The 125,843-nt window shown below is 43.6% G+C and overlaps 3 protein-coding genes across 4 annotated transcripts; 1 reads left to right on the forward strand and 2 right to left on the reverse strand.

The window, feature by feature from the left end:
• The first annotated feature begins 2,069 nt into the window (after window positions 1–2,069).
• Window positions 2,070–22,737, forward strand: ppp2r1bb (protein phosphatase 2, regulatory subunit A, beta b). Its single transcript, XM_055879420.1, has 15 exons — window positions 2,070–2,193; window positions 3,152–3,242; window positions 3,503–3,603; window positions 3,796–4,028; window positions 4,308–4,455; window positions 4,746–4,901; window positions 6,364–6,478; window positions 6,606–6,676; window positions 8,936–9,070; window positions 11,616–11,789; window positions 12,150–12,210; window positions 19,220–19,374; window positions 20,429–20,571; window positions 20,903–20,994; window positions 21,263–22,737. Exons 1-15 carry the CDS (start codon window positions 2,098–2,100, stop codon window positions 21,277–21,279), a joined length of 1,788 nt encoding a protein of 595 aa, XP_055735395.1. The 5' UTR covers window positions 2,070–2,097; the 3' UTR covers window positions 21,280–22,737.
• Window positions 22,738–44,811: 22,074 nt separating this feature from the next.
• sik2b (salt-inducible kinase 2b) lies at window positions 44,812–103,731 on the reverse strand. Of its 2 annotated transcripts, XM_055879421.1 has the most exons (15): window positions 103,284–103,731; window positions 93,748–93,864; window positions 91,969–92,032; window positions 72,787–72,948; window positions 64,982–65,106; window positions 64,020–64,143; window positions 58,450–58,664; window positions 56,904–57,056; window positions 56,332–56,502; window positions 52,763–52,994; window positions 51,430–51,729; window positions 50,233–50,399; window positions 48,141–48,251; window positions 47,816–47,910; window positions 44,812–47,723 (listed from the first exon to the last, which is right to left on the reverse strand). In XM_055879421.1, the coding sequence occupies exons 1-15, from the start codon at window positions 103,419–103,421 to the stop codon at window positions 47,159–47,161; spliced, it is 2,739 nt and encodes a 912-aa protein (XP_055735396.1). In that variant the 5' UTR covers window positions 103,422–103,731; the 3' UTR covers window positions 44,812–47,158. The 2 variants fall into 2 exon arrangements, with proteins under 2 accessions (XP_055735396.1, XP_055735397.1); XM_055879422.1 differs by lacking the exons at window positions 93,748–93,864; window positions 103,284–103,731 and adding an exon at window positions 92,258–93,720.
• Window positions 103,732–104,904: 1,173 nt separating this feature from the next.
• Window positions 104,905–111,316, reverse strand: laynb (layilin b). Its single transcript, XM_055879424.1, has 7 exons — window positions 110,907–111,316; window positions 109,763–110,060; window positions 108,769–108,926; window positions 108,169–108,213; window positions 107,528–107,614; window positions 106,826–106,940; window positions 104,905–106,498 (listed from the first exon to the last, which is right to left on the reverse strand). Exons 1-7 carry the CDS (start codon window positions 110,980–110,982, stop codon window positions 106,168–106,170), a joined length of 1,110 nt encoding a protein of 369 aa, XP_055735399.1. The 5' UTR covers window positions 110,983–111,316; the 3' UTR covers window positions 104,905–106,167.
• Between the last annotated feature and the right edge of the window lie 14,527 nt (window positions 111,317–125,843).

Genomic DNA, 125,843 nt, shown 5'->3' on the forward strand with positions numbered 1-125,843 from the left:
CACCGAGTCAGCCTATAGGTCGATGTTGTTCTCTGAGGCTGCCCGGAACATATTCCAGTCCGCATGATCAAAACAATCTTGAAGCATGGTCAGTGTTGAATGGTTCTTGTCACTGGTACATCCTGTTTGAGTTTCTGCCTATAAGACGGAAGGAGCAAGATGGTGTCGTGGTCGGATTTGTCAAAGAGAGGGCTTTGTATGCATTGCGGAAGTTCGAGTAGCAGTAGTTGAGGGTTTTGAGCATGGGCGTAGCGCAATCAATATGCTGGAAGAATTTAGGTAGACTTGTTCTCAAATTTGCTTTGTTACTCCCCAGCTACAATAAATGCAACCGCAGGATGTATGGTTTCCAGTTTGCATATAGTCCAGTGAGGTTCCTTGATGGCGGTCTTGGTGTCTGCTTGAGGGGGAATGTACACAGCTATGACTATAACTGATGCCAATTCTCTTGGTAGGTAAAATGGCTGGCACTTGATTGTAAGGAATTCTAGATCGGGTGGGGACTTGAGTTCCTGTATGTTGTTATGATTACACCATGAGTTGTTAATCATAAAGCATACACCTTTTCCCAGAAAGGTGTTTATCTCTGTCGGCGCGATGCATGGAGAAGCCCGTTTGCTGAACCGATTCCGACAATATATCCAGAGAGAGTCATATTCCATAAAGAAATCAGCTGTTTCCAGCTACAATATTAATTTACAACATTAACAATGCCTACACTGTATTTCTGATCAATTTGATGTTATTTTAATGGACAAAAAAAAAGCTTTTCTTTCAAAAGACAAGGACATTTCTAAGTGACCCCAAACTTTTTGAACGGTAGTGTATTTAAATGGACAATTCTGTGAACTGTTTTGGGCAAGTTTTAAATTGACACAATACCTGTTAGTAAAGGTGTCAGCTAGAGATGACGTGCAGGAGCTTGCAGGGATTTGCAGTCTTGCATGGTCTACTTTGATGCTAATTAGCCTTTTCAAATCTGAGTAAATAGAGCTGAATATATTGATAAGTCACCGTGTCTGAAAGAGATTTAAATGGTTATCAAAACATCATGCCATGGTTAAATCAAATCAAATCTTATTTGTCACATACACATGGTTAGCAGATGTTAATACGAGTGTATTGAAATGCTTGTGCATCTAGTTCCGACCATGCAGTAATATCTAACAAGTATGTAACCTAACAATTTCACAACAATGAATAAGAATATGTACATAAAAATATATGAATGAGTGATGGCCGAACGGCATAGGCAAGATATCCAATAGTTCCTCCTGACTGTATGTAATAAAACCTAAGATTTCCTGGGGTAACAATGTAAAAAATAACACATAAAAAAACAAAATACTGCAGTTTCCTAGGAACGCGAAGCGAGGCAGCCATCTCTGTCGGCGCCGGAAGTAGCCTATATGAAACACAGTTCTTATTTTAATTGTTTCTAAAATCCTCTATAGGAAAAATGAATGGTGGAAAAAAGATTGGAACCGTTTTCCTGTTTGACCGCTAGGTGTTGTGGGTATTATGACACTCCCACCGTAGGGATCTATTAAACGCTCTCTCATTGACCTACAAACAAAAACTCCTGGCTAGGTATGCGGAAAACACGCCACCTGCTGGAGAATATAGATTTCGGGCACAATCATCCCCATTGCCTCGCCTCTTGCTATCTGAATATGCTCATAATACGTAAACTAAGAAACTCAACAAAATGCCCAGTCTTATTCAAATTACTTCTCAGATCCATACACAGGTTCTGGGGCCTTTGTGGTGAACTTGCAAATCCAGCGAGAATATCAACTATCGATATACTCTCGCGCATTCCAAGCCACAGTCAAAATTGTCTATATCATAAAAATAAAGTGTTTTTTTGTGCTTAATTTAAGTTTAGGGTCAGCCATAAGGTTAACAGTGTGGTTAGGTTTAACATTTTAAGAAGAGGAATGGTAGAAACTTGCCTAGTAAAATAAAAAAGAAATAGGCGGGGTTTATGAATTTGTAACTGTGGTAACTTGTGACGACGATACAAGTCCGTGGAGAAAGGAGGCCCCTGGTGGTGGTTGTTTATAAGAAACCCCGTAGTGAATCGCTTTTCGCTTAATGCAACATAAATCCAAAATGGCAGGAGCTGATGGAGACGATTCTCTCTACCCTATCGCGGTGCTCATTGACGAGCTTCGTAATGAGGATGTGCAGGTAATCACCGATGCTCTGATCACAAGACGTTTGTTTGGGATATTATATTGGTGGTATTTATTTTATTTAAACATGTCTGATTTCAAAAAGGATCGTTAGCTAACGTTAGGCCTCTTGGCCTGTTCATGAAATCTCAGCCCGGCGCACCCAGTCTGGCTAACGTTAGCTGGCTATAAGCGTGTTACATGGTGTGATAAATATCAAACGGAATAACTGCATGTCGTATTTAGTTACTGTCAAAAATGTATAGCTAGCTAACTAACTAGTTATTTGCGGTGTGTGTAAAAGTAACTGGTGCTAGCTAACGTTAGCTAGTTACTACTGGGTCACTTGTTTAGCTAGCTAGTGTGCCGGGCTATCTATGCTACAGTCAGTAAGTTGACGTTAGTTAACAGCGAACGAACTAATTAACGTTAACTATCTAGCTCCAATTCGCATGTTAACTTGTAAATTAACCTAGCTACTTGTTTGTTATTGAAGTATTAAAATGCACACAACGTTACTGTATGTCGATTAGCAAGTTCATATATGTATATAGCTGCTAACTACATAGCTTCCTTCCTTCATGTACCCAACAGTCATCCAGCTCCACCCTGGTAATGGTAGTGAGATGATCATTATTTTCATGTTGTAACTAACTAGTTAACGTTAGTTAGGTAACTACTGACATGTTTGGTTATGTAATACATCTGCATCTTACTTTGGTGTCTGAAAGCATTACATTACTTTGGTGTCTGAAAGCATTACAAAACACACACATTATCTATACTCTAGAAAAAAGTTATGTTTGTAGGAAGGCACCTAAAAGGGAAAACATTTCTCTTCTCTGAAATGCTCATATCTGAAATAGTCTTCATAGTTGGCCTCACTGAAATGCGAATAATCTTTTTATGGCTAATGGTGGCATCTCTTGTAAGTTTCATGTAATAACATCATCTGGCATTGTTTACTTTCCAAGCTGCGACTGAACAGTATCAAAAAGCTGTCTACCATCGCATTGGCCCTTGGAGTGGAGAGGACCCGCACTGAACTCCTCCCCTTCCTCACAGGTATGTCCTCACCTTAAGTCCCCAGTTACAGCCATCATCATGAGTCAAGATGTGTGAAAGGCCAACAATTCTGAGTCAACACTCTTTAAAGAGATTCACAGGGACATTGCACAACCAGCATTAACATTGGCACTTTGCTGGAAATTGTTCTGAGATAGGATGCGTTGAAGCCAGTAGAAGTCATCTATCTAATTGTGTTGTCATGCCAATCCCCCGTGCCCCCACTCTTTCAATTATGTTTAACACCTGACCTCTTGTAGACACCATCTATGATGAGGATGAGGTGCTTCTTGCCTTGGCTGAGCAGTTGGGCAACTTCACCATGCTGGTGGGAGGCCCTGAATATGTTCACTGTCTGCTGGTACGTATCTGTTAATAACAACATTTGTCATTGAGCATATAAGATGCATACAGATATTCAAAATATAGACCTTACAACACAATTTTACAGAGTTAACCCATGCATATACACCTATGCATATACACCTATCTCAACATATCCAGTCAGCTACGCTACATACACATTCTTATGTCCCTGTGTCTTTCTCCGCAGCCGCCGCTGGAGAGCCTGGCTACCGTGGAGGAAACGGTGGTGCGAGACAAGGCGGTGGAGTCTCTGCGTAAGATCTCCCAGGAGCACTCTCCTGTGGACCTGGAGGTGCACTTTGAGCCCCTGGTGAAGAGGCTGGCCAGTGGTGACTGGTTCACCTCCCGCACCTCTGCCTGTGGCCTGTTCAGCGTCTGCTACCCCCGTGTGTCCAGCACCGTCAAGGCTGAAATTCGCCAGTGAGTAGCTATATCAGGAGAGCTATAGCTTAGACCTGATTAGCGATTGAAATATGGTCTGTTATGTGTGTCCCTCAATAATCACTAGGAGCATAATATTAGAATTGCGGACATTACTTTGTCTCATATCAGGAGTCCCCATGCCCCCATCTCCTGTATTCACACATACTAGCCTTCCAGTCCCAAGTCAATCAGATCGGGATGTTCAGCTACTCTTTTTCTGTAGAGGTGATACAATGGAGTTATGGTCTGATGGTGGGTGGCATGTTCTCTCCACAGGCATTTCCGCACTCTGTGCTCAGATGACACTCCCATGGTGCGCCGTGCCGCAGCCTCCAAACTTGGGGAATTTGCCAAGGTTCTGGAGCTGGACTATGTCAAGAGTGACATCATCTCCCTCTTCACCGCACTGGCCTCTGATGAGCAGGTAGATACATGTGCTCTACAAGCGCACGGGACATTCTGTGTCATTGCGGTGGGAAGTGCCCGGAGTTCTACCACACAATTCCTAAATCGACTGGCCAGTAGAAATAACATGGCCATACACATTAGCTGTTTTTGAATGGGGATGGATGAATTTTTCAGAGAATTCAGTAGGTAGCCCCACCTGGGACTCAACTGAGTCTAGCTATTGTTAACCCCAACGCCTCGGCAGTTACACCATTTTATTAAATTGGCACAGAATGAGAAATAATCCCATTGTCCCCCTGCCTGTAGGACTCAGTGCGCCTGCTGGCTGTGGAAGCCTGTGTGAGCATCGCCACGCTGCTGCCCCAGGAGGACCTGGAGACGCTGGTGATGCCCACCCTGCGCCAGGCCGCTGAGGACAAGTCCTGGAGGGTCCGCTACATGGTGGCTGACAAGTTTTCTGAGGTGAGCATGTGGAAACATTGATATGCTGCATGTAGCTATAATGCCTCGAAAATATTTGCTGCTTTACCCAACCTGGAACGGAAGCAATGGGGGACGACATTCAATGCTTCACAAGTGGTCACTTTGAAATTGTTATTTTAGTAGTTTTTAGTATGCCCATTTGTAGAAAGAAAAGGTGCATTTTGAGAGAATTTTCTAATTTGTCAGAGGTATTTGCATTATTTTTGTGGTCATTTTAGTCTAGGCGTTTATATTTTCCGTTGCTTTACTGTATTGAACTTAAGTAATACAATGCTGCAAGTTGAAAGTAGAGTGGACATGGATAGCAGGACAGTTATGGGGGCCTGTAATGTTCTTAGTCCCCCCCCAGTGTAGAACATTCTTAATGTCCTCATTGTCGCTTAACTTCATTACACTAACACATTGCCAGCAGCATACCACCCTGCATACCACTGCTGGCTTGCTTCTGAAGCTAAGCAGGGTTGGTCCTGGTCAGTCCCTGGATGGGAGACCAGATGCTGCTGGAAGTGGTGTTGGAGGGCCAGTAGGAGGCACTCTTTCCTCTGGTCTAAAAAATATCCCAATGCCCCAGGGCAGTGATTGGGGACACTGCCCTGTGTAGGGTGCCGTCTTTCGGATGGGACGTTAAACGGGTGTCCTGACTCTCTGAGGTCATTAAAGATCCCATGGCACTTATCGTAAGAGTAGGGGTGTTAACCCCGGTGTCCTGGCTAAATTCCCAATCTGGCCCTCAAACCATCGTGGTCACCTAATAATCCCCAGTTTACAATTGGCTCATTCATCCCCCTCCTCTCCCCTGTAACTATTCCCCAGGTCGTTGCTGCAAATGAGAACGTGTTCTCAGTCAACTTACCTGGTAAAATAATGGTAAAATAAAATAAAAAATAAAAAAAATTGATTGCTAACCCATATGACCTTCTGTTGTCATTTAGTATAAAATGGGACATATTGCCACTGTTCAATAATATGTTGTAGAAGTTCAGTCAATGTAAAAGCTTTCAGGATACCTCACACATTTTTTTGTGCACCACACTTACTGAAAGGTTTTCTACCACTTTCCCCCTCACCACCATGGTCTTTGGTAGCCTGTGTTCCCGACCTGAAATCCCATTAGTTTAGTGTGTTGATCAGCAAATCTCAGAGCAAGGTTTGAAGGTGGGATCATGTCAGAGCTGTAGATGGAGATGTCTGCTGGATGTTAATAGCTATGTCTGTGGTAGGATTAGAAGTTCCCTCATCCAATTTAACAGTTCGCAGGATACTTCCACACAGATTTAGGGCTGGCAATGGCAAATAGTTTTGTGCACTTTCCCCCTTGCCACCATGGACTTTGTAGCCTAAGTGTTCCCAACCCGAATCCCATCAGTTGAGTGTGTTGGTCATGGAGTCTCACACAAAGGTTTAGTGGTGGATGTTAATTGCCATGTCACTGATTCCACAGCTCCAGAAAGCGGTGGGCCCAGAGATCACCAAGAACGACCTGGTCCCAGCCTTCCAGAATCTGCTGAAGGACTGCGAGGCTGAGGTCCGAGCCGCCGCTGCCAACAAGGTCAAGGGTGAGTGTATGGACTATATCCGCCAGTCAAAGAAAGCCTCTGTTCGAAATTAGAAATAACTGTTTGAATGAGAAGCTTTTAACGTCTAATAGACCACAGTATTTATAAACCCCATTTCTTTCCTCAGAGTTCTGCGAGAACCTTCCAGAAGACAGCAGAGAGACCATTATCATGACTCACATTCTGCCCTGTGTCAAGGTATATAAAAAAAAAACAGCCACGGTTCACTTTTTATCCCTCTTTTATTCTGCTAGCTTGTCCTGGTTTCTTTGAACTGTCAATTTCTCACTTGATGGAAGTAACTCCTAGCACCCATGACTTACGAAGGGGCAATTAAAAAAGCATTTATCTAAAAAAAAAAATAGGCGAACATGTCTTCTGAAGTCTCGACAATAACACGGAGTTAAGCAAATTATCTTGTTCAGATGTGCAAATGCGCAGGCAGTGGATATTTTTAGGCACCCACGAATCAATTTCTGTGTTAAACTGATTAACCTGTTTTTGACCGTACTTTCTATATGTGAACTGGGAGGATATTATGCGCTTTATGTTGAGGGATTGTGAAGAGATGAGGACTTGAGCTCAGTATAGCCTTTGGACAGCAGGGGGCAATGTTGTATTTCAAATGTCTCCCAAATCACCACAAAATTCCTATTCACTGTCTGTGTTGGAACGCACTGGTTGGTTCCTGAGTTTAAATGACATCCCTTTTGTTTAGGAAATATCTATTTTTGGGAAATAACAGCTCTTCTAGGAACAACTCCAGCATAAAATACAAAAGTACAATTTTAAGCCTATACCATCTTTAGTCAAATCCCAAGTCCTTATTATCTATGTTAATTAAAGCTGGTCCAAATATGACTGAAATACAGTGTATGAACTAGGTGCAGCTATTAACCCATGTCTGATAAATGACAAACTGTTTTCATTAATGCAATTGAGAAAATAAGAACCTGCGGAAAAACACTAAATGACCAAAAGTATATGGACACTGCTCGTCAAAGATCTCATTCTAAAATCATGGGCATTAATATGAAGTAGCCCTCTCCCCTTTGCTGCTATAACCGCCTCCACTCTTCTGGGAAGGATTTCCACTAGGTGTTGGAACACCTGCTGCGGGGACTTGCTTTTATTCAGCCACACGCGCATTAGTGAGGTTGTGCACTGATATTGTGCGATTATGCCTGGCTCGCGGTCGGTGTTACAATTAATCCCAAAGGTGTTTGATGGGGTTGAGGTCAGGGCTCTGTGCAGGCTAGTCAAGTTCTTCCACACTGATCTAGACAAACCATTTCTGTATGGGCCTCGCCTTGTACACAGGGGCATTGTCATGCTGAAACAGGCAAGGGCCTTCCCCAAACTGTTGCCACAAAGTTGGAGGCACAGAATGCTGTAGCGTTAAGCTTTCCCTTCACTAGAACTAATGTGCCTAGCCCAAACCATGAAACAGCCCTAAACCATTGTTCCTCCTCCACCAAACTTTACAGTTGGCACTGTGCATATGGGCAGGTAGCGTTCTCGTGGCATCCTCCAAAACCAGATATCGGACTGCCAGATGGTGAAGCTTAATTCATCACTCCAGAGAACGAGTTTCCACTGCTCCAGAGTCCAATAGCGGTGAGCTTTACACCACTTCACGCCGATGCTTGGCATTGCGTATGGTGGGCTTAGGCTTGTGTGTGGCTGCTCGGCCATGGAAACCCATTTCATGAAGCTCCCGACGAACAGAGGCAGTTTGTAACTCTGTAGTGAGTGTTGCAACCGAGGACAGACCATTTGTATGAGCTTCAGCACTCTGCAGTCCCATTCTGTGAGCTTGTGTGGCCTACCACTTTGGCTGAGCTGTTGTTCCTAGACATTTCCACTTCACAATAACAGCACTTACGGTTGACCGGGCAGCTCAAGTAGGGCAGACATTTGACGAATAGACTGTCTGGAAAGGTGGAATCCTGTGACGGTGCCACGTTGAAAGTCACTGAGCTCTTCAGTCGGGCCATTCTACTGTCAGTGTTTGTCTATGGAGATTGCATGGCTGTGTGGTTGATTTTATACACCTGTCAGCAACGGGTGTGGCTGAAATGGCCAAATCCACTAATTTTGAAGGGTTTCCACACACAGCAGTTTTGTGTGTGTATATAGTGTAAATGCCTGGTCTGTAGAGCACAGTACGCTTCACAGCGCTGGGTCATCTTGCGTAAACAGATGATTCATTTCAACACAGAGGCTAGTTTGCACTTACCTTGTCCACAACGGCACCGTATTCTATGGGCAGGATGTTGACTTTATACGCCTCTTGAGGAACATTGTCATAGTGCTTTTCTAACTTTTTTTCCCGATGCCACTTCTCCTGAGAGAAATATCAAGGTAGCCGTAATATTGTCACATATTGCCCTATTTGAAAATACTTGATTTGCTGTCCCTGTCCACTGAAATGTCTGACTCTTTCTCTCCTGACAGGAACTGGTGTCTGACACCAACCAGCATGTGAAGTCTGCCCTGGCCTCTGTCATCATGGGCCTGTCCACCATCCTGGGCAAAGACAACACCGTGGAGCACCTGCTGCCTCTGTTCCTGGCCCAGCTCAAGGACGAGGTAAACACCAGTCACTACTTCTCCTATTCGTTCTATTCATTAGGCACCAAATGGCAGAAAATAGTCTGGGACTGGTTGGACTTGGAGTCTGATCTGATCACCCCCTTAATATCCTCTAATGCTATTGGCCTTGTTCAGGATCAGATGTACCTGGCTGGCTCCATACCGGACTATAAACCAAGGGATGTCCCTGATAGGGTTTGAATCTTTTTCCTGGTGACAGTTGTTGTAGTGGTGGTAGGCTGTTTGAGGTTTTCATTCTGTGTGGTTTCATTCTGACATATCCTTCCTAACTGTGGCCTGTATCGCAGCCAAAATCCAGATGACGTAAGACTAGGGCGCTAGCCGACTACATTTACATACAGTTCCTTTGGAAAGTATTCAGACCCCTTGGCCTTTTCCGCAGCTTGTTACGTTGCAGCCTTATTCTAAAATTGATTAAGTTGTTTGTTTTTCTCATCAATCTACAGTATTCAGACCCTTTATTCACTAGTTTGAAGCACCCTTGGCAGCGATTACAGCCTCAAGTCTTCTTGGGTATGATGCTACTAGCTTGACACACCTGTATTTATGGAGTTTCTCCCATTCTTCTCTGCAGATCCCCTTAAGCTCTGTCAGGTTGGATCGGGAGCGTCGCTGCACAGCTATTTTCAGGTCTCTTCAGAGATGTTAGATCGGGTTCAAGTCTGGGCTCTGGCTGGTCCATTCAAGGACAATCAGAGACTTGTCCCAAAGTCACTCCTGCTTTGTCTTGGCTGTGTGCTTAGGGTCATTGTCCTCTTGGAAGGTGAACCTTCACCCTGTTTGGAGGTCTTGAGTGCTCTGGTGCAGGTTTTCGTCAAGGATCTCTGTACTTTGCTCTGTTCATCTTTGCCTCGATCCTGACTATTCTCCCAGTCCCTGCTGCTGAAAAACATCCCCACAGCATGATGCTGCCACCACCATGCTTCACCGTAGAGATGGTGCCAGGTTTCTTCCAGGCGTGAAGCTTGGCATTCAAGCCAAAGAGTTTATTCTTGGTTTCATCAAACCATAGAATCTTGTTTCTCATGGTCTGAGTCTTTAGGTGCCTTTTGGCAAACTCCAAGTGGGCTGTCACGAGCCTTTTACTGAAGAGTGGCTTTCGTCTGGCCACTACCATCAAGGTCTGATTTGGTGGAGTGTTGCAGAGATGGTTGTCCCATCTCCACAGAGTAACGCTAAAGCTCTGTCAGTGACAATCGGGTTCTTGGTCACCTGCCTGACCAAGAACCTTCTCCCCCGATTGCTCAATTTGCCCAGGTGGCCAGCTCTAGGAAGAGTCTTGGTGGTTCCAAACTTCCGTTTAAGAATGGTGGAGGCCACTGTGTTCTTTGGGACCTTCAATGCTGCAGATATTTTTTTCAAAATGTATTGGAGCTCTATGGGGGGGAGGCAGTTTCAACCTCATGGCTTGGTTTTTGCTCTGACATGCACTGTCAACTCTGGAACCTTTTATATAGACACCTGTGTGCCTTTCCAAATCTTGTTCAATTAATTGAATTTGGCACAGGTGGACTCCAATCAAGGATGATCAATGGAAACTGGATGCATCTGAGCACAATTTCAAGTCTCATAGCAAAGGGTCTGAATGCTTATGTAAATAAGGTATTTCTTTTTTTTCTTTTTACATTATTAAAGATTTCTAGCCTGTTTTTGCTTTGTCATTATGGGGTATTGTGTGTAGATTGAGGATTTTTATTAATTTTATTAATTTAATCCATTTTAGAATACGGCTGTAATGTAACTGTGGAAAAAGTCAAGGGGTATATATATATATATAAGGCACTGTATTTCTGGTGGCTTATTGATACTGGAGTGGAAAGGTTTGGGCAGATGACGTAAACTGCCCTGCAAAAAAAATAAAGGTGCACAAATACACAGACACGATTGGCTGTCATCTATGGCAGCCTTACTATTAAAAGATGTTCTAGTTTGCCTTGCAGCCAACGCTGAGTTGACAGGGTTTGTGTCATAAAGGATTACAGTCAAAACGGACAACTGAGGTGCAAAACAGCCCGAATGACTCACGGATATAAAAATAATCTGTTTTCTTCAATATTTCTACTCCAAATATTTAGTTATTGGATTTTGTACTGTCCCTCAGCTGGCTGCCAACTCTGTCGTATCCTATTTGGTTCACAAAAAGCTCGATGTGAAATTTGTCTGCACATTCGGAGGCTAAGAATCAAGGGTCTGGGACTGGTAGCATGAGTTGGGAACGAGCGGAATGTCTTTGGCAGTTCTTTTAGCTGTTGTTGCTAATGTCATGTTGCGATTGGAGCCAAGAAAGGCGTCATTACAAGCAGACGGGGAAGCATAAGCAATAGCTCAGATTTTCTGTCGCAAAGATTTTTGCCACTTAAGAACACTTGAAATAAAATGGCTTTCATTCTTGAAGGACATATGTCATGTTCCCTAATGTAATTATCCCCAGCGACTTATACAAGAGATCCCTCTCACTGCTCTTCTCTCTCTCCCTCTCTTTCTTGCTCTTTTTCCTCCATCCCCCTCTTTCTCCCTGCAGTGCCCTGAGGTGCGCCTCAACATCATCTCCAACCTGGACTGTGTCAACGAGGTGATCGGCATCCGCCAGCTCTCCCAGTCGCTGCTGCCTGCTATCGTGGAGCTGGCCGAGGACGCCAAGTGGAGGGTCCGCCTGGCCATCATCGAGTACATGCCCCTGTTGGCCGGACAGCTGGTGAGTCCTCGCCTGCGTCCCCAAACGGCACCCTATTCCCTACATAGTGCTCTGCTTGTGACCAGAGCCCTTGCACCCTACTCCCTACATAGTGCACTACTTTTGATCAAATTTGCCATGAGTGTGTTCCGTAGTTCATGGTGGGCAAGTGCTGGTCACCAATATCGTTTGTAAAAAATGGCTATGCAATGTGTAAGTCATTCAGCAAGCTTTATTAGTGATTTCTATGTAGAAAGTGGCATACCCTCAATTACTATTCAGTAATAGTGTGGCTTCCACTGTAATGTTTGGATGTTATTTGTTTGGATTTTATTTGAAAATTGTTTAGAAATATATTCTCTTCTAATCTCTCTACCCCAGGGAGTGGAGTTCTTCGACGAGAAGCTGAACACCCTCTGCATGGCATGGCTCATTGACCACGGTGAGAACCCCCCCCTAATACACACCACTCCCTGTTCAATGCATTTGACTTCGGTGTCCACACCGTGAGATAAGTCAGTGGGAGTAGAAGGACACCAACATTGGACAGAGGTGGATCAGGTCCTATGCTGCTGTCTAAGCTAGCAGTTCTTCTCCAGCTTCCCTCCTCCCCCGCATCCTCTGTGGTTTGGGGGGGGGGGGAAGAGACGTGTCAGGCTGCAGCTCTCAGCCTCATGGCTGTGCCAATGACAAAGGTCTGATAAGAACCCAGTGACTTGGACTGGGAGAGGCCAGGAAATGCGCTCTCCTTCATTTCTCTCTAGCTGAGCAAGTTCAATTCAACCTTGTGCTACCGCACGGCAAGCTGTACCGGGGCACCAAGTCTAGGTCCAAGAGGATTCTAAACAGCTTCTACCCCCAAGCCATTAGACTCCTGAACATCTAATCAAATGGCTACCCAGACTATTTGCAGTGCCCCCCCCCCCCCCCTTCTACGCTGATGCTACTCTGTTATTATCTATGCATATTCACTTTAATAACTCTACCTACATGTACATATTACCCCAATTACCTCGACTAACCGGTGCCCCCTCACATTGACTCTGTACCGGTACCTCCTGTATATAGCCTCGCTATTGTTATTTTACTGCTGCCCTTTAATTATTTGGTGGGTCTGAATACTTTCCCGAATGCACTTTATCTGTGAGTAACTGGCAAATATGGAGGGGGCGGGGGGGTGTTAAACCATGGGGGCTGCTTGAAATGAGTGCCAATTTGATTATAGGGGATGAACTGAAAAACATCAGTCAAAACAACACACGCTATCAACGAGCCACCTGTGATTCTCCACTTGGCAGCTTCTTGTTATTGTTACAAACTATCTGACCATTCAATCATAACTCACACCTTCCGGCCAAATCGATGCGCTCATCACTTTCGTGACATTGTCTGCCAACCAGTCTATAAAGCCTTGAACAGCAAGATTGAATCTGTTATTGGCCTATCGCTCGAGTGCATCTTTAGTAATCCTGTTTAGAAATAAATGTCTTCAGAGAGCTGTCCTCAGTGTTTAGACTAGGTTCTGTTTGTCCTCAGAAAACCTGCTTTATTTTTCTCGCATGGAAGACTTTAGCTCTGGTCAACAGTTTTCCCAAGCTACAGATCTAGGATCAGGATTCCCTTCCCCAATCCTAACTTCATAAATGCAAAACTGACCCATGGTCAGTGTCGAGAGGCATTTTCTCCGCTATGCATAACGCAATCTACCTTACATCACCACATCCCCCATTTCCCTTCTGGCTTTATGGACAACCATCATGGCTGTAGAATAGACGAAACAGGATGCAGACGGGTCAATAGTTGAACATTCCCTATGCATTTTTGTCAGACACAGTCCAAATACCTGTACTTGCATTTTAAATAGTAGGCTAAATATACTGAACAAAAATATAAGTGCACCAATTTCAGCACCTTTGGGAGTTACAGTTCATATAAGGAAATCAGTCAATTGAAAAATTCATCAGGCCCCAATCTATGCTTTTCACATGACTGGGCAGGGATGCAGCCATGTGGTCCTGGGAGAGCATAGGCCAACTCACTTGGGAGCCAGGCCCAGCCAATCAGAATAAGGTTTTTCCCCTCAGAAGGGCCTTATTGGGTGGAGGTCCTGTGCTTGCGTGGTCAGCGTTTGTGAGGCCAGGTGGACGTACTGCCAAAATCTCTAAAATGACGCTGGAGGCGGCTTATGGTAGAGAAATGAATTATCTGGCAACAGCTCTGGTGGACATCCCTGCAGTTAGCATGCCAATCGCACAACTTCCCTCAACTTGAGACATCTGTGGCATTGTGAGACAACTGCATGTTTTAGTGGCCTTTTATTGTCCCCAGCACAAGCTGCACCTGTGTAATGATCATGCTATTTAATCAAATTGTATTAGTCACATGTGCTGAATACAACAGGTGTAGCTACACCTTAGTGAAATGCTTACTTACAAGCCCCTAACCAACAATGCAGTTTAAAACATAAGAATAAGAAATAAAAGTGACAAGTAGTTAAAGAGCAGCAGTAAAATAACAATAGCGAGACTATATACAGGGGGGTACCGGACAGAGTCAATTTAGGTAGAGTTTTTAAACTGACTATGCATAGATAAGAGAGTAGCAGCAGTGTTCTGGGGGGGGATGCAAATCAAATAGACCGTGTAGCTATTTTATTAGATGTTCAGGAGTCTTATGGCTTGGAGGTAGAAGCTGTTTTGAATCCTCTTGGACCTAGACTTGGGGCTCCGGTACCGCTTTCCGTGCAGTAGCAGAGAGAACATTCTATGACTAGGGTGGCTGGAATCTTTGATAGTTTTTAGGGCCTTCCTCTGACACCGCCTGGTATGGAGGTCCTGGATGGCAGGAAGCTTTGCCTCAGTGACGTACTGGGATGTACGCACTGCCCTCTGTAGTGCCTTGCAGTCAGAGGCCGAGCAGTTGCCATACCAGGCGGTGATGCAACCGGTCAGGATGCTCTCGATGGTGCAGTTGTAGAACCCTTTGAGGATCTGAGGACCCATGACAAATCTTTTCAGTCTCCTGAGGGGGAATAGGTTTTGTCTTGTCTTCACAAATGTTTTTATGTGTTTGGACCAATCTAGTTTGTTGGTGATGTGGATGCCAAGGAACTTGACACTCTCAATCTGCTCCACTACAGCCCCGTCAGTGAGAATGGGGCGTACTCTGTCCTCCTTTTCATGTAGTCCACAATCATCTCCTTCGTCTTGATCACGTTGAGGGAGAGGTTGTTGTCCTGGAACCACACGGCCAGGTCTCTGACCCCCTCCCTATAGGCTGTCTTTTTGTTGTCGGTGATCAGGCCTACCACTGTTGTCATTGGTGAACTTAATGATGGCGTTGGAGTCGTGCCAGGCCAGGCAGTCATGAGTGAAAAGGGAGTCCAGGAGGGGACTGAGCACGTACCCCTGAGGGGCCTCCGTGTTGAAGATCAGCGTGGCAGATGTGTTGTCACCTACCTTTACCACCTGGGGCGGCCTGTCAGGAAGTGCAGGATCCAGTTGCAGAGGGAGGTGTTTAGTCCCGGTGTCCTTAGCTTATTGATGAGCTTTGAGGGCACTATGGTGTGGAATGCTGAGCTGTTGTCAATGAATAGCATTCTCACGTAGGTGTTCCTTTTTGTCCAGGTGAGAGAAGGCAGTGTGGAGTGCAATAGAGATTGCATCGTCTGTGGATCGGTTAGGGTGGTATGCAAATTGCAGTGGGTCTAGGGGTTCTGGGATAATGGTGTTGATGTGAGCCATGACCAGCCTTTTAAGCACTTCATGGTTACAGGTGTGAGTGCTATGGGTTGGTAGTCATTTAAGCAGGTTGCCTTTGTGTTCTCGGGCACACGGAATATGGTGGTCTGCTTTAAACATGTTGGTATTAGACTCAGACAGCGAGAGGTTGAAAATGTCAGTGAAGACAGTTGCCAGTTGGTCAGCACATGCTCGCAGTACACGTCCTGGTAATCCGTCTGGCCCTGCGACCTTGTAAATGTTGAATTGTATAAAGGTCTTACTCACATCGGCTGCGCAGAGCGTGATCAATCATCCTGAACAGTTGGTGCTCTCATGCATGTTTCAGTGTTATTTGCCTCAAAGCGAGCATAGAAGTAGTTTAGCTCGTCTGGTAGGCTCGCGACACTGGGCAGCTCTCTGCTGTGCTTCCCTTTGTAGTCTGTAATGGCTTGCAAGCCCTGCCACACCCGACGAGTGTCGGAGCCGGGGTAGTACGATTCGGTCTTAGTTTTGTATTGACGCTTTGCCTGGTTGATGGTTCGTCGGAGGGCATAGTGGGATTTCTTATAAGCTTCCGGGTTAGAGTCCCGCTCCTTGAAAGCGGCAGCTCTGGCCTTTAGTTCAGTGCGGATGTTGCCTGTAATCCATCCCTTCTGGTTGGGGTATGTACGTACAGTCCCTGTGCGGACGACATCATCGACGCACTTATTGATGTGGCGTACTCCTCATTGCCATCGGAAGAATCCCGGAACATATTCAAGTCTGTGCTAGCAAAGCAGTCCTGTAGTTTAGCATCTGCTTCATCTGACCCATTTTTTATTGACTGAGTCACTGGTGCTTCCTGCTTTCATTTTTGCTTGTAAGCAGGAATCAGGAGGGTAGAATTGTCACATTTGCCAAATGGAGGGCGAGGGATCGCTTTGCATGCGTCTGTAAAGGTGGTCTAGAGTTTTTTTTAAATTAAATAATAAATAAATCCCCCCCTCTGGTTGCACATTTAACATGCTGTTAGAATTTTGGGTTAAACGCCTTTAAGTTTCCCTGCATTAAAGTCCCCAGCCACTGGGAGCGCCGCCTCTGGATGAGTATTTCCTGTTTGCTTATGGCGGAATAAAGCTCATTGAGTGCGTTCTTAGTGCCAGCATCGGTCTGTGGCGGTATGTAGACTCCTACGAAAAATCCAGATAAACTCTGTAGGTAGATTGTGTGTTCTGCAGCTTATTAAGCAATGCTCTACCTCAGGTGAGCATAACCTGAACTTCCTTAGACATCGTGCACCAGCTGTTTACAAATATGCATAGTCCACCCCCCCCCCCCTGTCATACGAGACAATGCTGTTCTATCCTGCTGATACAGCGTATAACCAGCCAGATGTATGTTGATAATGTCGTCGTTCAGCCACGACTCCGTGAAGTATTAGATATTACAGATATTATTGCTTCACCTGCCAGGTGGATGGATTATCTTGGCAATGGAGAAATGCTCACTAACTGGGATGTAAACAAATTTGTGCACAAAATTGAAGAATAAGCTTTGTGTGTGTTTGGAAAATGTTGGTGATCTATTTCAGCTCATGAAACATGCAACCAACACTTTACGTGTTGCGTTTTATATTTTTGTTCAGTGAAGGAAGTTTATATGACATCTCAACAATAAAGACGTTGCTTTTAAATGCCAGGATGTCCTCATCTAGTAGAATTCGCTGCACATTAAGGAAGAGAAGCGTCTTTTCAAACCCACTTGTTTGACAACAGCTGAGAAGAGGATGGGCTGTACCAAAATGAAAGAGTTGTGGGAAACAGTGCAATTAAGCACGGGATGACATTCTCAGGATGGGTGTGCCCAGTTTGTGGCTTACTGCATACATTTATACTCAACAGTACGTTCATAGTTGAATGATTAGTACACGGTACGTAGTGTTAGTAAGAAGTTGCCCAGACAGATTTCTGACATGGCCAGTGTCACGCACAGGTTTTAATATCTCATTGTAGCGCCAAAGCCTTGGCTCCACAGGCCAATGGCAATGCTCTTCTAGCCCCAGCTAGGCTCTCTAGCAGTCTCTTTATGGCTGTATTAGGAGCCAAAGGGCCAGGTTTGTCAGTGGGTTAGAAATGTGTTTTACCCAGGCCCACTGGTCTCCCTCGCTCTGTTTATAAGCTAGTATTGAATATCGGGTAATCAGGCTTTTGTGTACCCAGATGTTATGTCACTGTATTCTGGGCACAATTGAGTGTTTAGATTAGTTCTGCAGTCACTAGCCTCTCTAGCCATGATTACTGATGGACATGTTTTCCATGCAAATGGGAGAATTTCCATGTTATTCATTTGTTATTTGGCAAACAAACAGACAATAGTCCAAAGATGGCTGCCAAATGGCTAGAAAAGCGCTCAAAAGAACCAAGAATCCTAGCAATGTTTTTCAAGCGCCGGGTACTCGGGGTTTTCCTGAGTAGTGTACTCAAATCAAATCCAAATCTAATTTTATTTGTCACATACACATGATTAGCAGATGTTAATGCGAGTGTAGCGAAATGCTTGTGCTTCTAGTTCCGACAATGCAGTAATAACCAACGAGTAATCTAACCTAACAATTCCACAACTACTACCTTATACACACAAGTGTAAAGGGATAAAGAATATGCACATAAAGATATATGAATGAGTGATGGTACATAACGGCATAGGCGAGATGCAGTAGATGATAGAGTACAGTATATACATATTCATATGAGATGAGTAATGTAGGGTATGTAAACATTATATTAAGTGGCATTGTTTAAAGTGGCTAGTGATACATTTTTACATAATTTCCATCAATTCCCATTATTAAAGTGGCTGGAGTTGAGTCAGTATGTTGGCAGCGGCCACTAAATGGTGGCTGTTTAACAGTCTGATGGCCTTGAGATAGAAGCTGTTTTTCAGTCTCTCGGTCCCTGCTTTGATGTACCTGTACTGACCTCGCCTTCTGGATGATAGCGGGGTGAGCCTTACGTCTGTGGGCGGAGCAGTTGCCGTACCAGGCGGTGATACAGCCCAACAGGATGCTCTCGATTGTGCATCTGTAGAAGTTTGTGAGTGCTTTTGGTGACGAGCCGAATTTCTTCAGCCTCCTGAGGTTGAAGAGGCGCTGCTGCGCCTTCTTCACAACGCTGTCTGTGTGGGTGGACCAATTCAGTTTGTCCGTGATGTGTACGCCGAGGAACTTAAAACTTACTACCCTCTCCACTACTGTCACGTCGATGTGGATGGGGGGGGGTGCTCCCTCTGCTGTTTCCTGAAGTCTAAAATCATCTCTTTTATTGTTGACGTTGAGTGTGAGTGTGAGGTTATTTTCCTGACACCACACTCCAAGGGCCCTCACCTCCTCCCTGTAGGTCGTCTCGTCGTTGTTGGTAATCAAGCCTACCACTGTAGTGTCGTCCGCAAACTTGATGATTGAGTTGGAGCATGGCCTCCAACTCGCGTGTAGAGTTTGAATATGTCTATCTCTGTGTCATTGAGTTTTGTACACCATTTTAGATCGCAATTTAATTAGAGTAACGTAAGTCAATAGATCCACTTAGTTCTATTAATATTATAGTTTTGTAAAAGAAAACCCTGACTTTTTTCCTGACCACTTTTTTTTTTTTTTTTGCCACCTACTACTAAAAATAGAGTTAGGCCTAGTAGTTTATTTAGTGCTACAGGCCAATGTCTCTAAGTGTGTGTGTGTGTGTGTGTTTTCGACAGTTTACGCTATCCGCGAGGCAGCCACCTGTAACCTTATGAAGCTGGTGGAGAAGTTTGGAGCCGAGTGGGCCCAGAACACCATCGTGCCCAAGGTGCTGGGCATGGCCAACGACCCCAACTACCTGCACAGGATGACCACGCTCTTCTGCATCAACGTGAGTCCTCCTGACCTTCACACCACACACAAACCCTCCGACACTAGGCGTATAATACGATGGACGCTAGATCTACTCAGGTTTTTATATAAAGCTGGTCATATTACCACGGTGGATATTGATCATGTAGCTGCCGCCATCTCAAGCAAGCTTGTAACTTTGCGTGCCTGTCGCACATGGCTAGTTGAACGCCAAACAATTTGAGTTGCTGCTGAACCATCAATCCATGGGAGAGTCAGTGACGAGTTTTGCCGAAATCAACATGAAAGAGAAGCTCGTGCAAATTTCGCAGGCTATGGTATGAAACAGGATATTAGAAGTGCTCATTTTATTACATATCGTTAATGCAGACTTTGGGGTGCTTAATAATGCAAACAGCTGTTTTGCCCCCCTCACCCCATCTATAAAATAATGGTATTATGTCATATAAAACTAACTATGCGTGAACTTTCTTATGCTTCTTATGCTTATTACAAAATGTTTAGTGAGATGGGTTTTTAAATATGACTAACACATTTCATTCAAAATTAATCATTCGTCTCCCACAAATCAAGTGAATGACGCCATCTTTGCGAAAGGGAGGGAATCTGATTTCATTGGTCCTCACCGCGCAGCTCGGTCATTTCATTCAGGGTAAGTGGAGTTAGTGGTCTGCCTTGGAGCAGGTCAGTTCTGAAGGATCCGTTGCCATAGAAATGTACCTGGCTAAAAGGTGAGCCACTTTCGTATGACCAGTTATCCCGATTTGAACTCTGAATTGATCAAAGTTACCTCGCTTACGCTTCTAACCTGATTCCTAGTATAGGGCTGATCTCCTTAAACCTCAGATGGATTTAAACCAAGTCATTTTTTGGCCAACATTTTACTTCTAAAACAATCATACTTTTTTTTAGCAGGTACCTTTCTGTCCCAGTCATTTATTCTGGTAATTTATCATTATTTTACATCTGATATTTTAGCCACTTATCAGACGCTCTTATCCAGAGTAACTTAGACACAAGTGACTAACGATCATTTGTTTATGCATTGTTGGTTTTCATGTCATCCACCCCAGGCTCTGTCTGAGGTCTGTGGCCAGGACATCACCACTAAGCAGATGCTGCCCGTGGTCCTCAAGATGTCCAACGACCAGGTGGCCAACGTGCGCTTCAATGTGGCCAAGTCCCTCCAGAAGATCGGCCCCGTCCTTGACAGCAAGTACGTCCTCCTCGTCCACCACAAAGCCCTCGTTCATCTCGTTCAGGCCTACCTGAACAACCATCTCCGATGACTTGACCACAGTCTACATCAGGGTTGTGTTCAGTAGGCACAAAATGGGCGCAAAAATGATGAAACCGATGACGCTCTTGCTTGAACTGGTCCAGTAACGATGCTCATTTGAGTTATTCTGTGACAGTATGTTTTGCGTCTACTGAACACGACCCAGATCTCCGTGTCCAACCTTAATTCCTTGCAGTCAGCTAATCCTTTATGGCACGGGAGTGTGTGGAAAATGTGTGCCCTGTGTGAAACGTTTCATTTTTCTCAGTGCTCTGCAGACAGAGGTGAAACCAGTCCTGGAGAAACTAGACACAGACACAGATATGGATGTTAAGTACTTTGCCCAGGAAGCTATAAGCGGTAAGTATAGTACTCTGTCCATTTCCTTCCTTTATGAAGTCACCTCACTAGGCCCACGTTCAGTTAGGCAAATGTTGTAGAACATTGCCAATAGAAATGTCCGTGAATAGAGCTGCTGGTAGTCCTTGTGCTACGTCAAAGACTCATATTTGTTAGAAATAGCCTATATCATGTGTGTCTGAGCGTTCTACAATGTGCCCTGCTTGAATGCGTTTCCCAATGTGAACTTTAATCCATCTTGTCTTTCTGATTCATTTCTCCCCTTTAGTTCTGGCCTTGGCATAAACCAACCCAAGTTCGGCTATCCAGAGGAAACAGCAGCCCACACACTTTTCACAATGTATTTATTGATGTTCAAGAGCAACTGGTGATGTATGGAGAATTAACGGAGCCTATTAACACATATTTGTCTTTTTTTTTTCTTTACTCTCAGTGATAATAAAATGTCCGGGGGAAAAAGCACAGGCTTCTAATTTCCCCTCGCTGTAACTGTTGCTTCTCCGAGTGTGATGAAACATGCATTTTGAGCATCGCATGCTGACCGCTGTGCATAAGTAGCGTTGCTGGTTTGACCCGCACATTCCTCTCCTACATGCATAGCCACCGAACGTTACTATTAGCACGGCCCCATTCGCTGCCACATTTCCCTGTACGATACACCCAGAACACGCGAGCCAGCTCTTGGTTGCATGTCCAAGTGCGAGACAGATGCTATTGCTGCAGCAGATGGCGAGGAAGGCTGTTTTATTTGCTCGTGAAAAACTGCAAGGCTAAGGCACCCGCAGATTTTGTTTGTGTGCTGCCCCCCCTCTCGGATGTTTCTCGTGTATTCGTAAAATCTGTTTGCGCAACACCCCATCCTCGCTTTCTGTCCTGTGTAGGTGTTCTGTATGTGTACAATGAGTTACAGTTCAATTTGTCTGAGAAATGAGTAATACACACCCAGTGTTCTATCGAAATGTGAAGGGATACTTCGGGATTTTGGCAATTGCCCTTTATCTACTTCCCCAGAGTTAGATAAACTTGGGGATACCATTTTTATGTCTCGGTGTCCAGTATAAAGGACGTTAGAGGTAGTTTCGTGAGCATTCGTTAACTAACGCTAGTTAGCGATTACGCCTGTAGTAGTTAGTAACTTCCTTCAAACTGCATGCAGAGGCATAAATATGGTATCCACATGTTCATCTGACTGGGGAAGTAGATAAAGGACCTCATTGCCCAAGTCATGAAGTAACCCATTAGTAATGGGGACCACCACAAAGTGTTGCCCATCATTTGATTTGTCATTTATAGATTTGTTTATGTATTCAGTTCGTCATTTGTTTGACACGGGGGGGAACATTGGGAGTAATTGTTCAATCTCTCTTGCTATATTGCTCTTAATCTTTGTGCCAATTACTGATGAGCAATTTAGTTTGTTCTAGTACGCTTTCGTAAGGTTTAGCTCTTGATTGCCCTAATTTTATGTCGTAATGATGTTTTGTGTTCTCTAAAGACGAGGCATCACTCCTCACGGGTTGTCATTCAGTCAGTTGAACAAGGCTGACCACTGAAGCTAAGAGGACGGGGAGCACAGAGAATAGCAGGGCTCTGTGTGTGGGTGGTTGTATAATATGGGAAGGGTGTGTGTGAATGATTTGGTCAAATACAGTCAAAAGAAACTTGTCTTTCCCCTCATGTCTCCCTCCCCATTTTCTCATCGGTCTCTTAAATAAACAAACCTTGATTGGCCCATAACATTTAGACCCTGCTTTGGTTTTTATTAAATTCTCTCCACGATTGTGACGCTGTACTTGAACTGAGTGAACTTTTGCATTGAGCGTTTTAACTGTTTAGTTGCCTACACACCCTTAAGTTTGCAGATGTTGTTGCCTTAAAGGTATTCAGCGACATGACTTTGCACAGCAGCACCGCAATGAGCAAGATTAGAATGCTGTCACACACAGTATCTGTACATGTGCACCAGTTCGCTTCAGGCTCTTATGTTAAACCCACCGGACCAAAACGGCAGGGAAGTTTAGCCTGGCACGCCAAAGCTCCTAATTCTGACCTGGGTTAAGCGAGTGTAATGTAAAAGTCGGTGACAGTTATACACAGAGTATACAAAACATTCACACCTGCCCTTTCCATGACAGACTAACCAGGTGAAAGCAATGATTGCTTATCGATGTCACTTGTTAAATCCACTTTAAATCAGTGTAGATGGAGACCGGTCAAAGAAGGATTTTTAAGCTTTGAGACATGGATTGTCAGAGGGTGTATGGGCAAGACAAAAGATTTAAGTGCTTTTGAACGGGGTATGGTAGTAGGTGCCAAGACCTGCAAAACATCTTGGTTCTTCACACAACAGTTTCCTGTGTGTATCAAGAATAGTCCACCACACAAAGGACATCCAGCCAACTTTACACAACTGTGGGGAAACATTGGAGTCAACATGGGCCAGCATCCCTGTGGAATGCTTTCGTCCCCTTGAAGAGTCCGTAACCCGACCAATTGAGGCTGTTCTGAGGGCGACAACTCAATATTAGGAAGGTGTATATGCACAGTACCAGTCAAAAGTTTGGACACACCTACTCATTCAAGGGTTATTTTTTATTTGGACTATTTTCTACATTGTATAATAATAGTGAATACATCAAAACTATGAAATAAAACATGGAATCACGTAGTAACCAAAAAAGTATTTAATCTAAATATATTTGAGATCAATCAAAGTATCCACCCTTTGCCTTGATGACAGCTTTGCACACATTTGGCATTTTCTCAAATTTCATGAAGTAGTAACCTGGAATGCGTTTCAATAAAAAGGTGTGCCTTAACAGTTAATTAGTGGAATTTCCCTTCCTCATGTATCTAAACTAATCAATTGTGTTGTGACAAGGTAGGGGAGTTAAACAAAAGATAGCCCTATTTGGTAAAATACTAAATCCATGTTATGGCAAGAACAGCTCAAATGAGCAAAGAGAAACAACAGTCTATTACTTTAAGACATGGTCAGTCAATCCTTTGAAAGTTTCTTCAAGTGCAGTCGCAAAAACCATCAAGCGCTTTGATGAAACTGGCTCATGAGGACCGCCACAGGAAAGGAAGACCCAGAGTTACCTCTGGTGCAGAGGATATGTTCATTAGAGTTAACTGCACCTCAGATTGTAGCCCAAATAAATGCTTCACAGAGTTCAAGTAACAGACACATCTCAACATCAATCAATCAAGTTTATTTTATATAGCCCTTCGTACATCAGCTAATATCTCGAAGTGCTGTACAGAAACCCAGCCTAAAACCCCAAACAGCTAGTAATGCAGGTGTAGGAGCACGTTCAGAGGAGACTGCGTGAATCAATCAGGCCTTCATGGTCGAATTGCTGCAAAGAAACCAGTACTAAAGGACACCAATGATAAGAAGAGACCTGTTTGGGCCAAGAAACAGGAGCAATGGACATCAGAGTGGATGAAATCTGTCCTTTGGTCTGATGAGTCCAAATTTGAGATTTTTAGTTCCAACCGCTGTGTCTTTGTGAGACAGAGCAGTTGAACGGATGATCTCCGCATGTCTCTTTCCCTCCATGAAGCATGGAGGAGGTGTGATGTGTTTTGCTGGTGACACTGTCAGTGATGTATTTAGAATTCAATACACACTTACCCAGCATGGCTACCACACACAAAAGGCTGCACGCATACTAAAACATATGCCCTGCAGATGTAACATGGAAAGAGACACGAGTTCTGTGCGAAGGAGACGAAGCGCAAAGAAATACCTGAAGAACGCAAATGAAGTGCATTCGGAAAGTATTCACACCCCATCACTTTTTCCACATTTTGTTACGTTACAGCCTTATTCTGAAATGGATTTGCTGGTGACACTGTCTGTGATTTATTTAGAATTCAAGGCACACTTAACCAGTACGACTATCACAGCATTTTGCAGCGTACGCCATCCCATCTGGTTTGCGCTTAGTGGGACTATCGTTTGTTTTTCAACAGGACAATGACCCAACACACTTCCAGGCTGTGTAAGGGCTATTTGACCAAGAAGGAGAGAGATGACGTGCTGCATCAGATGACCCGACCTCCTCAATCACCCGACCTCAACCCAATTGAGATTGTTTGGGATGAGTTGGACCGCAGATTGAAGGAAAAGCAGCCAACAAGTGCTCAGCATATGTATGAACTCCTTCAAGACTGTTGGAAAAGCATTCCAGGTGAAGCTGGTTGATAGAATGCCAAGAGTGTGCAATGCTGTCATCAGGGCAAAGGGTGGCTACTTTGAAGGATCTCAAATATAAAATAGATTTAGATCTGTTTAACACTTTTTTGGTTACTACATGATCCCATATGTGTTCTTTCATAGTGTTGATGTCTTCACTATTATTCTACATTGTAGAAAAATAAAGAATAACCCTTGAATGAGTAGGTGTGTCCAAACTTTTGACTGGCACTGTGCATATACACCTGTGCATGAAGACCTTCCTAATATTGACTTGTACCCCTCCACTTTTGCCCTCAGAACAGCCTCAATTCGTCAGGGCTTGGGCTCTACTAGGGGACGAAAGCATTCCACAGGGATGCTGGCCCATGTTAACTCCAATGTTTCCCACAGTTGTGTAAAGTTGGCTGGATGTCCTTTGTGTGGTGGACTATTCTTGATACACACAGGAAACTGTTGTGTGAAGAACCAAGATGTTTTGCAGTTCTAGACAAAAACCTGTGCGCTTGGCACCTACTACCATACCCCGTTCAAAGGCACTTAAATCTTTTGTCTTGCCCATTCACCCTCTGAATGGCACACATACACAATCCATGTCTCAAGGCTTAAAAATCCTTTAACCTGTCTCCATCTACACTGATTTAAAGTGGATTTAACAAGTGCCATCAATAAGCAATCATAGCTTTCGCCTGGTTAGTCCGTCATGGAAAGGGCCGGTGTTAATGTTTTGTATACTCTGTGTATAACTGTCACTGACTTTGGCATCATTTCATTCCATTGTTAGATGAACCTTTATTTCTTCTGGCATGTTGGTGTGGTTGATCCTGAGGATCGCTAGCAATAGTGGATCATGTTAGGCTAACGTGTTACAAGTTGTGCCATAATTTGGGATATATAGCCTATTTGAATCATTGTGGAGCGCAGACCAGACGTAGCAGTTTAAACCTGGAGCCTAGCGCACGGTTTACGACAACTGGACTATTGTCGTCACATATCCATGATTAGTGAGGATTTATTAGGGTCGATTTATAGAACTACTGTTCAACCCCCAATGGTACACTTTTCCTCACCTTCCAATATTTCATGTATTCAACAATTGTATATGTCAACTTTCAGGATGAATCAAACCACTGTTTTTTATTCACCAATATATTTTGTGCTTAAAGGCTCTCCAAAACTGTTTTTTTCCTGTATTTTTCACAAATACAGTGCATTCGGAAAGTATTCAGACCCCTTCACTTTTTCTACATTTTGTTACGTTCCAGCCTTATTCTAAAATGGATCAAATACAAATAAATCCTCATCAATCTACACACAATACCCCATAATGACAAAGTGAAAACAGGTATTTAGACATATTTACTAATTTATAAAAAATAAACATGCCTTATGTACATAAGTATTCAGACCCTTTGAGACCCCTTTCCATTGATCATCCTTGAGATGTTTCTACAACTTGATTGAAGTCTACCTTTTGTAAATTAAATTGATTGGACATGTTTGGATTGGACATGTCTATATAAGGTCCCATAGTTGACAGTGCATGTCAGAGCAAAAACCAAGCCATGAGGTTGAGCTCCGAGACAGGATTGTGTCGAGGTACAGATCTGGGGAAGGGTACCAAAACATTTCTGCTGCATTGAAGGTCTTCAAGAGCACATTGGCCTCCACCATTCTTAAATGGAAACAGTTTGGAACCACTAAGTCTCTTCCTAGAGCTGGCTACCCGGCCAAACTGAGCAATCAGGGGAGAAGGGCCCTGGTCGGAGGTGACCAAGAACCCGATGGTCACTCTGACAGAGCTCCAGAATTCCTCTGTGGAGATGGGTGAACCTTCCAGAAGGACAACCATCTCTGCAGCACTTCACCAATCAGGCCTTTATGATAGAGTGGCAAGATGGAAGCCAAGACCCTAACCCTAAGCACACAGCCAAGACAACGCAGGAGTGGGTTCGGGACAAGTCTCTGAATGTCCTTGATGTCCCAGACAGAGCCTGGAATTGAACCCGATCTAAGATTTCTGGAGAGACCTAAAAATAGCTGTGCAGCACGCTCACCATCCAACCTGAAAGAGCTCGGAAGGATCTGCAGAGAAGAATGGGAGAAACTCCCCAAATACAGGTGTGCCAAGCTTGTAGCGTCATACCCAAGAAGACTCGAGGCTGTAATCACTGCCAAATGTGCTTTAACAAAGTACTGAGTAAAAGATCTGAATACTTAGGTAAATGTGATTTTTCAGTTTTACATTTTTATTACATTTGCTAAAATAGTTTTTTGCTTCGTCATTATGGGGTATTGTGTGTAGATTAATGAGATTTTTTTTTTACCAGGCTTTGCAAGCATGGTTCCCTTGCACGTGCTTAATACATTTAATTCAACCACTGAAAACCCTCTCACTTGCTGCTCAACAGATTTTCTCGTGGAGTTTTCATTCAATAGGGTTGTAAGTAGATTTATTTTACGCCATTATTTTACCATTAATTCGATTTTTTGTCTACAGACTAGAATACTTTGTGAAAATGGGTTCAGAATATAGCGATCAATGAAAGAAACCCATATAACTATATGCATATTCGTCTTCGTCTCATCACCAACTGCCATTTTAGGGTTAGGTATGTATGAATAATTAAAAAACTGGTTTGGAGAGCCTTTACGCACAAAATATTTTTAATTAAACATCCAGTGGTTTGATTCATCCTGAAAGTTGTCATATTCAAGTTCAACCCATGAAATATTTGAAGGTGGAAAAAAGCGTACAATAAGGCTTGAACAATAGTCCTATACATTTACCTTAATCCTTACTAATCATGGAACTGTATGACAGCGGTCCAGTCGTCGTTAAATGTGCGCCAGGCTCCAGGTTTAACCTGCTACATGTTGTCTGAGTTCCATAAGGATTCAAATAGGCTACATGTCCCAAATGATTGCACAATGTTAGCCTAATAGGATCCACTAATGTTAGTGAACTTCAGGAACAACTTCACAGACATGACAGAGGAAAGGAAGGTACACGGAATGGAATGATGTGAAATGTAAGGTACAAATTGAAGAAAACTAACACTAAAGTGACAATTATAAATGTATGTGGGAATTACTGATGGTGGTTCCCAATACTGGTTAATATTTAACATGATAAAAATTGTGAAATAAAATTGAGAAAAGCCCGGGTATATAATTAAAACATTCTAAAGTGCATACATGCAATCATTCTTAGATCTCCACCCCGAACAAATTACGGGTGAATAGAATGCTATCCTCATGCTTAAATTCAAGGTCAGAATACGCATAGAGAGAAAAATGCATAAAAATTGAATTATGTTCCATTTACGCACTCTTAACTTGGGTAGGAATTGGCCCCCGGTTGAATAAAATGTATTCAGTTGGCGCAAGGGAACCAGACCTACGCACCTGCATAAGGTAAGTCTAAATACCAACTATTGTGAAGTATGTATGATTGGCGTACATTTCCTAAATCGGCCCCTTAGCGCTCTATTCAATCAGATTGCTTTAGCCGACATCCTCAAAAGCGGTTGTTTTGTGTCATATATGGAACTGTGTTAAGCTGTCAAATCCTACCAGCTCTCACAGTCTCAAGTCAGAATTAGACGTTCATCCATTTTTCTCAAACGTCAAAATTTTGAAGTTGTTCCAAACACCAAATTTCAAAGTGTTTAAGTTTAAGCAATAACTCCAAATTCTTACGGTTAGGCATTAACTCCGAATGGTTAAGATAAGGGTTAAGGTTTGGGATAGGCTTAAAAAAATATACTGGACTCGAACTGTCAACCTTTGGAATCTGAGACAGATGATTATGCCCATATCACGGGTGACCTGGCTGGTCAAATCCACAAGCTCCTGGCATTATACCTAAAGCGGACATTGCCACTGGCTGCACGGAGTCCCATTAAAGGGTAGGAAGCATGAGCTTTTACTCACTAAAGTCACAACACATTGTGGTCAAAGACTTAGTTGTAGTCAAGATCTGGTTACCTATAGCTACAAACATAGTTATGTTAACTTATTTACAGATATCTTCAGAACTACCCACAATGCACTATTTCTCAACGTCATATAGAGGATCTACTCTGTGCTACCGAGTTGGTATGCTAGCTCGACACCTAGCTCAGGCTGTCTAAGGTTAGCCACACCTCATGAGCTTCACGGATTTGTGGCTGTGTTAACTACTGGGAACTGAGTTGAACAGCATTCTTACATAGGTATTCCTCTTTTCCAGATGGGATAGAGCAGTATGCAGTGCCATGCCCATTCCATCATCCGTGGATCTATTGGGAAGGTATGCAAATTGTCGTGGGTGTCGGGTAAGGTGAAGGTGATATGATCCTTAACTAGCCTCCCAAAGCACTTCATGATGACAGATGTGGGTGCTATGGGGCGATAGTCATTTAGTTCAGTTACATTCGCTTTCAAGCAAGTGGGGACAACAGACTGGGATAGGGAGAGATTGAATATGTCCATAAACACTCCAGCCAGCTGGTCTGCACGTGCTCTGATGACACGGCTAGAGATGCCGTCTGCGAGGGTTAACACACTTAAATGTCTTATCTCTGCCACGGAGAACAAGAGTTCACAGTCCTCGTGTGCAGCAGTAACCCGCGACCTCGGCTCTGTGTTTTTCTCGAAGCGAGCGAAGAAGGTGTTTAGCTTGTCCGGGAGCGAGGAGTCGATGTCCGAGACGTGGCTGGCTTTCCCTTTATAATCTGTGATTGTCTAGAGTCCCTGCCACATGCATCTCGTGTCTGAGCCATTGAATTGCGACTCCACTTTGTCCTTGTACTGTCGTTTTGCCTCTTTGATTGCGGAGGGCATAGCTGGTCTGTTTGTACACGTCCATGTTCCCAGTCACATTACCATGGTTAAATGCGGTGGTTCGCGCTTTCAGTTTTGCGTGAATGCTGCCATCTATCCACTGTTTTTGGTTTGGATAAGTTGTAATCGTCACAGTGGGAACAACATCCTCTATGCATGAACTCAGTCACTGAGTCAGTGTATACGTCGGTACTATTCTCGGAGGCAACCCAGAACATTTCCCAGTCCGCATGATCAAAACAATCTTGAAGCATAGATTCCAATTCAGACCACGAGTGCTTTCTTTTTAAGTTTCTGTCTATATTAGGAGAAGGAGCAAAATGGAGGCGTGATTTTATTTGCTAAAGGGAGGGCGGGAGGGCCTTGTAGCTGTCCCGGAATGGGGAGTAGCAATGGTCAAGAGTGTTCGATGAGCGAGTAACACAGGAGATGTGTTGATAGAACTTCGGTAGCGTTTTCCTCAGATTTCTTTGTTAAAGAGTCAAACTAATGCGGCCTCAGGATATGCTGTTTACAGTTCGCAGATTCCAGTGTAGTTCTTAGCGAGCCAAAGAAAATGATCTCGGCAGGTAATGCGGTCGGCATTTGATGGTGGATATTCCAGATCAGTAGGAACTAACAGACTTGAGTTCCTGTACATTACCACAATCACACAATCTCCAAATTTTTTCCCCCCCAGAGAGTTCTTTCATCCTGTTTGCGCGATGGACGGAGAACCCTGCTGGCTGAATGGACAGGGACAGTATATTCGGAGAGAGACATGATTCAGTGAAACAGAGTATGTTACAGTCCCTGATGTCTCTCTGGAAGGAGATTTTCGCCCTGAGCTCATATGCTTTGCTGTCCAGAGACTGAACGTTAGCGAGTAATATACTCGGAAGATGTGGATGGTATGCATGCCCCCTGAGTATGACTAGGAGCACACTCCTTATTCCGCTTCTCCTGTGGTGGAGCAGCCTCCAGGATGAATGGAACTGCTTCGGGGAGTTCAAATAAAGGATCCAATTCAGGGAAATCTCATTTCTGGTCGAAAACCCGGTAAGTAATCACCGATCTAATATCCAGAAGTTCCCCAGGTGGTGAAGATAGGCAACAATCGACAAAACAGCCTACAGGGAGGAGGCGAGGGCCCTAGTGGAGTGGTGCCAGGAAAATAACCTCTCCCTCAGCGTCAACAAAATGTAGGAGCTGATTGTGAACTTCAGGAGACAACCGAGAGAGCATGCCCCCATCCACATCGATGGGGCTGCAGTGGAGAGGGTGAAAAGCTTCAAGTTCCTCGGCGTGAACATCACTGACAACCTGAAATGGTCCATTCACACAGACAGTGTGGTGAAGGCGTTTACCTCAAGAGGCTGAAAAAATGTGTCTTTGCCCCTAAGACCCTCATAAACTTCTACAGGTGCACCATTGAGAGCATTGGCATGGCACTGCCTGGTATGGCAATTACACCGTCCTCAATCACAGGGCTGTCCAGAGGGTGGTGCGGTTAGTCCAGTAGTTGGGCTCAAACATGCCGACCATATTCATGTTGATTGGCTAGACTGGCTAGGCTAATAGCTAACGTTATTTGGCTAAATAGCTAACATTAGCTGGCTGGCTGCTTTTTAAAATGTGTATTATGATTATTATTATTTAGCTGGCTAGGTTGCTGGCTAAGTTAACTGCATACAGCTAACATTCTTTGATATTTGGTTAGATGGTGTTATGTATTTTCAAAATGTTGGTTTACAGGAAGTATTCATACCCCTTGACTTATTCCATATTTTGTTGTGTTACAGCCTGAATTCAAAATGGATTAAATTGATTTATTTTGCATCTAAATGTATCTACACACAATAGCCCATAATGACAAAGTCAAAACATGTTTTTAGAGTTTTGTTCACACCGGAGTCAATACTTTGTAGAAGCACCTTTGGCGGCAATTTCAGCTTTGAGTCGTCTTGGGTATGTCCGAATCAGCTTTGCACATCTGGATTTGGGGATTTTGTCAAGCTCTGTTAAGTTAGATGGGGAGCGGCGGGTCATTGTCCTGTTGGAACGTAAATCTTCGCCCTCAGACTAACGGTCATTTGTACTCTGAAGCAGGTTCTCATCAAGGATTTGCCTGTATTTGGCTCCATTCATTGTTCCCTCTATCCTTATCAGTCTCCCAGTCCCTGCCACTGAAAAGCATCCCCATAGCATGACGCTGCCACCACCGATGTTCCCTCTAGTTTTTTTCCTCACTGAGCAAATTTCAGGTCTGCTGAGCACAAACTTGAACTTTGTGAAAATTCTGTGCAACTTCCGGTGGCCTACCATCAAAAACATTGGAGAAAATGCATCCCATAACATTTTAACATGGAAATAGCTGATCTATCATTCAGCCTCTTTAAGACAAAAAAAGCTATTTACCTCTCCTTTTCAAAGATGTCTAGAAATTCACAGGTTTGGTGCTCTTGTAGGAAGCAATCACTCCCCCATTGCTGACTACAAATTATCTATAACTTGGCTAATAACTCACTAACTAGCAAACAAGCGGATCTACCCACGCCTGCTGATGCTGTAAAAACAGTCCAGTTCAAAGTGAATGGCACAGATCCATATATGGCACTGATTGGTTATGGCGCACCGGTCTGTGTAGAGTAGGTGCCTGAGTCGTGCATGTAAATGCAATAGAAGCCTACTCCGATGCGTTCTGCCTACAATAAAATCTCTTGTATAGTTAGTTTTGCATACTAATAAGTCTTGCATTGAAAGTGTCTAATATTGCGTTGATTCGATCACAATTCCCACAGTAAAAGGTTTACTATAGGGATGGTGTTGGAGGAGTGATGAGCTGTGCCTGGTTTTCTCCATACATAGCGCTTTGCATTCATTCCAAATAGTTACATTTTTGTCTCTTCAGACCACAAAATCTTTTACCTTATGCGCTCAGTGTTACGCCCTGACTTTAGAGATCCTTTTTATGTCTCTATTTTGGTTTGGTCAGGGCGTGAGTTGGGGTGGGTATTCTATGCTCTTTCTTTTTTGTAGTTCTATGTTTTGGCCGGGTAGGGTTCTCAATCAGGGACAGCTGTCTATCATTCTATCTGATTGAGAACCATACTTAGGCTGCCCTTTTTCCCATCTGTGTTTGTGGGAAGTTGACTTTGTTTAGGGCACATGCTGTTTAGCTTCACGGTTTGTTTTTGTAGTGTTTATTGTTTTGTTCGGCGTCATTTTTATTAATAAAAGAAAATGTACGCTCACCACGCTGCACCTTGGTCCTCTACCTTTAACGGCCGTGACACTCAGTCTTTCATGTGCCTTTTTGCAAACTCCAGGCTTGCGGTCATGTGCCTTTTTCTCAGGGGTGGCTTCTGTCTGGCCACTCTCGCATAAAGCCCAGATTGGTTAAATGCTGTAGAGACTGTTGTCCTTCTGGCAGGTTCTCCATCTCAGCTAAGGAACTCTATAGTTCTGTCAGATGGGTTCTTGGTCACCTCCCTGACCAAGGTCCTTCTTGCCCGGTTGGTTGGGTAGGTCCATATTTTTTTCAATTTCCCAATGATGTACGCTTGGAAAATGTCAATACTATAGAAATGGTTTTATACCCTTCCCCAGATTTATGCCTCATCACAATTCTATCTTGGAGATCTACGGACAGTTCCTTGGACGTCATGGCATAGTTTCTGCTCTGACATGCACTGTCAAATGTGGGACCTTACAAAGACAGGTGTGTTTCTTTCTGAAGCATGTCCAAACAATTGAATTGGCCACAGGTGGACTCCAATCAAGTTGTAGCATCATCTCAAGGATGATCAAAGGAAATTTGATCCACCTGTACTCAATTTGAAGTGTAATAGCAAAGGTGTGTGAGTACCTCTGTAAATTAGATATTTCTGTATTTCGTTTTCATTAAATTTGCAAATATTTCAAAAAAACCTGTTTTCACTGTCGTTATGGGGAGAGGCCTACTCCAATGCGTTCTGCCTACATTAACATCTCTTATATAGTTAGTTTTGCATACTGTATAGATTTGTGAGAATATACACTGCCGTTCAAAAGTTTGAGGTCACTTAGACATTTCCTTGTTTTCCATGAAAACATACCTGAAATGAGATGCAAAATGTATAGGAAATATAGTCAAGATGTTGACAAGGTTATAAATAATGATTTTTAATTGAAATAATAATTGTGTCCTTCAAACTTTGCTTTTGTCAAAGAATCCTCCATTTGCAGCAATTACAGCCTTGCAGACCTTTGGAATTCTAGTTGTCAATTTGTTGGGGTAATCTGAAGAGATTTCAGCCCATGCTTCCTGAAGCACCTCCCACTAGTTGGATTGGCTTGATGGGCACTTCTTACGTACCAAACGGTCAAGCTGCTACCACAACAGCTCAATAGGGTTGAGATCCGATGACTGTGCTGGCCATTCCATTATAGACAATACCAGCTGACTGCTTCTTCCCTAAATAGTTATTGCATAGTTTGGAGCTGTGCTTTGGGTCATTGTTCTGTTGTAGGAGGAAATTGGCTCCAATTAAACGCCGTCCACAGGGTATGGCATGGCGTTGCAAAATGAAGTGATAGCCTTTCTTCTTCAAGATCCCTTTTACCCTGTACAAATCTCCCACTTTACCACCACCAAAGCACCCCCAGACCATCACATTGCCTCCACCATGCTTGACAGATGGCGTCAAGCACTCCTCCAGCATCTTAAATTTTTTCCTGCGTCTCACGAATGTTCTTTTTTGTGATCCGAACACCTCAAACTTAGATTTGTCTGTCCATAACACTTTTTTCCAACCTTCCTCTGTCCAGTGTCTGTGTTCTTTTGCCCATCTTAATCTTTTATTTTTATTGGCCAGTCTGAGATATGGCTTTCTTTTTACAACTCTGCCCAGAAGACCAGCATCCCGGAGTCGCCTCTTCACTGTTGACGTAGAGACTGGTGTTTTGCGGGTACTATTTAATGAAGCTGCCAGTTGAGGACTTGTGAGGCGTCTGTTTCTCAAACTAGACACTATAATGTACTTGTCATCTTGCTCAGTTGTGCACCGGGGCCTCCCACTCCTCTTTCTATTCTGGTTAGAGCCAGTTTGCGCTGTTCTGTGAAGGGAGAAGTCCACAGCGTTGTACGAGATCTTCAGTTTCTTGGCAATTTCTCACATGGAATAGCCTGCATTTCTCAGAACAAGAATAGACTGATGAGTTTCAGAAGAAAGTTATTTGTGTCTGGCCATTTTGAGCCTGTAATCGAACCCACAAATGCTGATGCTCCAGATACTCAACTAGTCTAAAGAAGGCCAGTTTTATTGCTTCTTTAATCAGAACAACAGTTTTCAGCTGTGCTAACATAATTGCAAAAGGGTTTTCTAATGATCAATTAACCTTTTAAAATATAAACTTGGATTAGCTAACACAACGTGCCATTGAAACACAGGAGTGATGGTTGCTGATAATGGGCCTCTGTACGCCTATGTTGATATTCCATGGGGCGGCAGGTAGCCTAGAGGTTAGAGTGTTGGACTAGCTAACCGGAAGGTTGCTAGATCGAATCCCCGAACTGACAAGGTAAAAATCTGTCATTCTGCCCCTGAACAAGGCAGTTCAGTTCCTAGGCCGTCATTGAAAATAAGAATTTGTTCTTAACTGACTTGCCTAGTTAAATAAAGAAAAAATAAACAAATAGTCATTTACAACATTAACACTGTATTCTGATCAATTTGATGATATTTTTTTTTCCCCCAAACATTTGAACAGTAGTGTATATATTTATTTTTTTACATTTTATCCAATTTGAATTCAGGCTGTAACACAACAAACTGTTGAATTCATCAAGGGATATTGATACTTTCTGAGGGCACTGTAGCTGTTAGCTAGGTGTTGATAGCCACTGGCTGACTCATTCAGTGCTAATGTAACGTAAGCAGGCTGGAAGGGATAACGTTAGCAGGCTAGTAGGGCTAACGTTAGCTGGCTATTTGGCTAGCAACCTTGTAAGTTGATTTGTAACAATAAATTCATAAAGTATTTGTTTGTAAGTTGGCTGAAAATTTCATTGAAACGAGTAGTCATGAGTGCCAAAGATTTGATTTAATTTGAAGTTATACATTTGAAGTTATTTCTGTTGGAGTTTACATTATAGGGAATAGGCTGGCTTATTACACCACACCCCGGAATCCCCCCCCCCCCCCCCCCCCCTCGACATGACTTTGGCATTCTTCTGAATTCCGATTGGTTTTATGTAATAACACCAAAAATAGAAAAGTGAGATGTAAACTTTGCATTGAGACTTTTGATGCGTATATTTATGCAAATCCATATGTTATATGTGGTTAGGAAGTGTTAACAATATGTGTGCTATTGTCTTGGAATGAATTAGAATATATCATAATGTAAATACATGTCCTGGAGACATACAAATTCTGTAGATTCACCCAGAGCCCTATGGGCCCTGGTCAAAAGTGGTACTATAGGGAATAGGGTGCCATTTGGGATGCAGACAGTTGTTGTATAATAGTGGTAATTGCTGCTGACTAATGCAACCAGATAATGTATATTGTATAGAAAATCTCAAAAACAAGTTATAATCTAACATTTGCTAACTAGTAACCAAATGGATAACACGTTTTAATCTAACGTTCAGTGCAGAGCTATTCAGTTATGGGCCTCAAGAGCTACTGGTTAGTGAATTGATCAATTAATCAAATAATGTAATTGATTGGCCAGATAGCTCACTCAACACCAGATCTGAAACAGTCCCTTATTAGAAGACAAAATTAAAACCAGCAGGCCAGGAACTGAATCACCCTCTGGCCTAATGGTTAAGGTGGATGACCAGATGAGCTGCTGGCCCTCTTAATGGCAGTAAGAGTCAAGCCAGGTGCTTCCCTTCTCTCCACAGAGGTCCATCCATGCCTGGGCCATGTGCAGACCTGGTGTCCTATCTATCTACATGTGTCAGTGCTTGTGTTTGCACAGCTCTCTCAGTGATCAACCCAGCTACCTCCAGCCCATCCATGGAGACCCATTGCGGTCAATTGTTTTCAGATGTTCCTGTGCTCATGTTTCAGCATTATGGAATGGCAGCTGCTGTGGAGATTAAATATAAATAACCGCCAGGTTGTTTTGGCAAGAGGGAATCATGCAGAGAGGAGAAACTGGAGCCTAACTACTAATACCTCGTGTCAACTGTGATGTGGGCCCTACCCACGGGGCAAAAACTGGTTGCATCAATGTTGTTTCCACCTCAAAAAAATGGATGACGTTGAATCGATGTGGAAAACTGATTGGATTTGCAAAAAGTCATACATTTAAGGGGATTTTGTATTTCTTTCACCCAACTTTTTACGTAAATCCAACAACATGGTGATTTTTTGGGGTTGATTTCATATTGAATTCACATTAGTTGACCACTTGACATCTCAACCAAATGTAAATCATAACTAGATGTTGGAATGACATCTGTGTTCAGTGGGTAGGCCCTGTTCACTGAGGTGAATCGTTCAGGGGCTGGTTTCCTGGACACAGATTAAAGGGATAGTTCACCCAAGTTACACAATTACCTATTGGTTTAGTCGATGGACTGCTTACAAGGGGCTGGATTCAATCCATATCGCTGAAGTTCAGCACTCTAGCGCGATTGACATTTTTAAGGTAATTTCTGATTGAGCCAACATACGCAGCGTTTACCGTGAATGCAGTCTCTGCTAACGTGGGAACATGGCCTTTAAATTTCTAATCGCCCTGTAACGCAGCGCTATTGATTGAATCCATCCCAAGGTAAGGAAACCAGTATGTCATTTTGTAATTTGGTTGAACTATCCCTTTAAGCCTATTGCCAGTGTTGGAAAAAGTACTCAATTGTCATACTTGAGTAAAGATAAAGATACCTTGATATAAGATGACTCAAGTAAAAGGGAAAGTCATCCAGTAAAATACTACTTGAGTAAAAGTAAAAAAATATTTGGTTTTATATATACTTAAGTATCAAACGTAAAAATAATTTCAAGCTCCTTATATTAAGCAAACCAGACGGCACAAATGTCCTTTTTTATTTTTGTTGACGGATAACCAGGGGCACATTGCATTACAAATGAAGCATTTGTGTTTAGTGAGTCCGTCAGATCAGAGGCAGTAGGGATGACCAGGGATGTTCTCTTGATAAGTGTGTGAATTGGACCATTTTCCTGTCAAAATGTACCCAAGTACTTTTGGGTGTCAAAGAAAGTGTATGGAGTAAAAAGCACATTATTTTCTTTAGGAATGTAGTGAAGTAAAAGTAGCCAAAAATATAAATAGTAAAGTACAGATACCCCCAAAAAACTACTTAAGTAGTACTTTAAAGTATAGTTACTTCAGTACTTTACACCACTGCCTATTGCCCTAAAAATAATTCTTAATAGCAGTTCTCCTTTGAAAGTGCTTTATAGACCAAAACTAGCCTTTTAATCTTTGTCTGGGAAACCTGCCCCAGAACGTTGCAGATAGACATATAATACATTAAAGTGACACATTTCCTATTCTACAAGATGACAAAATCATATTAGTTCTGGGTGGGTCATACATCTCTCTCTGAATGTTCTGTGCTGTTGCTGATCCTGAACTGGCCCCAGGGGTGTATTCATTAGGAACCAAACAGACGCAAACTGTACAAAACAGGGAGGGATGTAACTGAATTTGCTCAATGACAATCTCTGTTGCAAAACGGTTGTCATCAAGATAATGAAGATCACCTCAAAGTCAATTTAGGGACGAATTGATTGGGACTTATTGCAACTTCGCTTCGACGACGTCAAATAAGAAAAGGTGTATGATAGTGTGATGTGATAATGATTCTGGATTTCAATCAATTGCAGATAGAGGATTTCCAAATTTGTACAACAGCATGGTCTGGATGAAAGGAGTGGACAGTGATAATATAGGAGTTGTTAAAATGATTTTTTTTTGTGATGACTATGCTTTTTGAGGCTGTTATAACTTAGTTCACTCACTATGCTGTTGCACTATGTTTCAAGTTGACCTTCATATTCAGCAGTTAGCAGAGGGCGGAATTCCATGTTGAAGTAGATTTTTATTTATTTAACCTTTATTTAACCAGGAAGGACTCATTGAGATTTAAAATCTCTTTTTTCAAGAGCGTCCTGGCCAAGATAGGCAGCACCAAGTCATTACAAAAATTACAGACAGACATGAAAAACTACAAGTAATCTAGTAAAAACCATTGAATTCACAAGAGTATAACAAAATCAAAAACAGCAAATTAAAAACATTGACAGGTCAGGGAATCAGCCTCAAAATCCTTCATCTGTGATTTATAAACACCAATCGGGACAAGTTCCTCCAGTTTTTAAAATTATTTTGTAAGGTGTTCCAAGACGATGGCGCAGAGTACATAAAAGACCTTTTACCAAATTCAGTTCGGACATTTGGAACAGTTATAGTTTTTTTATTTGCCACTTTCACTTGGTTGTCACACTGAAGGGTTACACAAGGGAAGACCTTGGCAGCACATCCCAAACACCACTTCCGTTGTTATAAAAAGAGCACTCAGGCATTTAAACACTCAACAAAGCCATCGCATGAGAGATCATTAGAATGGGAACGCTTTTTAATCTCTCAAAATCTCCATCAGCATACATAACCCACCCAAGCCACGGCCCACCCCCGATTATAGCTCAGCGCTGTTACAGGCCTACTACACGTTATGCAAAGGTTAGTCTTTACGTCACATGGTCGCATAACAGTACTGTACTAGTACATGAGGAGTATTGGTGGTTTATAAATGGCGTGATAGGGAGCCTGGAGCAAAGAGGTCACAGCAGGACGCTGTTCAATTTATGCAATAATCCTCCACACTTGATTGCCGAACAAAGACTTATTTAGAGATTTAATGTGCCTGTAGCTTAAATAACAGTTAAATAAGACCTTTTTAAAAGTATGTTTGTTTTGATTCAATATTATTAGCCATAATTCATACAGGAAGCCCAGCGCTACTGAATGGAGGGGTTATAGATTCTGTTATCTCTTGGATACTAGTAATTGAAACCGTCAAACAGTTAGAACAGCTGTAAACTTTGAGAAAATTAAAACAATGTAGCTGGCTCCTCTGAAACTAGATAAAGTAATGATGACAGGATTCAGCAAAGGTACTTCAGCTCAGTGGGGGAGAGACGACCTCCAGTTGGTTTCTCTCAGTGACAAATGACAAAGGTAGAATTTTTACTAAAGTCACTCTGCCCTCAATCTGTCCTTTCTTTCTCACGCACTGTCTTGAGTAGGTTATCCTGTCTATCTCGCACGCTCGACCATCACAAGCAGAAGTGTCTTGCCTCTGTTTCTGTGGGGGAACTGATGGACAAATTCAATATCTTACAGTTAATTCTGTGTGAAATAAGTCATACAATATTTACTGTATAATATATTTAATTATACATTGGGTGGTTCAAGCCCTGAATGCTGATTTGGCTGACAGCCATGGTATATCAGACCGTATACCATGGGTAGGACAAAACATTTCTTTTTACTGCTCTAATTACGTTGGTAACCAGTTTATAATAGCAATAAGGCACCAAGGGGGTTTGCGGTATATGGACAATACACCACGGCTAAGGGCTCCTCGTTGCGTCGTGCATAAGAACAGCCCTTAGCCGTGGTATATTGGCCATATACCACACCTCCTCAGGCCTTATAACTTAATCCTACAACTGGATCTAATTAAGGGTGCCCTGATCAATAGGCATGACGCTTCTGACGTGTTTCTTCATATCGTGTATAGACTACAGTTTTCATACATAAGTCACGGCCAAGCATTTGCTCTCATTCCATGTGAAGAAGACACAGACCTCTTCCATGTCCGAAGGATCTTGTGTAACTGATGAGCAGTAGTCAGTGTAGGTCTCGGTCTGTCTTAAGGTGTTGTTCTACTTTATCTGGCCACCAGACGGTCAGAGGCAACCCTAATCCCGGCAGGCACATGACCTAGAATGAACAACCTTGCACAGACATATCAGTAGTAGGTCAGGCTAAAGGGATCTGGGTCATGCTCGACAGGTATTTTTGATCAACTATATTCTCATGTGGAGGTTTCTTTTTTTTCATTGTCAGCTATATACATCTTCCATCAGGGTCGTGTTCATTATGGCATGCGACAGATTTTTTTTTTCGTTTTGCAATGGGGAACTCCAATGTCCAGGTAATCTTTCCCTGTTTCCATCTGTTTTCTTTTGACTAGTACCCGTTTCTCAGTGTAGCTTCAACTGACCCCAGAGGGTTAAACCGATGAGTACTTCTGACCTCAGCTGGAGAGCAGAAATATGCTGTGGTCCTTCACCCGTCGTCATGGCAACCATTGATTTCAGTTGTACCAGCGTGATCAGAGGGTAGAGTTCTGATTTGGAAGACATACTGAAAAGCGCCCCGTTTATACCTGGTGTTAACATGTGTCCTGTGTCATCTTGTCCCTGTTCTGATTGTGCCCACATTTTTAGACCGGTATAGACGATCAAAATAAACTGTGATAATATTTCGGGTAAGAATTGATTGGTTATGAAAGCTCCGTGGGCAGACCTTAGTGACAGTCCAGTGGGTAGAGTTTACAGGTTCGAGTCAAATAAAGAAAAGGCTCGCAGGGAGGTAGGTTGGAGGGGGATGGAGAGCATTAAATGCGGGTTGCGACACACAAGGTCGACCAGTTCGAATGCTGACGCAGCGTTTGCTTTCCAACCTTACCCAACATACTTAACAAATCACATTCTAAACAACTGACTAACTGAACAGCTTTATATAACTGAAAGAAATGTTAAAAAAGTGGTTCACTCCCGCCAACCCCCCCCCCCCCCCCAATCTCAGATTGCTTGAACACATTATGTCGTTCTGTGTGTTCCTACAGGTAACACAGGGTTTCTGTACATCTTAACTACAGGTAACTGCCCAAATAATGGAAACTCTTGCATAAATGAGGGATACAAAGTACACTACATTAACAAAAGTATGTGGACACCTGCTTGTCGAACGTCTCATTCCAAAATCATGTGCATGAATATGGAATTGGTCCCCCCTTTGCTGCTATAACAGCCTCCACTCTTCTGTGAAGGCTTCCACTAGATTGGTTGTTTGATGGGGTTGAAGTCAGTGCTCAATGCTGGCCAGTAAAGTTCTTCCACATCGATCTCGACAAACCCTTTCTGTATGGGCCTCGCTTTGTGCATGGGGGCATTGTCATGCTGAAACAGCAAAGGGCCTTCCCCAAACTGTTGCCACAAAGATGGAAGCACAGAATCGTCTAGAACGTCATTGCATGCTGCAGCGTTAAGATTTCCCTTCACTAGAACTAAGGGGCCTAGCCCGAACCATGAAAAACAGCCCCAGACCATTATTCCTCCTCCACCAAACTTTACAGTTGGCACTATGCATTCAGGCTGGTAGCGTTCTCCTGGCATCCGCCAAACCCAGATTAGTCCGTCGGACTGCCAGATGGTGAAGTGTGATTCATCACTCCAGAGAACGCGTTTCCACTGCTCCAGAGTCCAATGGCGGCAAACTTTACATCACTCCAGCCGACGCTTGGCAATCTTAGGCTCGTGTGCAGCTGCTCGGCCATGGAAAACCATTTCATGAAGCTCCCAACGAACAGTTCTTGTGCTGACGTTGCTTCCAGAAGCAGAACTTGGAAGTGAGTGTTGTAACCGAGGACAGGCATTTTTTTTCTTCTGATGGTCCCATTCTGTGAGCTTGTGTGGCCTACCACTTCGCGGTTGAGCTGTTGTTGCTCCTAGATGTTTTCACTTCACAATAAAAACACTTATAGTTGACTGGAGCAGCTCTAGCAGGGCAGAAATGTGACTTTTTGGAAAGGTGGCATCCTACGTGCCACTTTGAAAGTCACTGAGCTCTTCAGTAAGGCCTTTCTACTGCCAATGTTTGTCAATGGAGATTGCATGGATGTGTGCTCGATTTTATACACCTGTCAGCAACGGGTGTGGCCGAAATAGCCGAATCCACTAATTTGAAGGGGTGTCCACATACTTTTGTTTATATAGCGTATATTGAAAGCAGGTGCTTCTGCACAGGTGTGGTTCCTGAGTTAATTAGGCAATTAACATCACATTATGCATAAAAATGCTTAGTAGGCCATTATTTGGGCTACCATGGCTATGCCCTAATAGGATGACAATGCCCCCATTCACAGGGCACGTGTGGTCACCGAATGGTTTGATGAGCATATGCCACGGCTGTCTCAGTCATCAGATCTCAACCCAACCGAACACTTATTGGAAATCCTGGAGCGGCGCCTGAGACAGCATTTTCAACCATCAGCAACAACACACCAAATGATGGTATTCCTCGTGGAAAAATTGGCACATCCCTCCAATAGAGTTCCAGACACTTGTTGCGTTCTATGCCAAGGCGCATTTTAGCTGTTCTGGCTCGTGATGGCCCAACGCCCTATTAAGACACTATGTTGGTGTTTCCTTTATTTTGGCAGTTACCTGAAGTTGTAACTAGTCTGAATGGGATTACAGGCCTGATTGGATTAACTGTATTCCTGCTCTAGTTTTATGGAAAATCTGTACTGGGGACAAAGAGACAGCTAGGCCAAAAGCCAAGTGATCTCATCATCCACTTATGTGGAGGTCCTCACAACCGGTAACATTTCAACTGCACTCTAGTCATGGCTCAGCAGGCTCACTCAACTGTTCTGGTATGTATAGGCTACAGTAGAGTTGAGTGGTGCAATAGGAGGGAAATGCAGCAATGGGGGGGGTGGGCAGTGCACTAATGGGAGGACATGGCATCTCTGGGTTGACTCAGTTCAGCTGCCGGGATGCATCATTTTCTGATCCATATCCAGATAACAAATAGCAAGGGCATCAGCCGAGTAAGGGGAGCAATGCTTGAACTAATCGAATAATTACCTCTGAAGCTTGTTTGTGTTGACAACAATCCAGTTAGCAACTGAGACAAACACCGATGGGAACAGGAACTGGTTGGTCTAGTTATAAGTCGAACTCCTGTAGGGGATTCTAGACAAGAGAACCAAGAGGGATGTAGACTACAGTCATGTAGAAACCTTTGGGAAAAGTGGAACATTTCACCCAGTCCAAGTATCTATTCACACCCAACCCTGGGCCACGTTCATAAAGCATCTCCGAGGAAGAGTGCTGATCCAGGATCAGTTTGGCCTTTTAGATCATATAAATGTTATAAAAATCGACAGGGGGACCTGATCCTAGATCAGCAGCTTTATGAATACAGGCCCTGATTTACTCCACACCTAGCGACGACAAATGTACCGTGCTTGTGAGGGCGGACATTTCACTCCATAAGTTTAGACCATTAACTCTGGTCCAATTATGTCATTAATTACTCTCATAACTGAGTCAACGGTGTTAAAAAGAACCCTTAACATATGTATCAACACCGTAATGACGCCACATACCCATCGGTAAGAGTGTTTTTACAAAACCCATGCCACATTACCGAGTAATAAAGTGCTAATAATAACAATGGAGACCTTGGATATTTTAGCTGAAACAATTTCAGGCTCATGTACTGTGTGACTCAACTGTTTATTATAAAAGGGCTACGTGTGATTCACCCATCCAGTTCATTACGCCTACACAGGTTATACTGGTACAATAGAAGATCTGCTGATGTCCCTATTTGGGCTGCTGTAATGGAATCTCAAATAGTGAGCTGTGTTCTGGGGATTGACAGTGCCTATAATTCAACTATGGACATCAATATATTCAACACAAGAGTACGTAGTCAGATTATTTGGGAAAAAAGTAGATCAAGAAATACTCACACACACATTGTTCGATAAACCTTTTTTAATCTCAACAGCAAGTTAGCTTATCTGTGGTCAACATCAATGAAGGTAAATATAAAATTGGATTTTCTAAAGACAGGCGCTTGTCAGCAGGAAGTGAAATTATGATACTGAAACACATCCACTCCTAATCTTCATTATTTTCTTTACATCTTCAACTATTACTCAGAAATATTGCTATAATACTTTTTAAATGGCATATACTGATGGACCAAAAAAGCACTGTCAAGAAGCTAAAACAAAGAAGTTCCTAACTCCACATGGTGTGGTTGGACAGGGAAACTTCTGAGGGGACTTTGGTTTCGTACCTTTGTAAAAACCTGGGTCTACTTATTTCCGGAAAGGATACCCCAAAATAAAAACATAACGGAATTAAAACCAGAAATAAAACACTCAAATATTCGAATTTGAAACAAAACAAGTAAAAAAGGCACACTGAACACTATTCACACTCAACACAATATTTGTTGCATCTTGAGAGCACTCAAGTCTCTAAACCCCTAATTTTTTACAAAGCACAATGAACAACCAATAGTGTTATTCTCTGGTCTTTCTTTGAAAGAACCAAATGTTTTGTGTCCATTTATTGGGATAACAGAGAGTGAATGGTTCCCTCGTCTCCATGGGAAGCAGCAGACTAGGCTAAACACCGACTACCGTCACCAACTCGCTCTCGCTATATTTCCTTTTTACCTCGTGAAAGTGCTCCAGTAATCCAGCTTCCACAGACAATCCTGTAGTCTAGTCTATGGCAGTGTCCCAAATGGCACCCGTTTACCTATACAGTGCACTACTTCGACCAGAGCCCACAAAAGTAGTGTACTATGTAGGGAATAGGCTGCCATTTGAGAAGCAGACGTTTGCCTCTGACCTCGACCACTTCTGTTTTTCATCCTATTTAATGACAAGTAGAGGTCTATGTCTTCAGAGATCTGTATGCTTCAAGTAGATTCAAAAGTGAAGTGTTCATTCTAAGCTTGCTGTGAGAGAGCCATTGTGAAACGTGACACAATTAATCCAGTGTTCGTGTGACTAACGTTCTGTTCTTACATTTGTCTTTTTCTTCATCTTATTATTATTATATATATATATTTTTTTTACAGCAACCTTAAGTTAGAGAAACACATTCCTTCAGAAACCCAGTAGGTATTTGGGTCTATTCCACCACAGAATCATGATTAGAACTTTTCTACATCAACACTGTTAGGCCCACATCAGCTGCATATCACAGAAGGTATAAAGAACACAATCTGGAGATAGAACCCTCAGCTAACACTAGTGCAGCAAACCGATTTGATTGGACTTAACTTATTCCTTTTAGCGCCTAGTGAAGGGCATCAAACTGATTTGTGTAGTCCGTTGGAAATAACTACCCAATTTATAAGGAACATCAACATAAATCGTGTTTCTCTTCATTAAATATAGATTGGAGTACTGTTTTTGTGTTTTTTTCCTTCCCTTTTATCTGCTTCGATGGGATTGGTGTTGGGATTATCTCACGATTACGTCGTCGCTGTCTACGCGGTGATGAGCTGTCACTGTGGATATGTTGGCTGTGAGTCATCATACTGGAATTCTCCCGAAAAACGTCACATTAAAGTACAACTTTCTGGTGAGGAAGTCGCCCGTGCGGCTCCCTAGTCCCAGATGGATATATTGCTTCAATATTGCCACGATAAAATATTGACGAACACTGCACTTATCAAGCGCGCATTAACTCATTACTTTGTCTCTTGTTCGTTTTTTTGTTTTACTATGTCAAACACGCAATGTGTTTTTGAGAGTTCTTGTCCTATTTCAATACAAAATAGCATGGTTGTCGTTTGGATTTTGCTTTCGGTAAGCCAAGTTCCATTGTGCACATCTTCCAAAAACGACCAAACGACCAAACTGTGCCAAGTCTTTTTGCGCCGTCCAGCTCTTCTTGACGAGGCTGCTGCGGCAGCAGTCAGCTTTGAGGCAATTGTGTTCCTGTGGAGCGATATCACTTCACATGTGACACCCCCCATCATGGCAACATCCATCCATCCACATATACCCAGCCAGCCAGCCATGCTGGCACACCCTTATCGCCCAGGCAGCCACCAGGCCTAGCATAGGGCTGATGGGAACAGAGGAGTGGGAAGAAGGGAGATGGGGATGATTTTGGTAGAAAGGTTCTGAGGTTGGTTCACCACAACAACAAAAAATAGTATTCATTGATACAAAAACAAAAAAACACTTTCCCATGTACCTTGACCCCCATCTCCACTCCATCATATCTACGACATAACGCTGTGTAGGTTTTTAACTGTCGGTAATACTGCTTTCCCCCCACAGTTCCACCGGCTTCAGTTCACCAGTACGAAGCCGTGCTGTGAGTCTACAGTCTCCATCATCTCGCTGTCCAAAAAGGAGTCCTGGAGTTCGGCGGGGAGTGCCAGCCCCTCGTACCCGGCCACAGGGGCCTCTCCTGGGCCAGGCGGGTGCGGCTGCCCGGGGTCCAGGGGGAACTCGTATTGCTCTGGAGAAAGTGCCTCTTGGGGGGAGTGAAACTGTCCCTGCTGGTCACACAGCTGGTAGCTGTAGCCCAAGGCCTCAGGGGGGTGATTCTGCAGCTGGCCGGCTAGGCCGGAGGGCATGAGTACTGGGCTGAGGTGGGAGTGAGGGTAGTGGTGCGCCAGGTAGGTGTCGTAGACCAGGTTGGCGCTGGGCTCCATGAGGGGGCTGAGGGCCTGGGTGTAGGGAGGGGAGGCCTGGGAGCTGCCCTGCTGCTGGCGGGACCCAGCCATGGCCCCCTGCTGCTGTGGAGGGGCCCCTGGGTCCCCTGGATAGGAACCCTCCACTATCTGCATCTGGTTGAAGTAGGTTTGGAGGTGAGTCTGCTTCTGGAGGTACATCCTCTTCTGGTGCAACCTGAAGATAAAGCGATATAGGTTATAGAGACAAGCAGGAAAACAAGATGACGGTGGGATCTGTATGATAAGTGTGAATAGATAATAATGTACCTATGCTCCTGCAGCTGTTGCTCTAGACTCCGAGGATTCTCCTTACAGAAGAGCTGGCAGCTAGCAGGACTCACATTAGCCATGACACTAGCTTTCTGTAAGGGAGCGAGGGAAATATGAGGGATTCAATAACTATATCTCGCCAGTCTCAAAATGTGCCATCCATAATCACCGATAGGTATAAAATGACATTGAAATTGAGAAAATCGTACAGTAATGCAGACAAACTAACAACATTTTGTTAGTCATTGTTTTATTGTAATTGATTACTCCTTTAATAAATATTTAGATACATACAGTATAAGACAGATTGAGTGGTTAGTACCTGTAGTCTGTGTGTGAGATATTGTGTCTCGAGACTCTGTCTTCGGGACAGTAGAGGTTGGGCGCCACCCTGGTATAAAGCCAAGTTATCCTCGAGCTTGGATGCCTCTCCCTGAAATGCATAATACACACAGAAGAGTTCAGAGGAGGTTACACTCACAATCTCACTGGGTTACAGACAAAAAGCAGATCAAATTGTTGGCGACCAAATTTACCTGGAGAAAAAAAACAATCCCGTTGTAAAATAATGCTTTTTATTCAGTCAATGGAAATACATTTGACTGTCATGCCTATCGGTCTTTAGGGTCATTTGCTAAATTTAAGGGAATTAAATTGGGAGTGTTCATTTTCGTTAGCCGTAATTTATCACACGAGCACAGCATACTATTTTGAGCAGAATATCACTTGTCAGACAGCACTAGACCTGCTGCTGCGGTTCCTCAAGCACGTTGCTGCTGGAGTGAAACATGCTTTTATAAGCCCAGTCATTGCACAATAATTCTATATGCAATCGCATGTTAAAAACAGTTTTGATCGCCATGATTAAAAAGAGCTACTATTTTTATTTCTCAACTGGTAATTGAAGCGCGCCTTCCAATTCGCCATTCAAGTGCATAGGCAACGGTAGGCAGGCTATCAGTACATCACCCACCACTTTGCAATGTGAGCTGGAGGCAGTATGCATTTTGAAAACATATACTTCATTGTTTGAAACCTGAATGTTTTACGTCATATGAGGCATGTCTTACTTTGCTTCAAAGTAGCTTAGGCAAAATCTGACCATTGAAACCAGCATTTCTCACTGCTCTAGTTGTTTTCATATTCATTTCATTTCGTTCTCCAGAGGCCAAAGGCCTCCTTGTCATATTAGCCATACATCCTAGTTGCTGCATCTTTAGATTCCCCCTCATTCTAAGTTTCTAACTGAGATTTTCATCACCGTCACATATGCACTGTTTAGAATGGTGTTTCACCACAGGAGTTGCATGTTCTGTCAAGATGAATTATCATAAGATAAACGTGATTTCTGTCATTCTGAGCACCGCTGGTGAATGCCCGAACGGGTTACGCACCCAATGCATATGGGTCTGGTACATTTTCTCAAATGGCCGGTAAATTCAAATCTTCCCGGTCACGTTGTTCGGAAACCCTGGCGCGGACGCGAAAACACACTCACACAGCTCCACTGAGTATTGAAGTCATTGCCACTCTTGTATACAGGGCCAGTGTGTTGCTGTTGTTGTTTTATTGTTGTTGCTGACTGTGTATAGTGATTGTGTGGTAAGCAACTATAGGGACCTTGTGGACAGACAGGCATGCTGCCAATAAGCCCTTTCGACCACCAGGGCTTTGTCCCAAATAGCACCTATTCCCAATCCCTAATTAGTGCACTATTTTTGCCCAGAGCCCTGGTCAAAAGCAGAGCACTAAATAAGTGCTAGGGTGCCATTTGAGTCGCAGACTAACCTAACCCTCTGTGTATGTACCACCACAACCAACCAACCACACAGGCCTTATGTTGACCCGCAGCAACCACAGGACACACTGTTCTAGGGAAAGGGAGATGGATGCACTGATTCACAGATGGATCGTGCTCTCTCTGTCTCTCTGTCTTCGCGGCCATTGAATTGACTCCTTGTTGTTGCCCGTTTACAAGCGGCAGCCGGTACATTCTACTTCCCAGATTTGGCGATTCAGTTCAGTCAGTCACACAGTTACTTCTAAGATAACTCGATTGCCTCTCTCTCTCACAGGCACGACACTTTCCCTCTAACCTCACTCTCCCCTCTTTCACACTCTTTCTCTCTCTCCCTATTTTTCTGTCCCTGAGCGAGTGAAGGGCCAGTGGGCACCAGTCATCGCTATGGGCAGCAGTATTACCTCAACAATGGCTGTATTCACTCTGTGCAGCTCCAGGGGCTGACTGACAGTCAACAAGGAGACAATTGGCTGCCTCTTCGTCCGGACGGATCATTATATAACCAGCCTCGTCTGTGATTCACCGGCTGGCTGGCTAACTAATCACTGGTGAGGTCAGGAGTGGTGCTGCTGGGTGAGGTCTCACTCTCGGTCACTGTGGAGCCAGTACTGACCTGCAGCTTGGGGTCCAGCAGGTTCTGCAGGTTTGCATGGGGCCCCAGGGTCCTCATGGAGGATGGGTCCTCCCCAGAGCCCATCTGCTCATACATCTGTTTGTTCAGCTCCAGGATGCCTTTGGTCCGCGCCAGGTTCTGGAGATGCTGCCGGAATGCAACCAGACCTAACAACATAGAGTTGGGAGTCAGGGGAGTACAGCATCCAAACTATTTGTTATAACCCGGTTCCCTTGCATCTCCGACTGAAATGACATCACTTCTAGCCAACCTTCACCGCCTGCAGGGAGAGAGTATGTACGTCATGAGTGTGTGTGTGTCTGTGTGTGGGTGGTAACATTGTGTGTGTGATGGTGATTGTAATAAAAATCCATCTCCGGCTCCTAGAAGGCTGGGTGACTGTTCATGATGGCGTGAACCGTGGGACCTGACTCATCCTAATAATAAGGCTATATAAAGATTTGAGAAGCTTCTCCACATCATCTCCTTGCAGCGGCACGCAGAACCCAGCCGCTTCAAACAGCCACTAGAAATAAGTGGGGCTCTGGTGACTCGTAGCTCCTGCTGTGTGTGTGCGCAGACTGAAGAGGCAGCAGGACACACACACACACACACACACACACCTCCTGTATATACATTTTAAGCGCTATTAATTAAGTTCCTTTACCGGGTGCTTTTGCTGCTGCTACGGGATTAAACACTAAAACAGAGCTATGTGGGCCAAACCTTCAAAGCGCAGTCTGATTCACAAAATGAATCATCAGAGAGAGAAAGACAGAGTGGGTGGGTGAAAGAGAAGAAAATAAAGAGAACGAGAGCCAATTTCAGCTTGAAAATGTGTGCGTGCAGGGGTGTGAATGAGCTGCGGTTCACAGGGGTGTCGTGTCGTCTGCGCAATGATTAGAGACCGAGACCTTGATGATGGCGTCTCTCGGGGTCCTAATGTTCAGGGGTTGAGGGAGGAGAAGATGCGCAAGTGGAGACCTGAAGTCAATTGTATTTTTCATTTAGCAAACGACACCCTATTCCCTGTATATAGTGCTCTACTTTGGAGCAAAGTCACACCGGGTGTCTTATGAGACGGAGGCTGACGACAGAGAGAAAGATGGAGAAACGTAGAGGGAAAGACGGCGTGAAAGAAACAGGAAGACGGAGAAGGAGATGAGTAAAGATCGAGAGACAACCAGTGGATCTCACCTTGTGTGAGGGAGGTGTCGGAAGCGCGGCGGCCCTCCCTGAAGCTGATGGGCGAGCGGTTGTGGGCCTCCCTCCTTTGGGAGCTCAGGCCCTGCATGGTGGGGTTGGGGGGCCGCTGGCTCATGAAGGGGCCCTGGGTCATGTGGGGCCCCGAACTGTGGGTGTTGGCCAGGACCACCTCGCTGAGAGAGGGGACGTCCTCCAGCAGACCCAGGTCACTGTGCAAGGAGCCCATGTCGTAGCCCATGTCAGAGTCCACGCTGCCCAGGGACGGGTTGTGGCCCATGGTGAACAGTTTACCTGTTGGTTCACAGCAATACAGGAAAGCAAGGGTTCATTGACAGTACTACTGGTGTATTGGATATTGCTCTAATTAGGGTCACAGGTTTTTCCAGGTAGGCCTTGCACAATTATCATATAAACGTGTAACCGACACTGTGGACAATAACCGTGACCCAAAAAAACTTTGTTGTTGTCATAATCGTTTAAGAGGGGATTCAACTTTTACATTTAAGTAGATATAGTTTACCCAATAGGATTTACATTTTTTTATTATTTTTTATATGAAGTGGGTAAAGTTAGCAATCATTTTACGAGCAGAACGACATGGTTGGGTGGAGACCCTTCATTTCCAAAAGCTCAAAGCTGTCAAAACCATTAGTTAGAGGGTGTCACTGAAGCTGTCTTGTATTCATTAGGTATGTGATAGCTACATTTTCAAATATGTATTAAGATGCATTACAAGCTAAAAAAAAACTATTATGAATATAACAGTGACCATTTGCATGACAATTAATCATTACCCCAAATTCCATAATGGTCACTGCCTGTTTCCTGTTTTGGAAAGATTCCTGAGGGGTATGCTACAAAGCAAGACCAATGACTTAGCCAGTTAACTTCCCACAATATTCTGAAATAACAATTTATTTTTTAAGAAGATAAGCATGAAATGGGCATGGTCTAATTGCCTCAACAACCAAAAAACACTAAGTATACCTTTCTTAAATTAACCAGGAAAATCAACAGTTTTCATTTTTTTTTTTTTTAAATATAAGTTAGCTGGCTAACTCATTGATCCTGCTTTGTAGTGTACCCCTCTGGCCTCAGCTAGATACAATAAATAAAACCAGTTCATCCACTCATTCATTCATTCATCCATCCATCTATGAATAAATGTGGTGCACTGGAAGCGCACATTTTCCCCATTCACAAACGCAATACTTCCTGGCTTAGCAGATCAACAACCCATCGTATGAACACAGCCCTACGTCCACCATCTAGCCAATGACCTATATGATTCTTTAATGTCCCAGAACCTTGGTTCAGTTCTGACCTTGGGTGATGACGGGGCCCAGCTGGTTAGTGACCTCGGACAGGGTGTGTCGGCGCTGGCCGAAGCGAGCCATCTGGAAGGCGGAGAAGAGGTGGGCGGGGTCGTCCTCGGCGTCGGGCTCCTCCGTCTCTATGCCCTCGTCGATGGACGTCTCCATCATGTTACTGGGTGAGGACGCGCTGGACTTGCGCAGCACTGTGGGGGGCAGGGGGTCCAGCATGCAGCCATTCACCTAAAGGCAAAGACAGGGAGAGGCACGGTGAGTTGTTTGCTGGAGCAATCCATTTATGAAATGTATTTCACAGGGACAGTGGACATTAATCATTAATTCCCTTTCCACATCAATGCTCAAGTGCCAGGTGTTCGCAAAAGAGCCAACTTTCATCTATAGCCCTTGGGAACTCGCTATAGAGTTCAAACTGGGTTACCAACACAGACTCTCAGCGCATTCTCTCTGGAGAGCTAACGCGAGTTTCCAGCACCCAGGCAAGGTTACTCATCATGAGAGAGGGTCTCACCTAAACACCTCCATTACACACCCATTTATCTTCATTCCTACGGGGCAGCATGAGAATCTATGGACGTGAATGGGACCTCCTTCTCTGTCTCACACACACACACCCTAAGAGGGAAATGGCAACTCTATCGGTTAATTCATGACCAGGCAGCTTTCCCCTAATGTACACATCCAGAGGGTCCTCTCCACTTGTGTTATTGGAGTGGACAGCTCTGCACCTACAATACTGCAAGGCTTGGGGACTGGATGAGTAAACAAAATGGGTCTGCCATTCCCTCCCCCCCGTTGGTCAGACATTAAGAGGGGAGAGGGGAGGAAGTCTGGTATGCATGCACAGGAAGTGTGCTTTGGCCGAAAGTGCAGCGAGAGACTCTTCCACAGACACAATCAGGCTCGCTTATCACACACACCTCTCGCTCACAGTCTCTCTCTCGCACACAAATCTCTCACCCACTCGCATGCACACACTGTCTGCCTCTCTGACACACCCCTCGCTGACACGGATCATCTGGATGAGTTGCCGGGGTAACCAGAACCCTGGGCTCCTCCAGTCAGGGCCGCTTTGTACAATTCCTGAACCCAGTCCCCTGAAGCGTGCTAGGCCAGGAATGCTGCCTGTTACTCAACACACTGGGGAGGGAGAGGGGCTGGCTGCACGAACCCAGGCCACACCAGCCTATTACTGCACTAGTGCCTAATGTGCATCCAAAAGGGGCGGCAGGGTAGCCTAGTGGTTAGAGCGTTGGACTAGTAACCGACAGGTTGCAAGATCGAACCCCCGAGTTGACAAAGTAAAAATCTGTCGTTCTGCCCCTGAACAAGGCAGTTAACACACTGCTCCTAGGCCGTCATTGAAAATAATACTTTGTTCTTAACTGACTTGCCTAGTTAAATAAAGGCGAAAAAAAAAAAAGGCCACACTATACCCTTTTTAGTGCACTAGTTTGACCAAAAGTAGTGCACTAAAATAGTTAACAGGGTGCCATTTGGGATTCATTCCTAGTCCCTACAGTGCCTAGAGCCAGCAGGGGCTCATCAAGAGTGAGGGAGGGCAGAGGGAACAGCCTCAACAGGCAGCATCCTGGTCATGTGTTCTGCTGGTGCTCCCTCCTGCTGCTGAGATCATGCTAGTTCCTTGTTTTTGAGGGGCCACGCCGTGTTCCCTCACCAAGATAACACTTGAGCGTTATTTTGATTTCATCTCTTGCAAGTCTGCTGGTTACACAGAATTTTTTTACGAGGGTTAATATATCTTTTCTAAGTATAGTTTGTCAGTTAAGACAAAAATTGGTTGTAAAAGTGATAAATAAAGGTCAAAATAAAACTAGTATAGGGTCTGTGCGTATAAGGCAGTTGTTCAACACACAGCAGAAAGCAGGGGAATGGTAGATTGCTCAACGTAGAGTGCTGACGTCAGGAGCGAAGTCGAACGCTTAAAGCCTGGCCAGGCTGGAAGAAAAGGTCACAGTCTGGCACAGATAAAGACAGACACTTAGCAGAGGAGGAGGAGGGGAGTAAGGGAGAGTCTGGATCCAGACGTGCAGGGACAAGAGTACAGCAGATGTCACATGGTCCAACACTAAGTGTGCGTGTGCTCCTAGTGTGCGTGTGTGTGTGTGTGTGTGTGTGTGTGTGTGTGTGTGTGTGTGTGTGTGTGTGTGTGTGTGTGTGTGTGTGTGTGTGTGTGTGTGTGAGAGAGAGAGAGGGAGAGAGGTCTCTGATTGTGCCCGAGCTGTAGAGAACTGGCAGCTGTCATATCAGATGTGTGGCCCCAGCCAGTGACAGACAGACAGAGACAGACAGAGAGGGGACGGATGGGGCTGAGTGTAGCTGCTTACGTAAACTAGCGAGGGGCAGCTGGCAGTGCGGTTACTGTTAGATCCAGCCAGCCCAGTGCCTAAGCCTTAAGGGCTCTGGGGACCTGCTCACAGGGCAAGACACATCCCTCCATTCCCCCTCTGATAACCAGACTGTGGCTAGGGCAGGGTGCACATAGCGTGTATCCCAAATAGCACCCTGTTCCCTATATAGTGCACTACTTTTGACCATGGCCCATAGGGACCTGATCAAATGTAGTGCACGATATAGGGAATAGAGTGCCATTTGGGATGCAGAAGAGATAAACGGGGGCCAGCCAAGTAGCATTAGCAGCAGGTCCAGGTCAAGAGGGGTCAGAATAGGACAGGGGATTTGAGCGAGGTTAACACACAGACACACTGTCACGGTCCCAGCTTATGTACTCTACTGTGGAGCCCCGACCTCAGCGAAATGTGAGTCAGAGCTCTTTCATAACATAACTGTGACGCAGTTACCGCCATCCATCACTCAGGCAGCATCCCATATGGTACCATATTCCCTTTATAGTGCACCACTTCTGACCAGGGCCCAGGCCAAAAGTAGTGCACTACTAAATAGGGAGTCGGGTGCCATTTAGGATGCAGACGCAGGTGGAACTAACTAAGAAGTCCCCACACGATGTATAAAAGGGGGTAAGAGGGGACTGGGGCTGGACTGTGTCAGTCCTCAGCTGATTTTGTGTTGGTGTTCTATTGAGTGCCAAACTGGCAACGCTCTGTTCTCTCGCTGCCTGGCTGTGGGGAGTTGGGGACAGCCTTGAACAAAGAGCCCCCTGGGGAGGAAAGGAGGGAGAAAGGAGAAGGCAGCATGAGTGGGCTAAACTCAATTAAATACAGACAAGAGTCCCCTCTTGGATAACTCAACTGCAGTGGCCAGTCGGGGTTGGGGTGGCCTGGGGGGAGGATCGGTCCTCTGTAGCGTCACCACTGTCCAGTTGCAATTAGTGCTCCACGGGGTTGTGTTCAGTTGGAGAAAACCTTTTGAAACGTTTTCAAACAGGGGAGGTTCTCCCTGAGTTTGTCCAATATGAACATCAATTTTTGTAATTTGTTTTGCTTAATTCCACTAACTCAACAGTGTTATCCAGCTGGAAAACTGGATAACACTCCACATAGTGAATGTCCACAGGCCGGGGTGCTTCGGTTCAGAATAGCTCGTAACCTTAGATTACATGTTGTTTGGCGCCGTGACTTACTTTAGGAGTGGCGACGTCCTCGACCATGAAGCTGTGCTCAGGCAGAAGAGGCGACTGCGGGAAGTTGAAGGCATCGGCCGAGGCTTGGGGCAGGGCCGGGGAGCGTAGGAGAACCCGCACCCCCTGGGGCAAGAGACCCACCTGGGGGGAGCCACCGCTCGGCTCGCTCGGCTGTAGGGGAGTTAGATGGAGGGGTACAGAGAGAACGAGAGAGAATGAGAGAGGAAGATCAGGAGAAAGAGATGAGGGTGAAAGGAATGGATAGAGAATCAAAAAAAGAGGAAGAGGGTGAAAGGAATGGATAGAGAGCGAATCAAAGAAAGAGGGGAAGAGGGTGAAAGGTAACAGAAAAAAAAGGAAGTTGAATGGATAGAGGGGGAAAAAAGATGGCAGCGAAAGGAAGAGAAAAGACGCTTCATTAATTAATGAATGAATACATGTTCTTTGAAAAGCCAGGTGTGTGAATGGAAATGTCTTTGATCATTAGGACCGCAGACATCTATACTAATGCACCACACAGACAGATCTGCTTTGTGGCGCTGAAAAACGGCGACGAAGATAGCGGGGGTTACCTTGACGACAGTCTGCTCGGCGATGGTGCTGGGCCGGCGCTGGTGTACGTCAAGCCGCTGCTCCACAGGGAAACTGCAGCGGTGGGACTTGAGACGCTCCACCAGCAGGTAGTAGATAGCAGCAAAGTGGTTGTAACTCTTGTTTTGGAGCGACTGGACACAGGCAGGGGCAAACCATGTTAAAGCTGCAATATGTAACTTTTTGGGAGACCTGACCAACCAAATTCACATAGAAATCTGAGTTATAGATCTGTCACTCATTGAAAGCAAGTCTAAGAAGCGGTAGATTTGTTCTATGTGCACCACTTCTATGCTTCCCGTACTTAAGTTTAGTTCTATGTCTTTTACTTTTTTCGGTAAAAAATATATTTCACAGCGGTTTAGATCAGTGGTTCCCAACCAGGGGTACTTGGCCTATTCACAGGGGGTACTTGAGAAGACTCAAGAGATCATAGGCCTGCTGGTAAAATGCACGAGGGGGGGTACTTCAGGGATACACTGGACAGAGCAAAATTAAGTTGGTGGTACAGTAACCAAAAAAGGTTGGGAACCACTGGTTTATATGGTACAATGAGTCTCTACACGACACTTGCTTGTTTTGTCACAAACTGTAATAAGGCTAACAATTTGAATTTTAGCAATGAGGAAATGGCTGAGACATTTCTGCATAGTGCATCTTTAAAGGGATAGTTCAGTATTTTATAACTTGATGTTAGATTGTTCCTCACCCTGAACGTAATATATGGTTTGGTTTTCTTGAAACAGCCACTACACGTAGGGCAGCAGGTAGCCTAGCCGTTGGGCCAGTAAGCGAAAGGTCGCTAGTTCGAATCCCACATTGCAAGAGCCATGTTCTACCGGCTGAGCTAACATCAATACTCATAATAGGGTGTCATTAGAGATACAGCCAATATCCACTCTGGCACACTACTCTGAATCCATGCACAACACCAGTATTTCTACTTGCACATCATCATCTGCTCATCCATCACTCCAGTGTTAATTTACTAAATTGTAATTACTTCGCTACTATGGCCTATTTATTGCCTTACCTCCTCACGCGACTTGCACACACTGTATATAGACTTTCCTTTTCTCTATTGTGTTATTGACTGTACGCTTGTTTATTCTATGTGTAACTCTGTGTTGTTGTTTGTGTCGCACTGCTTTGCTTTATCTTGGCCAGGTCGCACTTGTAAACAAGAACTTGTTCTCAACTAGCTTACCTGGTTAAATAAAGGTGAAATAAAATAAAAAATAAATAAAATAACTTAATTCTCTTTAGTATGCTAGTGTAGGGGCCGGTTCCAGACATAAACGACTAAAAAAGAAACTCAGCCTGGGTCTCAAAACAGTGTTGTTTTGCCATGAGGTGGGTGCCGTCCAACCAAATCTTGCTTAGGCCCACCAAAAGGCTAAAGCCGGCTCTGCTAGCGTAGATATTTCCTGGGTTCTAAATGGTACCCCTGTTCCCTTTACAGTGCACTGCTTTTGACCAGGGCCCTATATAAGAAACAAGGCGCCATCTCTCTCGGTCAACTTTCACCTCGATTGTCTTGTGTTGGTCGATGCCCAGGCTGTGCATGAGCCGCAGAACCTGCTCGCTGTACTCGCCCACGCCCAGGTCGCTCTCCTGCTGGTACAGCATGGGCCTCTGCACCGGCACGTCCAGTGCCATCCACTTGTGCTCCTTGATCTGGGCTACCGACAGACGCTTGGACGGGTCCAGCACCAGCATCCTCCGGATCAGGTGCTCGCAGTCTGGGAGAGGGAGGACAAGAGAGGGGGAAGGGGAGAGAAAGAAGAATAAAGACAGAGACAGAAAGGGGGAGAAAATGTATCTACAATCCCTGGTACAAAGAACCATTACAGAGAGCCCTAACTTGAGGCATTGTCTGATGACAGAGAGGAGAGTGTTCTCTTGTCACGTCTGACTTTACACATTTGCCCCTGACACATCAGACCATACACAACAACACGCAGCCCGGGACAGTGATACTGAGTGTACTGTGTGTACCATGTACCGAGAATAGAGAGGGAAGAAAACCCGTATTTGAGTGAAGCGAGAGCTCCCGCTGAAACGTTACATTGAGGAAACAAAGCGGTTCTATTGAAGCAGGGCAGGCCACAGGGAAGGAGTGAAGGAGCACCTCCACTACTCACGCTAAGAAAAACAAATGATCTCAGGCAGGAATGCACAGTGGGCTCGTCCCCTCTTTCTCTAGCCCCCCCTGTTGTCCTCTTTCTATCCCTCTCTCATTCTTACTCTCTCTGCCTTCTTAACGCCATCCCTCTCCATCTCTCCTTCTCTTTCTCCCTCATCTCTCAGAGGAGGATGGAGAGGACTCTTAACCTTCAGTTAGCGGCTAAATGAGCTTGACGTCACTAACCGCAGGGTCTTAATAGGATTACCGCCCACTGGGCTGAGGCTGTGCGTGTGTTTGCATCTGTGTGTTTCTGTGCGTGCACCCAGTCTGCGTCTCGCCTCTTCAGCCTGAGCTACCTACTCATCCTCATCCTTCGATCTATGGTCTTATTTATGATGACTGCTCTGCTGCCAAATGAACACTTCTCTGGGAGAGAAAGCCAGCAAGAGTGAGGGATGAGCGAGAGAAAGAGTGAGAGAGAGAAACTATGTGATCCACATTGACACTCTTCTTTTCTCTTTTGTACATTATGACACTACCATGGAAATATTCAGGGCCGGGACGGTTAACACTTCCTTTCTTTTGTCCCCCCCTGCTTTCTTTATCTCGGATTTCTGTTACACCCAATAGCCCAGGGCAACTTCAATACTGACTTCAAAGAATGTACAGTACTGGAGGTAAAACAAAGCAGTGTACTAACAGTACAGCGCTGCCTGATTTGTTATAGAGAGTACCGTACCGTACAGTATGTGTGTGTAGCAGAGAGTGAGAACATGTAGGGAGGAAATGGCACTCTGTTCTTCTCGTCTGAAGCAAAAGGAGGGAACAGGACCGGAGCGGGCCGGGGGGGCTGCATGCAGACAGGCGAGGGAGCTTAAGTAACACTCCTACATTCTCAACAAGGACTAAATAGTTCCCTGAACAAAGCCTGTTGACCCCCACAACAATAATATTAAGGGGTTAGAACGCCAGGGCTTAAAAACAAAGGTGTCATTGTACGCTAATGATTCACGTTCTTTTAAATCCACAATTTGGATCCCTCCACAGCATCTAGATACTTGTTTAACCTCTCTGGATTAAAATCAAATTATGATAGTGTACTTATTACATACACAAAAAAAATTCAACTTTTACATTACCGTGTAGTTTACCAATAAAATGGTCTGACGGGGATGTGGCCATACTCGGTATACATATCCCGAAAGAAAGAAATGATCTCACTCCAATACATTTTTATAGAAAGTTAGCAAAAATAGATAAGATCTTGCTACCATGGAAAGGAAAATACCTGACTATTTGTGGGAGAAAAATAAATAAAAAATCACCCTGATTAACTCGTCATATCCCAGTTTACCTACAAACAATAGTACGCAAGTATAAACAGCATTGGACCACGCACCCATCATTACCATTCTGTCTCCTAGAGATGAACATTCTTTGGTGCAAAAAGTGCAAATCAATCCCGGAACAACAGCAAAGGACCTTGTGAAGATGCTGGAGGAAGCAGGTACAAAAGTATCTATATCCACAGTAAAACAAGTACAATATCAACATAACCTGAAAGGCCGCTCAGCAAGGAAGAAGCCACTGCTACAAAACCGCCATAAAAACTCCAGACTATAGTTTGCAAATGCACATGGGGACAAAGAAGGTACTTTTTGAAGAAATGTCCTCTGGTCTGATGAAACAAAAATAGAACTGTTTGGCCATAATGACCATCATTATGTTGGGAGGTAAAAGGGGGATGCTTGCAAGCCGAAGAACACCATCCCAACCGTGAAGCTCGGGGGGGGCAGCATCATGTTGTGGGGGTTCTTTGCTGCTGGTGATTCTCTGATTCACCTCTACGCAGACGACACCATTTTGTATACTTCTGGCCCTTCTTTGGACACTGTTAACTAACCTCCAGACGAGCGTCAATGCCAGACAACTCTCCTTCCGTGGCCTCCAACTGCTCTTAAATGCAAGTAAAACTAAATGCATGCTCTTCAACCGATCACTGCCCGCACCTGCCCGCCCGTCCAGCATCACTACTCTGGACGGTTCTGACTTAGAATATGTGGACAAATACCTAGGTGTCTGGTTAGACTGTAAACTCTCCTTCCAGACTCACATTAAGCATCTCCAATCCAAAATTAAATCTAGAATCAGCTTCCTATTTCGCAACAAAGCATCCTTCACTCATGCTGCCAAACATACCCTCGTAAAACTGACCATCCTACTGATCCTCGATTTCGGCGATGTCATTTACAAAATAGCCTCTAACACTCCACTCAACAAACTGGATACAGTCTATCACAGTGCCATCCGTTTTGTCACCAAAGCCCCATATATTACCCACCACTGCGACCTGTACGCTCTCGTTGGCTGGCCCTCGCTTCATACTCGTCCTCAAACCCACTGACTCCAGGTCATCTACAAGTCTTTGCTAGGTAAAGCCCCGCCTTCTCAGCTTACTGGTCACCATAGCAGCACCCACCCGTAGCACGCGCTCCAGCAGGTATATTTTACTGGTCACCCCCAAAGCAAATTTCTCTTTGGCCACCTTTCCTTCCAGTTCTCTGCTGCCAATCACTGGAACTAACTGCAAAAATCACTGAAGCTGGAGACTCATATCTCCCTCACTAACTTTAAGCACCAGCTGTCAGAGCAGCTCACAGATCACTGCACATCTGTAAATAGCCCATCCAACTATCTCATCCCCATACTGTATTTATTTATCTTGCCCCTTTGCACCCCAGTATCTCTACTTGCACATTCATCTTCTGCATATCTTTCACTCCAGTGTTTAATTGCTATATAGTTATTACTTCGCCACCATGGCCTATTTATTGCCTTACCTCCCTTATCTTACCTCATTTGCACACACTGTATATACACTTTTTCTACTGTATTATTGACTGTCTGGTGCACTTCAAACTAGATGGTATCATGAGGAAGGAAAATTATGTGGATATATTGAAGCAGCATCTCAAGACATCAGTCAGGAAGTTAAAGCTTGTTCGCAAATGGGTCTTCCAAATGGACAATGATCCCAAGCGTACTTCCAAAGTTGTGGAAAAAGTGTTGATCCTAACTGACCTAAGACAGGGAATTTCTACTAGAATTAAATGTTAGGAATGTGATAAACTGAGTTTAAATATATTTAGCTAAGGTGTATTTCATCACATTCCCAGTGGGTCAGAAGTTTACACAATTAGTATTCGGTAGCATTGCCTTTAAATTGTTTAACTTTTGTCAAACGTGCTTCACGGTTGGGATGGTGTTCTTCGGATTACAAGCCTCCCCCTTTTTCCTCCAAACATAACGATGGTCATTATGGCAAACAGTTCTATTTTTGTTTCATCAGACCAGAGGACATTTCTCCAAAAAGTACGATCTTTGTCCCCATGTACAGTAGCAAACCGTAGTCTGGCTTTTTTATGGCGGTTTTGGAGCAGTGGCTTCTTCCTTGCTGAGCGGCCTTTCAGGTTATGTCGATATAGGACTCGTTTAACTGTGGATATCGATACTTTTGTACCTGTTTCCTCCAGCATCTTCACAAGGTCCTTTGCTGTTGTTCTAGGATTGATTTGCACTTTTCGCACCAAAGTACGTTCATCTCTAGGAGACAGAACGCGTCTCCTTCCTGAGCAGTATGACGGCAGCGTGGTCCCACGGTGTTATTACTTGCGTACTATTGTTTGTACAGATGAACGTTGTACCTTCAGGCGTTTGGAAATTGCTCCCAAGGATGAACCAGACCTGTGGAAGTTTACAATTTTTTTTCTGAGGTCTTGGCTGATTTTTTTTATTTTCCCATGATGTCAAGCAAAGAGGCACTTGGTTTGAAGGTAGGCCTTGAAATACATCCACAAGTACACCTCCAATTGACTCAAATGATGTCAATTAACCTATCAGAAGCTTCTAAAGCCATGACATCATTTTCTGGAATTTCCCAAGCTGTTTAAAGGCACAGTCAACTTAGTGTACGTAAACTTCTGACCCACCGGAATTGTGATATAGTGAATTATAAGTGAAATAATCTGTCTGTAAACAATTGTTGGGGAAATGATGTGTCATACACAAAGTAGATGTCCTAACCGACTTGCCAAAACTATAGTTTGTTAACAAGACATTTGTGGAGTGGTTGAAAAACAAGTTTTAATGACTCCAACCTAAGTGTATGTAAACTTCCCACTTCAACTGTATATATTTACAAAAATAATATATGGGGGATTGGAAATGATAAAGACAATTACATTGATGGAAGCTACAACCTATCTACATTAATAAAGCTGATCTAGCCCCTAAAAAAATAAATATATTAATACAAATATATACAAATTATATACCTATAATTTCCACCTTTTGTCTATTCCATTTGCACAACAGCATGTGAAATTTATTGTCAATCCAGTGTTGCTTCCTAAGTGGACAGTTTGATTTCACAGAAGTGTGATTGACTTGGAGCTACATTGTGTTGTTTAAGTGTTCCCTTTATTTTTTTGAGCAGTGTATATATATCGTATCGTGATGTCCCTGCCCTAGTAGTAGATGGGTTCCATTTTGAACAGGTATTTATGCAATGCAGTTGAGCCTCATGTCAAAAGCGGTCAATGTTTTCCTTGCACACAACAGAGTGGATTCTGAAGAGCTCCAAGCAGCCAGTTAAAGGGGTAATCCGGGATTGGTATATACATTTTGGGGACTATTAAATTAACTATGTCGCCATTGATTCGAGGAGATAAAAATGTCTACAGCCCCATCCCTCAGCAGTTTACCAAAACAAGCGGTGGAGTGACCATTTTGTTGTTTTTCATATCCCGTATTGCCCCTTTAATGTCCTCTACTGGTATTCACCAGCGAACAAAAACCTTTCCAACAACAACACAGACTGATGTTTGGCTTCGGATGGTGTTTTTCCATAGGAGCAATGGTGTAACTTCAGGCTTTTTTGGGGTGTAAGCACTATGTTATTGAGTCTCACCTTCTGTCATGAAGTAGGGGATGCGGAAGCGACCCTCCAAGACGCGCTGTCGGAGCACGGGCAGGGTGGGGCCATCGAAGGGCAGGGCGCCACACACCAGCACATACAGCACCACCCCCATACTCTACATTGAGACACCCAACCACGCACGCAGACAGACAGACACACACTAGGTCAGGGGCTGCAGTGGGAAAAATCTTTACACTCACATAACTAGATCAATCATGTACAAAGGCACCTAGATGTATGTGAGGGCGAGTTCAATATGCCGTAAAACAGGGAGGGCTATAAAAAAAAAGGTTGGGATATCTTACGCTCGGACATGATGTTTTCAGGGCACCTTTGAAAAAGAGAGTAGGTAGGGCTATTTGGTTTATGGCAAGACGTAATTATCATACACTTATCATCACTGCAAGGCTTAGGGGGAAAGCAAACAATTGATCAGCAGACTAGGGTTGATGATTCACAATCAGATCCCCCAACGCAATCATGTCCAGTATCTTTAAAAAAATAAATAATAATCACACCTCTCAGTTGAGCGCCTTGCCTGCATCCCAAATGGCAACTTAATCCCTATACAGTGCACTGCTTTTGATAGGGCTCTTTTCAAAAGTAGTGCACTATGTGGGGAGTAGGGTACCATTTGGGACGCATTACTTTACCCCAGTTTTCTCTTTGTTTAATCTGATCTGAAGCACATTGGTGGGCCTCACTATTGCTTCTAATGCCCATGATTAGAGGAGGTCCAGTTTCAAAGACAATGTACAGTCAGTTCTGGGACACACCGTGTGTAACACCGAGGTACTAACTAGTAGCAGTATTTGTGACTCATCGCAGAGCAGGTGTGTCCCCAAAATGGCAGCCCATTCCTTATATAGTGCACTGCTTGGGACCAAGGCCAATAGGGTACTATTGAGGGAATAGGGATGCCATTTAGGACGCTAACAAGAGCATTGTCTTACCCAGATGTCCAGCTGGGGCCCCTCGTACTGTTGTCCCTCGAACACCTCCGGAGCAGCGTAGGGGGGGCTGCCGCACCACGTGGCCAGGGGCTCCCCGGGCTGGAAGAAGTTCCCGAAGCCAAAATCTAACAAAAGGGGAGAATGACACGGTTAACTTTATATTATTATACACCTTCACCTTGAGTCCTTCTGCCCATAGATGGTATGGAGGGTTCTGCCTGTGAACATTTGGCTGGCTGGCTGAGTGAGTGAGCAACGGGTGGTAAGAGGTGAGGGAAGGATGGAAGGGAACGGCTCGGAACAGGGGGAGATGCAGACAGAACAGTGACTACTCAGGGAGAAAGAGAGCACGGTAGAGGGAGAAACAACAGAAGGTGGCTGATTCACTGACTACCTATAGCACAGGGGTAGCTTTAAAGCTAGCTCCAGATTAGAACAAACAAATGTGTGTGCACTACTCTGGTCAAAAGTAGTGCACACTATTTAGAGAATAGGGTGTTATTTAGGACGCACAGTAGAACAACCTGCAGGGTTTTTTTTTTTTGCCAATGTGATATGTAATGCACATATTTGTGTGTTGAGGCCATTGATGGGCTAGCTGGGCCTTCATGAGGTAATCTCCCAGGAGACTGACTTGAGCTCATAGAATGACTGTTCTGATTGTTCCAAGGAAGGAAGAGAGAGCGAGAAACAAACTTACAACTCGAAAAAAAAATATTTCTGCCTTTCATTAAAATTCAACTTCCAACAATGTGTTGCCAAATCTTTTACCAGTATGAAGCTGCTCGCTTTTACTTTTGCAAATCCCCCCCCCCCCTTATTCTCTATCCGTCTCACTCCTTTGCGTGTCTGTTCCTTATGTTTAAGATTCTATTTGAATACATTTCAGTGTGAGAATGGAGAGACTGTTATCTGTGGAGCCCGACGGTGTTAAGGGACCCCTGTTGTAACAACTAACATTTATCAGATGAATAACTATTTTTAGTATTTGTTTTTAATCATCACGATTATATAAGGCCGAGGGAAGAAGATGCGTTGCGACAAATACTAATATTCCGGCTTACGTAAATGGGGGCAGGTAGTGTTGGACTGCGTGGCACAAAGCAGTGTTCAACAGCTTTTCAAATTGATTTAGTCTCTTCAGTGCTCCGGCCAAATGATGCGCTCACCCCTGCCTGAGTGATTGTCGACCCCGTGAGATCCAATGTCCAAGATCAACCCGTATCAAGCTGCAGCAGTGTCCCTGTCTGCATCCTAAACGCCAATCTATTTCCTTTCTAGGGCACTACTTTTGACCAGGGCCCATTGGGAAGCACATAGTCAAATGTTAACCTGGAGTACTGCCTAATTCGAACAGGAAGTACCAGTGACACGATCAATATGGAAGGGTTCCGATGAAGTGGATGTTAAGCTACAGGACTGTTTCGCTAGTACAGACTGGAATATGTTCCCGGGATTCATACGATAACATTGAGTAGTTTACCACATCAATCACGGACACTTATAAGAAATCCTGCTAGGACTTCCGACGAGCCATCAAAAAGTAAAAATGTCAAAACAGGACTAAGATCAAATCCTGCTACGCAGGCTTTGACGCTTGTTGGATGTGGCAGGACTTGCAAACTATTATGGATTACAAAGAGAAACTCAGCCGCGAGCTGTCCAGTGATGTGAGCATACCAGACAAACTAAATTCCTTCTATATTCACTTTGAGGCAAGCAACACTGAACCATGCATGAGAGCACCAGCTGTTCCGGACGAGTGTGTGACATTGTTCTCAGTAGCCGATGTGAGCTAAACCTTTAAACAGGTTAACATTCACAAGACTGCAGGGTCAGAAGAATTACCAGAACACATACTCAGAGCATGCGCTGACCAGCTGGCAAGTGTCTTCACTGACCTTTTCAACCTCTCCCTGACCCAGTCTAACACCTACACGTTTCAAGCAAACAACCATAGTCCCTGTGCCCAAGAACGTTAAGGTAACCTGTCTAAATGACTGTCGCCCCGTAGCACTCACATCTGTAGCCATGAAATGCTTTGAAAGGTTGGTCACAAGTTACATCAAAACCATCATCCCAGACACCCTGGGCCCACTCCAATTTGCATACCGTCCCACAGATGACACACTCTCTATTGCGCTCCACACTGCCCTCTCCCACCTGGACAAGAGGAACACTTACATAAGAACGCTGTTCATTGACTACAAATCAAAATCAAATTTTATTGGTCACACACACATGGTTAGCAGATGTTAATGCGAGTGTAGCGAAATGCTTGTGCTTCTAATTCCGACAGTTCAGTAATATCTAACAAGTAATCTAATAATCCCCAACAACTACCTAATACAAACACATTTAAAGGGATAGAATAAGAATATGCACACAAATATATGGATGAGCGATGGCTGAGTGGCATAGGCAAGATGCAATAGATGGTATAAAATACAGTATATACATAGGAGATGAGTAATGTAAGATATGTAAACATTATTAACGTGGCATTGTTTAAAGTGACTAGTGCATTTATGTAGGCAGCAGCCTCTGAGTTAGTGATAGCTGTTTATCAGTCTGATGGCTCTGAGATAGCTGTTTTTTAGTCTCTCGGTCCCAGCTTTGATACACCTGTACTGACCTCGCCTTCTGGATGGTAGCGGGGTGAACAGGCAGTGGCTTGGGTGGTTGTTGTTCTTGATTCTCTTTTTGGCCTTCCTGTGACATCGGGTGCTGTAGGTGTCCTGGAGGGCAGGTAGTTTGCTCCTGGTGATGCGTTGTGCAGACTGCACCACCCTCTAGAGAGCCTTGCGGTTGAGGGCGGTGCAGTTGCTGTATCAGGTGGTGATACAGCCCGACAGGATGCTCTCGATTGTGCGTCAGCCAAATTTCTTCAGCTTCCTGAGATTGAAGAGGCGCTGTCGCGCCTTCTTCGCCACACTGTCTGTGTGGGTGGACCATTTCAGTTCAGTTATCTACAGACATTTTGCTTGGTTGATTGCCTTACGGATGGAATAACTACACTGTTTATATTCGGCCATATTCCCAGTCCTCTTTCCATGGTTAAATACAGTGGTTCGCGCTTTCAGTTTTGCGTGAATGCCGCCATCCAAAGGTTTTTGGTTAGGGTAGGTTTTAATGGTCACAACATCTCCAATGCACTTCCTTATAAACTCACTCACAGAGTCAGCGTATAGATCAATGTTATTCTCTGAGGCTGCCCGGAAGATTTCCCAGTCCGTGTGATCAAAACAATCTTGAAGCGTGGATTCCGATTGGTCAGACCAGCGGTGAATGGTTCTAGTCACGGGTAAATCCTATTTGAGGACGGTAGGAGCAAGATTGAGTTGGTCAGATTTGCCGAAGGGAGGGCTCCCTATAGCTCAGCATTCAACACGATAGTGTCCTACAAGCTCATCACTAAGCTCAGGATCCTGGAATTTAACACCTCCCACTGCAACTGGATCCTGGACTTCTTGACAGGCCGCCCCCAAGTGGTGAGGGTACACAACAACACATCCGCCATGTTGACTCTCAACACGGGCCCCTCAGGGGTGCGTGCTTAGTCTCCTCCTGTACTCATTTGAGATTTTAGTCACTTAGCAGACAGTGTTATCCAGAGCGGCTTAGTGCATTCATCTTAAGATGAACACCCCCCGTTTCTCTGTCCTGATAATGTTTTAGGGAGCCTGAGCACGCATAGTCGTACCTGGCCTGCTGCTCGGAAATGTAGGAAAGTGTTTTTTTAACATCCATTGCGAATGACAATATATTAAAACTATAATTCCTCACAGAAAGCTATTTAAAAAACACATTATTATTGAAATGGAACAGTTCAATGAAAATGCACATATAAAATAATAACTAGCACACAGAACAGTAGAATAAATTGTAATCTTCCCCAAACTTGAAACTTATGCACCGCCTATGAAGTCTTTATAAAATAATTGCCTTCAAGTCCATGGCCGTATTTTGCCTATAGGCTACTTTCAAACAAGGTAAGACATGCCTCATAACATGAACTAAAACGTTCAGGTTTCAAACAATTACATATCATTCCAAAGTGCACACTGCCTCCAGCTCACATTGTAAAGTGGTGGGTGACACGCTGATATGATAGCCTGTTGCCTGCACTTGAATGGGAGGTGTGCTTCAATGAACAGTTGAGAAATAAAACTTTTACATTTTAATTGTGCACCAAAACTGTTAACAGGCGGTTGCCTTTAGAATTGTTGAGCAATGAATAGGCTTATAAAAGCACATGTTCTACTCCGGCAGCAATCAACTGGGAGCTGCAGCAGAAATCCCACTCAAAATTGGCTCTGTATGCTTGCGCGCGTCTGATAGTTTTGCTGGATAAATAAGATAGGCCTACATTATGACTAACGAAAATACACAGGCCAATTTAATTCCTCTAAATTATGCAAATTACCCTATAGACAAAAAAGCACGACGGTCAAATGTATTTATATCAACTGGTATTTCCATAAATGAAAAAACAGCATTTTTCTCCCAGTCATTTTGGCCGGCAACAGATTTATTTAAATGGCCTTTTCATAATTATTTTTTTGGGGGGGCAAAAGCGGGCAATTGCCAGCAAAAGGAAACACTGTGTGATGTATAACAGACTGCACAGCACACACTTAACAGCAGCAGGGCAGCATTGCCATTGACTAGCCTAGCTAAAAACACAAGGTTTCTTAACCGTCATCTAAAATGTACACGAATCCATCCCATGCACGTCTGGATTATATTCTAGTAATACTGTGAATCTGGGTTTACTGAATGATAGCCATCTGAAACATGTTTCCCCCCCCCCCCCTTTGTTTTATACCTCACATGCAAAATTGGCTCTAGCAATGCAATTGCATCAAGGTCAAAATGTGAAAATGAGAGGTGAAGGCACGGTATACAGACGTCTAGATTTAGCCTTGGCTTTAGCCTACATTTGAACTAGAGACAAAATAAGCGGTCAATCCTACACCTCAAGCCTATAAGTAAGATGTAGATTAAGCTGTAGATTTTGAGGCGGCAGGTAGCCTAGTGGTTAGAGCGTTGGACCAGTAACCGAAAGGTTGCTAGATCGAATCCCCGAGCTGACAAGGTAAAAATCTGTCATTCTGCCCCTGAACAAGGCAGTTAACCCTGTGTTCCTAGGCCGTCATTGTAAGTAAAAATGTGTTCTTAACTGACTTGCCTATTACATAAAGGTTAAATAAATTAAAAAAAATTACTAGGCGAGATAATGCTATGACGGTGAGAGTCACGGCAAAGCATGTTAAGGCAGAGTAAGGAAGGAGTGAGGGCTTACCAGCGGAGCTGACCCACTTTGCGGGCTGCATTTTGAGCAGCGCGGCTGGCTGACGTCAATGTTCCCAACAGGCCAGGGGCTCGCTATGTGTGGACGGTGGGCTGTGCAACGCCGCGCCCAGCCCCGATCACTCTGTGTCCCAAATGGATCCCTTTTCCCTATTAAGTGCACTAATTTTGAGCAGGGCTCTGGTCAAAAGTAGTGCACTACATTAAGAATAAAGTGTAATTTGGGATGTAGACACTATCTAGACTACTTCCTGTTCCAAATATTAGCCTAACGCGTCTACTCACACCAGGGGGGGGGTCAACGCTAGCTAGTAGCCAACAGTGCTTGTGTTTTTATAATGAGGGATAATGCGATGTGTCCTTGCGCAAATTGATACAAGTGCATAGAGAGCTCAGCTTACTATGGAGATTTATACAGCTGGGGGAATGTGTGTGTGGTTGAGTATCATCCTGTCTGAGGTACAAAAGCATGCATGTTGGCCATATCAAATGTCTTTCACCACTGGGGAGGATGAATGAGGGGGTGGCTGAATGATGATATAACACCTGCACCTTTAACATGTTATTCTGTGTAGCGGGTGGCCTTTCAGCTTGGTCCATGAACAATAAAACAAGACATAGTATGGGTGAAGAGGGGGGGGTCGAGCAGTGTACCCCTGTGATCAAATGTTGTTTGCTGCAGCAGCAGAACCAATCCATTTAAGAGGCTTCCTGATAAGTGCACGATCTGGCCGCTTCTTAGAACGTGCTGAGCTCGCTCGCTCGCTCGCACGCACGCACGCACGCGCGCGCGCGCACGCACGCACACACACACACACACACACACACACACACACACACACACACACACACACACACACACACACACACACACACACACACACACACACACACACACACACACACACACACACACACACACACACACACACACACACACACACACACACACACACACACACACACACACACACACACACACACACACACACACACACACACACACACACACACACACACACACACACACACACACACACACACACACACACACACACACACACACACACACACACACACACACACACACACACACACACACACACACACACACACACACACACACACACACACACACACACACACACACACACACACTTTGAAGTGGAAACAAAGGCAACACCCCCCGCTGCCTGGCACTTTGGTGACCTTTCCTTGACTGACCATCAACCACCACAGCGCTTCTGAGAAACTGACCACCAGGGCAGTTCTGGGTATACAAAAGGAGACCTTTAAAACGGGGGACTAGTGTGGCAGTAAATCCTCTTATTTGAGGATGAAACATGAACCACACAATGTCCTTTGGTGAGGTAAAACAGGGGTTAAATATCACTGGGGGAATATTTATCTGTTTCTCTGTGCATTTGAGTCTCTTTTTAATCCAGAGAGACTCGAACAAAACAACAAACTTCCTCATCTAAGCCAAGCAAAGCACAGGATGTACCAATGTTCTTGTGTGCCTGCCTGATGTATTTGTAATCCTAGGTTAATGTAGTTTCATTGGTCAGTTTCTCAAAATAAGTGTACCTTCCCCAAAAATTGGATCTGAGTTATTGTGGTGGCGATATTGCCTTTGGTAATAACAGCAACCACCCGCCACCACTCACAACAACTGATCATCTTCTCTTACATCCTGAGAGACAAACTGGTTTGTGTTTATTAGACATCAAACAGAACTGACTAAAACCGAGGAGGGACTCATTTTAATTTTCAGCTGAAAAATGTTTAGAAACGTTTTCCATTCCTGCCCTAATGAACACGGCCAAGGAAGGGAAAACAGGCGTCTTAGGAAGCCCCGGCCACATCTCTCTCTCCATCAGTCACTGTCCGGACTAGCCTAGATCTAACACCCCTGGAGCAGGAACACAGGGACTCTGTGGGCATGCGCACATTGTATCACCGTGTCTGAAACTCAGAACAGTCCTTCTCGCCCGGCACTCTCCCAGATGCTCGATGACATTTTTCACTGGCCCGCTCAAAATGCCATCTTCCTGATAACGCAACAGCAGCCCAGGGCTATGTGCAGTACGGCCTAGCTTCAGCTCCTGCTTCCCTCATCTAGCTAGTGGATTTTGGTTACCTCTCAACACAGTGCAAATGGCCTGCTCTGGTAGTTAGACATTTCAGAACTGAACCGTCGCTGAGGTCATTGCTCCTGGCCATGTAATCCAACAGCAATGTTCTGATCAAAACAAGTGAAGTTGTTCTCACTGCAATATAAAAAAGACTTGGTTTACATTTTCTAGGCCTGTGTCAATTTACAGGTTCTTCATGACTTTGTGAAAAATCTCACACAGTACATCCCACTGGCAATTCCAAGATTATTCTTAGGTTACCCTGAAACACTAAGAGTAGGGTTGCAAAATTCAGTTAACTTGGACAAAAACTCCACAGGTAATTGGATCAGGAAAAAAACTGCACCGACCGCCTACCTGCTATCTTGATGTTCATGTGTACGTCCAGCAGCAGGTTCTCAGCCTTCAGGTCTCGGTGGACTATGTTGCGGTTGTGGCAGTACTCCACCGCTGACAGGATCTGCCAGAACTTGCGCCGCGCTTCCAGCTCGCTCAGTCTCCCGTGTTTGGCCAGGTAGTCTAGAGAGGGGGAGAGGGTTAGAGTCATAAGTTCAGCTGGCTTAAATTCTAATCAGGGGTGGCTAGGATGCAAAGGCCTCGAACATGTAGACCTATGTGTTCTCAAAGTCTTATTCCTAGCTAAGGCTTGCTTGACTACATATTAGACCAAATCCATCAGTGTAACTAATAGAATCACCACTCTGCTCATGCCTGAACAGTACTAGGCTTGTATAATTCAATTTGGGTTTGTTTAGCCATACCCATGTTTGTAGAGTACAATCACAGAGGCATGGAATACCTCAGCTCGCTCAACTACTCTTACAGTAACCACCCTTCTCCCAGCCAGACGACAGAGGACAGGACAGTGATGAGCCACAATAAGGAGCCTGGCCTGTGATCGGGTCAATGCAGCAGAGTAAACATCCCCCCGCATGGACATAATCATGTCACCACAGTCACCACATCCAGGAGTGCTGGGTCAGCCCCCTGGCCCTCGGCCAGCCAAGCCCAAAGACCCAGCACTAACAGGCCCAACTAACGCAGACACTGCTCCGCTGGGTAGTAACAAACACATAGCCTTCGCCTACTTTAACACAAAGAAAACAGAACACATTCAAAATGAAGGGATTGACCAATTTATTTCCTCATCAGCTAACTCAAGGAGGGACTAGGAGGGAGGTTACTCAGAACTGGCCTGTTTGTGCCTGAGGAAATAAATGGCTCCTGAGTGGCGCAGCAGTCTAAAGCACTGAATCTCAGTGCTAGAGGCGTCACTACAGAACCTGGTTCGATCCCGGGCTGTATCACAACCGGCCGTGATCGGGAGTGCCATAGGGAGGTGCACAACTGGCCCAGTGTCGTCCGGGTTAGGGGAGGGTTTGGCGGTCATTGTAAAATAAGAATTTGTTATTAACTGACTAGTTAAATAAAAGGTTAGAGAAGAAAAAAATAATAATAATAAATTATATATATATACATACACACATATATATATATATATACACACATATATATATATATATATACACACACATATATATATATATATACATACATACATACATACATACATACATACATACATACATACATACATATATATATATATATACATACATACAGTGGGGCAAAAAAAGTATTTAGTCAGCCCCCAATTGTGCAAGTTCTCCCACTTAAAAAGATGAGAGGCCTGTAATTTTCATCATAGGTACACTTCAACTATGACAGACAAAATGAGAAAAGAAAATCCAGAAAATCACATTGTAGGATTTTTAATGAATTTATTTGCAAATTGTGGTGGAAAATAAGTATTTGGTCAATAACAAAAGTTATAACAAATACCCTTTGTTGGCAATGACAGAGGTCAAACGTTTTCTGTAAGTCTTCACAAGGTTCTCACCCACTGTTGCTGGTATTTTGGCCCATTCCTCCATGCAGATCTCCTCTAGAGCAGTGATGTTTTGGGGCTGTTGCTGGGCAACACGGACTTTCAACTCCCTCCAAAGATTTTCTATGGGGTTGAGATCTGGAGACTGGCTAGGCCACTCCAGGACCTTGAAATGCTTCTTACGAAGCCACTCCTTTGTTGCCCGGGCAGTGTGTTTGGGATCATTGTCATGCTGAAAGACCCAGCCACGTTTCATCTTCAATGCCCTTGCTGATGGAAGGAGGTTCACTCAAAATCTCACGATACATGGCCCCATTCATTCTGTCCTTTACACGGCTCAGTCGTCCTGGTCCCTTTGCAGAAAAACAGCCCCAAAGCATGATGTTTCTACCCCCATGCTTCACAGTAGGTATGGTGTTCTTTGGAGGCAACTCAGCATTCTTTGTCCTCCAAACACGACGAGTTGAGTTTTTACCAAAAAGTTATATTTTGGTTTCATCTGACCATATGACATACTCCCAATCTTCTTCTGGATCATCCAAATGCTCTAGCAAACTTCAGACGGGCCTGAACATGTACTGGCTTAAGCAGGGGGACACGTCTGGCACTGCAGGATTTGAGTCCCTGGCGGCGTAGTGTGTTACTGATGGTAGGCTTTGTTACTTTAATGCCAGCTCTCTGCAGGTCATTCACTAGGTCCCCCCGTGTTTTTTTTTTTTTTTTTTGCTCACCGTTCTTGTGATCATTTTTGACCCCACAGGGTGAGATCTTGCGTGGAGCCCCAGATCGAGGGAGATTATCAGTGGTCTTGTATGTCTTCCATTTCCTAATAATTGCTCCCACTATTGATTTCTTCAAACCAAGCTGCTTACCTATTGCAGATTCAGTCTTCCCAGCCTGGTGCAGGTCTACAATTTTGTTTCTGGTGTCCTTTGACAGCTCTTTGGTCTTGGCCATAGTGGAGTTTGGAGTGTGACTGTTTGAGGTTGTGGACAGGTGTCTTTTATACTGATAACAAGTTCAAACAGGTGCCATTAATACAGGTAACGAGTGCAGGACAGAGGAGCCTCTTAAAGAAGAAGTTACAGGTCTGTGAGAGCTAGAAATCTTGCTTGTGTGTAGGTGACCAAATACTTATTTTCCACCATAATTAGCAAATAAATTCATAAAATAATCCTACAATGTGATTTTCTGGATTTGTTTTTCTCATTTTGTCTGTCATAGTTGAAGTGTACCTATGATGAAAATTACAGGCCTCTCTCATCTTTTTAAGTGGGAGAACTTGCACAATTGGTGGCTGACTAAATACTTTTTGCCCCACTGTACATACATACAATGCTCAAAAAAATAAAGGGAACACTTAAACAACACAATGTAACTCCAAGTCAATCACACTTCTGTGAAATCAAACTGTCCACTTAGGTAGCAACACTGATAGACAATAAATTGCACATGCTGTTGTGCAAATGGATTAGACAAAAGGTGGAAATTATAGGCAATTAGCAAGACACCCCCAATAAAGGAGTGATTCTGCAGGTGGTGACCACAGACCACTTCTCAGTTCCTATGCTTCCTGGCTGATGTTTTGGTCATTTTTGAATGCTGGCAGTGCTCTCACTCTAGTGGTAGCATGAGACGGAGTCTACAACCCACACAAGTGGCTCAGGTAGTGCAGCTCATCCAGGATGGCACATCAATGCGAGCTGTGGCAAGAAGGTTTGCTGTGTCTGTCAGCGTAGTGTCCAGAGCATGTTAGGATCACCACTTTACTATTATTCTGACATTTTACATTCTTAAAATAGAATGATTTATTTCAGCTTTTATTTCTTTCATCACATTCCCAGTGGGTCAGAAGTTTACATGCTACCAAATACTAATGGAGTGTATTGCCTTTACATTTTATAACTTGGGTCAAACGTTTCGGGTAGCCTTCCACAAGCTTCGCACAATAAGTGGGTGAATTTTGGCCCATTCCTCCTGACAGAGCTGGTGTAACTGAGTCAGGTTTGTAGGCCTCCTTGCTCGCACACGCTTTTTCAGTTCTGCCCACAATTTTTCTATAGGATTGAGGTCAGGGCTTTGTGATGGCCACTCCAATACCTTGACTTTGTTGTCCTTAAGCCATTTTGCCACAACTTTGGAAGTATGTTTGGGGTCATTGTCCATTTGGAAGACCCATTTGCGACCAAGCTTTAACTTCCTGACTGATGTCTTGAGATGTTGCTTCAATATATCAACAATTTCCCTTCCTCATGATGCCATCTATTTTGTGAAGTGCACCAGTCCCTCCTGCAGCAAAGCACCCCCAAAACATGATGCAGCCACCCCTGTGCTTCACGGTTGGGATGGTGTTCTTCAGCTTGCAAGCCTCCCTCTTTTTCCTCCAAACATAACGATGGTTATTATGGCAAACAGTTCTATTTTTGTTTCATCAGACCAGAGGACATTTCTCCAAAAAGTACGATCTTTGTCCCCATCTGCAGTTGCAAACCGTAGTCTGGCATTTTTTTGGCTGTTTTGGAGCAGTGGCTTCTTCCTTGCTGAGCAGCCTTTCAGATTATGTCGATATAGGACTCGTTTTACTGTGGATATAGATACTTTTGTACCCGTTTCCTCCAGCATTTTCACAAGGTCCTTTGCTGTTGTTCTGGGATTGATTTGCACTTTTCGCACCAAAGTACATTCATCTCTAGGAGACAGAACGCATCTCCTTCCTGAGCGGTATGACAGCTGCGTGGTCCCATGGTGTTTATACTTGCGTTTGTTCAGATGAACGTGGTACCTTCAGGCATTTGGAAATTGCTACTAAGGATGAACAGACTTGTGGAGGTCTACAATTTTCTGAGATCTGATTTCTTTTGATTTTCCCATGATGTCAAGCAGTTTGAAGGTAGGCCTTGAAATACATCCACAAGTACACATCCAATTGACTCAAATTATGTCAATTAGCCTATCAGAAGCTTCAAAAGCCATGATGTAATTTTCTGGAATTTTCCAAGCTGTTTAAAGGCACAGTCAACTTAGTGTATGTAAACTTCTGACCCACTGGAATTGTGATACAGTGAATTATAAGTGAAATAAATCAGTCTGTTGGACAGAATTGTTGGGAAAATTACTTGTGACATGCAAAGTAGATGTCCTAACCGACTTGCCAAAACTATAGTTTGTTAACAAGAAATTTGTGGAGTGGTTGAAAACGAGTTTTAATGACTCCAATTTAAGTTTATGTAAACTTCCGACTTCAACTGTGTGTGTGTGTGTGTGTGTGTGTGTGTGTGTGTGTGTGTGTGTGTGTGTGTGTGTGTGTGTGTGTGTGTGTGTGTGTGTGTGTGTGTGTGTGTGTGTATATATATATATATATATATATATATATATATATATATATGTGTGTATATATATATATAAAAATTGCACATAAGAGGGGGAGGGAGGGAAGGAGCGAGTCAGAGCCAAGATTACGTAACTCCAACGTCCCTGGCTGCTGCAATGTTGCGCAAAGTGCTGTATCATACTCTTCTGTCCTGACGCTTACGCTGCCTCTCTGAGGGACAAACAGGAGGAAACAATTTGGGCCACGCACCCTTTTCCTGAGACAAATGCAAACATTTGGAATCTATTTTGGGCTTGGCTTATCTTGTTTTGGTTGACAACTAGAATAGTCTACATGTATTTTTTAAATAAATAAATAAATATATATATATATATATATAAAAAACTCCCCCATCCATCTCTAACAATCATGGAGCCATCTTGGCTCGATTCTGTTTATAATTATTTAATCAGTATTCAATGATGCTAATAGTCTATGCGAGCGCACACACACACAGCAACTCCAAAAATTATTGTCGCTGCATAATCCACACCGAATTCCCTATCCAAGCGGTAACGGAGCACCAAGTCTGGGACCAGAAGGCTTCTTAACAGCGTCTACCCCCAAGCCATAAGACTGCTGAACAGTTAATCAAATGGTGCAAATAAGCATTTCACGGTAATATCTACACCGGTTGTATTCAGTGCATGTGGCATTTAAAAAGAAACATTTGTAACCATCCGCAAAATGTCAAAATCTAATTCGTTACGACTTCCTCCCGCCAATTACAACCTTCAAATCCTGAACAGATATAAAATGGGGGAGAGAATTAATAATTCCTAATTCATCGTTTCCCATCCAGCCTCATCAACAGCCTCTGGGGAACATGTTTCATGGCGGCCTCTTCACACCTCCAACCAGCATGCAGCTCTCTACTTCACACCCTTACATAGCATGGAGGGTAGGAGACGGAGATGTATGAGCACCCATATCCCTCTACAGTAGGGCAAAACTACGTTGAAGAAATTAACGATACAGAACACTTCAGGTTCGGGTTTTTAGAGCCCAAGTCATTTCAAGTAATTTAGGTGGGGGGGGGGGGGGGGGGGGGGGGGTCGATGCTCCTCACAAATAACACTGTTGACCATCCTGTGCTTAAACAAGAGGGCTGGATAAAAATGACAGATGGAGCAAGGGCAATAGCAAGCATTAAGCTGAATTATAATTCACTCATATACATAGAGTTCATCACGCAGATGGGAATGCATACGGCTAAAGTTCCAGGAAACTGTGACATTATAGACGTACACTGCTTCTGATAAATGGTTAACTTCAGAGGATACGAGAAAAACATTACACTGATTAGAGGGTGCCATATTCCAGATCGTTACCCCTCTTGACCGAGGCTTCTCGTTGTGGCGTGTCGCTAACAAACAAAAACAAACGCACTTGGCATGGGAATGTGGCGAGGTGCTCTGAATATAGAGACTGGGTGGGCTAGGGTTGCTGCAGCTACACAACACAGCTATGCGATAAACCTCGCTGCATACACTGAGTAAGTAGGCCTACAGCGGCCTCTTGCCCTATCGTACCTTACCAATCCCTCGCTAGAGAAAGTCTGGACTTTGGATCCCTGTCTGGCTGGAATTAGCTGACACCACGACATTGGACAATAGAAGTGTTGTTCACTGTGCTACATACGATTTCTATTGCATTGAAATAGACATTACGAGAAACACAGCACAGAGGTTGACATGGTTTTTGAAAGTTAATAATTATGCCGTGGCTGATGTACTACACCACCCAGACACATAAAATATACAGTCGTCCTTCTGAACTGAGCTGCAGGACAGGAAGGAAACTGCTTAGGTGTCACCACAAGGCCATTGGTGATTTTAAAACAGCTATAGAGTTCAATGGCTGTGATGGGAGAAAACTGAGGATGGATCAACGACATTGTAGTGACTACACATGAACCTAAATGACAGAGTGAAAAGGAAGCCTATACAGAAAATACACATATACAGAATACAAATATTCCAAAACATGCTTGGCACAAGTTACTAAAGTAATACTGTAAAAAAAGAAGGAAATTAATCAACATTTTGGCCTAAATGCAAAGCCTTATGTTTGGGGCAAATCCAAAACAACACTCAGCCCCCTTATTTTCAAACATGGTGGAGGCTGCAGCATGGTATGTGTATGCCTGACATTGACAAAGACTGGGGAATTATTCAGGATGAAAAGAAATGGGATGGAGCTAAGCACAGGCAAAATCCTAGAGAAAAACCTGCTTCAGTCTGCTTTCCACCAGACACTGGGAGAGGAATTCACCTTTCAGCAGGATAATAACCTAAAACACAAAGCAACATCTACACTGGAGTGATTTCCAAGAAGACAGTGAATGTTCCTGAGTGGCCAAGTTACAGTTTTGACTTGAATCTTCTTGAAAATCTATGGCATGACTTGATCCCCAACACCTTGACATAGCTTGAAGAATTTAACATAACGGGCAAATATTGCACAATACAGGTCTGCAAAGTTCTTATGAGACTTACCCAAGAAGGTGTTTCTAACATGTATTGACTCGGGGGGGGGGGGAAATACTTGTTCAATCAAGGTATTTGCGTGATTTTTTTCTATTAATCTTTATAAAATGTTAGAATTCTTCCACTTTGACAGAGTATTTTGTGTAGATCGTTGACAAAAAAAAAGTACATTTTAAATCCCTATTTGTAACGCAACAAAAAGTGAAAAACAGTTCAAGTGGGCGTAGACTTTCTATAGGCACTGTACTAGCTAGAAGGTAAACCAGCCCTGGCAAACCAGACCTTCAGCTTCACTGTTAACCTAATCTGTTACTTTCACACACCAGCAACAGCGTTTGGTGCGCTCCAGAGTGCTTCCGCTAAGGGCTAATGACACAAAAAAAGCATGCTCATCACACCAGTGGATGTATGAGTAATGCACTGCTTGAATGTCAGAAGGGGCGAGGAGGAGGACTGGCAACATGGCAGCACAGTCAGGTGTACTCAGTCAAAGAAGTGTTGCATTTTGGGAGAAAGAGGGGGGGGGGGTGAATGATGAATCACAGATCTAGGACAGGGTGTTAAAAACAATGAGGGAAAAGCTCAGAAGAGCACCGAGTTCCAGGTCTGTTGGGGAGATGTGTAATCTCTTAACAGTTGCTCAGGTTTAGAAGAGATTGGAGAGCCGAGCGAGAGCAGGACCCGGGTTCCGTAAATTTCTGTGCTGGCCGGCATGCAGACAGCAAAGCAGAGCCTGCCCACCGAACAAGGGCAATAACGACGCTCTCCTGCCTTCAACGTCTAAGCTCCAAATGTATTTTCCTGAAACTTAGTCCTGAAGTAAAGACGCACCCATAGGCTACACAATCCAAGATTTACTGAGCATGCCCTAGGTCAAGTCAGCCAGCAAAGAGATGATACAGCTAGATGAGTCAACAGTGTAGCCAAGCCTTTTCAGCTCAGAAAAAAACAAAAAAACAGATACCTACTGAGTAACAGAAGCAAAAAACATTATAGACCCAACTATTGCAGCAGACAAAAGAAGTTGACAGGCAAAATTAATCTCGCCGGGGCACTCTATCAAGAAGACAGATGTGTTCAGGCCTAGTCAATAAAACCCACCCACCCACCCACGCTCTGGCAGTTTTCATTTTAATATGCATGGCCTACATTTTTTCACCCCCTTTCCAAATTCAAATGGTCATCCCCTTTCTCTCTCTCCCCTCTGCCTGGAGGTTCTGTTCTGTCACTCCTCATTATTTGTGGTTGACCCAATTTCTCCAGGTTTGATCCACTCCTACAGCGCTGGGTGGGTGGGTGAAGCTCACTAGCCAGCAGACAGGTTGGAATGGCTGCTTTCACTGTGTCCGGCACCCACTACCCCTGCCAGACTCAAACTCCATAGGGCTGGGATGGATGGATCGTAGAAATACACCTATTGAAACGGTTTAAGTCATTGACTTAGTAATTCTATGGGATGGACAGACTAGATCTGCTCCCAGAAAACTAGCTAGTTGACACTCAGAGTCCAGGACAAAGCTGGATGGACACGGACCGAAAGCAGTAGGCTTATAAAAAGGACTTCTAAACAGTGATTTTTAAAAATGTATTTTTTAATTTCACTTTTATTTAACCAGGTAGGTCAGTTGAGAACAAGTTCTCATTTACAACTGAGACCTGGCCAAGATAAAGCAAAGCAGTGCGACACAAACAACAGAGTTACACACGGAATAAACAAACGTACAGTCAATAACACAATAGAAAAGTCTATATACAGTGTGTGCAAATGAGTTGAGATAAGGGAGGTAACGCAATAAATAGGTCATAGTGGAGAAATAATTACAATTCAGCAATTAAACACTGGAGTGATAGATATGCAGAAGATGAAAGTGCAAGTAGAGATACTGGGGTGCAAAGGAGCAAAAAAATAAATAACAGTATGGGGATGAGGTAGTTGGATGTGCTATTTACAGATGGGCTATGCACAGGTGCAGTGATATGTGAGCTGATCTGACAGATGGTGATTAAAGTTAGAGAGGGAGATATGAGTCTCTAACTTAAGTGATTTTTGCAGTTAGTTCCAGTGATTGGCAGTAGAGAACTGGAAGGAAAGGTGGCCAAAGGAGGAATTGGCTTTGGTGGTGACCAGTGAAATATACCTGCTGGAGCGCATGCACGGGTGGGTGCTGCTATGGTGACCAGTAAGCTGAGATAAGGCGGGGCTTTACCTAGCAAAGACTTGTAGATGACCTGAAGCCAGTGGGTTTGGCGACGAATATGAAGCGAGGGCCAGCCAACAAGAGTGTACAAGGTCGCAGTGGTGGGTAGTATATGGGGCTTTGGTGACAAAACGGATGCAACTGTGATAGCAAATTGGATGCAGTCCGAGTAGAGTGTTTTTGTAAATGACATTGCCGAAGTCAAGGATCGGTAGGATAGTCAGTTTAACGAGGGTATGTTTGGCAGAATGAGTGAAGGATGCTTTGTTGCAAAATAGGATGCTGATTCTAGAATTAATTTTGGATTGGAGATGCTTAATATGTGAGTCTGGAAGGAGAGTTTACAGTCTAACCAGACACCTAGGTATTTGTCCACATATTCTAAGTCAGAACTGTCCAGAGTAGTGATGCTGGACGTGCAGGCAGGTGCAGGCAGTGATCGGTTGAAGTGCATGCATTTAGTTTTACTTGCATTTAAGAGCAGTTGGAAGCCACGGAAGGAGAGTCGTATGGCATTGAAGCTCGTCTGGAGGGTTGTTAACACAGTGTCCAAAGAAGGGCCAGAAGTATACAGAATGGTGTCGTCTACGTAGAGGTGGATCAGAGAATCACCAGCAGCAAGAGCGACATCATTGATGTATACAGAGAAAAGAGTCGGCCCGAGAATTGAACCCCGTAGCACCCCCATAGAGACTGCCAGAGGTCCGGAGAACAGGCCCTCCGATTTGACACACTGAACTCTGTCTGAGAAGTAGTTGGTGAACCAGGCGAGGCAGTCATTTGAGAAACCAAGGCTGTTGAGTCTGCCGATAAGAATGTGGTGATTGACAGAGTCGAAGGCCTTGGCCAGGTCGATGAATACAGCTGCACAGTATTGTCTCTTATCGATGGCGGTTATGATATCGTTTAGGACCTTGAGCGTGGCTGAGGTGCACCGATGACCAGCTCGGGAACCAGACTGCATAGCGGAGAAGGTACGGTGGGATTCGAAATGGTCGGTGATCTGTTTGTTAACTTGGCTTTTGAAGACCTTAGAAAGGCAGGGCAGGATGGATATAGGTCTGCAACAGTTTGGGTCTAGAGTGTCTCCCCCTTTGAAGAGCTTTCCAATCTTTGGGGATCTCAGACGATACGAAAGAGAGGTTGAACAGGCTAGTAATAGGGGTTGCAACAATTGCGGCGGATAATTTTCGAAAGAGAGGGTCCAGATTGTCTAGCCCCGCTGATTTGTAGGGGTCCAGATTTTGCAGCTCTTTCAGAACATCGGCTATCTGGATTTGGGTGAAGGAGAAATGGGGGAGGCTTGGGCAAGTTGCTGTGGGGGTGGTGCAGGGCTGTTGACAGGGGTAGATGGGTGAAGTGCTTTCTGGTGATTGGGTAAAGAACTGTGGCTTTAAACGACGCTACTTGACAGCCAGCTACTCAGTCAAGTTGTACAAATGTAGCTTGGTGGATCTTTAGATTGATGTTAAGTGGAAGGGATGTCTGTTTATAGTGGAAGAAAACAGAACATTATAATCCTGTTTACTTACGTCAGCTATTGTGCTGCTTGCTGGGTGTCTGTCAATCTCAGTGATGATGTTGGAGACGGCATATAAATGCATTACCTAACCATATTACATTGCGCAATCAGGACTTACAGCACAATAAGTGGGGACAAAATGGTTCTGTAATACCTAGACATGATCTGCGAAGCAATCTAAGGATTCTCTGAAATGAGGTTACCCAATGTACTGAGCGCACAATCAAGTCCAGTCTATTTCTATCATAATGGGCTGATCGCAAGACAAGTCTTCCAAGCGCCACAGAAGCCAATACAGCCCCGGAAAGAGTCCCAAATTGCACCCCATTTCCCTATGTAGTGCACACATTAAGGGCCCTGGTCAAAAGAAGCGCACTAAAAAGGGAATAGGGTGTCATTTGGGATGCGGCCCCAGTATCAATGCAGTCGTCTTTGTCCCATTCACTCGCCCCTACTCTGTATCCTTCATTATCAGGCATAGTGAAAACAAGGTGGCTGTTGTTAAAATCAACACCAGTGTCAGCTCTAAGCTTGGCGCTGGCATAACCCAGGCACGGGGAGACGCAGTGTCAAACACACAGTTTGTTTATTTAGTGCAGTATCGCTGCTTTGTGCACACACACACGCGTGATGACCATCCAAAAGGCATCAACCGCTTGATGTGAATCCTTGCTACATTTCCCTCCTCCTGAACCTCTGTAAACATGCATTACTCTGACTAGGCAAAATCACACACCCTAAGACGTAAGAACAAAAAAAAAAAAATGGAACACGAGAAACATACAGTGCCTTCAGAAAGTATTCACACTACTGGATTTATTCCACATTTTGTTGAGTTACAGCCTGAATTTAAAAAGGTATTATATTGAGATGTTGGGTCACTGGCCTACACACACACACACCCCTCCCCACCCATAATGGAATGATGTTTTTAGAAATTGACAAATTAATTAAAAATTAAAATCTGAAATGTATTCAACACCTTTGTTATGGCAAGCCTAAATATGTTCAGGAGTACAAATTTGTCATTCAAAGTCTGGTCAATTTATATATTTTCAAGTACATAACTATAGAGAACATACAAATGTTATGGTAATAATCACATCTGGGGGGGGGGGGGGGGGCATTTGTTCAAACTGTAGAACGGATTTTATCAAACAAAACTATGCTACATTTGATCTCTGGGACCCTCAGGATGACAAATCAGAGCAAGATTACTCAAAGTAAGTACATTATTTATCTTCAGAGGTGAATGTATCAAACCAGATGCCGTGATAAAAGTTGTTGTGTACTCTCCTCAAACAATAGCATTTCCCCCCCCCCCACTGTAATAGCTACTGTAAAATTGTCCAGTGCAGTTAGATGAGCAAGAATTGAAGCTTTCCACCCATATAAGACATGGACATTTTCTTGCTACTTACAACTTCATGGTAATCACATTAGCGCATGTTAGCTCAACCGTGGGGAGGACACCGATCCCGTAGAGGTTAACAGGATTTCTGAAAGACAACCTAATCTCTGTAGCCCACGCATACAATTATCTGTAAGGTCCTTCAGTCGAGCAGTGCATTTCAAACACAGATTCAACCACAAAGACCAAGGAAGTTTTCCAATGCCTCGCAAAAGGCGGCACATATTGGTAGATGGGTAAAAATAAAAAGCAGACATTGAATATCCCTTAGAGTATAGTGAAGTTCTTACTTACACTTTGGACAGTGTATCAATTCACCCAGTCACTACAAAAGATACAGCCGTCTTTTCTAACTCAATTGCCAGAGAGGAAGGAAACTGCATAGATATTTCACAATGAGGCCAATGTTTGAAACAGAGTTTAATGGCTGTGACAGGAGAAAACTGAGGATGGCTAAACAACGTAGTTACTCCACAACAATAACCTAAATGAGTGAAAAGGAAGCCTGTACGGAATAAAAATATTCCAAAACATGCATCCTGTTTCCAATAAGGCACTAAAGCAAAACTGCAAAAAAAATGTGGCAAAGAAGTTAGCTTTATGTCTGGAATACAAAGAGTTACGTTTGGGGCAAATCCAACACTGTGTCACTGAGTACCACTTTTAATATTTTCAAGCAGGGTGCCGGCTGCATCATGTTATGGGTATGCTCGTCATTGGCAAGGACTAGGGAGTTTTGTAGGATACAAATAATACAGCTAGGCACAGGCAGGATCTTTGAGGAAAACCTGGTTCGGTCTGTTTTCCAACAGACACTGGGAGACAAATTCACCTTTCAGCAGGACAAACCTAAAACACAAGGCCAAATATACACTGGAGTTGCTTACCAAGACCACATTGAATGTTCCTGAGTGGCCTAGCTACAGTTTGGACATACATTTGCTTGCAAATCTATGGCAAGACTTGAAAATGGCTGTCTAGTAATGATCAACAACCAACTTGACAGAGCTTGAATAATTTTCAAAAGAATAAATGTGCAAATATTGTATAATCTAGGTGTGCAAAGCTCTTAGAGACTTAGCCAGAAAGACTCACAGCTGTAATCACTGCCAAAGGTGATTCTAACATGTATTGACTCAGGGGATTGAATACTTATGTAATCAAGATATACAGAGCCGACAAAGTATTCAGACCTCTTTTTTCACTTTGTTGCGTTCCAGCCTTATTCTAAAATGGATTAAATAAATACACCTCAGCAATTTACACACAATACCCCCCGATGACAAAGTGAAAAAAGGTTTTAGTATTTTTGCAAATTTATAAAAATAAATACTTTACATAAGTATAAGTATTCAGACCCTTTGCTATGAGACTCGAAATTGAGCTCAGGTGCATCCTGTTTCCATTGATCATCCTTGAGATGTTTCTACAACTTGATTGGAGTCCACCTGTGGTAAATTCAATTGATTGGACATGATTTGGAAAGGCGCACACACACACACGTCTATATAAGGTGTGCCAAGGTTATAGCGTCATACCCAAGAAGACTTCGAGGCTGTAATTGCTGGCGGAGGTCCTTCAACAAAGTACTGAGTAAACGGTCTGAACACTTATGTAAATGTGATACTTCAGTTAATTTTTTATAAATTGGCAAACATTTAATACAAGTGTTTGCTTTGTCATTGTGGGGTTGTGTGTTGATTGATGAGGAAAAAAACGATCTAAATCTATTTTAGAATAAGGCTGTAACGTAACAAAATCTGGGAAAAGTAAAGGGGTCTGAATACTTCCAAATGCACTGTATTAGTGTTTAATTTTGTATACATAAAAAAAAAAAAATTGACAAAAAAAGTTAGACATTTTCTTCAACGTTGACTTGCGTATTTTGTTTAGATCCTTGACAATTAAATCAATTTTAATCCCACCATGTAACACAACAAATGATGAAAAAGTGGATGAGTGTGAATACTTTCTGAAGCACTGTACTTAATATCTGCCTGCACTCATGTTTCCAGCTCCATCATGGACAAGCAAAAAAACTCAGCCGCACTCTGTGCATCGTCAATGGGCAAGGTAGACAACTTTGCGGCGGGCCTCGTCTCTTCACTTTGTTCATGGGTAAAGAACTGTCATCATTCACGTGTCAAGCAAGCACTCCCTTTGCTCCCTCTATACAAAAAAATACAGTTGAAGTTGGAAGATTACATACACTTAGGTTTGAGTCATTAAAACTCGTTTTCAACCACTCCACAAATGTCTAGTTAACAAACTATAGGTTTGGCATGTCGGTTAGTGCATGACACAAGTCATTTTTCCAACAATTTCCAACAGACAGATTATTTCACTGTATCACATTTCCAGTGGGTCAGAAGTTTACATACACTAAATTGACTGTGCCTATAAACAGCGTGGAAAATTCCAGAAAATGATGACCTGAAAGGCTGCTCAGCAAGGAAGAAGCAACTGCTCCAAAACCGCCATAAAAAAGCCAGACTACGGTTTGCAACTGTACGTGGGGACAAAGATCGTACTTTTTGGAGAAATGTCCTCTGGTCTGATGAAACAAAAATATTACTGTTTGGCCATAACGACCCATAGTTATGTTTGGAGGAAAAAGGGGGAGGCTTGCAAGCCTCCCCCTTTTTCACGAACAACCGTGAAGCACGGGGCTGGCAGTATCATGTTGTGTGGATGCTTTGCTGCAGAAGGGACTGGTGCACTTCACAAAAAAGATGGCATCATGAGGCAGGAAAATTATGTGGATATATTTATGTGGATATATTAAAGCAACATCAAGACATCAGTCAGGAAGTTAAAGCTTGGTCACAAATGGGTCTTCCAAATAGACAATGACCCCAAGCATACTTCCAAAGCTGTGGCAACATGGCTTAAGGACAACAAAGTCAAGGTATTGGAGTGGCCATCACAAAACCCTGACCTCAATCCTATAGAAAACTGAAAAAGTGTGTGCGAGCAAGGAGGACTCAGTTACACCAGCTCTGTCAGGAGGGATAGGCCAAAATTCACCCAACTTATTGTGGGAAGCTTGTGGAAGGCTACCCAAAATGTTTGACCCAAGTTAAACAATTGAAAGGCAATGCTACCAAATATTAATTGAGTGTATGTAAACTTCTGACACACTGGGAATGTGATGAAACAAAAAAAAGCTGAAATAAATCATTCTCTCTACTATTATTCTGACATTTCACATTCTTAAAATAAAGTGGTGGTCCTAACTGAAGGAATTTTACTAGGATTAAATGTCAGAAATTGTAAAAAAAAATAAAAAAAATAATTTGTTTAATTGTATTTGGCTAAGGTGTATGTAAACCTCCGACTTCAACTGTATATAAAATGCGAGAACCAGAAAATGCTGCTTACCTAACCAAGATGGCTGGTGGCACCAGTGCTGGTTCATATTGGAGCAGACCAGCGAGCGAGCCTGGCGCGTCTGTTGGTAATAGAACATGCGCCTCCTACCGCAATGGTACATCAAGATAGGACTTATAGAAACGAATTAGGTTATTTCTTCTGGTTTTGCCCTCCTTTCATGACCACTTTCTTATTCATTCTTCACAGCTAGTATACCTCTCGCTTTTTCATATCAATAACTGCTGCAGTCCAGTAGTAAAATCCCAAATGTTTGTCTTCCACTTTTTAACAGGGCAAAAAGGTTAACCAACCCATTCACCTTGTGCATACCCTCAGTCACACAGAACAAGAGGGTCACTGTACACAGCTCTGCACTGCCTACAGTACAATGTGTCAAACATCATGCAAAACAACTCAAATCACTTTACATAACCATTGGGAAATGGCTTGCGTTGGGAAGAAGGCCTGTCTGTGACATCCATGTACTGTACAAAAGCTAACTTTGCTAACGTGCTTTTCACATCTTGACCTACATCATACGATATATTCTTAGGTTTAGATTCCATCTTATATGGTGGGCATATAGAACGGACAGGTAAGCCTGTATCAACTCTATACAGATACAGACGGGTATTGAAGAACGCCTGTTTTGACTGACTTCTAAACTGAATATGGAGGTCAGACAAGCGCTACTAACCCGTGCCGCCTCCTTGCCCTCTTCCTGCTCCGGTGGGTGCCATCCAAGTGGCACGACAATGTAAACAACGGTCTTAGGACAAACTACCAGACTTGTTAAGTCAAAACGTAGTGAATTTAGAGATGATTTCCTAGACTATCTACTCGACTCACAATCATAGAATTCTAATTATATGGGATTAACGCAATGGTTCTCACCCATAACAATCAATATTCACTGAAAGTAAGCTTTGGGGCAAGATATGCAAATGGTGGGGAACTCAAGGAAACATTTAATCAAATCATCTCACAACAGGTGGAGGCATTCCTTTTCCCTACTGCCTGTCCTTCGACAGACAAAAGAAGCGTTCCTTTCTGATTACGTAAAAGCCAATCAGTAACATATAATGCATTTGGAAAGTATTCAGACCCATTTAGCGTTCCCACATTTTGTTATGTTACAGCATTATTCTAAAATATCCCATAATGACAAAGCAAAAACAGGTTTTTTGAAAATTAAGGAAATATCACATTTACATAAGTATTCAGACCCTTTACTCGGTACTTTGTTGAAGCACCTTTGGCAGTGATTACAGCCTACAGCCTTGAGTCTTCTTGGGTATGGCACTACAAGCTTGGCACACCTGTATTTGAGGAGTTTCTCCAATTCTTCTCTACAGATCTTCTCAAGCTCTTTCAGGTTGGATGGGGAGCGTCGCTGCACAGCTATTTCAGGTCTCTCCAGAGATGTTCAATCGGGTTCAAGTCCGGTCCACTCAAAGACATTCAGAGACTTGTCCCGAAGCCACTCCTGCATTGTCTTGGCTGTGTGCTTAGGGTCGTTCTCCTGTTGGAAGGTAAACCTTCGCCCCCAGTCAGAGGTCCGTAGCAGGTTTTCATCAAGGATCTCGCAGCACTTTGCTCCGTTCATCTGTCCCTCGATCCTGACTAGTTTCCCAGTCTCTGCCGCTGAAAAACATCCCCACAGCATGATCCTGTCACTACCATGCTTCCCGTAGGGATGGTTTCCTCCAGACATGACACTTGGCATTCAGGCCAAAGAGTTCAATCTTGGTTTCATCAGACCAGATAATCTTGTTTCACATGGTCCGAGTGTCCTTTTAGGTGCCTTTTGCAAACTCTAAGTGGGCTGTCATGTGCCGTTTACTGTGGAGTAGCTCTGTCCGGCCACTCTACCATAAAGGCCTGATTGGTGGAGTGCTGCAGAACTGGTTGTCCTTCTGGAGGGTTCTCCCATCGCCAGAGGAACTCTGGAGCTCTAGCAGTGACCATCGGGTTCTTGGTCACCACCCTGACCAAGGCCTTTCCCCCCGAATGCTCAGTGTGGCTGGGTGGCCAGCTCTAGGAAGAGTCTTGGTGGTGGATGATGGAGGCCACTGTGTTCTTGAGGACCTTCAATGCCCTCAGAACAGCCTCAATTCGTGCATGGACTCTACAAAGTGTCGAAAGTGTTCCACAGGGACGCTTGCCCATGTTAACTCCAATACTTCCCCCAGTTGTGTCAAGTTGGTTGGACGTCCTTTGGGTAATGGACCATTCTTGATACACACGGGAAACCATTGAGTGTGAAAAACGCATAAGCATTGCAGTTCTTGACACAAACCGGTGCACCTGGCACCCATTACCACAGGGTTCCCAAACCTTTTCACTCAGGCCACCCTTCCAGCATTGGGGAACATTTTGCACCACCCCTGTGTGCGTGCCACATTTATTTATATGTGCACAAGCACGGTCCATGACACAAAACTATTCACACCCCTCTGGTTGGCGGAGAGAAAATGTTGTCGGTTTAAAGCCTATTTCAAGCAATTCTACACATTTTTGTCATGGGCTGCAGAGAACATTCTGCAGTTTTTGGTAATTCTATACATTTTGCCATGTATAATGTGTATTCATGTGATATTTGAGTGACTAAAACGTTACAAATAAAATGTATGGGCTAAAAAACATTAGCTGACATGGGCTAGTTGATCCAGACATTTCTTACAAGTTATAAAAGCTCTTGAACGTATGCAATGACTGACATGACAAGAGGAACTGATGATGCACTACCAATTGTTGAAATGGCACCCTGTGCATTCTACTATTACAACTTTCAAGAGTATCTTGGAAGCCGGGCCGAGTTGCAAAAAATGAAATCAAATGTAAAAAGATCTCCACGCCCCGCCAACACAGTTTGGGAACCACTGCACTACCAAGCCCCTGGTTCAAAGGCACTTAAATCTTTTGTCTTACCAATTCACCCTCAATGGCACAAATACACACAAACCATGTCTCAACTCTCTCAAGACTTAAAATCCTTCTTTAACCTGTCTCCTTCCCTTCATCTACACTGATTGAAATATATTTAACAAGTTGCATGAATAAGGGATCGTAGCTTTCACCTGGATTCACCTGGGCAGTCTATGTCATGGAAAGGGCAGGTGTTGTTAATGTTTTGTACACCGCGTATAGGCTACAGCATGCAAGTACACAATATAACTAACAGGAGAGGAGAAGTGACGACACATGACAAAAGAAATCTTTCAGATAAAATTGTTTGACATCGTTTCCAGTCCGGTACAAATTCACTTGGTACGTCTGCTTCACTTACCGAAAATCTCCCCGTTTTTGGCATACTCTGTCACCAAGTAGAGCATGTTCTTGGTCTCCATTACCTGTGAAAAAGGGAAGGAAACAATGAGTAAGCAATAAGCACACAGCAAAACAGATTAACACCAACCTCAGCAATGACCTTGGTGCCGTTAAGATGTAAATTCATCTGATAATCCTCGTGCATAGATTCCTGGAACAGTATTAGGCTGGCTGACGTGGGTGTACTGAGAACAGCAGAACAGTCTTAAACGAAAGGATCATAAAAGAACAAAGGAATTAATACAAACTTGCGTTGATCAGCAGAGTAAATGTTGCAAATGGCACACCGTAAAGGCTCGTATTTGCTGCTCACAGCAAAAAAAGTATGCTTTATTTTTTGGAATGACAAAAATGACAAATATGGAACACGAGAGAATGGGAACGATGTTCTGGTTAAACGGCTCTGCTATTCCCAGTAGAGAGACGGTACTGATAGTGCCAGCCAGCGGTGTGTGTGGGAGGACACCAGGGCAGCATCCCAAATGGCACACTATTCCCTATGTGCACTTCTTTTTGAGCCCTATGGGAAGTAGTGCACCACATTGGGAATAGGATGCCATTTGGGACGTGGCCTAGAATTAGCCAAAGAAAACAAAAGGATGAATAGAGATAAAAAATAAAATAAACGCATTAATGAATCAGATACATTCACATGGAAATCCCACAAAGTGGTTATTTCATGTAAATTTCCATCTGGGCTAACTTACCTTTTACTCTGCACCATTTCTGACCAATACGCCCCTGTCTTCATGATTTGACCAAAAACCCTGTAGTGATAATCAATGTCACTTTTCCCAGTGCTTTCCATAACATGCCGATCACATGGCACTTACTATCCAAATTCTGTCACAGCACTTGGTCAATGATGCAAAGGGGGAAATTACATGGATTGTTATCCCATGCAAATGTCAACATTATAGCCTACAACTTCTCTGTGTTGTTGAGAACGCTTGATGGGGACAAATAGGCCATATATTGATGAAGGTGGAGATGAGTTCATTGGAAACAGTGAAGAGTTGTGTGTGTGTGTATGTGACTGTGGGAAACTTGGGCCTCTGAGTCCGCTGAGGCGGCATCCTGTGAAGCAAAGACCCCAAGACAAACTGAACGGGGGGGGGGTTGGTTGTTTGGAGATGAGAGAGCCGATGCCAAGCCTGCTGCCCTCTGTTTATGAGGCCTGAAAGGAAATGACTAATTGACCCATGCCGTTTGTATGGAAGAGCTGTTGGAAATAATGATACACCGTGATTACACAGCAAAGCCTGGACCAGAGCCATTTGGTTGTGTAATAATAATTAACTGCTATTCACATTCCCAATGACCAACGGGACCTAAAGTCTTATGTAAGAAAAGTGAAGTCTGGGGTGGGATTTTCGGCTTGACTAGTAGAGGACCTCCTCTGATTGTGGAGCTTGACAGCTGAACATTGATTTTCCTCGCACTGCTTTTAACACGAGAGGCTGAACCCTACAGTACAGCTTGGGTGACATTTTGTTAAGCACCTTGACACGTTGCTTGGAGAGGGTTGGTTGGTTAGTTATTAACTCAGTCAGACGTCAGTTCTGATATCTATGAAGGTCTAGGACTGTGAAGGCCAGGTAGATTGGAGATGTTTGCTCACCCATTAGAAAAATGTCCTGAATGACCATAGGCATTGCACATTTATACAAAAACCCAGAGGAACAAATAAAAATGGATTATATTTTGTATACTTGTGTTTTAAAAAGGAGAGGTTTACCTGGTACAACTTGATGATGTGCGGGTGGTCCAACATTTTCATGATCTGTACCTCCCGGTAGATCTTCTCCAGGTTCACAGCATCTAGTTGGCTCTTGTCTATGATTTTAATGGCAACCTGTGGAACACAGAATACAGTGATGAGTCCCTGGACAAAACATTCAAAAGGATTCCCTTGAGGTCTTTTTTGTGTAAAGGAATATACAGTGGGGAGAACAAGTATTTGATACACTGACGATTTTGCAGGTTTTCCTACTTACAAAGCATGTAGAGGTCTGTAATTTTAATTACTTAAAAATCATACAATGTGATTTTCTGGATTTTTTAGATTCCGTCTCTCACAGTTGAAGTGTACCTACGATAAAAATTACAGACCTCTACATGCTTCGTAAGTAGGAAAACCTGCAAAATCGGCAGTGTATCAAATACTTGTTCTCCCCACTGTATATTCTATATATTGTAAATGTTTAGGCATACATTTTAAAGTGTTGCTTAGACTGAGGCAGATAATTCTAAGAAAGTCCAGAGGCAAAAGTGGTAAGCAGTAGGCCTAGCTCTCCCTAATATAATTCCACAGCACTCTTAAGTTCTTGCAAGGCGAGCACAGACAATAAACCTCAAATGCTATCCTTTGCACAAAAAAACTGTTTGCTAGGGGAAATCATAAACAGCTTTTATATTCTGTCATCCACACTGGGTGAGAGGTAAGGGAGGCAGACACTAGCAGAAGCTGCTGGAAAACAGGCAATTTCTTCATCCTTGCAAGAGTTGATTAACAGTGTCCATGTCATGATAACATGCAATATCCCAAGTCTCGCTCTCTCATAAACAGCATTTCATCACCACCAGGACTTGAAGAGATCCAAGTGTCTGTGAGCCAAGCTCTGGAGTAAACAAAACGAGGGGAGGCCTTTAATCATTCTACCCAATTCAATGCTTGATTACATCCATATCACTGCACTAATGCTCCCCTCCCTCTTCGTTATGAACAGAAGACATTTACACCTTGATCACACCTACAAAATCATTGCGCAAAATGGTACGCAGCATTATCTGGATGTGTGCAACAAAAGTTCAACATTCACCTCCTGCTACCATTTCTGTCAAGCCATCTACGCATATTGTTTGATGCATACGTTCAATATTTCCAATTTATGCATCACACAGAACGCACTGCAACTGCCTCTGCAAGGCAAACGCAGTGTTCCATTGGAAATGAATGTACTTCTGGTGTACCAAAACACAAAGACGCTTTCGGTGTGATGAGGCGTTAGGCCTACTGCCAGCCACTACAAGGAGGTCAAGTAAGGTCGGGGGCATTCTTGAACTGAGGACCTACTGATTACTAAGACGATTGAAGTAATGAGAGATTTTAAATCTTGCAATGTCAAGAATCCAGGAAAGTGGGCTGCTGCTAATACCATATCCAAGAGATAAACACTAAACAGGGGCTGACGGATTTGCTTTGCAATTACTAGTTAGGTACACAGTAGCCCCATAATGGACTAAAGGAGCCTAACGATACCCATTATAAACCAAGGACCTTAAAATGTTCTAGTTAAAGGCGAAATGGCTTTGGAAGCCAAAACAGACAAATACTCCATCTAAATGTGAATCGATTCTCAAATGCAGTATGGTTATAGAAACATAAATCCCCCTACTTTCAAATCACATCAAAATAATTCCACAAACGCAAAAAGCACACATACACTCTACACAGTTTTAACACAGTTGCAGCCAACTGTATTTTTCATTGACAACACGTTTGTGGCGTCCGTCTTCTGTTTACATACAGGTGTGGAGACGCATATACAGCACCAGTCAAAAGTTTGGACACCTACTCATTCAAGGGTTTTTCTTTATTTTTAATATTCTCTACATTGTAGAATAATAGTGAAAACACCAAAAATATGAAACAACACATATGGAATCATGTAGTAGCAAAAAAAAAAAGTGTTAAACAAATCAAAATATATTTGTAAGCTATGTAACCTATTATTAAATAATGGCAATAAAGATACTTTTAGATTTGTATCATTTAGATAGAATATTGATTAACCACGACATTGATTTTAAGATATGAAGACTTATTATAAATTAAATGAAACTGTTCCACAAAAATGTGCATCTGAGAAATCACAACTGGTGCGCAGATCAGCATAAATGGTACGATACTCCAAATGGAAAAGGTTGCCGACCGCTGGTGAAGCCTATTACCAGCAACTTCAGAAGTGTAAGGGGCAGAATCTGCGAAGCGTGGTTGGGGGGGGGGGGGGGGGGGGGTCTGGTCAAGAAGAGTTATTTTTCTTCTGTTTAGGCTATAGTGATCTCTGGCTCCGTTTTTTGTAATTTGTATGGTCTTTTTAAATCGCAGTGCCTAAATCGTCAGACAAGCTCAGTAGCCTATGCATAGTTGATTTTATTCAAATATAGGGTGTGTGTCTATATATGGAAACATTTGTCACCATCTGGATGTCACCTTGACATGCCAATTAGCTAGCGTAACGAGGTTGTATCGAGGTTCTTCCCTGTTTTGCTTCACCGGGCAGATGTTGCTGGCAGCAGCTAACGTAGCCAATTTGTTCCATCCCACTTGATTATATTTGGAGTAGGATAGCAGCCTACACAAAAAAATAACTTGTAGTGTTGGTAGTCACCGTGATACAGTCTACTGCTCATTGAGAGAGTTTGCAGTGCAAGCAGGCAACACAACATCACAGGGCACAGTGTGAGTTAGTTCCTGCTTGCCGGCTAATGCCGAGCACTGCAGTAATGAGAGGCAAGTAGGTAGATTGTGTGGCCAATATCATGCCAGAATGACAGCTAAAGCACATTTATTGTAGTGATTTTCACTGAAAATTTACAACTACGGCATTAATATCTACATAAAAATAAACAATTACCCAGATAGAAATGGAATGACTCTCTCAAGTCCCAACTTTGGCAGACAAGTTTCTAAATCTCGTTGAACTCACAAGAATAAATTAGCTAGCTGGTGAGGGCTCATTAGCACAACTGACTGAACCGAATCCGTTCGTCCCCACTCAACTTTCCTGCATGACATGCGTCATACATTTTGGGCACCTGGCGTCTCCGTATAGCCTCTCCCAGTGGACTACCTGTGCTAATTAGCTAGCTATAGTACCAGTTAAATGTTCGGACACAGCAACTAATTCAAGGGTTTTTCTTTATTTTTACTATTTTCTACATTGTAGAATAATAGTGAAGACATCAACACTATGAAATAACACATATGGAATCATGTAGTAACCAAAAATGTCAAATCAAATTTATTGGTCACATACATGTGTTTAGCAGATGTTATTGCAGGTGTAGAAATGCTTGTGTGAAACAAATCTAAATATATTTTATATTCTTTAAAGTAGCCACCCTTTGCCTTGATGACAGCTTTGCACGCTTTAGGCATTATCTCAACCAGCTTCACCTGGAATGCTTTTCCAACAGTCTTGGAGGAGTTTCCACATATGCTGAGCACTTGTTGGCCGCTTACTTACTTCTATGAATAATAAACGTTGAATCCACCCATAAGAAGTAGTAGTAAGACGATTATTACAACAACAAAAAATGTGTTCACGGTTAATGTCCTTAATTGTCGGTTACACGATTCTACGATAACTGTGCCAGCCCTAACAACAAGTTATTTCTCCCTCGCCCATCGAAACAAATATTACTTTCTTTTACAAGTTTTAACTAGCACCATGCTGCTCTTTTTGCAAGCTAGCAAGCATAAACTAAGAAGCTGGGAAGGGCGCATTAGGAGGACTGACTGAACCGAATCCAATAAGCTCCACCCGACTCTCAACATGTCATCAATTTGGGAACTAGGTGTGTCCGTATAGCCTCTCCCTAATCCACCCGTCTTCTGTCTGTTTCCGTAAACAAGCAATGTAACATGGAAATACGGCCGTGTATGAACTCTAACCCTATAAAAAGGTTAGTAACTTAACCTTTTGTTTTTTGAAAATTATTTATTGCCGATATGAAAGATAAGTTCCTTATGTTTCCAGAACTGTACCGCAAGGACGCGTGTTAACGTTTAGAGCAAGCATCGGGGCTCAACAAAAAACTCCCCCGTTCATTAGATTCTACCGTCAAAAGGCGCTAAAGCAGTTAGCGTCTTAGCTCTCGAAAACTCTAGGCGGCATTCTGCCTTTTCCCTAAAGTTTTCAGCCATGCATACGTTTTGCACAGATCAATAAAGCTATGGGTGCCTCCATCCGATGAAATGTCCCTTCTGCTACACTTCCTGAGTTACACACAAGTGTTCGGAGTATACTAGATACCGTAGCTAATTAGCACAGGTGGTCGCCTCGTCTTCCATAAACAAATAAAATTTTATTTGTCACATGCGCCGACTACAATACGTGTAGACAGTGAAATGCTTACTTAACTGCATTGTTGGTTAATGTTTTGTAAGAAAAATAAGTCAAAAATAAAACATTAAAGTAACAAATAATTAAAGAGCAGCAGTAAATTAACAATAGCGAGGCTATTTACAGAGGGTACCAGTACAGAGTAAATGGGTGGGCCTGGTCTGGGTAGCCATTTGATTAGCTGTTCAGGAGTCTTATGGCTTGTGGGGGTAGAATAACATGCACTGTAACATGGAGATATGGCGTGTAGAATGGCGCTGGAGGGGATGGCTGATGTTTTACGTGCTCACAACCAATTGTGCTATTTTGTTAGTTTTTCCGCATTGTTTGTAACTTATTTTGTACATAATGTTGCTGCTACCATCTCTTATGACCAACAATAACTTCTGGACATCAGAACAGCAATTACTCACCTCGAACTGGAAGAATAATTTTTCTTTAATGAGTCCGACGCGAAGGATATACTGCTTTCTCAGGAACGGGCCCAAATCCCCGTCATTTGCGTGAAGAAAAGACAGAGAAAAATAGGGCGGAGGTCGGGCTGCCTTCTGAGAATTTGTAGGCGAGTGAGTATACTCCCACTGCTATCCGTTCTATTGGCCAACGTGCAATCATTGGAAAATAAAATGGATAACCTACAATCAAGATTATACTACCAACGGGACATTAAAAACTGTAATATCTTATGTTTCACCAAGTCGTGGCTGAACGACGACAGATAATATAGAGCTGGTGGGATATTCCATGCACCGGCAGGACAGAGAAGCTATGTCTGATAAGTCAAGGTGCGGGGGTGTGTGTCTATTTGTCAATAACAGCTGGTGCGAGATGTCTAATATTAAAGATGTCTCAATGTATTGTATTGCTCGCCTGAGGTAGAGTACCTTGTAAAAAACTGTAGACCAAACTATCTACCAAGAGAGTTCTCATCTATATTATTCGTAGCCGTCTATTTACCACCACAAACCGATGCTCCTGATTCCTGCTTACAAGCAAAAACTAAAGCAGGAATTACCAGTGACTCGTTCAATACGGAAGTGGTCAGATGACACGGATGCTACGCTACAGGACTGTTTTACTAGCACAGACTGGAATATGTTCCGGGATTCATCAAATGGCATTCAGGAGTATACCAGTCATCGGCTGCACCAATAAGTGCATTGAGGTTGTCGTCCCCACAGTGACCGCAAGTACATATCCCAACCAGAAGCCAAGGGTTAGAGGAAACATCTGCAACGAGCTAAAGGCTAGAGCTGCCGCTTCAAGGAGTGGGACACTAACCCGAACGCTTATAAGAAATCCCACTATGCCCTCAGACAAACAAAGCATCAATAGAGGATTAAGATTGAATCCTACTACACCGGCTCTGACGCTCGTTGGATGTGGCAGGGCTTGAAAACTATTACGGACTGCAAAGAGAAACCCAGCCGCAAGATGCCCAGTGACGTGAGCCTACCAGACGAGCTAAATGCCTTTTGTGCTCGCTTCGAGGCAAGCAACACTGAAGCATGCATGAGAGCACCAACTGTTCAGGACAACAGTGTGATAACGCTCTCGGTAGCCGATGTGAGCAAGACCTTTAAACAGGTCAACATTCACAAAGCCGCGGGGCCAGACGGATTACCAGGACGTGTAGTCAAAACATGTGCGGACCAACTGGCAAGTGTCTTCCCTGACATTTTCAACCTCTCACTGACTGAGTCTGTAATACCTACATGTTTCAAGCAGACCACCATAGTAATGTACCCAAGGAAGCAAAGGTAACCTGCCTAAATGATTACTGCTCGTATCACTCACGTCAGTAGCCATGAAGTGCTTGGAAAGGCTGGTCATGGCTTACATCAACAGTATCCTCCAGGATACCCAAGACCCACTCAAATTCACATACCAACACAACAGATCCACAGTTGACGCAATCTCAATCGTACTCCACACTGCCCTTTCCCAACTGGACAAAAGGAACACCTAAGTGAGAATGCTGTTCATTGACTACAGCTCAGTGTTCAACATCATAGTGCCCACAAAGCTCATCACTAAGTTATGGACCCTGGGAATAAAACACCTCCCTCTGCAACTGGATCCTGGACTTCCTGACAGGCCACCCCCCAAGTGGTAAGGCTAGGCAATATCAGATCTGCTACGCTGATCCTCAACATTGGGGAACCTTAGAGGTGTGTGCTTGATCCTCAAAGTTCTAAGGCTGCACCATCGAGAGCATCCTGACCGGTTGCATCACTGCCTGGTATGGCAACTGCTCGGCCTCCGACCGCAAGGCACTACAGAGGGTAGTGCTTACGGCCCAGTACATCACTGGGGCCAAGCTTCCTGCATTCCAGGACCTAAACTCTGCAAAAAAAGACACGTCCCTTTTTCAGGACCCTCTTTCAAAGAAAATGTGTACAAATCAAAATAACTTCACAGATCTTCATTGTAAAGGATTTAAACACTGTTTCCCATGCTTGTTCAATGAACATGCACCTGTGGAACGGTCGTTAAGACATTAACAGCTTACAGACGGTAGGTAATTAACGTCACAGTTATGAAAACTTAGGACACTAAAGAGGCCTTTCTATGGACTCTGAAAAACACCAAAAGAAAGATGCCCAGGGTCTCTGCCCATCTGCGTGAACGTGCCTCAGGCATGCTTCAAGGAGGCATGCGGACAGCAGATGTGGCCAGGGCAATAAATTGCAATGTCTGTACTGTGAGACGCCTAAGACAGCACTACAAGGGAGACAGGACGGACAGCTGATCGTCCTTGCAGTGGAAGACCATGTGTAACACACCTGCACAGGATCGGTACATCTGAACATCACACCTGCGGGACAGGAACAGGATAGCAACAACAAGCTACACCAGGAATGCACAATCCCTCCATCAGTGCTCAGACTGTCTTCAATAGGCTGAGAGAGGCTGGACTGAGCGCTTGTAAGCCTGTCGTAAGGCAGGTCCTCACAAGACATCACCGGTAACAACGTCGCCTATGGGCACAAACCCACCGTCGCTGGACCAGACAGGATTGGCAAAAAGTGCTCTTCACTGACTAGTTGCGGTTTTGTCTCACGAGGGGTGATGGTCGGATTCGCGTTTATCATCGAAGGACTTGGAGGTAGAGGGTCCGTCATTGTCTGGGGCGGTGGGTCATAGCATTATCGGACTGAGCTTGTTGTCATTGCAGGCAATCTCAACGCTATGCGTGACAGGGAAGACATCCTCCTCCCTCATGTGGTACCCTTCCTGCAGGCTCATCCTGACATGACCCTCCAGCATGACAATGCCACCAGCCATACTGCTCGTTCTGTGCGTGATTTCCTGCAAGACAGGAATGTCAGTGTTCTGCCATGGCCAGCGAAGAGCCCGGATCTCAATCCCATTTAGCACTTCTGGGACCTGTTGGATTGTAGGGTGAGGGCCAGGGCCATTCCCCCCAGAAATGTCAGTGAACTTGCAGGTGCCTAGGTGGAAGAGCGGGGTAACATCTCACAGCAAGAACTGGCAAATCTGGTGCAGTCCATGAGGAGGAGATGCACTGCAGTACTTAATGCAGCTGGTGGCCACACCAGATACTGACTGTTACTTTTGATTTTGACCCCCCTTTGTTCAGGGACACATTATTCAATTTCTGTTAGTCACATGTCTATGGAACTTGTTCAGTTTATGTCTCAGTTGTTGAATCTTGTTATGTTCATACAAATATTTACACATGTTAAGTTTGCTGAAAATAAACACAGTTGACAGTGAGGTTGATGATGAAGTAGATTTTTTTGCTGAGTTCATATACTAGGCGGTGTCAGGGGAAAGACCCAAAAATTGTCAAAAACTCCAGTCACCAAAGTCATAGACTGTACTCTCTGCTACCGCACGGCAAGCAGTACCGGAGCGCCAAGTCCAGGATCAAAAAGCTCCTTAAAAGCTTCTACCCCCAAGCCATAAGACTGCTGAACAATTAATGAAAAGCCCACTGGATTATTTACATTGACACCCCTGCTCCATTTGTTTTCTACACTGCTGCTACTCATCGTTTATTATCTATGCATAGTCACTTCACCCCTACCTACATGTACAAATTACCTCAACGAAACTGTAACCCCACACATTGACTCTGTACTGGTACCTCCTGTATATAGCCTCGTTATTGTATTGTGTTACTTTATTTGGTAAACTCTTTCTTGAACTGCACTGTTGGTTAAGGTCTACACATGTCGTATTCGGTGCATGTGACAAATAAAGTTTGATTTTATCAATTCAACCTTTTGGAAATCGCTGATATGAAAGATACCGTCCTTACGCTTGTTAATGTTCAGATTGAGTGTCAGCGCACTTAACAAAACTCCCCTGCACAGAAGTCGCCTTCGTCAAATGACTTATGTGTAATGTAATGGAAATGAGAGTCATGATCAAGGACTATTAGCGTCTGTGAATAGTGTACACAACGGCTGCACACTTGGTTTTTGCCCTAACACTACACAGCGGATTCAGATAATCAAAGCTTGATGATGAGTTGGTTATTTGAATCAGCTGTGTAGTGCTGGGGGGGGGGCAAGGACTATGGATGGAGTGGCTTGTTGACCACATTATACAAACTGCACACAATTGGTAGTGAGAGTAATGAAGCAAGGTATTGATCCATGGTTAAAGAAAGGCAGTGTATTGCACAACATTGAGGTTACAAAGTGATGGGATCATGTGAATCTCATGGCATGAACACACATGAATGAATCAGCTTCATAGTTAGGCTAACGTTGTCTAAATGTAAAACTGGGTGACACCCAATTTTGCTTATCATAGACAGTTTTGATTATCAAGTTACATAATAGTTTGTAAGTTACTAGTCTATAACTTTATTCATGTACGGGTCAAAATCTTTGCAAAAAAAAGACTGTTTGCAACATAGTAAACTAAGTAGGTGTGAAGTGGTCTAAACATGTCAATGTCAAATGTGAACAGAATGAGACAACTACAGAATAAATGTGCAAATATAACTTTAGATAACTAGCTAACTTACAACTGCAATGCAGGGGGCAAGTAACTACTAGCGTGTTAGTTAAAAGACAAGGTTAGTGCCCTTTGCAAGAGAATCACACGCTTAGCTCACCGTTAACTAGCATGCTAGCCAGCCAGCTAGCTAATTCTCAGCACTCACCTCGGTCTTGGTAATGCGATGTCTTGCCAGCTTCACAACGGCGAAATTACCCTTTCCTAGAGTACGTTCGATATCGTAGAAGCCCACTCGGACAGGACCCCGGACCATCTGTTTTTGGTGATTGTCAGCCATGACCATTCTTTATTAAATAGGGTTTGGGGTGAGGACCTAGGGGCTCGCGACTTGAGCCTACAGATGTTGAAGGGGAAACAAACCGCCCGCTAAAATGTTGTCTATTAAAAATAGACGAAGTACATTTCTCGGTCGGCCTGCCAGTTTGAACGTTAAGGACCCGTCAGACCAAGGAGACGACAGAAGACATTTACGGCTGTCACGCCACGTTCTCCAATACAATAGAGCTATAATATTTCAGCTAGCTACCTATATTAGCTAAAGTACATGAGTTGAGTTGCAGGAGGCATCATATTCTCTCGTTGACGTACATTGACGTCAGAGCCATGGGGGTATTTGTACAGGGGGCGGGCCTCTGAAGCGGTTCCACGCTTCAGTGCCAATTCGTTTCCAAGCCAACCGGACCCACCTCTTACGTCAACCGGTAACATTGCTATTCTGATATCTGTTTGCTCGCCGCCCTGAGTGGAGGGTTGACTTTGAAGTTTGACCTGCAGGTGCACAGAAAAAGCTTTTGTTACTCTGAGTCAAAGTGCAGGGATTGGACTGGTGAATTATTTATGTACATTTATACTAGCACATTAATCCATGCATGCATGTTGTTTTGATGTGTGAAGGTGTGTGTTCAGCTGGGCTCTGACTATGTAACGTGTACATGCTTATGCACAAAGCAAATGATGCATGCAAGTGATGCAACCACTAATACATTTTATTATAACTTCTGTTGGTTGCAATTGCCCTTTACGGCTGTGGTAAAATACGGCAAACATTAATTTGGATTATGCTGGATGGTGTGTGTTCTGCAAGGTTTGTACACTGAACAAAAAAAGTGTTTCATGAGCTGAAATAAAAGATCCCAGAATTGTTCCATATGCACAAAAACTGTATTTTCTTCGTAAATTTTGTGCACAAATTTGTTTACATCCCTGTTAGTGAGCATTTCTCCTTTGCCAAGATAATCCAACCACCTGACAGGTGTGGCATATCAAGAAGCTGATTAAACAGCATGATCATTACACAGGTGCACCTTGTCCTGGGGACAATAAAAGACCACTCTAAAATGTGCAGTTTTGTCACACAACACAATGCCACAGATGTCTCAAGTTTTGAGGGAGCATGCAATTGGCATGCTGACTGCAGGAAAGTCCACCAGAGCTGTTGCCAGAAAACTGAATCTTAATTTCTCTACCATTGGCCACCTCCATCGTTTTAGAGAATTTGGCAGTACTTCCAACCGGCCTCACAACCGCAGACCATGTGTAACCATGCCAGCCCAGGACCTCCACATCCTGCTTCTTCACCTGTGGGATCGTCTAAAACCAGCCACCCAGACTGCTGATGTCTGCAATAAAGCCCTTTTGTGGGAAAATGACTGCGCCCCTGCCCAGTCATGTGAAATCCATAGATTAGAGCCGAATACATTTATTTCAATTGACTGATTTCTTTATACTGTATGAACTGTAACTCAGTAAAATTGTTGAAATTGAAGTTGTTGCATGTTGCATTTATATTTTTGTTCAGTATATTTTTGTTCAGTATACATTTTAGATACAGGTTATTAAGCCAAATCAATTGGTTTGAGAATAATACAATCATATGACAGAATATTAGCACATTATTATCCTTTTTTTAACATACCCATTGCACATCTTGCAATCAACATAGAATTTTTGTGAAACTGCTGGAGTTAGAGACCAATGGAAAGACAGTTAAAATATGACATGAAACAGCACCATCTGCTGGTCAAACAAACAATATGGAAACCATAAGTAAGTACTGTTTGCAATAGTACAGTAAAGTAAGCTATATCTTACCAAAGGTTTTACGGCTTATAAATTGTCTATTTTTCTTTCTTTTTATACACAAAAACACAATAAAGGCACATTATTATAAAAAAACTAAAAACAAAAACATTTATTTGTAACCAGAGCGGTGCGCGATATTTGAAATATTACCAATATAGGCCTACAGGTCCAGCAGTACATGTTTTGTTAATTAACCTATCGTGACAGCCTTACATGAAAAACTGTTGAGCGCAGCACCCCAAAAGCATCTGCTGTCACTGCTAGATTTCCTGTATGTGCAAGTTCCAGATGTGCTTCTGGTATTTCCTGTCCGACATCCTCCAAGAACACTCAGCTTCAGCTCGTTAGACTACTTTTCCACAACACTCTAGTCAGGCCCACTTGAATCTACCATGAAGAAAAACATGTATTTTCTTGATTTTCTTCACAACATTGTGATAAATACAAGATTATAAGACGAAGACAAAGGAATAGGCAAATAAACAAATGCTACACTCTGTTATTCAACCAGGACTTTGGTGTAGCCATGAAAAGGCACATTATGACTTTATCCAGCCAGCTCACACTGGTGTCATAGCAGTGGAGGCTTTGGTAAACATCACTGGGAGGATCATCTCTCGCAGGTGGCCATGGCTCAGAGTTATCGTGGGGTCAGACTTCTGTTATCCGAATTTACGAAGATATTGTCCTGTTCCCTGACATCAACTTCCACACAGGAAACCTCAAATGGGGGTGACACCATAGGCCTCTTTGTACGGTTAGTGGGCGTACCCTAAAGCGAACACTTTATAATACCACCCAGGATCTGTCCGTCCTGTCTCGCATCACATGATGCCATACAACCCACCAGCAGGAGATATGAAAGATGAATGGAGACAAAAAGAGTCAGATGCCCAGATGGCCCAGTGGACATGTGGTAAAGAGAGAGGCACTGCAGGGCTGAAACATTACTCATAGATCTCATTCTCCACCCATCCAGTCTCGTTGAGATAGTGCCGACCCTGGTTTTGGCAGGCCTCATAGATATCATTGGTCACAAAGCCACTCTCTGTCACTGTCTCCTTGTTTGAAACATTCTCGTAATCATCACAATGGGAATCAAAAGAGGAGGCACAGAAGGACATCTTCTTGATTGATTCAGGTGCCATGCTCTCCAGATCGGCTGGTTGAAGCTTGGTGATGTCCCGGTAGGCGTAGGGTCCTTGGATGTTGCAAGCCGCAGTGGACATTGTACCCCATTGCTCTTGCTTAGGGTAGCGGTCCGTTTGAGACTTTCTCCTGAATAAAGACAGTTACACTATCAGTTACAGACGGCTTGTTGCGAGCCACAAACACCTCCATCATTGCTTATTTCAAGTACGGCATTTAAACCTCAAAACAAAACATCTCTGAAGGCTATCTTATGCTCTGTGATGTCTGATGTTGATTATGTTTCACAAGCCCTCTTGCAAGCTTCCTCTGTTTTGCCCCTCTTATCTGTGTCATTTTTTACTTATAGATTCTTTTTTACATACTTTTAAATAATGTTAGGTGACCTTGACAGGTGCCTAACGTACAAAAACGTATTATTACCTGTTATTATTCAATGAAGCGAACAAGTATTACCTTTTGGCAGCCCGTTTATAGCAGAAGACTCCTGTAGCCACAAGCAGCAGCAGTAGAATAGGGATAGTAGCAAATAGAATGTAGGAGACATACAGGGCATTATCTGAAAGAGATACTGCAGGGAGAAAAAAAACACCAGAGGTAAGACAATGGCATTATAGCCTGGTTCCAGATCTGTTTGCGCTATCATGTCAACTCCTTGTCACTCATTGTCAATGAAAAGGAGCTGACGTGATAGCACAAACACACAGATCTGGGACCAGGCTAATGACAGTAAGTTGGCACCTCACTATGAATACTTTAGGAAAGAAACTTTTGAACATAAATGAGGAGATCATTTATTGTATTTGGGACACAATTAAGCAATAAGGCATGAAGGGGTGTGGTATATGGCCCATATACCACGGCTAAGGGGTGTTCTTACCCAAAACGCAATGCGGAGTGCCTGGACACAGCCCTTAGCCGTGGTATATTGGCCATATATCACAAACCCCAGAGGTGCCTTATTGCTATTATAAACTGGTTACCAATGTAATTAGAGCAGTAAAAACAAATGTTTTGTCCTACCCATGGTATACGGTCTGATATACCATGGCTGTCAGCCAAATCAGCATTGAGGGCTCGAACCACATGGGTTATAATGTACAATATTTCATAACCAAGGATCAAACTCGATAGACATGAAGAGTGCATATTTTTTACCTGATGATTCAGACAGTCCTAGTTTTGTCTTCTCATCACTCACTTTAGCTGACGGGAGGATTGGTATTAAAGATATAATTGGGGAAACTGGAAAATAGATCATGAGCAAAACTTGTAAATATAGACACTGTAAATTGGATTGATATACAAAAATGTCATATTGCCCAAATAAATGTGCAGACCAAAAATAAGCAACATTTGTCTTCGCCAGAGAAGAAAGATTGAGCATGTGTGATGCAGCAATGTGTAAACAAGTACAGTATGACTAATACGCAAATAAACTCTCTAGGAATAAACTCAATCAGAGCAACAATTTCAAGCAGCTTCACTGGTAATATGTAACTGTACTATAGCCTACTGTATTTGTCATGCATAGCCTCTATTATCTGGTAAGAGGATTGATTCAATGACACTGATGAAGTTTTTATGTTCGATTACATTCTCTCCTATTATATCATATTGTGATTCATAAATCTTTACCACTAGATGTCATCCTATACATAGACACTTCGGAGATTGAGAATGGTGATGTCATAACAATGTCCAAGCTGTTGATCTCAGTATCAACAAATCACTCATCTCAAGGGTTCACATATTTGACCTTAAAAAAATCTAAATGTTAGTTGCAGGGGTGGGTTTACCTGTGTATAATGAATTCCACACCACAGTAAACACTGGTAACTTTTCTGTAAGAGAGAGAAAGAGACAATCGTCAGCTGCAAAAGAATATGGACTATATTGACTGTGAATTATATTTTCTATGGTTCCTTGTTGATCAACTGGTATTCAATAAAAATCATACCATACAATATGATCTCCTTCAGCGGAAATAAACTACAGGATTGAGATAGGATAAATGTAATGTAACATTGCCGAATTCGTTAGTGCACACTGTTGCATTCCGTAACAACAACAAAAATTGTCAACAAAAACGAGAGAATCTAATTGGACAAATCCAGGTAGTCCCTCCCTGTTTAGGTCCCTTTCTTTACATTTGCTGTCCTTTGAATACAACCCTTTTAACCTGTTCATGTCTAAATATGGACACTAACAAGGACACCGGGCCATGTTCAGCAGGGCACAATGTTGTGGAACGTTCAGATAGAAAAACATGATGTGAAACAAACATAACTCTCTGACATGTAGAATAACAAATCATGTCAACTCTACTCATAACAATTCTATCTGCAATGTTCCACAACGCGTTTCTCTACTCAGAACGTGTCCAGGGTACAGTTCACCTTCGGAGTACTTGCAGACAAAATTGTTCCTGGTGTTGCAGTTGTCATCGTTCCACTGGAACATGAAGCGCCCCCCTTCGTCGGGGGGGGCAGAGGGCTGGTGGTACAGCACCACACACATCTCGTTGCCACACGATGGCTCGTCCCAATGCCAGTTTCTGCAACAAGCGTGTTTTCCATAGGTCAACAACTTTATCAGAGATCCTCTGATAGTCAACAGCATGCCTCTGAAAATGGACTCTCATCCTACTGATACCCAGTGTTGGGGAGTAGTGAACTATGTAGTTCAACTAGTAATTGAACTACATTTTGCAGTAGCTTGGTGGTAGTTGAACTAAATTCAAATCAAGGTAGTGTTTTCAGTAGTTAATCACTTTTGCCATGTAGTGGTGTAGCTAACTACTGGAACTACACAATACTCTTTTTGCAATCCTTTCTTCGGCCTCAGACCTGCCTAATTCTCCCTGGAAGCATTTTATTTTGTGATTAATAGGGTAAATGACACATTCTGTTAACATCTGACAACGGTGATGTGTTCTTGCAACTTCTCGTCTATGACATTTCAGATTTACATGTGATAATTCTTCATGAAGTAGTTTGGAGGAAGTGAACTACTTTTTCAAAGTAACTTTAGTTAAGTCAATTATATTTTTTGAGGGTACCTTTAGTGTAGATTAACTTCTTTCAGTGTGAAGTAATTGGTAGCTTGGTCAACTATATTTCAGAGTAGCTTTCCTAACACTGCCAATACCACAACATTTATGATAATACAAATTGTACCGATAAAATAGCAATGACCCTCAAAGCATGTAGACACCAACATATGTTAATCCCTGATGCTCTTGGATGACTCTCAGATTACTGTGAGTCATGTGAGGCATCTCTATGGCCCTGTATTTTCCTGTGGTGTGCATGCCAACAGCTGCAGGGATCTCCAAGACTTTTTGCTACAGGGATCTCCTAGACTTGAAACCAAAGTAAAACACAAGAACACCTGAATCTGGCCTTGCTGCCATCCAGCCAGTAGTACTGCGAAGGGCATCCTATGGTAGTCACCCAGTGGCGTGGGCTTCTGTGCAACCCGATCCAGAAGTCCCCATCAGTGGTCTGCAACTGCTGGATGAACCTCTCGACCAGACGCTGCTCATTGTCAGTCTCAATACTGAGGAGCTCTGCCCCATCCGTCCTGCAGGCTTTCCTGGCATCATCGAAGGTCATCCTCCGCCGTGGGTCCTGGAAGTAGTTGATCCTGTAGCAGGGTCGCTCTGTGCCACGCCGGCAGATCCTCTGGCCTACAGTGCATCGCATTGGAAAACAAGAAATTGCAAATCAAGAATGCCAAATCAAATTGCAAATTCAATTGGAAAATTGCAAATCTAAACATGGGTAATAAATAACGTCAAATCAGAATGGTAATTCAGTGGAATTAACATTGCAAGTTGTTATGTAAACTGTGAGGACATAAGGCACATGTATTAGCCTACATGGATTACATGATAATGGGCCTATGTGCAAGATCTCTTGATTTTATGTAGACCTATTGCCATAAGCTTAAGAAACGTTGTATTGTTTTTCATAAGTGCTTGCATGTAGCACTATGAATAGGCTGTATGTTATTATTTATTTATTTATTTTCCCTGTCTTATTTTCTTTATTAGGGCCTTTATTAATAATGTTGCAAACCACAGTGAATAAGCTGTAAAGTAATATGGCCCACCTTGATTTTTGCACCACCTTCAGGCTATTACATACCACATTGGTCTTCTAAATCTGTAGCCTACTTCTGAGCATAATGGCCCATCTCAAAACGAATCATAGGTTCCCAACACACAAACCAAAACAAAAAGTCTGCTCTTGGGCAATGTCTAGGCCTATTGAAGAGAAATATTGCAGTGACTGTTTTTGCCATCTAGCTTACAAAAACACTCGATTTTGGGTGACATTTGAAGTTTCTATTTAAACATTTTAACGATCCAAAATCGTTCTTCTTTCGTTGGGTACTACATAATAAGATTTTTTTCGCACGATCAAAAAAAGCGCAATATTGCAATGCATTAGATAACCTTTGGTTAATCATACAGTTACCTTTTGACAACGGGCTTTGATAAGTTTGACATTGTTTCCCTGTCAACACTCACCATTGTGTTCAAATTGGGTGAATCCTAGGTGGCAGAAAACGGCGAGAACGGTCCCGAGCAGTTTAACAAAATCCATTTCTTCATCTTCAGTAAACTTTCGTGTAAATTCGAGAAAATTCGTAACCGTCCGTCAAAGCCAGAGAGAGGGGAAACGTCGTATATGGTCCAATCAGAATTAGGTCGAAGTATTGTTGCAGGATCCGGTAAAGCGTTTTTAAACCCCTCTCACTGCGAATGGCTCATTATTTTGAGTAAATCCGTCGAAGATAAAAGTTTAAAGGAGGAATGCTTGTCATACCTTGCTATGTTTTTTTCCACTCATAGGCATAATGAAATTAGGCTACTCCATGCTGCACCCACACAATAATCTAATCAAAGTCACATTTATTTGATAAGAATGGAAGAGAGACTGAATAGATGTCTTTGAGTGATATGCTATACTGAGCACGAGAAATGTACATGGGATTGTACAACGGTTTAGCAAAAGTCTATTTCATACACGCACAGGCACGCGCGCGCACACACACACACACACACACACCACTTTCATTGAATATCAAACATTCATATACAAATGTTCCTACTATTATAACCTAGATCTACTGTGTGCCGGGGGAAAGATTTGACAACCAGGGCTGGAAATAAGAAATAAAACACTTGAGAGAAAAATTGGGAATTAATTATGTAAAGGTCAAGTATTAGCCTGGGGAGAAGATTGTGTTCTTTCACTTGAGGAAATTAGGAAATTCTAGGGCCGGGTGGTAGGTGTTAATTTAGCCAGTAATGAGGCTACAACATAGAACACTTTGGTGAGACTGTGTTCCAGGCAGCAAACTCCAGACAATACAAGATGTTTTTTTGTGAGGTTGTTTTGTGATTACCGACTGCAAGATGGCGCTGACAGAGATGGTCGCCTCGCTTTGAGTCCTTTGAAAACTATGCAGTATTTTGTTTTTTAAAAAGTATTATTTCTTACATTGTTAGCCCAGAAAACAATGTCAAGTTTCCTACATTACGACCTGAAATACGACTTTCCTGAAGCGGATCCTTTGTTCGGATCCCCACCCGGGAGATCCCCACCTCGCTGAGCCAAAACAACGTCGCCACAGAAGAGGCAGACGGAGCGGCCTCCTGGTCAGGCTCCGTAGGCGTGCACACCACCCATCGCTTCCGAGTATACTACTCGCCAATGTCCAGTCTCTTGACAACAAGGGTAGACGAAATGGGTTGCCTTCCAAAGAGACATCAGAGATTGTAACATTCTCTGTTTCACAGAAACATGGCTCTCTCGGGATATGTTGTCGGAGTCGATTCAGCCACCGGGCTTCTTCAAGCGTCGTGCCGACAGAGATAAACACCTCTCTGGGAAGAAGAAGGGCGGGGGTGTATGCTTCATGATTAACGACTCATGGGGCAATCATATTCAACATACAGGAATTCAAGTCCTTCTGCTCATCCGACCTAGAATTCCTTACAATCAAATGCAGGCCATATTATCCCCCAAGACAATTCTCGTCAGTTATCGTCACAGCTGTGTATATAACCCCTCAAGCAAACACCACGACGGCCCTCAATAACTTCATTGGATTCCATGTAAACTGGAAACCATATATCCTGAGGCTGCATTTATTGTAGCTGGGGATTTTAACAAAGCAAATTTGAGAACAAGGCTAACTAAATTCTATCAGCATATTGATTGCAGCACTCGCGCGGGCAATACACTCGATCACTGCTACTCTAACTTCCGCTATGCAACAAGGCCCTCCCTCGCCCTCCTTTCAGCAAATCCGACCACGACTCCATCTTTCCATTACCGTTCTATAGGCAGAAACTCAAACAGGATATACCCGTGACTAGAACCATTCGACGATGGTCTGACCAATCGCAATCCACACTTCAAGATTGCTTTGATCACGCGGACTGGGAAATGTTCCGGGCAGCCTCAGAGAATAACATCGATCTATACGCTGACTGTGTGAGTGAGTTTATAAGGAAGTGCATTGGAGATGTTGTACCCACTGTGACTATTAAAACCTACCCTAACCAGAAACCGTAGATGGATGGCGGAATTCACGCAAAACTGAAAGCGCGAACCACCGCATTTAACCATGGAAAGAGGACTGGGAATATGGCCGAATAAAAACAGTGTAGTTATTCCCTCCGCAAGGCAATCAACCAAGCAAAATGTCGGTATAGGGACAAAGTGGAGTCGCAATTCAATGGCTCAGACACATATGTGGCAGGGTCTACAGGAAATCACGAACTACAAAAACGAAAACCAGCCACATTACGGACACCGATGTCTCGCTTCCAGACAAACTAAACACCTTCTTTGCCCGCTTTAAGGATAATACAGTGTCACCGTCGCAGCCCGCTAACAAGGACTGCAACCCCCCCTCCTTCTCTGTGGCCGACGTGAGTAAGACAGTTAAACGTGTTAACCCTTGCAAGGTTGCTGGCCCAGAAGGTATCCTTATCCGCATCCTCAGAGCACGTGCAACAACGACGAGACGGCCTACAGGGAGGAGGTGAGGGCCCTTGGAGTGTGGTGTCAGGAAAACAACCTCACACTCAACTTCAACAACACAAACAAAGGAGATGATCGTGGACTTCAGGAAACAGCAGAGGGAGCACCCCCCTATCCACATCGATGGGACAGTAGTGGAGAAGGTGGAAAGTTTTAAGTTCCTCTGCGTACACATAACGGAAAAAAATGAAACTGAAATGGTCCACCCACACAGACAGAGTGGAGAAGAAGGCGCAACAGCGCCTCTTCAACCTCAGGAGGCTGAAGAAATTTGGCTTGTCACCAAAAACACTCACAGATGCACAATCGAGAGCATCCTGTCGGGCTGTATCACCGCCTGGTACGGCAACTGCTCCGCCCACAACCGCAAGGCTCTCCAGAGGGTAGTGAGGTCTGCACAACGCATCACCGGGGGCAAACTACCTGCCCTCCAAGACACTTACACCAGCCGATGTCACAGGAAGGACAAAAAGATCATCAAGGACATCAACCACCCAAGCCACTGCCTGTTCACCCCGCTATCATCCAGAAGGCGAGGTCAGTACAGGTGCATCAAAGCTGGGACCGAGAGACTGAAAAACAACTTCTATCTCAAGAACATCAGACTGTTAAACAGCCATCACTAACATTGAGTGGCTGCTGCCAACATACTGACTCAAATCTCTAGCCACTTTATTAATACAAAATTGGATGTAATAAATGTATCACTAGTCACTTTAAACAATGCCCCTTTATATAATGTTTACATAACCTCCATTACTCATCTCATATGTATATACTGTACTCTATACCATCTACTGCATCTTGCCTATGCCGTTCGGCCATCGCTTCCATATATTTATATGTACATATTCTTGATCATTCCTTTACACTTGTGTGTGTAACGGATGTGAAATGGCTAGCTAGTTAGCGGTGGTGTGCGTTAGCAGCCTTTCAGTCGGTTACGTCACTTGCTCTGAAACCTAGAAGTAGTGGTTCCCCTTGCTCTGCAAGGGCCGTGGCTTTTGTGGAGCGATGGGTAACGACGCTTCGTGGGTGACTGTTGTTGATGTGTGCAGAGGGTCCCTGGTTTGCGCCCGTGTCGGGGCGAGGGGACGGTCTAAAGTTATACTGTTACATGTGTATAAGGTAGTTGTTGTGAAATTGTTAGATTACTTGTTAGATATTACTGCATGGTCGGAACAAGAAGCGCAAGCATTTCCCTACACTCGCATTAACATCTGCTAACCATGTGTATGTGACCAATACATTTGATTTGATTTGATTTGACCAGCTGGCTGGTGTGTTTACGGACATATTCAAATCGCTCTCTATCCCAGTCTGCTGTCCCCACATGCTTCAAGATGGCCACCATTTTTCCTGAACCCAAGAAGGCAGAGATAACTGACCTAATTGACTATCGCCGTGTGGCACTCACTTCTGTCATCATGAAGTGCATTGAGAGACTAGTCAAGGATCATATCATCTCCACCTTACCTGCCACCCTAGACCCACTTCAGTTTGCATACCGCCCCAACAGGTCCACAGACGATGCAATCGCCATCACACTGCACACTGCTCTATCCCATCTGGACAAGAGGAATTACAGGCTCAAAATTGCCAGAAACAAAGACTCTTTCTTCTGAAACTCGTCAGCTAACCATGTGTACAGTGGGGCAAAAAAGTATTTAGTCAGCCACCAATTGTGCAAGTTCTCCCACTTAAAAAAGACTAGAGAGGCCTGTAATTTTCATCATAGGTACACTTCAACTATGACAGACAAAATTAGAAAAAAAAGTCCAGAAAATCACATTGTAGGATTTTTTATGAATTTATTTGCAAATGATGGTGGAAAATAAGTATTTGGTCACCTACAAACAAGCAAGATTTCTGGCTCTCACAGACCTGTAACTTCTTTTTTAAGAGGCTCCTCTGTCCTCCACTCGTTACCTGTATTAATGGCACCTGTTTGAACTTGTTATCAGTATAAAAGACACCTGTCCACAACCTCAAACAGTCACACTCCAAACTCCACTATGGCCAAGACCAAAGAGCTGTCAAAGGACACCAGAAACAAAATTGTAGACCTGCACCAGGCTGGGAAGACTGAATCTGCAATAGGTAAGAAGCTTGGTTTGAAGAAATCAACTGTGGGAGCAATTATTAGGAAATGGAAGACATACAAGACCACTGATAATCTCCCTCGATCTGGGGCTCCACGCAAGATCTCACCCCGTGGGGTCAAAATTATCACAAGAACGGTGAGCAAAAATCCCAGAACCACACGGGGGGACCTAGTGAATGACCTGCAGAGAGCTGGGACCAAAGTAACAAAGCCTACCATCAGTAACACACTACGCCGCCAGGGACTCAAATCCTGCAGTGCCAGACGTGTCCCCCTGCTTAAGCCAGTACATGTCCAGGCCCGTCTGATGTTTGCTAGAGAGCATTTGGATGATCCAGAAGAAGTTTGGGAGAATGTCATATGGTCAGATGAAACCAAAATAGAACTTTTTTGGTAAAAACTCAACTCGTCGTGTTTGGAGGACAAAGAATGCTGAGTTGCATCCAAAGAACACCATACCTACTGTGAAGCATGGGGGTGGAAACATCATGCTTTGGGGCTGTTTTTCTGCAAAGGGACCAGGACGACTAATCCGTGTAAAGGACAGAATGAATGGGGCCATGTATCGTGAGATTTTGAGTGAAAACCTCCTTCCATCAGCAAGGGCATTGAAGATGAAACGTGGCTGGGTCTTTCAGCATGACAATGATCCCAAACACACTGCCCGGGCAACGAAGGAGTGGCTTCGTAAGAAGCATTTCAAGGTCCTGGAGTGGCCTAGCCAGTCTCCAGATCTCAACCCCATAGAAAATCTTTGGAGGGAGTTGAAAGTCCGTGTTGCGGATGTTTGACCTCTGTCATTGCCAACAAAGGGTATATAACATATTATTGAGATAAACTTTTGTTATTGACCAAATACTTATTTTCCACCATAATTTGCAAATAAATTAATTAAAAATCCTACAATGTGATTTTCTGGATTATTTTTTCTCATTTTGTCTGTCATAGTTGAAGTGTACCTATGATGAAAATTACAGGCCTCTCTCATCTTTTTAAGTGGGAGAACTTGCACAATTGATGGGTGACTAAATACTTTTTTGCCCCACTGTATGTGACCAATAGCATTTTATTTTATTTGATTACCAGATAGCAATGACCCTGAAATCTGTATCCACATAACTTACACATTGTCAGTCAGTAAAAAAGCCTGTTTATGCCAGAGCAGATCTGAGATAGGATTGAGTGTTGATGCTAATCTGGTAGTCTCAGAAAAGCAACATCAGTCACTTCAGACTCTACCATAATAACACAGTTGGTTATATGCTGTGGCCTAGGCCAAATGCGAAGGGGTTGGCTAACTTGGAAACAAACAGCAAAGGGTTGCCAGGTATGTTAAACCTGGAAACCTTAATTACCCCTATAGTGAACAGTTTTCAGTTATTGTTTTCGACTGTAACTATCAGAAATGGAAAAGTCCAGGGCCTGCGTTCATAAAGCGTCCTAGACACAGGAGGTTGATCGCACCTTAATTGGAGAGACGGGCTCGTCGTAATGGCTGGAGCGGAATGGTATCAAACACATGGTTTCTATGCCTCCACTGGTCTTAGAGTAGGAGTGCTGATCTAGGATCGGATTGCTTGTGAGGAGAGTTGATCGCAGTGAGTTCATGGGCTCAGAGGAGTGTGCAAAGCATTGGCCACTGACAGGAAGCCAGAAAGGAGGAAAGGGAAGAGCTGTTTTTTCAACACCATATTTCCTGTCCCTGTCCTTTCTCATTTGTTTTTCAGGCACTTCCACTAATTTCCCTTTTCTCTAGAAAAATGATGCATAGGCCTATTGAAGAATACGAAGAAGAATGTAGAGGCTTTAAAAGGCTTAAAATAGAGTAATCAATAACAGTATAATACACATTCCATGCAGCAAATATAACTATCATCTCTCAACTAATAATATTAGTTACATATAGCCTAATGTAGTCAGAACATTATTTTTGCAATATTGTCAATGACAGATTATGCCCAAGCCAAATCAGGAAAGAACAAATACAATCTTCTATGAATGAAGATGTAGCATACATTTTCTCATATACCATAAATAGCATTGTCGGTGTCCTGGAATTTTTATTTCGTTTTTGTTTAACCTTTATTTAACTTGTCAAGTCAGTTAAGAACAAATTCTTATTTACAATGACGGCCTAAACCGGCCAAACCTAACCCGGACAGTGCTGGGCGAATTGCGCGCCGATCTATGGGACTACCAATCACGGCCGGTTGTGATACAGCCTGGAATCGAACCAGGGTATGTAGTGATGCCTCTAGCACTGAGATGCAGTGCCTTAGACCGCTGCGCCAATGGAAAACCTATTATCTCCAAACAGTCTACTTTGTTTTTATTTTTACAAAAATAATACGGTCCTTCCGAGTGGCGCAGCAGTCTAAGGCACTGCATCGCAGTGCTAGAGGTGTCACTACAGACCCAAGTTCGATCTCGGGCTGTGCCGCAGCCGGCCGTGACCGGGAGACCCATGAGGCGGCGCACAATTGACCCAGCATCGTCAAGGATAGGGGAGGGTTTGGCTGGCTGGGATGTTGTTGTCCAATCACGATCTAGCGACTCCTTGTGGCGGGCCGGGCGCATGCATGCTAACTTAGCCAGCTGTACGGTGTTTCCTCCGACACATTGGTGTGGCAGGCTTCCGGGTTAAGAAGCAGTGTGGCTTGGCGTGGTCGTGTTTAGGAGGACGCATGACTCTCGACCTTCACCTCTCCTGAGTCTGTATGGGAGTTGCAGCGATGGGACAAGACTGTGAAAAATAAATAAATACAGTTATTTTCAGATACATTTCCATGTAGTCTAGTCATGGACATTCACAAGATTTTTTTATGACTTGTTGGTTCTAGAATCATGTTGTTACGTCCGTTGTTAAATGAAGACCAAGGTGCAGCGTGGTAGGCGTACATTTTCTTTCATTCTTAAATGTTCCACCAAAAACAATAAACAACTCAACGAACGTAAAGCTAGGAGTGCAACACATGCAACACAAAAGACAAGATCCCACAACTGATGGTGGGAAAAAGGGCTGCCTAAGTATGATCCCCAATCAGAGACAACGATAGACAGCTGCCTCTGATTGGGAACCATCCTCGGCCAACAAAGAAATATAAACATAGATTTCCCACCCTAGTCACATGACTAGGGGGCGTGACACATATGTACTTATCAATAACTGGAGGGGAATTTATGCCAAATATTTACATCTAAATAGAAAATACTATCCTATTTGGCCCAGCATACACAGAAGTCAGCCACAAGTCAGCCACAAGACCGAGACTCATCGCCTCTCTTCGTGCTGTCTCAATAAGTCATCAGCAGATGGTAAACCCTGCAACACATGTCTTCTGGGAGCAAATGAAGAGCTCAGACAAGACGGGATGTGTACCACAACACAGTCATTTTATGTGAGGCACTTTTGTGCTGTCTGGCTGGCTCTGGGCCAGAGTTTCACTACTCGTCTTCCTGGAATGTAACGCTCGATCATGTCCCTTTATTAGTTTATTTATTAGTTTTGGCCCCATGAGAGGGTCGTAACCTGAGTGAGGCCAGGGTAGTGTTACTCAAGACATGCAAAGGCATGCACTGTCTCTCTGTGAGGGGGTCCACCTCTGGTGTAACTCAGGAATGGAATAGTACTTTTTTACTTCAAGGCATCAGTTGATTTGTTGACAGGGAAATGTATGTTATATAATGTTAAATATGGTCTTTCTAAAAGCTGATACAAGTCTGTGATTTGGGACTGCATCTTGGTAATTTTTAATCATCATATTTGAATTTGCAGGTATTTCCAAATAATAAGAGGAACCGCTGTGCCAAGTTGGCTAGATGTCCTTTGGGCGGTGGACCATTCTTGACACACAAGGGAAACTGTTGAGTGTGAATACCCCAGCAGCGTTGCAGTTCTTGTCACACTCAAACCGGTGCGCCTGGCAGCTACTGACATACCCCGTTCAAAAGCACTTCAATACTTGGTTTTGCCCATTCACCCTCTGAATGGCACACATACACAATCCACGTCTCAATTGTCTCAAGGCTTAAAAAAACGTATTTAACCTGTCTCCTCCCCCTTTATCTACACTGACTGAAGTGGATTTAACAAGTGACATCAATAAGGGGTCATAGCCTTCACCTGGATTCACCTGGTTAGTCTATGTCATGGAAAGAGCAGGTGTTCCGAATGTTTTGTATACTTTGGTCCACGAGCACTGATAACAACCCCAACTTGGCCAGCAGATGGCAGCAAAAGTCTACTACTCTTACAACAATCTGTTTTTTACTCATCACCGTGTCTTGACCATCATTGCGTTGTCTTATTCAAGTAATGACAGTGACCAATAATCCTGCTATTTCTACTTTCACACTAGTTCTACTCCAACATCTCCAACACACAAGAGTCTTCTCAAGGACACACCATGTACCATAACATTTAGATAATGGCCCTTGTATGACCATAGAGCCCCACAGTGGAGGTGTCATAGTACCCATAAAACATAGTGGTCAAACAGGGAAATGGTTCCAACAGTTTTTCCACCATTTTAGACACACTTAAAATAAGGGCTGTGTTTCGTGTAGGCTCACTCTGGCGTGACGTTTTGATAACCAAGTTAATCCCTGTGACTTTTATCAATGGTGGAATGGTGGAAATGCGATTGGAACCATTACCACGTTTGACCTCTAGGCTGTATGGGTTTTATGACTCATACTATGGTACTCTATAATAGGTCAACCTTGCGAGCTGGCATGATGAGAAAGGAGAGATTAACTAGTTGTGTGACGCAGGGGATGTCAACTCTGATAGACAGGTACTATAATGAATCCTTGATCTTTCCACTATACCCTTTGTGAGAGTTCAGTGAACAGCCGTAGGAAGACGACACGACAGCACCCTCCTCAGGGGATAGGTACTCAGTGTAAAGCCAATTAGTACACACCTGGGCCCACTAATTGGCTTCGTGTCTCCCTCTATATAGGTGTAGCAGGAGAGGAGCTCGGGGTGGATTGGGAGCAGACACGGGGACCTGTGAGGACGTCAGACTTTCCTACCGCAGAGAAAGCGGCTTCATCTGACGCACCTTGGCTCTATGTTAAACAAGGCAGGTTATAGATGGAGGGAAGCATTCCCCCTGTAAATATTATGTGTAGACGATAGTCTAAAGACAAGGGGAGCCATTTGTTGTTTTGCGTTCCCTTTTTGGCCACGGCCTTTTGGTCAGCTGCTTAGTTTGTTTATTCTTTTCAATCAAATCAAATTGTATTTGTCACCTGCGCTGAATACAGTGAAACGCTTACAAGCCCTTAGCCATCAATGTAGTTTTAAGAAAATACAACAAAAATGTAAGAGGCAAGAATAACAAATAATTAAAGAGCAGCAGTAAATAACAATAGTGGGGCTATATACAAGGGGTACCGGTACAATGTGCGGGAGCACCATTGTGGAGGGATTTGAGGCAATGTGTACATGTAGGAAGAGTTATTAAAGAAGTGACTATGCATAGATAATAACCGAGAGTATCAGCAGCGTTCCGGAGGGAGGGAGGGGCAATGCAAATAGTCTGGGTAGCCAATTGATTAGCTGTTCAGGAGTCTTATTGCTTGGGGGTAGAACCTATTTAGGAGCCTCTTGGACCTAGACTTGGCGGTCCGGTACCGCTTGCTGTGTGGTAGCAGAGAGAACAGTTTATGACTATGCTGGCTGGAGTCTTTGACAATATTTAGGGCCTCCTCTGACACTGCCAGGTATAGAGGTCCTGGCTGGCAGGAAGCTTGGCCCCGGCGATGTACTGGGCCATACCAGGCAGTGATGCAACCCGTCAGGACGCTCTCGATGGTGCAGCTGTAAAACCTTTTGAGGATCTGAGGACCCATGCTAAATCTTTCAGTCTCCTGAGGGGGAATAGGTTTTGTCATGCCCTCTTCACAACTGTTTTGGTGTGCTTGGACCATAATAGTTTGCTGGTGATGTGGACGCAAAGGAACTTGAAGCTCTCAACCTGCTCATCTACAGCTACAGAGAATGGGGGCGTGTTCAGTCCTCCTTTTCCTGTAGTCCACAATCATCTCCTTCGTCTTGATCACGTTGTGGGAGAGGCTGTTGTCCTTGCACCACACGGTCAGGTCTCTGACCTCCTTCCTATAGGCTGTCTCATCATTGTCGGTGATCAGGCCTACCACTGTTTTGTCATCTGCAAACTTAATGATGGTGTTGGAGTCGTGCCTGGCTGTGCAGTCATGAGTGAACAGGGAGTACAGGAGGGGGCTGAGCATGCACCCCTGAGGGTCCCCCGTGTTGAGGATCAGCTGGCGGATGTGTTGTTATCTACCCTTACCACCTGGGGCCAGCCCGTCAGAAAGTCCAGGATCCAGTTGCATAGGGAGGTGTTCAGTCCCAGGGTCCTTAGCTTTAAGAATGAGGTTTGAGGACACTATGCTGCTGAACGCTGCGCTGTAGTCAATGAACAGCATTCTCACATAGGTGTTCCTTTTGTCCAGAGATTGCATCATCTGTGGATCTGTTGGTGCGGTATGTAAATTGGAGTGGGTCTAGGGTTTCTGAGATAATGGTGTTGATGTGAGCCATGGCCAGCATTTCAAAGCATTTCATGGCTACAGATGTGAGTGCTACGGTAGTCAATTAGGCAGGTTACTTTAGTGTTCTTGGGCACAAGGCCTATGGTGGTCTGCTTGAAACATGTTGGTATTACAGACTCAGACAGGGAGAGGTTGAAAATGTCAGTGAAGACACTTGCCAGGGGTCAGCCCATGCTTTCAGTACACGTCCTGGTAATCCGTCTGGCCTTGTGAATGTTGATCTCTTTGAAGGTCTTGCTCACATCGGCTGCGGAGAGCGTGATCACAGTCGTCCAGAACAGCTGACTCTCTCATGCATGTTTCAGTATTACTTGCCTCGAAGCGAGCATGAAGTTGTTTAGCTTGTCTGGTAGGCTCGTGTCACTAGGCAGCTCTCGGCTGTGCTTCCCTGCCACGTCGGAGTCGGTGTAGTAAGATTCGATCATACTCCTGTATTGACGCTTTGCCTGTTTGATGGTTCATCGGAGGGCATAGCGGGATTTCTTATAATCTTCCGGGTTAGAGTCCCGCTCCTTGAAAGCGTCAGCTCTACCATTTAGCTCAGTGTGAATGTTGCCTGTAATCCATGGCTTCTGGCTGGAGTATGTACGTACAGTCACTGTGCGGACGACGTCCTCGATGCACTTATTGATAAAGCCATTGACTGATGTGGTGTAATCCTCAATGCCATCGGAAGAATCCCGGAACATATTTTAGTCTGTGCTAGCAAAGCAGTCCTATAGTTTAGCATTTGATTCATCTGACCACTTTCTTATAGACCGAGCTTGTAAAAAGGAATCAGGAGGATAGAATTATGTTCAGATTTTGTCAAATGGAGAGCTTTTCACACTTTTAGCGTTGGATGCTACCTTGTACAGGAACTATTTTGTCGGGCGAAAGAACTCGTTTAGTAACAATACGAAAGATAAGGAGCCACAACCACTGCCTCCGGTCTGTTCATTTCATGCCTCCCACCTGTGTCAGGGTGTTTTGGACTAGCTGATCTGTCACACCTTCTAAAGTCTACAGTATCATTCCCTTACCTATTCCCAGCATATTTCCTTTCCCAACTCAAATCAGCATCTTAAACAACCCTAATTGCCCTTGGTTATTGCTGTGACTGAGATCAAATTTCCGCCACCTTTGTTGAGCCCTGAGAATGGATATTGTAAAGAAGCACAATGGTGATTACTGTGTTGGAGTATGTTGTCACTACAGTATAATCCTGGCTGACATGTCTTGATGTTTTTTACACTGGTCGTGTCTGGCTGGGACTTTTTCTAGCTCGTTTTCTGTGGTTATGGTTACAGTTGCAATGTTTAACTTTGTGAAATGTTAGGTTTCCTGTATTGGTGATTGGATGGATGAAAACCTGTATTAGAAAAACGGAATAGAGAAAGATTCCACGTTTAACAGCTACACTGAACAAATATAGAAATGCAACATGCAACAATTTCAAAGTCTTTATGGACTTCCTGATCATGTAAGGAAACCAGCCAATAGAAATAAATGCATTAGGCCCAAATCTATGGATTTGCATGACTGGACAGGGGTGCAGCCACGGGTGGGCCTGGGAGGGCATAGGTCTACACACTTGGTAGCCAGGCCCACCCACTGGGGAGCCAAAGCCCAGCCAATCAGAATTAGTTATTTTTGCCACAAAAGGGCTTTATTACAGACAGAAAATTCAACACCTCCTCCCCCCTCAGACCATCCCGCAGGTGAATTCTCTAAAATTACATTGGAGGCGACTTATGGTAGAGATATTAACATTCAATTCTCTAGCAATAGGTCTGGTGGACATTCCTCCAGTCAGCATGCCAATTGTACGCTCCTTCAAACATCTGTGGCATTGTGTTGTGTGACAAAACTGCACATTTTAGAGTGGCCTTTTATTTTCCCCCAGCACAAGGTGCACCTGTGTAATGATCATGGCTGTTTAATCAGCTTCTTGATATGCCACACCTGTCAGGTAGATGGATTATATTGGCAATGGACAGGAATGTAAATACATTTGTGCATATGGAACATTTCTGGGATCTTTTATTTCAGCTCATGGAACATGGGATGTTGTGTTTGAATTTACATGTTGGGTTTATATATATTTTTCAGTATATTATTAACCCTTCATTTTACATTTGAGTTAATTGTTCTGAATTCCTTTGTCATATCTGTGTTCCCTCTCTCAAACCACAAATGATATAGCAAAAAACACATGCTAAACAGTTTCCTTTTAACTATCTTATTAATTTATTTCTTCGCATCATATAACATGTAAGGCAAGCAACATGCATTTTATTACAATGGTATTTCCACATGTACAATACTGTTCTTCTATTCATTTTCAGAATCAATAAACCTTGATTATCCATTGATTTCAATAATAGTAAACAGCTTAGCTTGAAACTACAAGGGTCCAGAGTTTTGCATAATCTGGAATTGTCCCATTGAATGACCCCAGCAGCCATTAGGATGATTGGAATATGATAATATGATTAGACCACATAAAAATACATGTTGAACACTAAACAATAGTCATTGGAGAAATCTTGGGCAGAGACAAAAAGTGAAGGGACTGTCATCAAGTGATGCATCCGTATAGTGTAACAAATCTCTTCTCTCGCCAAGGGGCTTTTGGCAGAAACATATGTGGTCGTTTTGATTCTATATTTCACGCTGAACAATAGGCATCCACAGTAGCAGTTGTAGCCTATAGCGAAGGCTACTTTCAAAGTAGCTCTTGGAACAAAATAGAATAGAGGGATGACATGCACGTGAAATTAACAATGCCAATTTTTGGTTCTGTGTGTTTCTTACCTTGTGGCTTCCGTTATCACATTTCCAGCATTCATAGTGTTTCATTCTCAAGACATGAATCCACTCTTCTACATAGGACATCCCAAAGACCGCTTTGTCTCTCGTATAGACTTAACTTCTCACTTTTAGATGGCCGTTTGATAAGAAATGCAAAAGGAACCCCAGGGATTGTATGGCATTTTGATGAATAGGTTTTGTGTGGTGATTAATGTTTATAAAATGTGAACTGACGCACCCCTGTTCCAAACAAGGTTTTGTAATGAAATGCCAATGCATGCCCAACCCCTGACACTCTAAGGGCCTGTTTCCTAGACAGCGGTTAAGGCTGGTCCTGGGCTAAAAACTATGCTCGAAGGAGAATTTCGTATAGATTTTCTGGATCATCTCGTTGGCTCAGAATTCATATTATTGCAGATTCTACACACTATCTCAACCTAACAAATAAAAGTATAGTTCCAGTCAAAAGTTTGGACACACCTACTCAATCAAGGGTTTTTCTTATTTTTTAAAACTATTTTCTACATTGTAGAATATTTATGAAAACATCAAAACTATGAAATAACACATGGAATAAGTAAGCATTTCACGGTAAGGTCTACACTTGTTGTATTCGGCACATGTGACAAATACAGTTTAATTTGATTTGAATCATGTAGTCACCAAAAAAGTGTTAAACAAATCAAAATGTATTTTATATTTGAGATTCTTTAAAGTAGCCACCCTTTGCCTTGATGGCAGGTTTGCACACTCTTGGCATTCTCTCAACCAGCTTCATGAGCTGGTCACCCGGAATGCATTTCAATTAACAGGTGTGCCTTGTTAAAAGTGAATTAATGCGTTTGAGCCAATCAGTTGTGTTGTGACAAGGTAGATGTGGTATACAGAAGATAGCCCTATTTGGTAAAAGACCAAGTCCATATTATGGCAA

This window comes from Salvelinus fontinalis, chromosome 24 (assembly GCF_029448725.1).
Source record: "Salvelinus fontinalis isolate EN_2023a chromosome 24, ASM2944872v1, whole genome shotgun sequence".
NCBI classification, from domain to species: domain Eukaryota; kingdom Metazoa; phylum Chordata; class Actinopteri; order Salmoniformes; family Salmonidae; genus Salvelinus; species Salvelinus fontinalis.

Bases quoted from the DNA above. Each gene is read 5' to 3' on its own strand.
- ppp2r1bb (XM_055879420.1), top strand. From the start codon at position 2,098: ATGCAACATAAATCCAAAATGGCAGGAGCTGATGGAGACGATTCTCTC. The intron at 2,194-3,151 runs GTAATCACCGAT...TTACTTTCCAAG, and splicing joins TTCGTAATGAGGATGTGCAG to CTGCGACTGAACAGTATCAA. The intron at 20,572-20,902 runs GTACGTCCTCCT...CATTTTTCTCAG, and splicing joins GGCCCCGTCCTTGACAGCAA to TGCTCTGCAGACAGAGGTGA.
- sik2b (XM_055879421.1), bottom strand. From the start codon at position 103,421: ATGGTCATGGCTGACAATCACCAAAAACAGATGGTCCGGGGTCCTGTC. The intron at 93,865-103,283 runs GTGAGTGCTGAG...TGTGTTCCACAG, and splicing joins ATCGCATTACCAAGACCGAG to GTTGCCATTAAAATCATAGA. The intron at 57,057-58,449 runs GTGAAAGTTGAC...GCCTGTGTCCAG, and splicing joins ACCAACACAAGACAATCGAG to TCGCTCCAAAACAAGAGTTA.
- laynb (XM_055879424.1), bottom strand. From the start codon at position 110,982: ATGGATTTTGTTAAACTGCTCGGGACCGTTCTCGCCGTTTTCTGCCAC. The intron at 108,927-109,762 runs GTGTTCTTGTGT...CGCTTGTTGCAG, and splicing joins GGCAGCAAGGCCAGATTCAG to AAACTGGCATTGGGACGAGC. The intron at 106,499-106,825 runs GTAATACTTGTT...GTCTTTATTCAG, and splicing joins TATAAACGGGCTGCCAAAAG to GAGAAAGTCTCAAACGGACC.